The following is a 125,000-nucleotide window of genomic DNA, read 5'->3' on the forward strand; positions in this document are numbered from 1 at the left end:
AACACCAATTCTTTGCAGCTGTCTTTTTCTACCACAATGATCTTTGAGTATCATGTAGTAAGAAATTGACTGATCCTAAGCAACGCCTGCCAATTAAAAGGATCTCAAAAGCATATTGACGACCTTTGAAAAATTCCTTAAGCTAGACTGGCAATCCTTCTTCTTTTTCATGTAACTGAACTTAGTAAATGATACCAAGTTGCCTACGTACCCCGGAAAGGGATCAAGTAATTACGTAGTTCAAATGATTTTTTTTTTTGTTTTGATTTTTTGCAAAAAAGGAGGGCTCAGTGTGTAATAGTGGGTATCACCACTAATCGAACCCGAGACCTCTCAAGGGCGACTTGGGCATCCAACCACTACGCCACACTAGCAATTGGTGACATAGAGTGGGATTAATTTCTCTTTATTGGTATGCTTTCAAAAGTAATGGGAAGACATCATGTACCCTTGCAGCATTACAGTGGGTAGTTTACACTCTTGCCGAGGAGCAATCCTCGATGTTCAAGCATAGAAGTGTTTAAGGAACTTGTTGGATATAAAGATAAATGCAGCGGAAAATAAGTTTTAAAACGGATCTACTTCATTCGATATTGATAACATGCACAAAGTAAATTTCAGAATTAGAGAACAAGAGAGTGTACCTTGAAGCGATGAATTTCAAAACCGAAGATCAAACGTTCTTGGGAAGACTTTCAATCTTCACTCCAATTCCACTTGATACCCAAGATGTGTGGTCTCTCAATTGGTAACAAAAGGGTGATTAGAGAGTGACAAAAAAAATCACGTCCACACCATTTCACAATGATGTTTCTCTCCTCTAATATTCTGAACGTTTTTCCCTTTTTGTATCTAACCAATTATCTAATTGGGCTGGCCTTTTGGGCCTTTCCAATTGGGCTTAAGTTTGTGGCTTGGAGTGGGACCAAAAGGGACCAATAAGACACTAGCTCCAATGGGCCTTGGGCTTTTCTGTCAACTCTTGACAAGTCCAAAGTTACCATTAACTATATTTAATACCACTATATAAATATAGTTGCACTCTAGGCCTTATAAATAAATTATTTCCCAAGACTTTATTATACATTCAACCCCTTCATAAAAATATTCATAGTAATACAAAGTCATGAGATGTTGACTGCCACTTTATAGATTACTACATCTTAATCCTTGAGTACCCAGTTTAATCCTTTATGTTATTCATTATATATTTATGAAATCCAATTCCATAAATATATACTTTAGTAACTCTTTACTAAAGTGGTTGGGCCCAACACTCTGAATAACCAAACCCATTAAACTTACCTCAAGGGAATATTTTATATCTCCGTTAAGAGACTATGAATTCCATCTTGAGAATATATGTTCCATCAACACTAAATGCGGCTGCCCAACATACTGAGGTTTTGACCATAACTTATAGATCTCACTATATGCTACACAATGTCCAAATAAGAGGACCATGATTGCACGTATTGATGGAGAGGTGGAAACTGAAAGTGAGGGAGATGATGATCAGATTCCATCACTTGAGGATGCTTGTGATGATAATGTGGAGTATCTAGTGGAGGGTGAGTCACTTGTGGCTAGGCGTGCTTTAAGTGCCCAAGTCAAAGAGGATGATATGGAACAACAAAGGGAGAATATTTTTCATACTAGATGCCACGTCAACAATAAGGTATGTAGTATGATCATTGATGGGGGAGCTGTACTAATGTAGCTAGCACTACTTTAGTGGAAAAATTGAATTTACCTACCTTGAAACACCCTAGACCATATAAGTTGCAGTAGTTGAACGATTGTGGAGAGGTAAGGTAAATAGGCAAGTACTGGTTTCTTTTTCAATTGGGAGGTACAAGGATGAAGTACTTTGTGATGTTGTTCCAATGCATGCGGGTCACATTTTATTGGGTAGGCCTTGGCAATTTGACAGAAAGGTCAATCATGACGGGTTCAAGAATAGGTATTCTTTTTTAAAAGACAATAAAACCATTACTCTTGTACCGTTGACTCCAATACAAGTGTATGAAGATCAAATGAAATTAAAAAAAGAGAATGATATGAAGAAAAATTGTGAGGCTGAGAGTTCAAAAAAAGATGATGAGAAAGAGAGTGAAAGGAAAAAGGAGAGTGAACAGGAAAAAAATAGCTAAAAACGTTCTAAATAATAAAAGCCTAAAATTAAGGTAGATCTAGTCCAAAAATAGATTCTCCAGACTAGGAAAAATATCTATTAACTGATATGGAGCTGGAAAATCAATCAGCCATTAATCCACGTCATAAATTAAGCCCAATTAAGCCAGATCAGCCCTCAATAGCTTGAATTAAATTTATTACGCCTTCATCTTCCTTTGGGCCAAGCTTAGAATGTCTTACGTTAGAATCAGCCCAAATCTCTTGAATCAGCCCATTAAGTGCTTCTTTGATCTTCTTGGATCTTACTTTAGTAATAGGCCCAACTGGAACATGCAATGGATCCTTGAATGCTTGTTGATTCTCATCAGGGAAGCTAAAACAATTGATTTAACGAACACGGCTTGCAACTAGCACATTACAATAGGAAAAACTCTCTTTCCCGTGGTGTTGCACTATAACAGATTAGAAGTTCCCTCTCTATTTCTTTCTCTTTGCTTTTTTCCGATCCTTTCTCTATTTGCTAGTTCCCTCCCTTATATAGGCACATTTTTTGCCCTTACCCTTCCAGCTGTCTTGTCTCCAACCGGATTCTTAGGAATATTTTTCATCTTCTTTATTGGTTTCTTCCCCTTTCTTATACTGGAACATGACTTTTGGGGGTTTTCCCATTGTTCAGGTTGTCTCATATGCATTCGATGTGGCAGAGTTTAGGTGGAGGTCCCCTCATTAATGCGGAGGTAAAGATCTCTGCCATTCTTATGTGTCTGGAAGATTTCCTGTGGTTCAAAGTGCTAGTTGTAGGTGCTTCGTGGATTATTTGTGTACATTCCCTCGAATAAGACTTTGCCCCATGTATTTTATTGCCAACTTCGCGGGAACGATCCATGAGGATTTCCTTCACCTCCTAGATGCTCGAGCCGGCCTTATTCCACTTCACAGGGTCCTTTAAGGTATTAGGCCTTACCTTAAGCATATGGGTCTGGCCCATTCCATTCCATGGGGTCCAACAGGTATTTGGACCTCAAGTTTGGGTGAAGACTTTTCCACTCACCACAACACTCTTCTCCTTTGATATTTGAAGAAATTAACATTGTCTCTTCTTCTGTTTATATTAGCAATCAAATATTCTAGATTTTTATGAGAATATCTTTACAAAAGTTTATCCACAATTAGTAAAAACATAATTGATAAATTTATAATAAAAATGCAAAGTTTATCAAATACCAAAAGACTTGTAATGACAAATCTTTTCACAATTAGTTGAAAAAAGAAAAAACAAAAAAGAAAAAAGTCATACTTAATAATTTAAAATACACTTTAATTAAAAAATTTAAACAATAAATGTTAATTCTAAAATGAAGGGTAATTTTGGAAACTTGCCCTTGAACAAAGAGTAGGCTAGTACACGACATTTCCAAACTTTGCATTTTTAATTAAATTGTATTTTGGTCAAACGGGTCTCAATAGGGAGAAGTGTTTTTTCCCTTCAATTTTGAGGTAGAGTGTATTCTCCCTAAATCTCAAGGGAGAAGAGTGTAATCATCTATTTTTTAATGGAATAAATTTGTTATTAATTAGCCTATAAATGAGTATCAGTGTGTCACAATTTGAATATCAATTTTTTTTTAAGTAAACAATAATACTTATTAGAACATACACGAAAATAGTAATACTAGTGCTTTCAACTGAGTTTATAATACATTACATAATCAGAATACAACTACAAAAGGGCCTAATATTTGTAATTGTAAACTGGGGTTATTCCTTAACAAAACATAATATTATTATATTTTGGAAATATCATTAAAAAAAATTGTAAAAAAGAAATGCTATGAAATTAGCGTCTCTCTTTCTGTCTCTTAAATTTCTTGGACTAATTTCCTTTTCGTTTCTTATTTTTCTTGTTGAGCATCTTTTACACTACAATAAACAAAGTCAAAAATAATTTTTTTCTTAAAAAAAGGGCAGACACCAACTTTGCTTGTGTGATCCGTTAATCCTTCTTCTAAGTCCAACGTTTTAACTTTTAAGGGGACAACATATTTAAGGCTTTCAAATGTTAAAATAGAAGATTCTCAAAAAAAAAAAAAAAAAAAAAAAAAAATTTTTAACTTTTAAGGGGACAACATATTTAAGGCTTTCAAATGTAAAATAGAAGATTCTCAAAAAAAAAAAAAAAAAAAAGAAAGTAAAATAGAAGCATCATTTTCTGTAAATTATACTCTCGTAATTTTTAGGCGAAACTATAATATTGGTCCCTTAAATTTATCTATTGTGCAGTTTTGATTCCCGAAATTTCAAGGGAGTGCTATTGGTCCTTGAAGTTTAAAAGTGAGTATTATTGGTCATTCTGTTAAGTTCCGTTAGTTTCTTTACCCATGTGTCTAACAAAGTAATGATATGGCTTTTTTTCTTAAATAACACGTGGCAACCTTTTATTATTAAATGTCTATTCCTGTAACTGATAAATTCCCATTTTTATGCCCATTTGTTTCTTCTTCTTCTTTCTAGTTTCTCCTCCTACGCTGCACTGCAGTAGCTTTCTTTAAATTAGAAACTTGGGATTTGATTAGTTTGAGGTGTTTTGACTTTTGCGATTTTATAATCATTTTGGTGAGAGAGATATATGATCAGTGCGTTAGAGTGTATTGTCATTCTTCAACTTTACTAAGCCCATAGGATGACATCGCCTGGAGAGTATAGCATCGCGTAGAGAGGATGATAGAGGACAGACGACGGTGTGACGGCGGGAGGACTCAGGACTCTCTTGCTGTTTCAGAGATAGAGGTCACCGTCGTTAGAGTCGTTCTTGGCTCCGGTTAACGGACGTAGCTATGGTACAAACCCATTAAGGTCTTTAAGTGTGCAACTCTCTCTCTATGTGGCAAATAAGGGTTTTGATAAGTTGAAAGACCCAAATATTTGGGCTGATCTGTTTCTTATGGGTAAATATCTGACGTGTAATTTTTTGATAATAAAAAGATTGTCACCTCGTTTAAAAAATATTATGTCATTATTTCGTTAGACACATGAATAAAAAAACTAATAGAAGTTAATGAAGAGACCAATAATGCTTATTTTTTACACTTTAGGGACCAATAATACTCACTTTTAAACTTCAAGGACCAATAGCACTCCCTTGAAACTTTAGGGACCAAAAGTGCTCAACAAGTAAACATAAGGGACTAATAATGTAGTTTCGCCTAATTTCTACATAGAGTATTACTACTTTAGATTTCTAAAAAAAATGTGTAATAAAGAAATGCTATGAAGTAGTAGTAGAACACTATTTTTAGAAAGTGGAAGGGACATTTAACGCTTAATCTAAATTGGCAACAATGGGATTGTTTCCAAATCTAATTTACATAAAGAACCAACAATGGTACTGTTTCTTAAAAAAATAAAAAATAAAAAACAAAAAAACAAAGCCCACAAACAATGCACAATGGGATGAAGTAATTGCCATTATGTGAAATGAAAGAAACATACAATATAAATTGTTACTGCTTAATCTATATTCTCACAATGAGTTCATTACGATACATATTGATAAATTACTAATTGTTTAAAAACTACACTGTAAAAAAAAAAAAAAAAAGTGAATTTAATCACTTAATTATTATTCTAATACTCCCTATCCTTCCCCCCTCCCTCCAATGCATGCAATTTTTAACTTTTTAAATACGAGGTAAAGTACATACATGATATGAATTTAGGATGACATACTATGATATCATGATAATTTATTAATTGTCCTAAAAGGTTAATATATTAAGAAACAGTAAATTTTATCACTTAAACAATATTTAAATATATACAAAATATATACAATATTTATAAAAGAAATTATAAATTCTGAGAAAACGGAAGATACAGTTCAAATCCATTTATTCCTGTCACAATAGTTTTCTTGATGACTAGTTTCAAAACATTAATTTACATTCCGCTACCCAGCCATATCCAGAAGACATTTATTTCGTTCCACACAGACTACAAGGCATTTCAAATGGATAATTGGAAGGACTTACTGAATGATACCTTATGGTATCAGCACAACGGATCCAGTAATCTTCCTACTTTCAAGGTCTGCATGTGCCTGAGCCGCCTGAGACAACGGGTAGGTATGATTTACTCGAACTCGCAAGATACCAGATTCGACATTAGCAAATACCTCCCCAGCAGTTGTCAGTAGCTCATCCTGAGTTGCAGTGTATTGCATGAGGGAAGGCCTGGTCAAGAACAGGGATTTCGCAGTTGAGCCGCCTGAGACAACGGGTAGGTATGATTTACTCGAACTCGCAAGATACCAGATTCGACATTAGCAAATACCTCCCCAGCAGTTGTCAGTAGCTCATCCTGAGTTGCAGTGTATTGCATGAGGGAAGGCCTGGTCAAGAACAGGGATTTCGCAGAAAGAGCTGACAATGGAAGTGGATCTGGTGTACCTGATGACTGACCAAAATTCACCATATACCCACGAGGCTTTAAGCATGCCAATGATCCCTGGATATATTAACTTCCGAATAAGAAACTTCTTCCCAGCACATAACAAACAAATCAGAACAGCAAACCAAAGCTATGACGTACCAACTTCAGTAGATTCAAGTTAAGGTTTGGGAACATTAAATTTGAGCTTGATTATTTACTGATTATTAGCATTTGAGCTTGGTTTTATTATGTGGGATGGCAGAACTTGATTCAGTGATTACCTTACATGTTTCATAATCTTTTAAACCTTACTTGAAATAGAAATATCTGAGTTTGACGTGTCTAGCTTAGAATTGAGAAATGCCAAGGTAACATTAGGGGAGAGCTGGCTGTAAACAGTATGACATGTTTTTTTTTTTATTTTTTTTTTTATTTTATGTAAGTATGATGCCTTGATACTCCAATTCCTTAATAAAATTAACTTTAAAAGTAATGTTTTATTAGTGGAGTAAGAGTAAATGGGTCATAGTGTATTTATTCACAAGACTATAAATAATGTCTATTAGCGCTAATGATATTTATTAACCCTAAGAGTAATTTACTAAAAAAATGGGTTACATGGTATTAGAGCCATGTAAACTGTGGAACCGTTGTCGTCATTAATCAACCAGTGTCGACAACCAAGACATCACTGCAACCACTGTACCATTGTGACTATCACTGCATTTGACCTCTGCTGTGAACACAGTTGATCCTTGTCACAACCATGACCGTAATCAACCTCAACAGCCCAATTTTACCATTGCGATCAGAGTTCAACACCACAACTCCCAATTGCAACCACCCACAGTCAATTTCTGTTGATGGAACTTCAAACCTGACATTGATAATTCCTTAGACCTGATTTCAACATTCTCAATACCAAGATAGTCGGTTCATTTAAACAATGACCAGTTGAAATTGTCACCCTGAGAAGATGTCATCTGCTAGTACAAACTCAGTATGCCGTCAATTAGACTTCATCAATGATTCACTCCATTGCAAGCAAGGGTTGAGTCTCGGTGAGTAATCCAACCCATATCACTTTCTTAATATGTTTCTCATTTCTTTTGTCTCTGCTGTGTTATTGGAAAGTTCTTTGTGCTGTTAATCGACTCAATTTATTTAGGTCTCTTTAATCTCTTGAATTAATGAATATCTCTTGAATTAATGAATATGTTTTCTCTGGTTATGAAATTGTGAGTTTTTTTTTTGGTTAATTAAATTTCCTGTAGTTGGATTACATGTTCAGTGGTTGTGATGGAATCAAAGAAAGAATTGGACTCTGGTTTGCTTTTTCCCCTGAACTGTTTTCAATGACCTCAATTAAATTAAGTAATAATAATTATGCTTATCGGGCAAAGTCGATAGAAGTATTTTTATTTGGTAAAAAAATATTCCATTATTTGGTTGGACTTCGAAACCAATTACTTGAACACATGTAAGTGACATGGTTGTAGCTTATGGAAAAGTATTCGGACTGGTTGGGATAGATTCCTACAATATGTGTGTTTTGAAGTGGGGGGACGGTGAACGAGTGAGACCTTGGCAGGACAAGTGGTGCAGGAGTTTTTTTCTGCAGGTGTTGTATCCAGATGTAAATGCTTGCGTAGTAGTTAGAGATGCTGCTGTTCATTCAGCATTGGTTGATGGGGAGGGGCGGAGTTGGAATGTGAGATTTCACATAGGTTTTAATGATTTGGAGTTGGAGCAAGCGCATTCTATCCTATATCTTTTATCCACCAATTCCCCTAGGGGGTGTGATAAAATGAGAAGGGGACTAAATGGGAGTAATAGGGTTGCTGTTGCTCTTTTAATGAGGCCATTCAAGGTGCAAAGTCACATCCTTCTCTTAGAATAGTATCTGGTATGTTAAGGCTCCTAAGCAGCTATCCATCTCTGTATGGATGGTAGATCGGGGAAAAATCCTTGTGATAATCTCATAAAGTGACTTTCTCTAGTGGGTTGGTGTTGTATGTGTTGGTGTAGCAGGGAGACAGTTGATCAATTATTGATTAATTGTGATATCTTGTGGAGCTGCGTCATTGGAGCTCTTGGGATCAATGGGTGCTACCTAAAAGGATAGTAGACATCATGTTTGGGTGGAAGAATTGGTTTGGGAAGCACTCATCGGATATTTGGAACATTGCCCCCTTATGTTTAATGTGGGTTTTATGGAATGAAGAAAATAGCTGCACTTTTGATATTTCGAACTTTGACTGGTCTTGTGCGTGCGGTCTTTCAAGTGGTAATTCTCTTTTATCTTTTAGGCGGACTCCTCTTATGGAGTAGTTGTCAAGCTGTATCTTTTCTACCATCAAAGATTAAGCAAGACTTATGGAGACCTTTTTATAGTCTTTTTTTTTTTTTTTTTTTTTTAATAATAATTTTATTCTTCATTGATTTTAGTTTTCAGTTATAAATATCTAAATTAAAGTAGATGAACATGTAAAGACAAAATTATATGTAAAGTTAAAACCACCTAATATGAATATATATAGACAATATTTTTGTTTTGATTTTCCATTCATTTATTATTTAGTTATAACATCAAAATTAAAGTAGATGAATATGAAAGTTAAAACCGCCTAAGAGAGATATGTATAACTAATATATTAATATATTTAATATTGTCAAAAAATTAAAGATAAAAATGAATAAGAAAAAGAATAATGATATGGCTAATGAGGTGGCTTAACAAGAGCGTAGTAATAATAAATGCTACGCTTTAGCTTATATATATATATATATATTAGAGACTTCGGGCTATTAGTTTGGTGGGGAGTGTGTATAAAATTTTGGCTAAGGGGTTAGCAAATCACCTAAAAAGGGTTTTGGATCAGTTGATCTCAAAATCTCAAAATGGATTTGTGTGTGGTAGACAGATACTTTACTCAATTCTTATTGCCAATGAATGCGTGGATAGTTAAATTCCGTGGGTTATATGCAAGTTAGACATTGAAAAAGCTTATGATCATGTGAATTGGGAGACACTTCTGGATTTGTTTAGGAGGATGGGCTTTGGATAGAGATGGTGTAGGCGGATTCGCACTTGTATCTCGACAATTCAGTTTTCTGTTTTGGTAAATGGGTCTCCAACTGATTTTTTTGGAAGTTTGAGGGGATTGAGACAAGGAGATCCATTATCTCTTACGTTGCTTTTGATCATGATGGAAATCTTTAGTAAGATGTTGAAGAGAGTGGAGGGGGGGGGGGGGTTTAATTAGTGGCTTTAAGGCTAATGGTAGTCAGGGTGACGGAGTTTGTGTTTCACATCTATTGTTTGTAGATGATACAAGCTTGTTTTATGATGCAGATGTGGAGCAAATTCTTCATATGTGGATGTTGCTTCTATGCTTTCAAGTTGTCACTGGCTTGAAGGTTAATGTTCGTAAGAGCAAAATGGTGCCAATTGGGGAGGTAGATGATGTGCATGTTTTGGTAAGGCTTTTGGGGTGTAAGGTTGGGAATCTACCAATGTCTTATCTTGGCGTGCCTCTGGGAGCCTCTCATAAGTCTTCTTCTATTTGGAATCCTATATTGGAGAAATTTAAGAAAAGACTGGCAGGATGGAAGAAGCTATATTTGTCCAAAGGTGGTCGGTTGACTTTAATTTAAGAGTACATTATCAAGTCTTCCTACTTATTTCCTATCACTTTTTAACATTCCTACTTTTGTGGAAAATAACATTGAAAAACCGCAAAGGGATTTCTTTGGGAAGGTATGGGGAGCTAATCTAAACGACATTTGGTAGGATGAGATAAAGTGTGCGTTCCTATGGCCATGGTGGTTTAGGGATAAGGAAACTAACTACGTTTAATAAAACTCTATTAGGAAAATGGATATGGTGTTTTGGGTTTGAGGAGAATCGTCTTTGGAGGAGGGTGATAATTATGAAATTTGGGGAAGAATGGGGAGATAGACTTCTAAGTTGGGCAGGGGTGTTCATGGTTGTGGTTTGTGGAGAGAGATTTGTATGGGATGGGTTGGGAGGATTTTAGCCAAACATACTTGGTTTGAGATTAGGGTGGGAATAAAGTGAGATTCTGGCATAATTGTTGGTGTAGGGTTCAACCTCTTCAAGTGACATTTCCAGTTTTGTATGAGATAACCATGAAGAAAGAGACTTATGTTGCATTATCCTTGACCAGACAGAGGGAAGGGGGAAGGGGGAAGGTGGACTTGGGATGTGAGGTTTGCCCGAGATTTGAATGATTAGGAGGTGGTTTCTATGGTGGATTTTCTTCATTTTTTGGAGAATAATATCCCTTTACTTGATAATGGGGACCGATTGAGATGGATTTTGAAGAAGAATGAGAATTTTGACATTCACTCGCACTATAATGCTCTACGAGACTCCTCCTCTATCACTTTCCTTGGGAAGGTATTTGGAGAGTGAAGGCACCTAGGCAAGTTTCTTTTTTTTTGTTTAGACTGCAGCTAGGAGTAAGATACTCACTAGTGATAATATGAGGAGTAGTGGGGTTTGATTTTGTTGATTGGTGTTGCATGTGTCACTGTTGTGGGGAGATTGTGGATCATTTGTTGATTCATTGTGAGAAGGCACAACAATTATGGTGCTTCATCTTTCGATTTTTTGGGGTGCACTAGGTCTTACCAAAAATGGTGCTTGATCTTCTTTTTGGTTGGAGGAATTGGATGAAAATAGTTCTGGAGATCAATTGCTTGCTTCTTTCAGTGGTTTTTGGTTTGATTGTTCTCGGGCCTGGAGACTCACATCTTGTGACTTCATCCCCTTGTTCATTAGCTCTCTTATTTTTTGTAATTTGGTTTTTTTTTTTTCTTCTTCTTTATGTACTTTTTGACTACTTTGTGCTTTTCCAGCATATTGTAGTGTCTTTAAGATATTTTTTCTTACTATATATATATATATATTTGTAATTTCAATGGTTTTTGGTTTGATTGTTCTTGGGCTTGGAGACTCACATCTTGTGACTCCAGCCCCTTGTTCATTAGCTCTCTTCTTTTTTGTAATTTGGTTTCTGTTTTTTTCCTTCTTCTTTATGTACTTTTTGACTACTTTGTGCTTTTCCAGCATATTGTAGTGTCTTTAAGATATTTTTTCTTACCTATATATATATATATATATTTGTAATTCTTTTAGGTTACTCCGTGCTCATTTTTATGCGTTCTGAATAGTCTATTCACATAATAAATATCATTACTTATAAAAAATAAAAAATAAATAAAGAAAGAAAAAGAAATCTCAAATCTTGGCCTAAGAACTTTTTAAGTGAGGTTTTTAATCATCTTCTTCAGGTCTCATTATTTGATTCCAGCACAAATATCATAACTTAATCTTTTGATCAATCAACCTAGCTACTACAGCTGGAGGCCTATGAAACCAGACGTTGTGGTAATAGAGGCTGTGGAGGCTGTGATCAATGGGGAGGCCAAAGTAAAGGCAGCACGTTTATAAATGTACTCATTGTGGAGGTAAGAATCACGATGTAGATTTTTGTTAGGACCTTTATGGCAAACCTATAGCTCATCAGTCAGTTTTCAGATAAAGTAAAATACTTCATAACCTCTTACACCAACTTCAGCAACCAAACTATGTCTATTCCTGAGAGAGAGCATCGTTGTCTTGTGTCTCTACAGCCTCATTCCGCTGCATCTTCTTCCACTACCACTCTCACTCAGATAGGGATCACTGACTTAGGTGCCAATAATCACATGATGGGTGGTAACTCAGGTTTGCTTTCCAACTTCACCATTCTAATCATTCCTGTCATGTCACTTTGGCAAATGGCTCAACCACACACATTTTTGGTTTAGGCATTGCTAATCTTAGCCCCACTCTTTTGTTATCTCATCTTATATGTCCCTAAATTTCCTCTATCTCCTGATAAATAAATAAGATAAAGGAAATAAGATATGTCCTTTATCTCCTCTTAATGTACTATTTCTTACCTATCCAATTTTTTTTTTTTTTCCTTTATCTCCTGTCTATTAGTAATATAACCAAAACTCCTAACTATGCTACAATACTTTTGCCCTCTTCCTGTGTCTTTCAAGATCTCAAGACTAAAAAAAAAAAGATCTCAAGACTGGAAGGAATATGTGTGGCAGGTGTGAAAATTCGGTTGAATTTATAACCTAGAGAATGGTGACTATTGTTGTTTTCAAGATCTTAAGACCATTTTTATACAAATTATCTTTTCTATCCACTCCTCTTTTCTTTTCAAAAAAATATATATATATATATATATATTATCCTTACACTTTTCCATCCTTCCTATCTTGTCTATTTATTAAAAAAAAAAAAAAAAAAAAAAAAAAAAACTGTCCATCCTAGATTTCTATCCTCAACCATACAACCCTAAAATGAATACTCAATCAATCAATGGGTTTGCAAAGTTCAAAGGTAAAGCAACCTAAATCAAGTTGCACCCCTGGGCACAAGGAGCTAACTATGAAATCATATATATTATATAATATATCTTAAATGCATCATTTGATGGCACCAACACAGAAGATGAAGTTATTCAGTTAAATATCCAAAATTTCTCTTCAGAAATGAAGGGTGAGTGAAGAAGAAAAAAATGCTAATACCTGGAAGGTATCTTTTCCTACAGCATCATAGACAACATCAACCCCATTGTCTGATGTTATCTCATTGACACGAGCAACAAAATCCTCTTCTTATAGATTATAACATGGTGGCATCCATCATCCTTGGCTTGAACTGCCTTCTCTTTCGTTGAGACAGTTCCAATGACGGTGGCACTAGGGCATTAGCCCACTGGCTTAATAGTGAACCAACTCCACCAGCTGCTGCATGAACAAGGATTGTGTGTCCAGGTTCAACCCTACACAAGACAATTATTCATATCTAGTACTTGATGTAAATAAGAATGTTTAACAAGCTGGGAAAGAGAGCCAAATTTAGCACAATGCCAGGTTTGAAGTGTTCTTTGAGCTAATTAGGAGAATAGGGGACAAATGCATAGCAATATACTTATAGTAACAGTTTTTCAAACCGATGAAAACGGACCTTTTCAGATTTATCATGGTATTGCTCCCAATCCAAATTATTTACACACATACACACACTATAACAATTTTTAAAAAAATTCAAAAAAAAAGAAGGGACACAACCCATGTACATGGGATGTATATGAGAGAGTCGTCAAATTTATCTACCAAAACCACAAAGATCAATAAATTCAAGTAATTTGAAAAAGAAAAATGTAAAGTAGCAGCTGTTCAATCATATAATGACTACAGAAACAAAAACTTCAGATCCAAAATTGATTTTCACATAAAGATAAATAAACTCAAGTAATTTTGAAAAAGGAAAATGTAAAGTGGCAATCGTCCAATCATATACTGATCACTCAGGGACGGAACTATAGGTGGGGCCAGGGGGGCCAAGGCCCCACCAACCCCCCCCCCCCCCCCCCCCCCCCCCCGGTTTTTTTTTTTTTTGAATTTCTATTTTAATACTAATAAAATCATAAATTTTAAAGATTCATATGTAAATATACTTATCAGCTTCCCTAAGATTTGAAGGATATAAAAAATACTAATGATTAAGTTAATGTCCAGCTTAGATTCTCCATGATACAGTGGTGTACATGGCTTCAAAGAAGATTTAATATTTGCTTTGCTGTTGTGATTTAAAGATGTTTAAAATTTTAGTTGTTGTGTTTGTATTGATTGTAATCCACTTTCTTTGTGTTAAACTTTGGATCAGAATGAGAGAAAGCTGAAATTGTTTTCATTGAATTGATAAACATTACAACTCTGTTTAAATAAATACAAAACAGAGTAGAAAGGAGAAGGAAAAACTAACTAGTCAACTTGCACCAACTGAAATTAACAATCTGGCAAACTATTGAAACAACCAATCACAAGATGAGATGTGGCAACTCTAACTAGTTAAATATAGAGACCTAACAAGCTAAAGTTTTACATAATATAAGAACTTGGACAAACTTGCAAAGCCTTCATTATTTACACTTTGTACCAATACATTAAAGTTAACAATGCAATAAAATTTTTTCCATTTCTCAACAAAAAAAGAAAGAGTTAATCCTCTCTTGAAATAGCCCAATCAACATCTAGTGATATAAAATTGGCTTCAGTTTTATAAAATGAAACTGGAAGATGATCTCTTGACGGATTTTTTTATTCCATACATTGTGATATTTAGTACGTAATCATAGATGAATTATGAAAATTAAAAGAACGCTGGGTTCACTTTTAATAGATTAGTGTATTGTAATGTATTAAAAAGTTGATTTTCATGATTTCTTTTTTCATACATTGGCCCCCTCACTCTATATCCTAGGTCTGTATCACAGAGACAAAAGCTTCAAATCCAAAATTGTTTTTTCACACCCTTTGAAGCTTTAAACATTTCATTCTCTCCATATACACCCCATAAGACAGAGGAATCGCATTCTGTATGTTTATATTGTGATGATTAAATCTACCCGTCCAGCAAGCCAACAATTCAATAAAACATCTTGGCATGATCCACTAAATCTTAAATAAAGAAAAGACCACTGCCCACAATTCTCTAGCAACCAACTAACGTGGTCATATGCTTTCTCCAGATCTAGCTTGCACAAAACCTCTGTTATACCCGACTTTTAGATGGCTATATAAGCATTCATTGGCGATCAAAATCTAGTCTAGAATCTGCCTCTTGCTAACAAAGGCATTCTGAGGAACTGACACCACCTTATGAAGCACCAACTTTAATTTGTTTGCCAATACTTTAGCCAAGATCTTGTAAACCCTTGTAATCAAACTAATAGGAAGAAAGTCCTTAATCTTTGCTGCCCCAGGCTTTTTTGGAATAAGAGAGACAAAAGTAGCATTAAAATTTTTCTCAAAGGTGTAGTGCTCATGGAAGTGATGGAAAACCATAATTAAATCCACCTTCACAACACCCCAACAGCTTTGGAAAAAGGTCATCATAAAGCCATCTGGACCTAGTGCTTTGTCCCCACTCATGTTTGACACCGCCTAATAGACCTCATCCTCTGTGAAACACCTCTCCAGGCACTTAGAATCCACCTCCTCAAGGGCTAGAAGATCTAAGCCATCCAGTAAAGGTTGCCAGACTCCCTGTTCAGAGAATAAGCCTTTATAAAAATCCACAATCTTCCCATTAATGATTAATTGCCTCTTGATTAGTGAGCTCCTCTCCATCTACAAGTTATCCCCCAATATAATTATGATGGCGGTGTGAATTTGTAAGCCTATGAAAGAACTTTGAATTTTTGTACCCTTCCTTCAAGCACAACATCATTGATTTTTGGCTTTGCCTCCAATTAATCTCTTTCATCAACAAGATTCATTCAAGCTCTACTTAGGCCTACTCTTGCAATTTTTCATCAAGTAATATCCTATGCTCCTCAATCTCGTCCATAGAATTAATACTATTCAACAAAGTGTCTTTATCGAATAATATTGCCAAACTCTAAGGTATTCCACTTTTTCAAAACAAGCTTCAGGGCTTTCAACTTGTTTGCCAGAACAAAACTAGGAGATCCATAAATAGGAATTACACCAACCTTTCACTTTTTCTACAAAGCCATTTGCCTCTTTCCACATATTTTCAAATCTAAACCCCATTTCACAGCACCACACTCCAATAAAATAGGGTGTTGATCCAACAAAAGCCTTGGTAGATATGCGTCTAAGTAATTATAGAAAAATGCTCCTCTAAAAGCGGAGTGATCAAAAAATTGTCTATAAAATCAAGCTATTATGCTTCAATGGAGATGGTAGTTTTTTTTTTTTTTTGATAAGTAACGAAAGGTTATTAATAAAAAAAAAAAAAGAGTATCTAGGTACGCTGGAGGTGTACTTGAGCAGTAGTACATCAATCTTTCAAATTACAATGCTCAAACATATCTAATAAATTAGAACGGGGAAGAGAGTTAAAAGCAATACTCCAATCCAAAAAAGAGTGAAGGAGGAGAGATTTAATCCCGAGTATAGACCATTCACTTCCCTCAAAGCATCTCGCATTCCGTTCTCGCCAAAGACACTACATGACACAATGCTAAATAAAAAGTTCTCTTGGAATTTTTCTAATGGTCAAGTGCTAAGTCCAACCAACCCTAGGTGTTGACTCCTAGGTATGTTCTCTCTTACTTTGTGTTGACTCCAAAAGCTTAGGTGCGGACTCTTAGGTTATCTATCTTTGGTTTTGTCCTCCGTCAGCTCAAAAATTTTATTTACCATCTACTGCCAAAAAGTTTCTCTCACCATGGCATAATGCAAGTGGCAGCTCTCAAGACTCAAAACCTACACGCATGCTCAGCAGCTCAAGACTTGAATAAAAGTCAACATTGAACATGATTTTTTTTATAGCGTCACTAGATACCCTATATGATGAGAAGTATAAAAATGCACCAGAATTTTTTTGATAGTTACCAAATTCACCTGATTTTAAAAATAACTCCTAACAATCAAACTAGCTAAGGTTTTCTTAGGAATCACTCCTAGGATTTGTATGTTTCACACACTCATGTAAACAGCTGTAATTAAATTTAAAAAATCCAGAAATTTTAATATCTCATAAGACAGCCACATATGCTTTTCTGGTGAAGTTGCTAGAAACTTGTTGACAAAAAGTTTTGAAATACCCCTAAATTTATACAAAAGAAAACCTTTAAAAATCAACATTAACTAAGCAGCAAGTAGCAACTAAGAAAATAAATTTAAGACTCAACTAAAACAACTCCCAACAATCAAACTAGCTAGATAGATCATGAGTGGCATCCTAGCATCATTGAAAACTCAAATTGAAAACTATGCTTTAGAATTTGGATTCCCATGTCTCTTGTAGGCCTTTCCAAAGTGTCTTCTTCTGTTACCATTGAATCTCTTCCCTTAAAATATGTGGAGGGTGAAGTCATGGGTGGTTTAACTCCTTATGGATGTGTAAGTTTTATTTACCAATAAACAATGATTATATATATATATATACATATGAGTGACGTGTGTGTGGAAAAAAAAAAGGATAACTAACACTATTTTTTTAGTAACAAAAATAATTCATTCAAATAACTTAATAGATATGGGCTTTAGCATTGTGGCTTATCAAAATAAGGTCAACATTGTAACACAGCTGGCCAAAAGCTATAATGATAACTTTGGTGTTTATCATACTTTCAATGTCACATACATATGCAAGGGGCATGCAGCCAACCCACCAACCTGCCAAAACTGACTCAACCCAACCCAACCCGCTGGGTTGGGTCAATTTTTAGGGGTTGGTGGATTGAGTTGGATTATGAAATTTTTTTTAATAGTGGATCGAGTTGGATTCGGGTCATAACAAAAACAAACCCACCTAACCCGACCCAACCCACCTATATATTTAAATTTTAAATTATATATATTTAAAAATATATTATATAATTAATAAATTTTTTATTTAATTTTTTTCCCCTATTCAGTTCTTCCTATATAAAACCTAATTACCTCGCAAACCCTAACAATTTTATTTCTCGCACTACCGCCTCCCACTCTCACTCTCCCACTCCACTCCAATTTGTTTATAGCTGAATTGGGATACTAATTCATGTATATTTTGTTTATAATTGAGCTGGAATACTAATTTATGAATATTTTGTTTATCAACTCAGGTATAATAATAGTAATTAAAAAAAAAGTCCAACCCATGGGTTCAACCTGACCCAACATGATCCAAGTGGGTTGGGTTGAACTCCTGTAATGGGTTGGGTTGGATTTTTTTAACCTACCATGGTGGGTTGGGTTGAAAAATTCCCTTAACCTGACCCAACCCGACCCATGTACACCCCTAAGCCACACTCTTAACATGGCGATGATGATCCTTCTTCTAAATATAGATTAGAATTTACAAGCATTAACAGACTGCATATGTATAAATGCATGTGATGCAGAATACATATTCACAGACGATACCAACTCAATATTAGATGACATTTTACCACAATTTTTATTTATATCAAGGTTTCTAGTCCAAATAATTTAAAGGCTCAATTTAATATAAATTTCAACTTTGTGGAGTATGTATGCAGCTGCATCAGTTTAGAAACTACCTTGAAGCAACGGCGGAGTAGAAATTGAGCTGTCATACCCTTGAGGATGACGGATGCTGCAACGATAGGATCAATAGAGGGAGGAACAGGCACAACTTTGTTTGCAGGAAGAATCTGCTCTTCAGCATATGAGCCCATTGGATCACCAGCATAAGCTACAAGGTCTCCAACTTGCCTGCCAGTTAGTCCAGGACCCACAGCTGTCACCACCCCAGCAGCCTCCCTACCTGCATCAGAAACTGGTATTAATAAATTGGTCCCACCTTAGGACCTAACCTTATATAAAATAGGTAAATCCATTATTGTGCCATTCAAAGAAAAATCTCCAGTGTGTACTATAACTATCCCGAGTTCCAGAAACTAACAAAACACTCTGAGACCACATATGCACTATGGTTGTAAAGAAATCACTATTCAAATAATAGCTTAATTGAAGGAAAGTAATTTCATCACAACAAAATAAGTCTTTTGGTCGAGTTAACAATTTGGTGAGCACTTATACTTCCTGACAGCTACAGCCCGTAGAACTGAGGGTTACTAGCACAGTATTGAGCTAGATTGCCTGTGAAAGTCCATGGTGAAAGTCTTGGTGACAACCATTCTGTTAGTTTCATGTGTTGTACACATATAAGGCATATGGTTAGTTTATTGTTGTTGGAGGTTGACACATGATTGGAAGCATTTGTATTAACATGTTTGTGAGTTTTGCATAAATTTTTGCCCATATCTTGATAGCTTGAGAAATAGCGAGTTGATCCAAGTTGAGGGAATGGAAAAAAAAAAAGGGTAGAGGAAGGCCAAAAATAACATTAGTAGAAGTAATAAAAACTGACATGTCAATTAGGGAAGTAACAGAGAGCATGACTTCAGATAGAATAGAATGAAGGAAAATGGGAAGAGAAGTGATCTTAGGAGATCTTACTGGATTGGGAGTGGTCTAATCGTGAAGATTGATGTGAAAGGAAGGAGACGTGTTGCCTAGGATAGTACTAAAGGGGGAGTAAAGAATTTTAAGTGGGTGTCACAGGCTTGTAAAGATTTGGGCATGGGCTCGTTGGGTGTGGACTCTAACAAGTTGACTACCCAACAGACCATTTGTAAGTCTTTTTGGCCATATCTTGATAGCTTGAGAAATAGCGAGTTGATCCAAGTCGAGGGAATGGAAAAAAAAAAAAGGGTAGAGGAAGGCCAAAAATAACATTAGTAGAAGTAATAAAAACTGACATGTCAATTAGGGAAGTAACAGAGAGCATGACTTCAGATAGAATAGAATGAAGGAAAATGGGAAGAGAAGTGATCTTAGGAGATCTTGCTGGATTGGGAGTGGTCTAATCGTGAAGATTGATGTGAAAGGAAGGAGACGTGTTGCCTAGGATAGTACTAAAGGGGGAGTTAAGAATTTTAAGTGGGTGTCACAGGCTTGTAAAGATTTGGGCATGGGCTCGTTGGGTGTGGACTCTAATAAGTTGACTACCCAACAGACCATTTGTAAGTCTAGTTTAGGCCTAACTTCCTCAAGCCCAATAATTATTGAGCCTGGGGAATGCTCTAATAACATTGTAGAGCCTTTACGCTCAACTGATATACACGAGAGGGTTAGAGAGAGCTCATTGGTGACTCCGATGAGTTCAGGGAGGCCAACACAGGTGGCTAGAGGTTCGATGAGGATTCAGAAGGACTGGGTTCAGGCTGAGAATGGCAGGAAGAGCTTCTCGGCGCTTCCTAAGGAGGAGCTTATTGACGGGACATGCCTCGACAGTTCCATGGTGGATGGTTTGGTGGTTGCAACCAGCTTTGATGGTCCTGCGGCAGCTCTGATGGTCTTGCGGCGGCTCCGATGGAGTTTATCTCTTCTGGGTTTTACTCCGACGGACTCGCAGTGGCTCTGTTGGAATTAAATGGTTGCTCCTCCAATGGGGTTAGCTTCGATGAAGTCGCGGTGGTCCCGGGCAAGATCGGTTTGGCAAATTTGCAACTCCTAAAGGGTAGGTTCTTGGCAAAAAGGGGCTTCGTGGATTTTGGAGTCAATAATGTGGATAAAGTTGGTAGTGTGAGTAGTAAGCTTTTGTTTCAAAGGGCGGATAATGAAGGAACCAGGCAGATAGTTGTTGGTGAGATTGGTCAGCCCAATTCAGCGATGATGGAATTGAAGTCAGGTTGTGGCCAACCTGGTTTGGGTGCCTTGATGGTGGAGAAAATGGCTTTATTAGAAGTGGTCTCAGGTGAGGAGGAGAATTTGGCAGATTGTAACCCATTGTCTACTATTATCATTTCGGGGATGACCTTGTTGATGGATACGCACAATGATTCTAAGGTGTTGAATATCGGAAATACGTTGGATGTCTCTAGTTGGGTGAAGAACAGAATCCCAAGCTTTAGTAAAATGATTGGGCTTTCTGCAAATAGTCATGAAAAATTGTGTATTGATTATCTTCAAAGGCTAGAAAGGGAGATGGCGGTTATTAACCAGCAACGAAAGAAAGCAGCTGTTAACCAAAAAATAGCGTCCTCCACAGGTAAAGGGAAAAGAGAGTTGAGGAATCTAATCTCAACAGTTAATTATGATGGGAGATAGTGTGTTGGTAGTGAGGTAGAGATAGTTGTGGGGCCTTAAAAGTCTTTATGAAGCTGAAAATGATTTCTTGGAATGTTAGAGGTTTGAATGACCCTCAAAAATGTCTGGTAGTAAGAAATTTGTTACGTGGGTGGAAGGGTGATGTTGTATGCCTTCAAGAAACAAAGCTTGCTTACATAGATAGACAACTGGTCTGTAGTATATGGGGCTGTTTGTATGTGGATTGGGTGGCTCTTGATGTTGATTAGACGGCTGGTGGGGTCTTGATTATGTGGAATAGGAGGGTCTTAGAAAAGCTGGAGGTTTTGGTGGGCTCATTTTCGATGTCAGTTCATTGGAAAGGTGTAGAGGATGGTTTTATTTGGGCATGTTCAGGGGTGTATGGCCCAAATGATAATATTTTGAGGGGCGATTTGTGGGATGAGTTGGTTGGTATTCAGCAGCATTGGAATGTTCCCTGGTGTTGTTTTGGGGATTTTAATGTTGTTCGTTTTCCTAGTGAACGAAGGGGTAGGTCTTGGCTTACTCCGGCTATGGAAAAGTTTTTTGAATTTATTGAAGATTTAAACTTGATAGATTTGTCGTTGGAGGGAGGGAGTTACACATGGTCTAGTGGCATGGACCAACCATCCATGTCTAGGATTGATAGAGCTCTAGTTTCTCATGACTGGGAGCAACACTTTTCGGATGTGATCCAACGGATTCTCCTTTAAACTGTTTTAGATCATTTCCCAATTCTTTTGGAGGTAGAGGGTATGGCAAGGGGGAAAAGTCCTTTCCGATTTGAGAATATGTGATTGAAGACGGATGGGTTTGTTGATAGGGTTGGTTTATGGTGGAATCGACATACTTATTCGGGCACACCTTGTTTTGTGTTTGCTAAAAAATTGAAAGCTTTAAAAGAAGATATTATTCAATGGAACTGCCAAGAGTTTGGCAATATTGGGCGTAAGAAGAAAGAATTGTTGGGGGCTTTAGAGTTACTAGATGCTAAGGAAGGGGTTATTGGTCTCATTGAGATGAAAAAAGATGAGAGATATGAAGCGAGATCGCAAGTTGAGCTTCTTCTTTCTCTAGAAGAGATCTCGTGGAGACAAAAATCAAGGATGTTATGCATTAAGGAGGGAGATAATAATACTAAGTTCTTTTACAAGATGGGTAATTCTCACAGAAGGTATAACCATCTAAGTTTCTTAGAAGTGGATGGGGTGATTTATGAGGACGGAGCAGAAGTTAAAGCTCAAGTTCTTCAATTTTGTAAAACTTTGCATCAAGAGTCTGAGGAGTGGAGACCGTTTATGGAAGGATTGGAGTTTGACCAAATAGGGGAGTTAGAGAGGGGCTAGTTGGAGAGAAGGTTTGAGAAAGATAAGATTCTATCAGTGGTCAGAGATATGGATGGGGATAAAGCTCTAAGTGCAGATGGCTTTCCTATGGCCTTTTTCCATCAGTGCTGGAGAGTAGTAGAAAGAGATGTTTTGGCAGTCTTTGAAGAGTTCCATCAGCACTGTAAGTTTGAGAAATCTCTTAATGCTACCTTTATAGCTTTGATTCCTAAGAAGAATGATGCCTCTAATATTCGGGACTTCAGACCCATTAGTTTGGTGGGGAGTTTATATAAAATCTTGGCCAAGGTTTTGGCAAATAGATTGAAAATGGTGTTAGATCAACTGATATTGGAATCTCAAAATAGTTTTGTGGGAGGTAGGCAGATCTTGGATTCAGTTCTTAGTGCCAATGAATGTGTTGATAGCAGAATGAAGAGTAAGATTCTGGGGAGTAATTTGTAAGTTAGATATTGAGAAAGCTTATGACAATGTGAATTGGGAGGCTCTTCTGAAGTTGTTGAAGAAAATGGGCTTTAGGGAGAAATGGTGTAGCTGGATTCGAACCTGCATCTCTACAATGCAGTTCTCTGTGTTGGTCAATAGGTCTTCAACTGACTTCTTTGGTAGCTCTAGAGGTTTGAGACAAGAAGATCCGTTGTCTCCCTCGTTATTTTTAGTTATCATGGAGGTGTTTAGTAGGATGGTGAAGAAAATGAAGGGGCAAGCTTACTTAGTGGCTTTAGGGTGGATGGTAGAAGGGGTAGAGGGAATGTATTTCATATTTGCTGTTTGTGGATGATACCATTTTGTTTTGTGATGCAAAGGTGGAGCAAGTCCAACATGTTTGTCTCCTGCTTCTTTGTTTTCAGGCTGTGACTGGTTTGAAGGTTAACGTAGCTAAAAGTGAGATGGTTCCTATAGGGGAGGTAAATAATTTGCATGCTCTGGCAGAGATTTTGGGTTGTAGGGTTGGGGCCTTGCCAATGACGTATCTTGGTATGCCATTGGAGGCATCCCATAAGTCCCCTTCTATATGGAACCCTATTTTGGAGAAAATTAACCAGAAGTTGGCAGGATGGAAGAAGTTGTATTTATCAAAAGGTGGTAGGCTAACTTTGCTTAAAAGTACGCTATCTAGTCTCCCCACATATTTTTTTTTATCTTTGTTCACCATTCCTACTCATGTGGCTAACAAAATTGAGAAGCTTCAAAGGGACTTCTTGTGGGGTGACTCTAAGATACATTTATTGGGTTGGGATAAGGTGTGTTTGCCTATTACTAATGATGGTCTGTGTATTAGGAAATTGACCACTTTTAATAAAGCCTTACTAGGAAAGTGGCTTTGGCGTTTCAGGATCGAGGAGAATAGGCTTTGGAGGAGGGTGGTAGCTTTGAAGTTTGGGGAAGAATTGGGGGGGGGGGGGGGTGTGGAAAGGGGTTTTCATGGGTGTGGTTTGTGGAGAAGTATCCGGATGGGTTGGGAGGTTTTTAGCGAAAATGCCTTGTATAAGGTTGGGGTGGGGGATAGAGTGAAATTATGGACATATAGGTGGTGCAGAGATCTTCCTCTCCATTTGACTTATCCAGTCTTGTACAATTTTGCTGCAAACAGAGAGGCTTCCATTGAATCTTCTTTGTCTTGTCAAGGAGCAGGGGTTAGGAGAACTTGGGATGTTCGTTTCATTCGGGGTCCTAATGATTGGGAGGCAGATGCGGTGGCTAATTTCTATAATTCCTTGGCATCCAATCTACCTTCCGTGACAGATGGTGATCGTTTAAGATGGAGTTTGACAAAAAAACGGGGATTTTACTATACGCTCATTTTATCATAAGTTACATGGTTCCTTTACTGCTGCTTTTCCTTGGAAAGGTATTTGGAAGGTTAATGCACCCTGGTGTGTCTCTTTCTTTGTTTGGACAGCCGTTTGGGATAGGGTCCTCACGGGAGATATCTTGAGATTTAGGGGCTTTGATTTCGTTGATTGGTGCATTATGTGCTGTTGCTGTTGTGAGACAGTGGATCATTTATTGTTACATTGTGGAAATGCTTATCGATTATGGTGTTTTGTTTTTAGGATTTTTGGGATTTCATGGATCCCCTCATGTACGGTGCAAGATTTTCTTTTTAGTTGGTGGAATTGGTTGGGGAAGCATGCATCTTACATTTGGAACCTAGTTCCGTTGTGTTTGATGTGGTGTATTTGGAAGGAATGCAATCAGTGGACGTTTAAGAATTTGGATAGATTTGAGGACCAACTTGCTCTCTTTTTCGGTTCCCTTTATGATTGGGCTAGGGCTTGGGGACTCACATCTAGTGACTATATTCCTCTATTCCTTAGCTCTCTTACTCTTTGTATTTAATGCCTTTTTTTGTTTTTTGCTTTCTCATCTTTCTTGTACTTCTATTCTGCTGATGCACCTTTGCATCTAGCAATTTTTTTAATATACTTTTTCTTACCTATCAAAAAAAAAAATCATTCCTTTTTTCTATTCCTATCAATTACGTTGTCACTAGAATTAATAGTTACAATTATTCCATTTATATTATAAAAACTACATTACAGTAAAATAAAATTCTCAACTTATATATCAAAAAATAATATAGGAGAAAGAAATTATATAATTATTATTTTTAGATTCAGTCTTCTATCTTCCCTGATTTCTCTCGCCTTCCTCGCAAACTTCCTCCTTTTGCTTCTTAAACTACTCAAACCGCGCACTTTTGGTGCGGTGGTCACTCTACAAGTATAAATACTTGTGGAGTATGGGGGGTAAGGGTCAGGATTCAAGTCTCCAGAAGGGAGCTTCACACACATATACACTTAGATTATATTAGAGTAGAAATTTTATCTTATATAAAAAAAAAAAAAAAAAAATCTCATATACCCACAGATATGTTCATTCAATTTGAGTGCTTATGTCAACTTTCTATAAAAGACCTTTTAAATTTCAACTAATTTGATAAGTTTTTTATTTTAACTAAATTAGAAAAATAAAAATAAAGATACTCATACTCAAACTTCTACTAACCAAACATACCATCTATAATATATTATAGTTAATAATGATTCAAGGAAAGTTACAATTTTCCCCTAATGTCTAGTAATATCATAATTTAGTTTTCTCTAGTCTTATAATACCAAAGGTTAAAATACTAAAATATTATTTTGGTCAAAGTTTGTATAAAGTTCTTTTTCATCCTTATACTTGTTCTTCATTCTTAACCTATTGAAAATATTATATTTTCTATTGTTCAACTTTAAAAAAGTTCTTTCTCCATTCCTAAATTATTATTATTATTATTTTTTTGTCTTTGTTTTCATCCCTAAACAAATGAAAAAAAGATCGATAAAAGGTATACAGATAAAAAATGAGCTTTTTATAGTTTAGGAATAAAAAAATGAAATTCAAAAATAAGGAAAACAATATTTTACCCTAATAAAATACAAGATATAATTTTTTAAAAATTCTTCTCTTGATATTGTATGCTATTTTATTTTATTTTTTTTAAGTGTGGAAATGTGTGTAATGTTATTTAAAATGTAAAAATGTGAGTTTGAGATTAATGACCAAATAGACCCATTTAAAGCATTTGATAAATTGCATTGATATATGTTTTCAAATTGTTATACATTTTTTGGATTGAAATCTTCTAGATTTTCTAGGTTCTTCTATAAAGTAGATAACTTTAAGTCTTCACATTTCTTTTAAAATAAATGGTTAAGATACTACTATATCAGCAATCCATTAATACAATTCTAAATTGGTTAAACTTCTATTTTAATAACCATTTATTTTCTCGAGAAATTAAAAAAAAAAAAAAAAACACTAAAGCAATTCTTCCCATTAATCCGAATGATACTTAGAAAAAAAAAATCAGTCAAGATTACAACTCTTCTTAAAATTTTCAGTATTTTAACCCACAAATAATAGCATGCAAGAAAAGTCATGACATAAAATTCCAAACTCTGGTAAAAATTTCCATTTAGCTACTTGTTTTCTTGTAGAAAGAAAAGACAGCAAAGTAAGGGAAAAAATAATATAAGAATATTTCGAAGAAAAAAATTTTCTTTATTTTTTGGATCATCCAAACGTTACCTGTTAGTTCTTTCTTCGTTAGAAGTATTGGTTAAATGATTAAATTTATCATATTCTAATAGCTTAAAAAAAAAAAAGAAGTTATTTTGTTATGTAGTATACTCTTTGAACTTAAGTTTCAAGTTAAACTTGAATTCCAAGTAATATGCACCTGTACTAATTGTAACTTGAGTTTGTTAAATTTGAATTTCAAAAAAGCGGTATAACTCGAACTCCAAAAAATTTTGCTATAAATAAAAAATACTAATGCAAAGACACCCCACCAATTTTTATTCTTATATTATCAATCCGGCAAATTCATCCCAACATCAACACCCTTACTATACGGCTCAAGATAGAGTTTATGGACCAAGGTTTAGGTCATCACCCATGGAGTCAACTTCCTAGGAGATTGAGAAGAAAGAGCTCAAGAACAATTGCACAAAAGCTCTCTTAATTACTGTTTGTGCCAAAAACTTAGGGCCCGTTTTGACCAAAACCAGTTGTACTTTTGTCTGTCTCTGTCTCTTCGCCATTTCGGAAGTGTTTCAACTCTCTCAAATCTTCGAATCAAAAGAAATGTCGAACTATCTTCCAGAGGAAGTGGTGCTACAAATCTTGTACAAACTACTCGTGAAATCTCTAATTCAATTCAGGTGCATTTCAAAATCATCGAACTCTCTAATCACAAGCTCTGCTTTCATCCATTCCCACCTAACTCAATCACTTTCACTTCCCTCTAGCTCTGACAAATTAATTGTTAAAGACTACGATTATAGAAATGGAGTGGTTACCTACAAATTCATCCACGATGAAAATAATGACTACTCACTTCATTAGCATGTTGAGTTCCCACTACAAATTCCAATTTCTTCAAAGTGGGTAATTTCTATGGCAGAATCATCCTGTGAGTTACCCATGTTGTGGAGTGGCTCCCTCCTTGGCCTTGGCCCTATAATACAATTAAGCACGGCAAACTGATCTTTCCTTTCTTTGATCCTACCATTTATTGCTATTGTTTCTTCTCGTCTTTGCAATTTCACCTAATATGTGCTCTTTTTCCCTGTTTTATTTAAGGACCTCTTACCTATTTTGCCTAACAGTAAACTATTTCTTTTATTATTGTTTTATTGCATTTATCTGCCATAACTTTTCTGTAGCAACTTCGCTTGCCATGTGCATGTGACTAAAAGTTTCGGCAAACAGGGCATAGTTTGTGCACAAGTTGGATCATGGTGAGTTGCAACTAGACCGGTCCCAACTCTCTTATCCAGAACACCTGGATCCTATACAGCAAGAGGCAGTCCAGCCCAAAATCACAAAAAGCCCACCACAAATGGTTAATCGGTGATGTGGGTTTTGATGGTTGATCGATGATGCGAGAGTAAAATTTAGTGAGTCAATTTTAAATTATGAAATGTAAAGAGTGTATAAAATTTTAAATTATGAAATGTAAGAGTGTATAATCCAAACATTTCTAAATTTTAGGAAATAAAATCCAATTATAAAATTTTAGGGCTTGTAAAGTCCAAACAGATGTAACTTGCAAATTAACCAAATTAAAAAATGATTCTCAAAAAAAAAAAAAAAAAAAAAAAAAAAAAAAAAAAAAATACAAACATGTTTGCTGAACTGTGCGTACACACCTGAGACGGCATATAGCAGACAGTTCTGTGAACACTAGTCCAAAGTGTTTCAACCCTCGAATCTTCAATTTGGTGAATGAGAAGGAAGGAATTGAAAGAGATGTCGGACTATCTTCCAGAGGAAGTGGTGCTTCAGATACTGTGCAGACTACCCGTGAAATCCCTAATTCGATTCAGGTGCGTTTCGAAATCATGGAACTCCCTAATCACAACCTCTGCCTTCATCGATTCCCACCTCACTCAATCACTTTCACTTCCCTCCAATTCCAACAAATTAATCGTTAGCCGCGGCGATTTTAGAACCAAATTAGAGTACTACGAATTCATTCACGATGACAATAATGACTCTGACTCCTCGTTTCATCAGTTTCAGAATTTTGTGTTCCCACTCTATACCAACTATTTTAATCTAATCGGTTCTGTGAATGGGTTATTCTGCCTTTGTAAAAAGGAGAAGATTATTCTTTGGAATCCCTGTATTAGAAAATTCATTACCCTTCCCAAGCCTAACAGAGCGGTGATTAATGGGTTCGGGTTTGATGCACGGACCAATGATTATAAGGTGGTGAGCATTGCAATCAAACCACGNGAAGAATGGTCATGTTATCGTGGAAGCAGACCTAAAAACTGATCCGAAACTCTCTTCATATGACCCTCAGAGTAAACGAGTTAAGAATTTGGGCATTTATGGGCGGTCATTCAATTCTTGTGCTGATAATTATGTGGAGAGCCTTGTCTTACTCAACAAACCAGTCTTATTCGACAAAGCAAATGATGCACTTTCCCTACGGGTAGGGAGCAGCAAGAGGAAATTCTGGTAAAAGCTTGATTCAACTCAAAATTTCATCATCTACTTTCCTCAGTTCTATCTTTTTCTTGCTACGTATTGTTGTGTGGCTATAAGTAAACATTAAGTTTCAAATCTCAATATGCTGCATCTGGATGTTAATTTGTTCTTGAATGGCTTGTGGTTATGGTTGATGATGGGATTAGACATTTGCTAGCAGGAAGCGATAAATATTAATGAAAGACTGATGCTCTCATATTTTTTATATGCAGACCTTGTCGATTCTACTCCATATTCAATCTGAAATTGTGTTTCCTTTAATGAGGCTTGCATTCTGACAAATTGTCACTGCCTTTTGATACTGTTTTTTGTACATGACATATTGTTTTGCATTCAATCTAAAATTGCATTACTATTTTGTTTCATAAATTTACATTGATGCAAAACAATACATGTACAGAGCACAGTATCAGTAAATGACATAATGACATAATTTGAGGTATTATTGGTGGTCGCTTATGAGATGACCTTGCACACTATTTTTAAGTCATATCGGTGACTCTAGTTCCAATGCTAAACCCATAAGAAAATGTCAAGACACTACCTGCAGTTATGTGGTGAAAAAAACTTTTAAATGTTTGGCCTAAACCCATACTTTGTGTTGGAACTAGCCTTCCCTGTCTCTTACAAGTCTTTAGTGGTTGCTGCCAGCAGCCTACAATGATGAAGTTCATGTATAATTTAGTTAAAGAAAAATGAATGTCTCAGGAATATCTTCTATTCATTTGATGGTAGGAACTTAGGTCAATCATGGAACATAAATTTGTAGCCAGAAAATAATGGAGCATGTTTTCCTGTATTTCATTCTTTGAAAACATTATACCAGCATTACATGGTACTTCTAGGTTATTGACATGCCTGAAGATGTGTTAACAGCATTTCTTTTTCTTTTTAGATGAAGAGTATCAATGTGTTTATTTTCTGAATATCAATTGTCATTTCCAAGTACATAGAAAATTGAAGAGAACACAGCTTTAGTGAATTGGGAAGTGGAAGTGGCTTTTAGTCTTTTTTTTTTTTTTGATAAGTAAGAATGTTATATATACAAACGGCTACTCTATGCATGAAAAACATAGAGCAAACCCAGAAAATACAAGAAGAAGAAAGCAGAGAAAAATCATAAAAGAAAACCAAACAACAGATTAATTACAAAAGAGAAAGAGAGCTAAGAAAAGAAGGGAGGGAATCAGTAGTCGTGAGTCCCCATGCTTGAGACCAATCAAAAAGAGTCCCACTAAAAGAAGCAAGCATCTGAACACCGAAACTATCCAAATCCTCAAAAGTCCACAGATTCTGTTCCTTTCAAATGCACCATAGGATGCACAACAGAACTAAGTTCCAAATATGAGACGAATGCTTCCCCAACCAATTCCACTAGCCAAAAAACAAATCTGGGATCGATCTAGGTGTAACCCAAGACAAACCAAAAGTTATTAGGACAAAGCTCCACAACCGATAAGCCACCTCACCATGAAGAAGTAAGTGGTCTACCGTCTGTCCACAATGCCGGCACATAATGCATCAGTCTACAAAATCCAATCCTTTCAATCTTCTCAAGTTGTCACCCGTTAGGATCTTATTCCAAGTTACACACCAAACAAAAAAAGAAACTCGCCTAGGGACCTTTACTCTCCATATACCTTTCCAAGGAAAGACAATTGAGGGAGAATCCTGCAATTAGTTATAATACGACCAGATGTCAAACTCCCCATTAGGCTTCTTCATTGTTACCTTCGGTTGCTCAAACCAGTTATTGGTGGTTCATTCCATGTCAAAATAAATAGATGTCTTGTTAATAAGAGCATTCGTTTTGGTTTTCTAATAAAATTCTGATGTGTTGATTTGATTATATATCTTTTTTTTTTTGGAGGGGTTGGGGGGGGGGGGGATGGAGAATTAAAGCTACTGAGGGGCATGAATAAACCTATAAATAAGGATAATTGAAAATTGGGAAATAAGTGTTATTGATGTGACTAACATTAACTCTCAAAATAGCCAGGAATGAGGCGGGAAACACAATGAAAGATTTATTTTAATTTAGTCTTATTTAATTTGGAGTTAATTGTATTTTATTTTGGGTATTTATATTTACTTAAATTTATTTGTATTATTATTTAATTCTACTAGAGTCAATGGTGTTTTGTAATTTAATAATTGGGATTTCTCAAGTCTATTAGGATTAGCGTGTTAGTTAGAATTAGGGTTTAGTAGTCTATATAAGCACAATATAAACCTACTGGGGGAGGATTATTTTTTATGAATAAACTTTCTCTAGAAATTTTCTCGATGGTTTGGTGTTGACTTCAACCAACCTTATGTGCTAATGTGCAGAGGTTTTCTCTTGTTTCATGTTGACTCTAAGTAGGCTTAGGTGTTGACTCTTAGGCTAGCTATCTTTTATATTTTTGCTCCTCAATTTTACTGTTGCATCGTTTGATTTGTTCTGTGTCAAGACATAAAATAACATGGGTAGAATTAATGAATAATGATAAAATTATGCTTAAAAAAAGGCGACTTCTAAAGGGGGTTCCTATAGTAGCAGTTAAAAAAACAGACTATTAGATTATGTGTAGGCGCGTTTTTGTGACGTGTGTAGACAAAATATTTGAATGCCTAGTAATGGTTTTTAACATATGGTTAGTTTCATGGTTCTCACTACTATTCCAACCCACTTTACTTCTATTGAAATAACGTTGATCACAATTTATCTCTCTTCTCTCTCTCTCTAATAGTTGCATTGAAAAACCACTGTTCAGTTATTACTTCCACATTAATGCGGCCAGAGAGTTAGTTGCAGAGCATTTAATGCGGTGATAACAACTTTCTCCTTAGATATTTTAGGATTTCCCCCTGTCCTATGTTTTTGCAATGCTTATCCATATCAACAGAACTTCCTGGAACGTTCCCTTGGACGGCAGACCACCTCTTCAAACCTCGGCTTAGTTTAGCCGAGGAGGCATTCATTCTCAGCCCACCCTCTTGGGCCATTATGACCAAAACAAACTTCTTCATTTATTAACACGGACTCCCTTGACAATGTTTACTCTTTCTAGGACGACCTTTTGTCCTCGACTTGGGCCTCAAGCCCAATATATACATAGATAATGAGCTCCTAGACCCAATACCCCTACAATTACTTTTCTAGATAAAATACTAATAAATTTATCCTTGTGTTGTAGGTACAACAACCACTCATTGTGGAGCAATTTATATTTTGTAATGCAACCTTCATATTTGTATTATGTGTAGTTTAACAACTTGTAATCATGTTATTGGAAAGTAAGAGGATAGAAAAGTAAGAGAAATGAAAGATTTGTAATTTCTTTGATGGGTGTTTGGTTGAAAGAGTGGAAAAGTGGAATGATAGACAACGAATATGCATTTGCTTTGCTTGGTTGAGATAAAAAAAAAGTTAGAAAAAGAAATTGTAATTTGTAGTAATTAGTGTTATTTTGACAGGGACACGTCAAGTGACCTGTGGCCACCACGAGGACTTATAATTGCTACATGGTATTGACATGGAACCAAAAAAAAAAAAAAAAATATTGCCACGTTTTTATACTTGAATTTGTTGAATAGTTCTCTAATCTAATGTTGGGACAATACAAGAATTTAAATAGGAAGAAAATGGGTAATGGGTAATGGGTCAAAGTTTAAGGATCGAAGTTGGATTATTTTAAATTACAAATTTGAAAGGTTTTGATTGCTACTTTTGAAACTCTAAGAGTGCGTTTGGACTCAGCGTTTTGCTGAGTCCACGTTTCACGTTTTGCCCCTTTTTTTTTTCTTTTTTTTCTTTTTTTTTTCGGAAAAGTGAACAGTAAAATCACATGATTTTACTGTTCAGGAGACAAAAACACTGTTCATGTACTGTTTTAGCACTGTTCACGTACTAAAAAATATTAAAAATGGGTCTCACGGTACTATTTACACATTTAAAAATTATTTTGCTACAGTATTTTCAGTTTTCAGTTTTCAGTTTCAGCAACAATAAGTTCAATCCAAACTCACCCTAAGGAACAAATTGAAAAATGGGAAAAACTTTAAGGAGCAAAAGTGCTGATTGGCCATAAATAAGCATTGTTTTGTTTAGCTGAATATATGACTTATAGACTTTTTGTCTTCATCGCTCTATTGATTTACTTGATTGTGTGTTGATATGGAAAGGATATTGATGTTAGTAGGGAAGGGAGGGTAAATTGGACACCTACTTCTAAAATAATTTTTTTGGCCTTCCAATGGAAATTTATTAGAGTTTTGTGGATAGAATTTTGGAATAGATTTGTGTATAGAATAGGATTTTTATTTTACATTATTTGATTGTTACATGGTCTGGTTGCTATAGGGAGAAAACCAGATCTATGGTAATTTGTTATGTTCTATAGAAGGAGGATGATGAAAGTAAGCAATCACAATTTATGTTTCTTTTGGGCAATTGGACTTAATAAAAGAAAGGTAAGCACACCCTCAAAACGAAGAACCAAAGCTGTTGGACTTTTTCATTCAACTCCTAGGTGGATTGGAATTATATGCCGAAGATGAAAGCAATTAAGACTATGTTTTTATATAATAATAATAATAATAAAAAGTGGAAATAAAAATGCTAGAAACTACTACAACCATAGGAAAGGAAGTACAATTTTTGAGACTCATGGCCACCAATAGTGCATTTCAGTGGCTAGAGAAATCACCAAATTACCATTCACTCCAAATTTATAAAAAAAATTAAAATAAAATACAGAAAATTCTTGGAAGTAAATCAACTGCATATTATCTTAACAATGATAATAATCATTGTTAAGATAATAATACTTGATATCACATACTATGCTAGGTCCCCTCATAGACGACCATAAAACTTCACTTCCCTTTTTAATTTTCAATGACGCCTCCTATGTTCTTTGGAAAAGTTGAAAGAATCATTTTGCTTGGTAAATATTCAGAATATACGCATTTCAAATGCACGTACAAGTACAACACAATATGATATACCCTTAAAGCTACATAGTTTTGACATTTTTTGTTTTTCCCCTTCCTCTAGCTAGAACTTTTAATAGACAATTGTTACTTTCTAATTTTGTTTTCTAATTCTGTTTCTAGACAGGGAATTCTCCTACCTGAACTAATCAATTAGTATTATTCCCCTTTGTACATGTTTGTTTCATGGATAATAAGGGGAAAGAAAATAACTTTCAGGAATATTTTCTATGTGACTATGTTTGGGGAGCATGGTACGTAATGAGAAAATTTGTGTCGTTTCTTTACTTCTTTATAGGATATTGATTTGATTTGGGTGTTTTGTTATGTGTTTATTTGTTGAAGAGTTGATTAGAATTCATTGGTTGTTTGGATTCTTGATGCCATAAAATTGACACTTCTTGGACAATGCTTGGTGTATAATTTGTTATAGTTTATTACGATATAGTATATGTTACTATGGTTTTACTTTGTTATAGTTTATTACAATATATGGGTAATGTGACTATGATTTTGTAGTGATTATGAGATATGGTGTGTAATGGGAGACAATTCTTGTGTTTTGTTGTTGTATTGGTAATGTGTTTGTCATTGCGAAATGATTGGGGAGTATGGCGGAGAAAATTGCTTTTTGCCTCTTTCAAAAAAAAAATCCAGCATTTTGCCCTCTTTCTCAAACTAAATAGGGAAATGCCCCTCTTTTGAAAATCGAGTTTCTGAAAATCAATTTAGGCCCTATAGCGGCGTTTTTAAAGACCCTATAGTGACGTTTTAAGGACCTATAGTGACGTTTTGTAACTTGATTTTCATAAAGTTGAGTTACATGCAATTTTTTTTCTTTTTTTTTACCTATAACTCGACTTTATGAAAATCGAGTTATAAAACGTCACTATAGGTCCTTAAAACGTCATTATAGGATCCTTAAAAATGCCGCTATAGGGCCGAAATCAATTTTCAAAAACTCGATTTTCAAAAAAGGGGTATTTCCCTAATTAGTTTGAGAAAGATGGCAAAATGCTGGATTTTTTTCTTAAAAGGGGCAAAAAGCAATTTTGTCCGTAGTATGGCTACTAATTTGAGAATTTCTTTTTAACGAAGATTAACTTCTTTTATTATTATCATTTTTGTTGCAGGTAATAACACTACATAGAATAGAAGGATTCAGTGGCGAAAAATAGCAGCCATTGTTCTTAATGTCTAGAGCTTTTTTTTCCCTATTCTAAGCTCTGTCTAAAGCCCTGTTTGGATTGGATAATTTTAAATTTTAGACTAAAATGTAAGTTACACCCTCTAAGTTTAGGATAATCCTGTTTTTAATCCTGTTTTTAGACCTTTTCCCTTTGGTGTTTGATATCATTCCTTTTGTCTGTTCCTATCAATTACGTGGTCACTAAAATTAATAGTTACAATTATTTCATTTATAAAAAATACATTACAGTAAAATAAAATTCTCAAATTCTATATCAAAAAATAAAATAGGAGAAAGAAATTATTATTATTATTAATTTTTTTTTAAGGTTCAGTCTTCTATCTCTCCTCATTTCCCTCGCCTATCTCACAAACTTCCTCCTTTTGCTTCTCAAACTACTCAAATAAGAGTAATGCTATAATCACAAACTATTTTACAACATTTTTACAAAATGTTGATGTGGCCAACCTCTTATTGGTTTTCATCTAAATCCATCATTAATATCACTTTTTCATTTACCAATAATCACTCACCACATCAACAGTTTGTAAAAAATTTTGTAAAATAATTTGTATCTCTAGCATTATTTGTCAAACAATGCCATATCTCCAAATTTCATCTCATATACACGCAGATATGTTCATTCAATTTAAGTGCTTGTGTCAGCTTTCTATAAAAGACCTTTTAAATTTCAACTAATTTGATAAGTTTTTTATTTTAACTAAATTTGAAAAATAAAAATAAAGATACTCATGCTCAAACTTTTACTAACCAAACATACCATCTATAAAATATTATAGTTAATAATGATTCAAGGAAAGTTACAATTTTCCTCTAATGTCTAGTCATATCATAATTTAGTTTTCTCTAGTCATGTAATACCGAATGTTAAAATATGAAAAATATTATTTTGGTCATTAAAGTTTGTATAAAGTTTCTTTTTCATCCTTATACTTGTTCTTCATTCTTAACCTATTGAAAATATTATACTTTTTGTTATTCAACTTTTAAAAAGTTCTTTCTTCATTCCTAAATTATTGATTTTTTTTTTTTTTTTTTTTTTTGTGTCTTTGTTTTCATCCCTAAACAAATGAAAAAAGGTCGATAAAAAGTATAAGGATAAAAAATGAGCTTTTTATAGTTTAGGAATAAAAAAATGAAATTCAAATATAAGGAAAGCAATATTTTACCCTAATAAAATACAAAATATATATATTTTTTAAATTCTTCTCTTGATATTGTATACTATTTAAAAGAAAGAAAAAGTTTAGTATTTAAAGCATCTGATAAATCACAGTGATATATGTTTTGAAATTGTTATACATTTTTTGGATTGAGACCTTTTAGAGTTCTTAGGTGCTTCTATAAAATAGATAACTTTAATTCTTCACCTTTCTTCTAAAATAAATGGTTAAGATACTATCATATCAGCAATTCATTAATACAATTCTAAACTGGTTAAACTTCTATTTTAATAAACTTTTATTTTCTTGAGAAACCAAAAAAAAATACACTAAAGCAATTCTTCCCATTAATTCTAATGATACTCAGAATCATCCAAGATAACTACTCTCCTTAAAATTTTCAGTANCAAGATAACTGAAACTGTGAAGGGAAAGTTGAGCTTGGGAGCGAAAGTTATTCAAGTAGGTGGAGTGGATAAAATCTTCAAACAGTTATTTAGTGTTAGAGAAGGAGAAAAACTATTGAAGGCTTCCCAATGTTACATATCAACCACAACCGGTCCTATAGCAGGACTCCTCTTTGTCTCCACCGACAAGGTTGCCTTTTGCAGTGAGAGATCTATCAAAATCTCGTCCCAAAAAGGAGAATTAATTAGAGCCCATTACAAGGTAAGTCACATGGTTATATCCATATCTATATATAATAACTAATAGTTGAAACGGTTAACTTTTTGTTAACCATTTCTTATTATGTCACGTGACTATATAAATTTATGTCACGCCTACTTTTAAAAACACCAATTAGTTAAACCTTTTTGTTTTATTGGTTTAGTTTCAATAACTACATAATATACATACATATATACATATATATATATATATATATAAAAACAAAAAATTGTGGTAGAGAATAATACATAATTAAGGCCTGATGAAAAAAAAAAAAAAAGTGTGGGAAATCTAAGGACACTACTGCCGTCAAGAAAGTATTCCTATTTAAGTCAACACCCCACAATAGGAAATGGTAAAATTATTTTAAATAGACAAATTTAGATTTGGTTATTTTGGTTAGATTGATCTAATGGTATCTGTGATGATCTTAGATTTTTGGTCTCTCTCTCTTCTTTTCTTTCTTTTTTTCTTTGCTTTCATGTTGCCTCTTCTTCTTCATTTTCACCAGCATCTATTGGCGTGTTCTGCACTGCATCTTCTTCTTTACTTTCTCCCTCCCTCTCTCTCCCTCTTATTGTTTTTCTCTCTTTTTCCATTCCATTCCATTCCCTCCTCCCAAGCGAAGCGGAGGGAATGGAATGGAATGAAAATGAATAAAAAGAATAATTTTAGAATATTCTTCCATTCTTTTGTTTGGGAGTTTTAATGGATGGAATGGAAAGTCCATTCCCTTGTTTGGGAGTTTAAGTGGGAGGGAATGGAATGGGTAGGAAGGAACACTCATTCCTCTCTATTCCCTTAAAACCTCAAATTTTTGTTCCCCCCAAAATTAGGAGGAATAGAAGTGAATGAAATTAGATTTAATAATTTTTTTTTTTACTAAAACTCCTAAAATACCTCTATATATTCAACCCTTTATTTTAAAATATGAGTCTAATAGTAATATTGTCATAAAATAATTCAATTCTATTCTCTCCATGTTGCTCCCAAACAGAATTACTTACATTCCATTCATTTTCATTCATTTCCATTCATTTTTTTTTAAACATCCAATTAAAGTTACTAAATTCCATTCCATTTCATTATTTTCCATTCCTTTCTCTTATTTAAATACATTCCATTCTATTCCTTTCCATTTCCTTATGACCATCTCATTCCATTCCATTCCCTTATGAACTCTCAAACGAAGCCTTAGTAAAAGAAGTGCAGCATTCAAGTTTACCTTTGAGAATCGTAAAGCATTGAAAGAGGATAAGACTTCTATTTTGATTAAAAGATGAAAGTAAAATGAAATATGATAAGACAAAAAAAGAAGAAATGCGTCGAAGAGATAAACTAGAACAAAGAAAAAAAATTAAAATTAAAATAATAGTGAATGCGTGGAGGACAATAAATGAGAGCGAAAAAAAAAAAAAAAAAAAAAAGGTTCTTTTAAGATTAGATCATTAGAAGATACGGGAAGTTGAAATTTGGCAAGAATAAAATATTTATATAAGATATATATGTCAAAACAAAAACAAAAAAACTGTCATCGAGAATAAAAGCATCAATAAGATGTAGGGAAGATAATGAGAAAATTGAGAAGAAAAGCATCTGTAAAGTGTTAAAAGAAAGACAAAAGAGAATAAGTTGAGAAGAAGTTACCAAATGAATATGAACTACCATTTATACCTAAATGATTATAAATCTTTAATAGATATAATTTCATTCATTCAATATGCAACTTTTCGGTCAATAGAAACATTTTCGTTCAATAAGCACCTTTTTGATCAATAGGCACCTATTTAATCAATAGACACATTTTCGTTCAATACTATAGGCACCTTTTTGGTTAATAAGCAAATTTTCATTCAATAGGCATCTTTCATTATATCTAATATGAAGGGTTATGACCTTTAATAAATACATTTTGGTATATCTAATATGAAGGGTTATCACATTTCAATAGGCACTTTTTGGTATATCCAATTTGAAGGGTTATGATATTTCAATAGGCACATTTTGCTATATATATTACAACATATCTTGTATGTATCTATATGTACAATACAAACTAAACTAGAGACTTAACATTCTGTTTCTTATTTCAAAAACTAATATATAAAATAATGTTGCTTTCTTCTACCTAACTAATAAAACTTTATGTTATTTCTTTCAATATATATATATATATATATATTTTAAATTCATGCATTTTTGCTTACTACTATAACTAAAAAAAAAAAGGATTTTTTTCCCCCCAAAACTTATCCAGTAGCTATTCTTGTGCATCACACAGGTTAGCGAGAACTAGTATAATATAAAACCGAAACATTTGACTTTTTGTTGACTGCTCCTTATTATGCCATATGGCTATATAAAATAATGCCACGTATACATTTAAAAACACCGAAAAGTTGTGACTTTTCATTTTCAATAAGCACATTTTCGATCAATAGACACATTTTTATTCAATAAACACCTTTTGGTCAATAGGCACATTTTCATTTAATAAGCACATTTTCAATCAATAGACACATTTTCATTCAATAAGCACATTTTCGAACAATAGACATCTTTTCGATCAATAGCCATTTTTTCGGCCAATAAGCACCCTTCTGGTTAATAGGCATCTTTTGGTATATCCAATATGAAGGGTTATGACCTTTCAATAGACACTTTCTTATTCAATAGACACATTTTCAACCAATAAGCACATTTTCGGTCAATAGACGCCTTTTGATATATCCAATATAAAGGGTTATGACATGTCAATAGACACCTTTTGGTAGGCACAATTTCATGCTATAGACACTTTTTCAGTCAATAGGTATCTTTTCATTCAATAGACACATTTTCATTCAATAAGCACATTATCAGCCAATAGGGGCGTTTTGACATATATATTACAACCTATCTTATATATACCTGTATATACAACCCAAGCTAAACTAGAAACGCAATATTCTGTCTCTTGTTCCTTCCCACAAAAAACTAATAAATAAAATAGCATTTTTTTATTCTATCTAACTAATAAAACAATATATATATATATATATATGTATATATGTATGTATATTATGTAGTTATTGAAACTAAACCAATAAAACAAAAAGGTATAACTAATTGGTGTTTTTAAAAGTAGGCGTGACATAAATTTATATAGTCACGTGACATAATAAGAAATGGTTAACAAAAAGTTAACCGTTTCAACTATTAGTTATTATATATAGATATGGATATAACCATGTGACTTACCTTGTAATGGGCTCTAATTAATTCTCCTTTTTGGGACGAGATTTTGATAGATCTCTCACTGCAAAAGGCAACCTTGTCGGTGGAGACAAAGAGGAGTCCTGCTATAGGACCGGTTGTGGTTGATATGTAACATTGGGAAGCCTTCAATAGTTTTTCTCCTTCTCTAACACTAAATAACTGTTTGAAGATTTTATCCACTCCACCTACTTGAATAACTTTCGCTCCCAAGCTCAACTTTCCCTTCACAGTTTCAGTTATCTTGGGCCCCAATCTCACTGCAATTTCATAGCAGTTAAAGTAAAATTTCTTGTGATCAATGAATTTAAGACATGCTTAGGCTATGCTTTTGGTTGTTGACTATATGAAGTGAAGAACAGCAATGATTGACTTTGGCATTTTTTGTTGATACAAGATAGAATTTATACTCTAGTCTAATTTATGTGTATATATGTGTGAAACTCCCTCCTAGAGACTTAAACTCCGACTCTTGCCCCCCACATCCCATAAGCATTAATACTTGTGGAGTGACCATCGCACCAAGAGTATGCAATGGTGACTTTGACATTTGATTACTTGTAGAAGTGCGGTGGGAAGAAGACCAATAAGTTATCAAAATAGTGGTCAATGATTAAATTTACTCTTTCTGACAACCAAAGGAGAAATATTATTTTATCATGTCACAAGAGACAATAGACTTTATTTAACCACTATCAGCTATAAACTTTCAGTTTTGTTAATTTTCTTGTATATTCTGTCTAAGATTTTATAGTATGAACATAAAATTAAACGTAGTAGCCTCCGGGAGAATGGAGTGTTATCAATCAATTTTTATATCAATGTAATTTTCTGAGAGTTGTTTTTTGTCTTTCAGGTAGAATTAGAGGATTTCTAGTGAACGATTGTATGCGAAGTTGGACATGAATTAATACGCGCTTCTGTCAAATCTTAAAAGAGTACGCTCTCTCATCTCTTCATCTTTCGTGCCAACTAAACAAAAATCATTGGTGGAATCTATTTTCTTTATCACTAAAACAACTGTGGATTACACTACACGAAAGGCAACAAAAATTCAGGAACTAGAAAGCAAAGCAATGGAATAGTTACCATGATCCCGAATTCCAAGTGCTAAATTGTCTGCTTTCTTTGCAAGTTTATGCATCATATTAATCACTGTATCTGCTGTAACTGCAACATGAAGAGCAATTCATTATTAAAACACCTATGTGTGTGTGTATGAGATTAAGAGAGAGATAGATTCTTACTTTGTTTCCATGTGGGAGGTTCAGTTGCAGGAGGGTGCATATGATGTTGGCTAGCAGCAGGCTCAGGCAACAAGAAATATCCTTTTGATGACCCCTCAACTGAGCTTAGTGGAATGCCAATAACAGTCTCTGCAATCGGGTTCTTCATCATATTCAATAATTGGCTACAAATACAATGCACTTCGGTCTATGAATTTGCTCTATTGGGTCAAGTTGTGCGGAATGTTCACCTCTGGCAGAGATTAAGAAAGAGAATTTTCTCAGGTTCATATAATTCTGTATTCCACATGTATTTAAAAAGGTTGATATGGCATTGGTAGGTGATTGATTCCACCTTTTTTTTGTTGTATGAGTCATCATCTATGGCTCAGCAAACAAGAATAAAGTCACAGATAGGGACACTTAAAGATGACAATTCCTTAAGAAAATGTATTAGGTAGATGGTACGATTGGTTGCTTTTATAGAATAAAATTGTGTAAAAGTTTTTTAAGTCTTCTGTCACGTTCTTCCTTTTTAGTATAAGGTGGATTTTGTTTTCTTAATAATGTTGGTTAGAACGGTCCAATTAAATAATTAAAGTTAATAATAAAAAGTGGGACGCGGTTAGAATTAGAACCTTGGACTTGCCAGACACGGTTAGAATTAAATTAGTACATTTCTGTCTCTGTGGGTTCCAGTTAGTTCAACTGGTAAAGTTTCTGATGGTTGTATAAGAGATCTGGGATTCAATCTCTGCCTACACCAAAAACTAATTAGTGTCTTGGTCTGATAATAAAGAGCTATCATCAGGAGTGGACGCCATAAGTTGAAACTCTCTCTCAAAAAAAAAAAAAAAAATTCAGGTATTGAACGGACCAATTGATCCGACATTTATTTTACAAATTATCTGACTGTTGATTTGGAAAAGGCAGTTTATAAGAAATTTCATTGAAATTTGTTTTTGTTTATTTATTTATTTAATCTTCACACGCAATCAGTGGAAAAAGACATCCTATAGTATTGGGAAATCAAACACATTTTGGGGTTAGTTGGCAACTTTAAATCATACAAATCCTAGCATTAATTGCATCAATAATAATAATAATAATACTCACGTCATGTATTCAAATTCTGACTGTGTAAGGACGTGGCATAAAAGCTTTATGAGCTGGCATATGGACTTTGTGATGGAAACCTTATTTAATACCAAAGGGAAAAGAGACAAACTATAAGTAAGATCTTTCCAACTAATTGTGCCAAAAGGAAAATATATTAGGGAATGCACAACTTAGTTTTTTTTGGAATGCACAACTTACTTAGTTGAATGAATATATATGCACTAGATTTTGTTGCTGGACCGGATTGATTTGCCTTGCATTTTCTCCCAAGTCCGGAATTGCCTCGATGAGTTTGGACTTTGAATTTTCCATTCACCTTAACGAATGAATATATAAGTTCCCGTGGAAGTAGGAATTAGAAACACCCACACAGAATACAGTTACAGCGGTGTCAGAAGAAGTTGAAGGCTCATTGTATTTTCTTCAGGACAGACAATAGTTAAAGTTTAGTTTTTTTATTGGAGAAATGCCATGACACCACCCAAACTTTGAGCTAGTTGCCAAAAAGCATGATGACATTCGTTAACAAAAGTCAAGGTCTAGTTAACAAATGTTTAGAGACAATAGTTAAGGTTTAGTTTTTTTTATTGGAAAAAAATGCCATGACACTTCCTGAACTTTGAGGTAGTTGCCATAACACCCTCTGATATTTTATTTCAGCCAATTTAGTATTTGAACTTTACATGTGCCAAATTGACCCTTTCGGTCATTTATAAGAGCATTCTCATCAAAGGTGCTAAAAATACTAAATGCTATTTTTTAACATTTTTAACACCTCAAATCACAAAAACACACCCATAATAAAGATGTTAAATGCTAAATATTTTAGCATTCAGTTACAGTGGAATCTCATCTTTGACACCCTATTGTAGCAAGATGTTAGAGTTTTTATTATCATTATTATTATTTTTTCTCTTTCTCTCACTCTCTCTTGTGCCGTGCCTCTCTTTACTGCTTTCCTCTCTCTTTCTCTTTTTCCTTCTCGATGCCTCTCCGTCTCTCTTTGACTCTTGATCTCTGTAAAGTTGTGATTTACAACTATGTTTTATATTGGCTTTATTTCATGATAAAATGTGTTGTAATTACTTTAATTCATTTCCTTATATTTTGTGGGATTTAATTGTATTGGGTTTAGTATCAAGTTGGTGAAGACTCAAGTTTTATTGAAAATCAGTGGATCTCGCGAGTGTGTCGCTGGAAGCTAACCCGTGAAAGAGCCATGTGAGAAGCACATGACTGGAAGCTGAAGAGTCGTGCCAGACTGTCGTTTTCGCGAGTGTCTCGCTGATAAGGCCTTCCCGCGAGATAGTCGCGAAACATTCTGCCTTTTACATCATGTTCCATCATCCTTAGCATGTCATGTTCTTTATGCTTTGTAGCATTGTTTTAAAATGTTTCTTTTTTATATTTGAGTTTCATTTTCTCATTCATCTTGCACCCTTCATACATCATCTTTTACCCTTGTTCATATCTTCTTTTCTTTCCCTCCTTCCTCTTGATTAATTTGTCTATTCGTGACAAAAAGGGGGAGAATATCGTCATTTCTATATGACTCATGTGCACACTTTTAAGGGGAAAAAGCCATAGGGGAGATGCATATACCAAGGGGGAGAAGACATTGTTTTTGAGAAAACCTTGATTTACTTTATGCTTGTTTTCTCGTTGCTTTATGATGCTTTGTGTTACTTTTAGTATCTATGCTTTGCATCATGTTTATGTGTTGGAATACTTTTGTGCCCATGTTGCTTTTGTGAGCTTTTAGGGTTTGTTTCTTTGCACTTTGTAGGCTTTTATGGTTTGTACCATGCATATGCAGTACCTTGTTTATGCAGCCTTTATGCTTGTGTACTTGAAGTTTAATGTCATACATTTTACTTCGGTACAACACTCTTGTACCCTAGTAGGACTTTTCCTAGATGCAAATACTTCGTGTATTTTGCATTGATTGAGTGTTGGATTTGCAAATGATACTCTTCAAATGAGCTTATCATCTTGCATGTCCGGATGTTCATTCCTTGTGTGAATGAGCATAGTGATCACTTTTGTATAGCGATTGCTCATTTGATCTTGCCATGGTCTAATGTTTTATTCCATTTTGCTTGATCGCAGTTTACTTGTTGCATTATACTTTCTTTTTATCACCTGATTTACCTTGAGGGTCTAATGTGTTTTGTGCAAATGTTTCAAGTTACAAGTATACATGTTCCAAGTTCATCACAGCTTCTAGATTTAGGTGTGAGTGAGTTTTGTCATTGTTCCCAAACTTATGTTTAAGTCTAGAGTCTGTTATAGGGTGTTTTGTCACGGAATAATCAAAGGGGGAGATAATCACGTTGTGGTACCCGATTTTGTGCCTAATGTGTGTTCTACCTCAAAGGACAAATCGGTGTACATTCCTCCACATAAAAGAAATCAAAAAGTGGAGAGAAAGGCTGTTAAGTCAAAGCCTCTGTTTAGGTCCAATCCTAGGGAATTGAGTGGATCTAAGTTTGTTCCTACTTGTCACCATTGCGGTGTGATTGGTCATATAAGGCCTCAATATTCTAAGTTGAAGAGAGAACAAAACCAAGTTGCTAGATCCATTCCTAAAAAGCCTAATGGACTTAAACACATTGTTTGTCACCATTGTGGTGCTTTTGGTCATCTAAAACCTCGGTGCTATAAGTTTCATGCTCTTAAAAGAATTAAAATAAAAGAGAAACTTGAGCCTTTTGGAAGTTGTGCTTTGCATGATAAACCGGATTTGAGTGATAATAGCATGTTATTAAAGAAAGTGTTTAATGCTCTTAACTCCTTGACTATGTGTATCTTCGATTCTCATTCTTCCAACCCTCGTCTCGCTTCTCATGAGACACTCATTCCAAACAATTGTTCCGTTTGGATGAGGAAGGGTTCCTATGGTTAAACTTTTGCTCCTTTGGTCCTTGATCTAATTCTTTCGATCTTTGTAGGACCCTTCATGCATTGAATGTCATATCTTCATGCATTTATGCATTTTGCATTTATTTGTGTGCATTGCTTTTGTTTCGATCTTTTTTTTTTTTTTTTGTGAGTAAAAAATCCAAAACCGCATAAAAAGTGAAAAATTCAAAAAGTTTGATCGTATATGTTTGAGCACATATCTCATGTGAGTTTGGCCTAGTACCTTCGTACTAATGGCATAGTGCATTTACGAGCTTAGCTTGTTCTGTATGCACCTATTTCTGTGTGGAAGAAATCTTGAAAACTATGTGTGATTGTTGTAAATAGATCTTCAAGCTTGTCATGAATGATTGGTTAATAGTCTTGTTGGTCTTAATACTTGCATAGATTTGTGTCTATATCTCTTCCCACTGTATTTTTATGTTTTTGCAAAAAGAGCTCACCAAATGTAAATCTCCAAATGAAAAGAGATATTGAGCTGCAAAAGCCTGTCGCACATACTAGTATTCGACTAGTAAAAAGGGAAAGCAACTCTTATTAATGTGTTTTGTATGGTGCTCAAAAAGCCAAAGGCTAATCATCAATGTTGAAATATTATAAATTTCAAAGCACCAATCTCAAAATGAGATGTTTTTGTCGAAACAAAATAAAGTGGACCAATTGTTATGCCTTATGCAGAAGCCAAATGAAAAGCTTCTAAGTTATGTATTCAATGTGTGGGAGGTCATATATACTCATTTCTATAATGGAGATAGTCCACTTGATTTCGTATCAGTTATGTATGACTTGATTGAATTGATCATTGAAACTTCGCTTTGGTCTAAAGACTATTCCACATTTGATCCTCACACACAACACACAAAACTTTTGTTCAATGATTGTCTATTTCATTTGTGTGATTGTACATGTTCAAATGTGATGTGTGTGTACTCAACCATATGTGGTTCAAACCAAAAAGATTTTTGTTCTTTTTGTTTGCTTTTGGAAGTGATTTGTATCACTTATGTTTTTCAAAATTTTTAAAGTGTTTTTGTGTGAAAAACATGTTTTCTGGGTGTTTTGGTGACCTATTTCATGTATAGGCTCGACAGGGAGTTAAATAGTCCAATTTTAAAGCTTTTTCAGCTTTGGATAGAGAGTTTCGCGACTATTTCGCGAGTAGCTCATGAGTAAGGCTTACCCGCGAAAATTTCGCAAGTACTTTCGCGAGTCAGCTTCCCGCGAAAATTTCCAGATCAGCTTTTCAAAGGGCATTTCGTGGGTCTTTTGTTTTAAACTTCTCCCATCTTCTCCCAAACCCCTATTTTAATGCTTCAATATCAAAACCCAACTAAATTCAAGTATTTTTCATTCCATAAACATCTCTAAGGTAATCTTTAAATCTTTTCATTGATTTTGATCCTTAGATTACGTTTTTTGGGGTTTTATGTTCATAGTTGGGATTTTCTCAAATGGAAGTTAGAAAACTTATTTTCTGTCAATCTTTTTGATTGGGCTTTGTTCCCTTGTGGCAAAAATAACATGTATTTAGGCAAGATTTTCATATGTTCTTGCATTGTTCATCATACATGTGTAGTGTGTGCACTCTAAGTGTTTAATAAAATGCCCATATGGCATTTTCTCGTTGTTTTGGACTCCGATGAGTACCAAATTTTGGGAATCACCATAATTATTCATGTTTATCATGTTTTGATCTTTGGTGGTGTGTTTTGTACACTTTGCCCCTTGAGTGCCTTGCTCATGCATTGGTCATGCATCTCACATGCATATTAGATGCACAGTAGCTGCACTTTGCTGCACACACTCTAACACTTAACATGTTTTTGCTTTCACTCATGCTAGTTAAGTTCTTTTTAGAACTTTTAGCACATATAACATGTTTTTGTGTCAATGTCTTGTCTAGGTTTACATCATGTTCCATCATCCTTAGCATGTCATGTTCTTTATGCTTTGTAGCATTGTTTTAAAATGTTTCTGTTTTATATTTGAGTTTCATTTTCTCATTCATCTTGCACCCTTCATACATCATCTTTTACCCTTGTTCATATCTTCTTTTCTTTCCCTCCTTCCTCTTGATTAATTTGTCTATTCGTGACAAAAAGGGGGAGAGTATCGTCATTTCTATATGACTCATGTGCACACTTTTAAGGGGAAAAAGTCATAGGGGAGATGCATATACCAAGGGGGAGAAGACATTGTTTTTGAGAAAACCTTGATTTACTTTATGCTTGTTTTCTCGTTGCTTTATGATGCTTTGTGTTACTTTTAGTATCTATGCTTTGCATCATGTTTATGTGTTGGAACACTTTTGTGCCCATGTTGCTTTTGTGAGCTTTTAGGGTTTGTTTCTTTGCACTTTGTAGGCTTTTATGGTTTGTACCATGCATATGCAGTACCTTGTTTATGCAGCCTTTATGCTTGTGTACTTGAAGTTTAATGTCATACATTTTACTTCGGTACAACACTCTTGTACCCTAGTAGGACTTTTCCTAGATGCAAATACTTCGTGTATTTTGCATTGATTGAGTGTTGGATTTGCAAATGATACTCTTCAAATGAGCTTATCATCTTGCATGTCCGGATGTTCATTCCTTGTGTGAATGAGCATAGTGATCACTTTTGTATAGCGATTGCTCATTTGATCTTGCCATGGTCTAATGTTTTATTCCATTTTGCTTGATCGCAGTTTACTTGTTGCATTATACTTATCTTTTTATCACCTGATTTACCTTGAGGGTCTAATGTGTTTTGTGCAAATGTTTCAAGTTACAAGTATACATGTTCCAAGTTCATCACAGCTTCTAGATTTAGGTGTGAGTGAGTTTTGTCATTGTTCCCAAACTTATGTTTAAGTCTAGAGTCTGTTATAGGGTGTTTTGTCACGGAATAATCAAAGGGGGAGATTGTAAAGTTGTGATTTACAACTATGTTTTATATTGGCTTTATTCCATGACAAAATGTTTTGTAATTACTTTAATTCATTTTCTTATATTTTGTGGGATTTAATTGTATTGGGTTTAGTATCAAGTTGGTGAAGACTCAAGTTTTATTGAAGATCAGTGGATATCGCGGGTGTGTCGCTGGAAGCTAACCCGTGAAAGAGCCACGTGAGAAGCACATGACTGGAAGCTGAAGAGTCGTGTCAGGCTGTCGTTTTCGCGATTGTCTCGCGGGTAAGGCCTTCCCGCGAGACAGTCGCGAAACATTCTGCCTAAAGGTTTTTTAAAAGTGACTTTCTTACCCTTCACCCATACTATATATACCTTCATTACCCACAAATGTATTGGAGGATATTCAAAGAGAAAGACCCTAGAGAGGTTTTCCAAAACACACAGACCCATCTTTTGAGAGAGAGCTACTCATCCTTAGTGAGAAATCATTGTAGTCTCTTCTCCATCCCTCTCCCATTATCATAGCTTGAGAGGAGATTTGTACCCAAACACAACCCACACCTATTCAGAGTGTAAAGAGTGTTTTGGAGTTGCTGGAAAGTATTGGAAGAAGCCAAGGATGGCAGATGCAACATGGAGCTTGTTGCGGGATCCGGAGAACTAAGACAAGACACGGTTCCGAGAAGCCTTGTTGGAGTAGGAGCTTGGAGGGCTTAGGTACATCGGGTAGATTAGGCTTGGAGGGTCTCTTGCTAACCCATGTATCCCAACTAATTGTCTAGTGAATCGATTTCCGCTTGGAGGGCGGCGGAGAGGTTTTTCGCCGAGTTCTTCGGTTTCCTCTTCGAAAACACGTCTTGGTGTTTTCTGTGTTTGCATCTCTCTTCCCTACTCTTTTATATTCCATTATACTGTTGTGTTGCTTAGTTTATGGATTAAAGTAGCTTATTTGCTTATCTGCTCGCATTTACACTATTCCGCACTTTGTATTAAGTTAGTGTAAAAACTATCGAGCCGTAACTTTAAATTGGGGGTCTAAATTACTCTTGTGTTTTCAACAAATTTCCGAGCTATCAAATTAAATATGAATTGATTGATTTATGACTTCTCTCATATCTCGTTTGTTTGTTGTAGTTTTGTCACGGATTGTCAAATTGGGAGATTGTTAGGACTTTTGTAATTCACTTGTTAGGAACATATGTCACTATTTTATGTAATTGGCTAATCTTTTGACAAAACGCACTTTACTTGTATTTAGGTAGATCTAGAATGTGTTTAATACTTCAAGAAATTTTGTTTCAAGATCAAGTGTTGAAACCATGCAAGTCTGTCCAAGATTCAAGTCTGAAAAGTATCTGTTATTAAAGCTTGACAGCTAGTCATCTATCAAGCTTGAAGAGCTGTTCCAGTCCCGTGGTTTGATAGCAGCTTGACAGATAGGCATCTGTCAAGGTTCATGAAAAACAGAATTTCAGTTCTATTTTGACTTCAATCCATGATTGTATGCTTGAGCTTTTTTTTCTCACAACCCTAGACATATAAAAGGATTATTTTAAAGCCTGTCAAAGGTGGAACAAGTTGCATAAGTGTTGAGTAAAGTTTGTTCAAGCAAATTGTGACCGGAGACAGAATTTGCCCTAGTTCATCTTTCTTGTGAAGAAGTTGTTGTGTTTGTACACCATAGAGTTTTGTGACCAAGCATCTTCTTGATCTTCATCATCTAGATAAACTGAAGAACTTTGCAGGCAAGAACCTTCTCTAGTTGGTGATTGCAGTCGTGTACTAAGATCCGCACAATTGGTTAGTCACATACTAGGAGTCATGCATTACAAGGAGAAATTGTCATTACAGAACAAATCCAATCGGGTGTTGGAATAAGGGTTCAACTGTAAGTTGGTATAATACATGAGTATCATGAGTATCATATAATTAATTCTAAAATATAATACTTCCTGAGTATCATACATGACCCATATATAAGGATTTTATTTTACAAAATATTTTCATATGAACTTATAATCTGCTGATCAAATAAATGCACAAGCATATCAACAATACAAGTAACCCATACTAAATTGTAGAAATAAGACGTAGCTTATATTTTCTATTTTTAAATTTTTTTATTTTTTAAAAGACAATTTATATGTTACAACCTTTATAAACTGTTCAGTTCCTTTAACAAAATGAACCTAATATATTTACTCCATAGAGAATGATAATTACGCTTAAAAGAAGAATGTCGTGTCATTATTTATTCAAACAACCTTGTCAACAATACAGAACTCCAAGAACTGAATCAAAAAGGAGCAGATAAATGATTTGTTCAAAACCAGAAGATTCATGTGACAGCATTTTATGTACATGTACATGTGATAAAATGACTCAAATCTTGTCCATGAAAGCAACTCCATATTTATTTGGTAGAGATTGCTATTTTAAACGGGCTTAAGCAAAATCTAATGGGATTCTGGCCACAATTTCAATGAAAAACCATGCTCACTCACGCTGCCTCTAGACAAACTTTTTAATCTCTGCCAAAACTGCCTCTTCCTCCCCATCCTTAAAGGCCCTGAAATAGAGTGTCTTCTGAAGGACCCAAATTCTTGCCCCTCAGGTCTCATTGATGTACTTAGCAAATCTGATGCTGATAATGCTATCTTGGTGTCATAGCTAGAATCATAGCCAGGAAGTGGGTGATGAGATTGTGAGACTTCCATGATCTCACCTGACCGTGTCCTAGCCTTACTATCTAAATCAATCAAAACATCATCTTGGCTGCAAGTTTTTGACCCTATATCCAGTGTTTCATCAAACTCATTACATACTAGCTTCAAGGCCTGAACAACTTCACCCATGAAAGGGCGATGAGTTACTTCTGGTTGCACACACATTGATGCAATTGCTGCTACTTTAGCCACAATATTGAATGAAACATTTGACTTTATAGCTGGATCAATGATTGTTTCTAAGCCCTCCTTGCATGTGAGAAGTGGACGGGCCCAAGCAACTAAATTTTCTTCACCTGGTGGCTGTGACAAATCTACAGGCTTTCTTCCTGTTAGAAGCTCAAGGAGGACTACACCATAGCTGTAAACATCACTTTTCACAAGAAGATGTCCAGTCATCGCATATTCAGGAGCTAAGTAACTGCAAACAAGATGTTACTAGGATAAGAGAGGATATCATATTTGGAAAAGTTACACAAACAATACAGCACTCATATGAAGAAACTACAATTCTCAGACACGGATAGAAACAGAGCTAATAGATTAGCCTAACTGCAAAACATGGATTAGGATAAATTGTGGAATATTCAATGATCACAAGAAATTTATTTTCTATGTAATTTTTTCCAAAATTATCAACATGATAGGACTTAAAAGATATTATGATGCATGAGTGCAATGAAGTCCATACCCAAAAGTTCCCATAACATGCGTTGAGATGTGTTTGTTTCCCTCATCCAATGCAGTTCTAGCCAATCCGAAATCTGAGACCTTGGGTGTAAAATCATATTCCAATAAGATGTTGCTAGACTTGAAGTCTCGATGTATAACACGTGGGTTTGAGTCTTCATGTAGATAGGCTAAGCCCCGAGCTGCACCAAGGGCAATCTTCATTCGGGAATCCCAATCTAGTGGATCAGTTTCCTTGTCAACACCTGGAAGCACACAAAATGAATGCATTCAGAAAATCAAACCTTGAAGCTTATGACATAAAGTCACAAATATCTAATACTTCAACCAAACAAATGCATAGTAATGAAAAAAAAAAAGTGTTGAACTTAGACTTACCATGTAAATGAGATTCGACACTCCCATTTGGAACTAGTTCATATACTAGGCAGCGAGTATGGTCCTCTGTGCATATACCAATTAATTTAACTAAATTGCGGTGGTGCAGACGGCTTAGCATCTCAACTTCTGCCAAGAACTCACGGCCACCATGCTGATCAGCTCTCTTGAGAATCTTCACAGCTACCTGCTTCCCATCATCTAAAATGCCACTGTAAACAAGCCCAAATCCACCTTCTCCAAGTATTCTTGAAGGATCAAAGTTATTAGTGGCTCTCTCTATGTCATTCAAAGTGAAGTTCTTAGCAGTTCCTATATATGTTAGGGTGCCAGAACTAAAAGACATTGATGTAGACCCACGCATGCTTCCTAACAGCATAGATCTGGCTGCCCCTGTTGATATTAAATTTCAGTCTATTTTGCAATGATCTTAATAAAAATTCAAATAAAAATATGAAATTTGAGTAAAGATATTATTTAGGCGTTGCATAAATTTCCCAAAGACACCAAAAACTTCAAGAATTATTTGCCAGGTTCAAGATACACGACTTGTAAACTGGTTAAACAATCAGAAGAATAAGGTCAAAATGAAGTACCAGATGGTTTTGTAGGAGAGGACATTAAAGAATGTGAATTCTTTTCAGGATGATGAACACAAGAGCCACATTTCAACACAAAAAGCCATGCAAGTCCCACAAATATAATCAAAACAGTGAAAGATGATAGTACGATTAAAGAAATCATGCTTCCACTAAGACCGTCTTTTTTTCTCCTTGGCACATCAACCCCTAGAGGTTTTATTATCCTTCCATTGTTTCCATGGCCAGCATAAGGCCCATCATCTATTGCAGAAATGCTTGAAGGTGCTGATGGGGGAGATGGGGGAAGACCTGTACAGATGTAAGAGATTCAGAAGTAAAAATCCAGACACAGAAAGTAAAAATGAAAAACAAAATGTTTTTCAAAGTAACCTCAAGATAGATACAGTGGACTGCTATTTTTCTCGCCAGGCTTAGTAACTTCATGATTGTAACAAAAAGAAAAATGCTAAATCCCCATATAAACTACTCTAAGAAGCAGGTGGTGCATGCTTCTTTGAGAAATCACTTTATTAAACTTCAAATGCCCTTAAAAGTTATACAGGGCTCAATTATCCAAAATATTGTTGAAAGCAATTTTTTCTTGAATTTGTCCAAAAAAACACAAAGCTAACTAAGGAACAATATATTACCTGGGTAGTGAACATAGAATACTTCGTAGGCACCAAAAACTGAAGCCTTTATGGAAACCTGTCTGTGCCAGAACCTTTTATAGATAAAAAGTGCAGTAGTATCATTGAATTTTAATCCTTTAGGAACCAGGTTGATGAGGACACTGGTTTTCTCTAGCTGCTGACTAGGTGCATCTGCTCCCATAATGCGAACTTGGTTATGGTTTAATGAAACACCTGCTGCAATTTCCTCAGCAAGCTCTGAAACCAATTGAAAGAATGTGTATATAGAGACACTAAGGCTGATTTTAACTTGAATTGGCCACACACAACCACAGGGTGACCCAGGAGGTGTATTTGTTAGAGGCTCTGAGCATGCCACCGCTGTACAATCTGCAAGCAGGATAAAAAATGATGAATACTTTGTGATGATAAGAATGTGATTGTTTGCAAGTCTGATAGAAATTACATTTAGATTTGAAGTAATGAGAGCTAATCAGCTAAATGTTAATGTACCTTCATTAGGAGGTGGAGGTGGCAGTGTCAAAACTCTTGATGGTGGTGCAGCCTTTGTCTTCTTCTGGTAGGAACCCATTGGTGAAATTCTAGGCGAATGGATGGGCACTTGCAGATACAGAACATGATCATAGTAAGGTACCAATCATTAGTTTTGTAAATGAACCAAAGAAAACTTCAAAGTAAAAGCAAAGACTGTAGGGATTCTTTTCCATACTATTGAAGTGGTTTGAGACGATTGTCGGTGATGGTGAAGGTGCAGGCATACCCTTGCTTATTGATAAAGGATAGGGAGATTGGAGTGGAGGGACAGAAGGGCCTATAGAATATAAATTTCAAAAAATATGTTTAAGAAGATAAAAATTAAATTTAATGATCTTAATATTCAATATCTAAGGACTCTGTAAAATCTTATTAGGATCTTTCTATTCAGAGAATCAAACCTTCCTGGCTGTAGGTGGGGGCATGAATCAAGTGAGATGGTTCTGGGGCAGAATTTCTGAACTTGTTCCTGGCATGATGATGTTTATGATATGGGATTGAAGGGGAAGATGCAGGACCCTGCACCCATTTCTTTGCAGGAACTCCAAAAGATGACATAGAAGGTGGAAGTGCGATACTTGAAGGCCTAATGGGATCATTTTGATGGGTGGCTACAACAAGAAAAGACATTCTGAAGGTTAATAGTTATGCATTTGAAACTTTTTTTTTCCTACCTAAATTTAGAAAATTACAAATTCTGTATTATACTCCAATTACCTTTAGCTGGAGAGTGGTTTACAGGAGAAAATTTGGGGAATGCTTTATGGGGAGGTGTAGCAAATATCTTGCCATGTGGTTTCCTGCCAGAGCTGAGAGGATGTGATGCAGGAGCAACAGAATGGTCTGTGGCATCATATTGAAGCAGACCACCCAACAATCAACTAAATCATCAACATTTCACAAATGTTCACTGACCAACTTTAAGAGTATAAAAACACAGCTACATACTTGATATGTTTCTAGTTTTTATTTGATCGGAAAAGTTGGTTTCTTCTTTATATGAAATCACGAAATGATGTGCTAATATATATTGATTGAAAAACATGTTCAACTCAGTATCTACTCCCTTAGATCATGTGAAAATATATAAAAACAAGGCATCATCAAGAGAATATGCAAACATTATTTAAAACTTTATTAAGCATTTCCAACATCTAGATATGTAAAATTCTAGTCAATGTCTAATTATGGAATTCATTTTATAAGGTTCACCTGGAAGCTGTGACGGCTGTTGGCTTGGCCTGAAAGAGTAGATAGTTGGTGGTTTTTGAGGTAATGTCCTTGATGGTGATGGAACTGGTGCTGCAGCATTAGAGCGACATCATCACAAAGAAAAAGTGGTAATCCTTCTAACTGAATTTTTATACTCAAGAGTTAGTGTCACAAAGTGTTCCCTCTGTCTAATATGTAAGTATATTTTTCAGGAGTTGGTCAGTGGTGAATGTCTAACAAATATTTGGCTGTGAAACATTAACTTCATAACAAATGACACTCTGATTGTAATCTGCACACTATCTTATAACATCTTTCTTTCTTTTCTTTTCTTTTTTATGAAATTTCATTATAATGCTTTTATATATTAATTTGGATTTGGATACATCCTTAAGCTAGAGTTTACTTTTATAAAGATAAAAGAGCCAGAGAGGATATATATAATGGCAGGGTAGACAACATTCAGAATGATGACACATGCAAACCTGCTCAGGATCATTTTCCACTCATTAGCAATAGCAAATGACAGTTATCTCAAATGTTCATGAAGATACCAGCATAATGATTGAGACCTAGTCACCTAGATATAAGGGTGCTACCATAAGGAACAAGGTAGACTAGTGTTTCTTCTTCTAAATAAAGAAGCAAAGAAATTGCCGCATGTGGGATACACTATAGCTCGCAAGAGAATGCAACGCAGAAGGATATTTGATCAAGAATTTAAATATGGACCAAAATACACTATTAGTCCCTAAACTCTGATCTATGAGCAATTTAGTCCATGAAGTTAGAGTGATCACTTTTGATCTTCTGTCAACATTCATTAAATCTTTCTCATGGAACAATGACGTGGTCAAACTAAAAACTAACACGTCATCGCTATATTAGATACTTAAGAGACAAAAAGCGATCACGTTAAGCTTCAAGAATTAATAGCTATCACTTTAATTTTTATTGAACTAAAAGCAATCATTCTAAACTTCAAGTATAAAAATTGCTAAGGTGTTAAAGTTTAGGGACCAGTTTATTTTTCCCTAAATCTAACATAATCAGCTTGTATCTATGGAATTAATAAATTGTATTATGCATTAGTGCTACATCTGATATAAAATGATACTGTACTATTTACGGCCAACCTTTTATATTTTCTTGTCAACATTAAATTTTTTATTAACAAAAGCACAAAGGAATCATACGTGTTGGGTTAAGATAGCTTGACCCCGGTTAATTAATTCAATTACCCAAGTTAATTAATTAGGTTTAATTACATGCAAATCGTGAAGACACCAACAAATCACCAACTAAACTAAATGCAGCGGAAATTAAATTAACACAATAATTTTTTGACAAATAGGGAAAACCTCTCGCAAGGCAAAAACTCCACCAAGTGATTTTAAGATCACCACTCTCAAGAATCTACAAATCAACAATCAAGCGATTATAAATATAAGGAATCTTACCAACTATCCTAGCCTATCCCGAAATACCAACTTACAGTTGAACCTCCGCTCCAATACTCAATTGGACTTAATCTTGTAGTAGTCTTCTTTTTCTTGATGCACAAATCTTCAATCTGTGACTAACCCTTTGCACGGATCCCAGTACGTGACTAAGTCCAACAATTTGAATAGATATTGTTGGCTGCAAAGTTCTTCACTTCATCAACAATGAAGATTAGGAAGCACCTGATTACAAACCCTATAGCGTACAAACGCAGTAGCTACTCACAACGAAAATAAGCCTCTTGGTCTCTGTATCCATGTTGACGGCTTTTAAAATAAGTCTTATATATGTCTAGTACTGTGAGAAAAGAAGCCTTAAACAAATACAAAGGCCTAGGCCGAAAGTTTGGAAAACTGAAAATCGTAAGTCTCAATAGATCGAGCTATCTATCGAGCTTCACATTAAGTCTCAATAATAGACATCTATCGAGCTATCTGTTGAGACTTAATGAATGACTTTTCTTCACTTGTTTCTTGGACCAATCTTCATGACTTTTAATATGAACACTTGATAAGCTTTGAACAACATATTTCTTAATGTATTGAACCTATCTTAGATCTACTCAATTACAAATAAAATGCATTTTGTCAAAGATTAGTCAATTAGATAAAATATGATCCTAACAATACACATCCATCCTCCAATGGTGCCTTGACTGGGCTTGGAGGAGCAGAGTCCAAAGATACGTCACAGGAGCAGAAGCAGGGTCCAAAGACACATCACCCTCACGGGAAGATAACTGACAACTGTGCTCACTTTGCAAGCACATAAACAGCATTGTTAGCTCCTATGTAAACCTAGTTAAAGGAGCAGTGCACAAAATTTCAAGCCAGCTCTCTAGCCTCTGCCAGGATATGGTGGATCTGCCAATTTGCAGTCAGTTCTGGAGCTGATAAAGCATCCAAGATGGTTTTCGAGTCTTTCTCTAAAATTACTTTGCAAAAGAGTTTATGTTTAGCCCAAATCATCTACCATCTGGTAGCTCCAGCCTTGGCCACCTCTGGACTATTGTGTATAGGCCAACCTTATACGTTGTTATTTGACTTCCATAACACATTCACCAAATACTGACCAGTTGAAATTTTTTAGAAATCAGGACAAAACTCATCAACTTAAAATTCAGAAACCCACAAAACTCATCTAACTTAAAAAATAAAAAATAAAATAAAATAAAAAATCCTAAGATACCCAGAAACCATAGTTCACTTCAAATTTGAAGAATCCACATGTACAATATCAAACAAATAGATAAATCAAGTACAATTCACTATAAAAACTAACTTAGCACTCTAAAATCCAATCCCATTACCTGCAGATCCATGAACTTTAGTAGCAGTGAGAGTTAAACATATTTTTATAAGTATGAGTATCAGCTGCATCCCCATTTCACTTCCAAGAAAATTGGAGCTCAATTCTCAGGATCTAATAGCTTTCACCCAACCATCCATGTAAGAAGAAGAAAAGGAAGCAAAAGAAGTGAAAACTGAAATAACACCCTCAGGCAAAACATGAGTGTAACTTTAAGGAACATACAACTATACTCATGTTAAAACTACAGGGACAGACCCACATATAGTATAGCTAAAGTAATGAGAAGGCAGTGTAGTGAAAATGTGATAGTACAAGAACTGATTGGGTAAGAAGAACCCAAATGTTCTTTTGTTGAGACTAATAAGCTCTGAAGTTTGCAGAGCTTTGAGAATGCTAATGGAACACTTTTACTTAACAATGGGTGGTTAAAGTTCGCTAAAACTGATCAAGCAAAAAGCAGTACAGTAAACTTAAACAGCTAGATACTTTTGAGTCAGAGGGGTGGGTGGGAGAATGTGTTTCATTCAGACATTGTTACTTTTATTGTTTACCGACTACTGAGAGACTGATGAAAGTGTGAAATACTTTGCATTAGTTTAATACGTGAATTCTTGACTTTTCCTCAGTTGATTGAGGCAATGATTCTATCAAAGAATTTTGGTTATGGATTGTGGATAGAGTAGTTTAATGTTTGAAAATAAATATTGAAGTTTGGGTATATTAGGCTTACTAGATTCCTTCACAGTTACGCCAAACTTGCAATCATAACATAAGTGACCAACGGATTGGAGACTAGTGATCCAATTGGAATTGTACTACTTTTAGAAAGATCACAGGATCAAGTTTAATTAAGTTGATACTCTAATTTAAGTTCTTTGTGTGGGTGTCTATTTGCTTAATTGATAGTGTTGTACAAGTGATCTAGAAGACTAGAATCAAATTCTGCTTAGACTACCCTATTAGGTAGCCTAATTATTTGTCTTCTGATTTGAGATAATTTGGAAAATCTCTTTTAAATGTCGTTAAAGTGTGTTTGGGTACCGCTTATTTTATTGAAAATGAAAAATAATAAAAAAGTTACTGTTCACATGTTCATTTACCTATTTGCACTGTTCATTTACCTAATTTTGAAAAATCTCTTTTAAATGTCGTTAAGGTGTGTTTAGATACCGCTTATTTTGCTGAAAACGAAAAATAATAAAAAATAATAATAAAAAAGTTACTGTTTACGTGTTCATTTACCTATTTGCACTGTTTATGTTCCATGAACAATGTAAAAGGCGCTGGTCTTAAAATAAAAAATAAAAACAAAAAAGTGCAAATCGCTGAAACGCATAAACGCTCAGCCATCCAAACGCTATCTAAGTTGCAATTAATATTAAGACAAGCAAAATGGAAGTTCTGTTTTAATGTCTGCAATGCCCCACGTGAATACCGTGATCAACCTGCATGACTACGAGTGCACTGTTTGGAATATTTGATCATTTAATGCAATTATATGACTTGGAATTATTTCATTCTAACTATAATATCACCTCTCATGAAATAGAAAGGGTATCCAAAATGCATGTCATGTGTTGTAGCTTGGTCTCAATTCTGACTTCTGATCAAAAGAGGGAAAAAGTTTGATCTTGATCATTCAATTTTACTAGAGAAAAATAGTTAGTTTTATTAAGTAATTAATTAATTAATGACTTTGACCATTACTGAATGGGTGATGTTATAATCAGTAACTTTGAGGTTAATAATGGCAACAAAATAAGGTCACATTAAAGGTGTCTCATCTTCACCCGCTCCTACTAGGCGCAGGTCTAGGCAAGGAGGATTGAAAATACTTTGTCATCTCTGGTAGAGTGACTCAAGTGAAATGAAAGAAAAAGCAAAAATAGTGATGGTGAGAAAACAAAAAAAGAGAGAAACGAGTATTTTAAGAGATGGTATTAATAATACAAGTATCATCTATTTTTCTTCTCTCTTTTTTCCTAAGTAACTACAACCTATTGTCTTTCTCATATTTACATTCTAAACTATCATTCATTCTCTCTCACATTACTTATTTACATTTTTAGTATGCAGTAACTCATGCATAATTTACCCGATACAAATTCAAGGCTGTAGAAAAATAGAAATTGCCCCCACAAGCGACAAGCCCCTAAAAGATTTTGTAGGTGTTTTGGAATACAGCGTTGGACACCATCTTTTTCTTTACATAATGACAATGGTACTGTGACAGTGACCATCAAGCATGGGCAATAACTCACTAGATACAACTCTGTTATGTGTCGGTGTTCTATTATATTTTGGTTTTGGGCCTATGGTGGGTATGTTCTAAAAATAAATACCTAACTATTTATGAACATGTTTTTAGCCGACTCTCTAAAATGGTTCAGCCAACATTATATTTGTCCCCATTCTCTCTTTCTCCTAACTCTTCAAGCCATTAAAAACCAATGTTTTCTGCTCCTCAATGCATTAAGTGGGAAGATAAAATAAATGAAGTAATCAAAAAGTTAATGCATACCCATTAACCTATTTGGCATTATTAACTAATCTTATTATTAGACTCTAAAATCTAAGTCGCTTGCCTGTCCCTTTCTCACTCACCACACTAGCAAATTGTGTTAGTGGTTGTCAAAATACAGCAAAGAATAAGGTTTGTCTAGTTTGAAATTACTAGAACTTTAGTGGTTTATGCTGCCTTTAGCAGGTCAACTAGAGCTTAACAAATTGAAGAAATGCTTTCTAAATAATTAACTACTTCACGTGTGATGTGAATGCTTAGAAAAAGAAAACGGCAGTGCAATGACAAAGATAGGAAACTATAGATTTATTTTATTTTATTTTTTTTTTAAGAGAAAGGTGCTCCATTCATCCCAAATTATTAGTCCTGTTTATAAATTTCAACTTTTGAAAAGAATATCATTTGATCTCTTGTTTGTCAATTAAAAAAAAAAAGGTTTATAAAACTTACCTTCATAATTTAAACTCTACATAAATAATGGTATTGACTTTTTAAATAAAGTAAATGATAATATTGAAATTCTGTTTATTGATTTTTCAAAGAGAACTACATTTTGAGACATTTCAAAATGGAATGAAAGACTAACAAATTGGAACGGAAGTAACAAGCATTGTTTTAGAAACCAAATCGGACTAGTCGGTTCAATCGAGAACCAAACCTAGAATCGATCATGTCAAAATCGAAAAAAAACTGGCAAAAAATTAGTCAAGAACCAATAAAATCCGAGAACAATTTTCTTTTCCGATTTTTTGACCATTTCAATTTTTAAAACCATAGAAATAAGTCATAAGTGTATATAAAATAGATAATACAGAGGGATAAGTGAGATTAAATAGATATATCATATATATATATATATATATTCTTATTTACTAAGAGTAGGGTTGTGCAAAAAAAAAAAAAAAACCGCTTTCATATATATATATATATATATTCTTATTTACTAAGAGTAGGGTTGTGCAAAAAAAAAAAAAAAACCGCTTGACTAGCCAACCCGCCCAACTTGAACCAACCTAACCCAACCCATGTGAGTCCATTAAGTGAGGTGGATCGGGTTGGGTGGGCTAGATAGATAATTTAGCAAGTTGGATTGAATAGTTGGTTGATATATTTCTAACCCATCACAACCTGACCCGCCCGCCTATATTTATATACACACATTTTTCATGTCACAAAACTCTATCTTACATACGCATCCATTTTATTTCTCTCATCTTTTTCTTTTTCTTTTTCACATTTCTCTTCCCTAATAGACTCCAACGGCTCACTCTAAGATTTTGTTGTCATTCTTACTCTATGTACACCTCTAATTTTATATTCTGAAATGTTTTTCATTTTAGTGTGATAAAATTTTAGTCATTCTAATAAAAATTATGTAGTATTTGTGATTATTTTTAATAAAAATTGCAAAATTTTCTTTCATTTTTTTATTTTATTTGAGAGAGTAAACAATTATCCAATTTAATTTAAATAATTTCATCTAGTCAATTGAAATTGGCAACCCGCCCAACCCACTCAACCCGCCAAGTTGAAACCGTTAAGATTTTCAACCGACCCACCGGATTTATAGATTTGTGGGTTGGCAGCAGATTGGAATTTTTCCAACTTATCATTGGCGAGTTGGTTAAAAATATTGCTCTCTACCTGCCCAATTCAACCCATGCACACTCTCTAACTAAAAGTGGGTGAAAGTACTTTATTATAGAAAAAAATGAAACTTAAAAGATTGTACATAAGAAATAAACAACCAAAAAAAAAAAAAACCTCATAAACCAAGTAGTCATTAATTTAAATTTCTCTTCTTTCGTTGGACGAAACTGAAATATCTTGCTAGTTTTCTTGTTATTTATTTTGGTTACCAAAAGGTCCAAAACTCTTCACACACACAACCAAAAAAAAAAAAAAAAAAGAGTTGACTCTTTATTTTATATTGATTGACTGTAACTTTCCAGATTCTAATTTGGAACCGGTCCAGAAGTAGATTATAATAAGCTTCCACATGAGCAGAAGTCATATATATACACACACATAAAGCCTAGATATATAAGACTGCATATGATGTTGTACAAGTCATGAGTCATGACATAGTCATTTTCAGCAAAGCCCCAAGAGAGGAATTTCAATATCCATGGTTTGCTCAGTTTCATTATTTATTGATCAAACATATCTCCATTTGCACCGCCCTGATGTTTCTATAGGCTATGGCATTTTAAATGGGATGTTTCTGAGTAAACAGGACAGCCACAGGGGCTTACCAGAAACTTCGATTTTGGGGTTTTTTTTTTTTTTTTTAATGAACAATTGTAGGCTATGATAAGGAACTTCTTATGAGATTTTGGTTCGATAAAAGATTGCAATGGGTTGATTGGGAGAAAGATAAAAAGAAGGAAGGTATGGGGACACTCAAATAAATACAAGTGGTCCCTTTGCTGGATATTGACATTATTGATATTGTTTCATATTACTAATCAAGACAATATTTTCTATCTTTAAAAATAAATAAAAAGGTAACAATATAGTATTTTGATTCTCAAAAAAATAAAATAAAATAAAAAATTTTTTAAAAAAAGTGCAAAAAACATATAAATGCGTCTGCCGGGAGTCGAACCCGGGTCTATTGCTTGGAAGGCAATTATCCTAACCGTTGGACTACAAACGCCTGTTGAGTAGTGTATCGACTTTTTAATATGTATTTCCAATCTTATCCTTTTAACCATTCTTTCGTCTGCGATGTTTTTCGCTGGATTCATTATAGCCACTGAGCCACACATGCATGTGTAATCAATAATGTGGAATTAATGCATTATTGCGTTACCATTTGTTGTGAATATGCATGCGAAGTTGCGAACGCCACCCACCCTATCAATGACTAGTCAAGACCAAGGAAGTCGATACCGTACCGGTACCGGCCGTACCGGCCGGTACATACCGTACCGGTTGCATTCCGGTATCGAAACATTAACGTTTCGTACCGGTTTAAATACCGGCCGTACCGGCCATGTACCGGCCATACCGGCCAATTTCGGGCAATACCGGGCGTACCGGCCTATTTATTTATTTATTTATTTATTATTATTTTTTTTTTTTTTTTTTATGGATGCTTTATTGTAATGAACAATTGTAGGCTATGATAAGGAACTTTTTATGAGATTTTGGTTGTGTGAAAGATTGTAAAGGGTTGATGGGGAGAAAGATAAAAGAAGGAAGGTATGGGGACACTCAAATAAATATTAGTGGTCCCTTTGCTGTATATTGGCATTATTGATACTGTTTCATATTGCTAATCAAGACAATATTTCTATCTTTAAAAATAAATAAAAAGGTAAAAATATAGTATTTTGATTCTGGAAAAAAAATATACTCCTATTATAAAAAAAAATTTTAAAAAAAGTGCAAAAACAAAATATAAATGCGTCTGCCGGGAGTCGAACCCGGGTCTATTGCTTGGAAGGCAATTATCCTAACCGTTGGACTACAAACGCCCGTTGAGAAGTGTATCGACTTTTTAATATGTATTTCTAATCTTATCCTTTTAACCATTCTTTCATCTGCGATGTTTTTCGCTGGATTCATTACAGCCACTGAGCCACACATGCATGTGTAATCAATAATGTGGAATTAATGCATTATTGCGTTACCATTTGTTGTGAATATGCATGCGAAGTTGCGAACGCCACCCACCCTATCAATGACTAGTCAAGACTCGAGACACATAACACATGGAAGGAGCTAAACATGCATATTCACACTAACACATGGTGGTGGTAGTGGCATTTCAAATTTTGGAGGATGTCATGGATTTTAGGGAAATTAGGGGAGGGGCTGATGTAATTTGCTAAGTTATTCGATTTAAGATCACACTAAAATCTGACTCAAAGTGTTGACTGAAACTTTAACCAAAAGTCTTAGTGTTGATCAGCACTTTGACCTCTAAATAAGTGCCAATTGGCACTCAAGGGCTGAACTTCAGCACTTGTTGCCTAAATCATGAATTTTCAGCCTTTCTTTCTTTTCTTTTTTTCTTTTCTAATTTGCAGCTAAATCATATCATTATCTAAGATAATCATTTGAAGTCTTGGAAAAAGTTAAACTCACTCTCCCAAAACTTTCATGCTCACTTCCAAAGGACACTTAACATAGTTAAGATTTGAGAAATTAAGCTATTAAGATAGAGCCATTAGGTAATTGTCTATCCTTTATATCAATCGTGACACTTTACTTCCTCAACAAAAATGAAATTTATATACATCTATAGTAGCTCTAAATTCATCTTCACTTCCAATAATCAAATCATAAAAAATCTATCATTATTCTGCCAAAATTTCTAAAGACCTAAAAGGAGATTTAAAGAGAACTTTCAAAGGGAAGAGGTGCTGCTTGTGAACTCGATCCAAAGGACTTTTGAGCATGTTCTTAAAATTAACTATGCGTGCAAGTATAACCTTTAAAACTGAAGTAGTGTAGCCTTGAACCTTTGATTGTGAATGAATGAAAACATGTTTGTAATTGATGATATGAGTTGATTTAAATTAGGGTCTTGATATGCTCATATGCCTTCAATATGTTCAAAACTTTTTTTCATGACCCTAATTACTCAATCTATTTTTCTGGTGATGGCATCACATTCTTGTTTAACATGGTCATGGCCATCATATTCTAGAAAACCGATTCATCGAGTGGATTGAGTGCATAAGACTTTCTCATTTCAAAACTAAGCCTCCAATTTAAAATCATTTGTTCTAGACTAGATCTTATTAATGTAATTTTGAATTTTATTAGAATTTAACTAGGAAATCAAAGCCATGTAATTTCATAGATTGTATCTTGGAATAAAGATATGTAAGTTTCCTTTTAATGTTCTATTAAATGTAGATTTTCAATTCAATCAGTAAAATGAAGTATTTTTTAATATGATTTTCTTAATTTTACAATTGGTGTCGTCTGTGGGAAATTCTAGTGTTGTAGTGAGTCTAACATTCAACTATGGTAGGTTCAGGTCCGAACCATGTGGAATCTATGGGGTTTCAGCGTCAAGATCACTTCCGTAATCTTGAACAAAGAAAGGACCAAGAAGGGAGTGTGCACACTACCCATACTAGTAGGAGCCAGTCTCGGGGTGGGAGCCACATCTCTCATGAAGAGAATGCTAGAAACATGCAACAAGAGATTGATCACTTGCAGAGGAAGTTGTGCCAGGAATAACGGAGGAGAACTCCCTCAGTTTCTGCTTCCTCTTCTGATGGGGAGGGAAATGGCAGTTATAGGCCCAGGCCGAGGACTCCCCCTAATGAATCTTTCTCATGTGATAAGGACCATCACTGTAGGCGCAGAGGTAAAGATGCATCCTGTAAAGGCTTGGGAACCGACGCTATGAGTAGGGCGTTGAACCAAATTTTCAGATCACCTTTCACACGTAAGATTGAGGAAGGAAAACTTCCTTGGCGCTTCACTCAGCCAATGCTTACCATGTACAATGGTCGTACAAACCCTGTGGAATATGTAAGCCACTTCAACCAGAGAATGGTAGTGCATTCCAAGAATGAGGCTCTAATATGCAATGTATTCTCATCTAGTTTGGGGCTTGTGGCAATGAGGTGGTTTGATGGCCTAGGAGCAAGTTCCATTGATTCCTTCAAGGAACTCACTTGGGCGTTTGAATCTCGCTTTATTATGTGCAGTAGGGTTCCTCGGCCCCTAGATTCCTTGTTCTCTAGGTCCATAAGAGAAGAAGAAATCCTGAAAATATACTCGGACAGATACTAAGAGATGTTCAATGAGATAGATAGTGATTTTGATGATGTGGTCATAATAACTTTCAAGGTTGGCCTACCTGCCAAGCATGGTTTGAGGAAGTCCTTGACTAGGAAACCTGCTGGCAGTGTACGTCAACTCATGGACCGAATTGATAAGTATAAGCAGGTCGAGGAAGGCCAACAAGTAGGCAAGGGAAAGGCTAAGGTTATCCCTTAGGAGAGGAGGGATTTCAAGTCGGACAGATACAATAATAACAGACCTCGAAGGGATTTTGCTAGGCAATCTAGGTCTACAGCTCCTCAGGTGGTTAACACAGTGTTCTAAGAGCCAGTATATCAAATCTTGGAGAAGATAAAGAATGAGCCATACTTCAAATGGCCAAACAAGATCGGAGGTAACCCTATAAGGCGCTACCAAAGTCTTCATTGCTAGTACCACTAGGAATGAGGACATACCACCGAGGACTATAGAACTCTGTGAAATCACTTGAAGCAACTGGTCAGAGATGGAAGGTTAAAATAGTTTTTGTATCGGCCCAATGGGCACAAAGACCAAGCAAGGTCGAGGGCTTAAGAGAACACTTCTTCAAGGCCCATTTTGGGCATAATTAATGTCATCTTTGCTGCTCCTAGGAGAACTGGCTCTTATCCCTCCATGGTGATGTTTGTATCTTGGCCATCCGCCAAGGACTCTAATTCTGAACCAAAGAGGGCTAGAGTGGAGGTCTAACTGGCGTTGAGCTTTTTGGATGAGGACAAGATTGGAACCATATAGCCACATGATGATACTTTAGTAGTCACGCTTAGGATAGGAGGGTATGATGTGAAGAGAGTGTTGGAAGACCAGGGTAGTGGTGCAGAGATTATATACCCTAACTTATACAAAGGGCTGAACCTAAAGCCTGAAGATTTGACAGCCTATGATTCACCTTTGGTAAGTTTTGATGGGAAAGTTGTCATTTCAAAGGATCAGATGAGACTACCCGTGCAAGTAGGTTCAGAGGTAGTGGAGGTCGACTTCATTATGGTGGATACTTATTCTGCCTACACGGCTATTGTGGCAAAACCCTAGCTTCATGGCCTAAGAGCCGTTTCTTCAACTCTGCATTTGAAGGTGAAATATCACTCGGGGGACTAGATTGAAGAACTTGTTGGGAGTCAATCCATGGCTAGGCAATGCCTGGTAGTTGCAATCATGCATCAACCTAGAACTGAGTCCTTGACCTTAGCTGAGGGAGGCTTACAGCAATCAAAGATTCTGGTCCTATCTACAGATGCGATGTCAGAAGCAGCAAAATGTAAAAAGCTGGAAGAAATTGTTATAGATGGTGATCCAAAGAAGTTCATTCAAGTCAGAGCTCAGCTACCTTATCGGGAAAAGGAAAAGTTGATAGCATTTCTTAGAGAGAATAATGATGTATTTGCAGGGAATGATTATGAAGCTCCTGAGTTGGATCCAGACTTCATTTGCCATCATCTGAATGTTAACTTAGCTATTATCCCTAGGAAATAAGGTGCTCATCTAAAGAACATTCTGATGCTGTCAAGGATGAGGTGAACAAGCTTAAGCAGGTTGGGGTTATTAAGGAAGTATTCTACCCTGAATGGTTGGCCAATATAGTAGTAGTAAAGAAGAAAAGTGGAAAGTGGCAAGTATGTGTGGATTTCACAAACTTGAACAAGGCCTGTCCAAAGGACCCCTTCCCCATGCCTTGGATTGATCAATTAGTAGATGCAACTGTAAGCCATCCTCAGATAAGTTTTTTGGATGCTTTTCAAGGATACCACCAGATACCTTTGGCTTTGGATGGTCTTCAGTTTGATAGCAAAGCCTTTAGGAGGTATTGCTATGACCTGGGCATAATAAATAGGTATTCCCCCCCTGGCATATCCATAGAGGAATGGACAGACCGAGGCTGTCAATAAGGTCATAGTGAGTGGGCTCAAAAAGAGACTGGATGACGCAAAGGAAAAATAGGTGGAAGAATTGTCATACGTCCTTTGGACATACCAGACTACACTTCATAGATCCACTAGGAAGACGCCTTTTTTTATAACTTATGGGGTCAAGGCTATGATTCTTATGAAGATGGGATTTCCAACACTGAGGACAGGCTCTTTTATTCCGAGCAGCAATGATGGGCTATTGGAGAATAGTTTAGATTTAATTGAAGAGCGAAGGGAAAATACTATGATTTAGCTGGCGTACTATCAACACAAGCTCAAGCAGGGGCATGACTCAAATGTAAGGTTAAGGCCACTAGTGCTTGGAGATCTGGTATTAAAAAAGGTTTTGGGTACTGCCAAGAACCGAGCCTGGAGAAAGTTAAGGCCCAACTGGGAAGTGTCATATCGCATCACATCAGTGGCTAGAATAGGTGCATATTATCTTGAAGATCTAGATGAAAAGATTGTACCACGCCCCTGGAATGTAAACAACCTGAGAATGTATTATTATTATTAATAAAAGCTTTCTTTACCATATTTGGGTTTATTACGTTATGCTTCATGCATCCTACTGTTTGCTTGAATATCAAATAGAACCTCAGTTATGCCTAGCTCCTCGGACCACATACCTTGGATAAATTGATATTTTAAGTTATTTTTCTAAGTGTTAAATAAAATCTTAGCTATGTCTAGCTCTTTAGACCACATGCTTTGGGTAAATTAACACTTCCTAATATTTATTTAAGTATCAGACAGAATCTCGGTCATACCTATCTCCTTGGACCACATACCTTAGGTAAATTGATATTTTAAGCTATTTTTCTAAGTGTTAAATAGAACCTTAGCTATGCCTGGCTCTTCGGACCATATGTTTTGGGTAAATTAATACTTCCTGACATCTATTTAAGTATCAAACAAAATCTCAGTCATGCCTAGCTCCTCGAACCACATATCTTGGGTAAATTGATATTTTAAGCTATTTTTCTAAGTGTTAAACAAAACCTTAGCTATACCTGGCTCTTTGAACCACATACTTTGGGTAAATTAATATTTTCTTTTATTTTCCTAAGTATCAAACAGAACCTTAGTCATGTCTGACTCCTCGGATTACATTCCTTGGGTAAATTGATATTTGAAGTTATTTTCCTAAGTATCAAATAGAACATTGGTCATGCCTGGCTCCTCGGGCCACATACCTTAGGTAAATTGATATTTTAAGTTATTGTCCTAAATATCAAGTAGAACCAGCCATGCTAAGGTGGCAAAAATCTTTGTCATAACGATATGATCAAATGAACACTCATTAGCATCACTTAAAGCATTTGAAATTATGTCCATGATCCATTTAAGAGCTTATTATCATCTCCAATTCCTTAAAACTTAATGATGAGTGGAGAATTAAGTAGAGTTAGGCATGGGTGGATACTGCACCAATGTTTATGTTTTTAAAGTTATACTTTGCCGAGATGGTGGACTTAGTAAGTTTAACATGTCTTGTTGCTAGTCATGTGATGTGTGACAACTATGCTGTCACGTATGCAGATCAATAAGTCAAGTCATACCTCATTATCACATTTATTAAGTGTTGAATGAAATAGAGATTATGTTTAAATCAATATAAATATCATGAGTATAAAAGAAAGACCTGCAATTTTCATTAACATTAGGCCTCTGAAAAAGTCCATTAGATTACAAAAGGTTGAATATATTAAAAAAAAAAAAGCCTATGGCTTCATTTTTATTACAAGTTTGTCCTTTGGATTCTTGGGAGGCTAGGTAAAGTCTGCTGTGGTGGAGGCTTAACCTTTTCCTTTGGGGTCTTCCTTTAGAGGTGTAGGGAGAGTTGCCAACACAACCTCCATGCTTTGAGAAGCCTTTTTCTCCTTTGAAGGGTCTTTGGGGGCAACTAGAGGCAGGGTGGCATCATGGGCCACTTCCTTGGTGGTATCTCCTAGCTTTTTAGTGTCCTTGGCCTACCCTACTTCCTTGGAGGAGATGTTGGCTATAGAAGGAGCTTTGGATGGGCTAGCCTTTCCTTTATCTGCCCCTGAGGAGACTAGGTCGATCTTAAAGCCCGAGGAGCCTGAGGTGCGTATGGCTAGGGGGTAGTACACATTCTCTGCTCTCTTGAGGATAGAGGAAGTCTCAACCTCAGCCTGGTCAAGAGCCTCGTTCCAGAGGCAGTAGAATTTGTACACCTGTATAACCTCAGCCCTAAGGGCTTTCTCAATCTCAGTCACCCCTACATCATAACCCTCTTGCTCGGCTTGCTTTTTGGCCTTCTCGGCCTCCTCCAACTTCTTGGTTAAGAACTTAATCTAGCTTCTAGTAGTTGAAAGGTCATACTCAGCTTGGCGGAGCAGCTTGCACTAAGCCTCTGCCTGCCTCTCCACCATGTCCAGAGCGGCCTTGGCCTTTTTTTTTGTCCTGATTAGCTTCAGCTAGCTTGCCAATTAGGTCTTGAGATTTCTTCTCCGCTAGCTCGAAAGCTTTCATGGTGGCAGTGTGCCTGCCATCCTCCTTCATCATCTTGTGAGAGTTGATGACTATTTTCTCAGCTCTGTGGGCAACCTGGACGGCCTTTTAAGAAAATAAATGCCTAAAATATGAGTACCAAAAAAAAAAAAAAGAAAGAAAGAAGAAGAAGAGAAAGAAAGGAAGAAAAGATCATTACTATGATAAAAGAAGTGGAGGGTAGGTAGTAGACTTACCATAGCGAGGTCCCTTTTTAAACTAAGAAAGACCTCATGCTTCCTCAATGACCTTAAGTTGGCCATATCTTCGGGCAGTAATAGGGCCTGCTCCACTACATCAGCAATGTAACCAGCCTTCCTTTGCTGGAAGCTTTTGATCGAGGCATCAGTAGGCAGAGGGGCTCCGTCTAGTACCATAGCTGGGGTTCAGGCAAGAATCCCAATTTGAGCTTCAGCTCTCTTATCTACCGGGGTTGGTTCTATCCTAGCTTGTTTACCACCTCGTGGCCCTTCTAATCCTTTTTTCTCTTGTGATCAGTAAAATCAGGTCGAAAGGGTTGAGTAGGTGGAAGGGGAGGGAGCTGGGCTTGGGTGGTTTTCTAGGGCGCCTTGCTCCCAGTTAAAGACTTCATCACTTCAAGGAGACCAGTCCTCTACTTGCGCTTTATCCCCATGGCTTCTGGGATAGAAGAATCCCCTTGTATTTGGCTTACTTTGGCTGAGCGGAGGTGACTGAAATCACTGGTGGAGACCTCTGGAGATTGAGGTTGGTTGAACACCTCAAAGTCATCATCAAAATCAAACACTTCGACCACCTCTTCTTCTTTTTCTTTTTCTTCCTCTTCTTCTCCTCCTTCTCTGGTGGCTAGTTGAGAGGGGGTCGCTTCTTCCTCAGCCTTACATGGTAAAAGTGGCTCTACTTTTAATACCCCTTATGGTCTCGAGCCTAGGTTCAGAAACCTAGGCATAATGACGTTGATCAAATGAAGGTGGGGGTCTTTCGCCTTTATCTAGCACTTCGATGCTTGAAAGCTGGACGAGATTGGGATGTAATCCAAAATTAAGTGGGCCACTCTGAGTTGACCGTCTGTGTGGACGAACATCTCGGCCTTTAATATCTTTTCCAAGCTCAACTAATTGACAAGATTAAGGTTGGGGATGGCGCACTTGTCTGTAAAACCATTAGAAAAATAAGGAAACCATCGTTAAAACAACAAAAAAGGAGGAACTCAAATCACAAGCATAATCATAAGCTAATAGGAGCAGAAAATGTCAAGGGAGGAAGGGGTGACGTTCAAGTAATAAACCTAGACCTAAATTCCTACTTGGTTTCCCCTCTCTCATTGGGCAAGGGAGGCCATTGTGCCACTCCCCCGAGATGATCAAGAAATCCTTGTTCATGCCCTTGTTGGAGTCAGGGAGGCATGAGATAAGCTTAACCTCGGGGTGCCTAGTTTTAAGGTAATACCCTTGTCCCTTTAGGTGGTGGAGGTTGTAAACCCAATTGACGTCGTGGTGTGTGAGATTTAAACCCATTCTCTCGTTAAGGGCATCTACACTACCTAAGATTTTGAAAATGTTGGGGGCACATTGAGTAAGAGCTAGTCTATGGGCCCTAAGGTAATCCCTAGTAACTGTGCCCATAGGGATTCTCATCCTTCCTTCTATAAAAACAATCATTAGGATTACTACCTCTCCTTCTTGCCTCTCCTCATGTCATTACCCTTCCTTACAATATCTAATGGCGACTCTTGGCGAGATCCTATACTGAGCTTTAATGCTCTCTAAACCCTCCTCAGAGTTTACCAAATAAGCGAATCTATCCATTCCTAAGAAAGGTTTGGAGGTATTAAGAAGATTGAGAGAAGTAAGAGGAGCCGAGGAGAAAAAGACAAAGAAAAGAAAAGTAGATAGAAAAAAAAAATGAATGAAAAGATTTATGAAGACTTACACTAAGTAGAAAATTCTCCTTGGACTGGCTTTTGGTATTTGTGAGGACACGAGTAAATTGGGTAAGTTTGCAGATTCAGTGTATGAGTGCTAAAGTGAGATGAGTGATAGATTCAGGCAGTATTTATATCAAAAAGAGAGTTACAAGTGGGAAAATTCCCGCCCGGGTTCCAACAAAATCCTCAACCATTGGATCCGTATCGCACCATAGAATGTGGAGAATATGGAGTCATCAGAATTTAATGAAGTCGCGTCTCGGATGTTGAAGTGTCAGGAGCATGCCTTGGGCAGTTGAAAAGGCATTTGCGCAGTCAAAGGTGATGTATGATGAGTACGGAATGACTATAATGACATCGAAATCCTCCTTTCTTCCCGAGGAGCCAGAAAGAAGAATCTCAATGGGCTATTGTAGATGTGATAGGCCTAGGAGTACATATCTACGTATATATTGGGCCAAGGGCCTAATCCAAGGACATTAAGTAGTCCGAGGATGGATAAACGCCTTCCTAAGAATCCGTGTTGGTAAGTAAAGAGGTAAAGTCTAATCATGATCATCCAAGAAGGCGGTCCGAGGAGGAATGCTTCCTTGGCTGAGCAAAGCTAAGGTTAGAAGGTGCGGTTTGACATCAAGAGCAACCTTTCGGATGATTCCACTGACGAGGATAAGTATCAAGTAGGAACAAGACTGAGAGAGGCCATGAAATATCTAAAGGGAAAGCTGCTACCTCTGCATTAAATGTTCTGCAACTAACTTTCTGGTCACATTAACAAAGAAGTGATACCTGAACAATATCTTTTAGTTTTACAGCTACTTCCTAAATACTTCAAGAAGATGTTGATGGGACAAGAATCAACACCAACAATCTAGTCCACATGTGGAAGGTAGAGATGAAGAGGGAGGAGAGAATAAAATAGAAAGAAGACTTTAAGGGGAAATGATCGAGAAATTAAGAAAAAAACATTGTAGTAATCAGGAGCTGAATTTGTAATCAAACTTGAGAGAAATATATAAGAACTGATTTCCTCGGATTGTGTCGAGAACAATTTTCCTTAGATTAAGCCAATTTATCTTTATTTTCTTGTCATCTGAATCTACTTTATTTGTTGTCTAACTCATTGAAGCCTATCTTTCCAACCCACTCTCTACAAATTAATTGTATTGGATTCTTTAGGCCTAGATCCTTATAACTTTTGAGTTTGGGATTCAAATCCTGTCCATACAGACATTTACAATAAAAAAATTTGATCTAAAAAATTACTCATTTTTTTTTAAATGGACCACTTCTTTTCTTCTTAGTTTTTTTATTTTTTATTTATTTTTTGTTTTTTGTTTTTTTAGTAACCAAGACCTGTTATTTTCCTATTGTAAATACTTGGTACTTTTTAGCCACTGTACTTCTTTTGAAAAGGTACATACACGTATAATTTAAAGTCGTTGCTTGTAGGAACTTGGAAGCAAAACCAAGATAAAACGTAAAGATTACTTTGCCAAATTACTACCATACAGTGACCATTAATATTTAATTGGATCTGACGTTCAGCATTTGACTAGAACAATAAAAGGGTGTATTAGTTACATGATTATATTACCTAACCATCACTATGGCATTAAATTTTTTCCAAGAAAATCATGCCCAAAGTTTTGCAGTTAAAGGACATAAAAACAGTTTAAAAGTAAATTATCTGAATCTAGTAATCCAATCTGACCAGATTAGATTAAAATTTTATTTTCCTTTTTAGATAAGTGATTAAATTGAGCTTCACATGCCAAACATAAAGAAAGAAAGAAAGAGCAAGAACAAGAACAAGTTATTATTATTATTATTATTTATAAAGTTTCAACATATGACATCTATTTCTGATGATTATGTTCTTTATTATTAGATCAAGATACAAGTTGGTTTTTTGTGTAGGCAGAGATTAAATCTCAAATCTATTATTCAACTATCGTGTATTTTACCAATTAAGCTAACTGACTCCACAACAAGAACACAAGTACTTGTATGACTAATAAATGAATAAATTCACCCACTAATTTGTGAATTAGAAAATGATCATTGCCAAACTGATAACATTAAATAAGAAGACTTATTAAGCAACGGAATCGGAAGGTAAGGAATCAATTTGCTGGTTCTTTGATTTTTCATTCTGTCAATGATTAGTAAATTGTAAGCAAAAATTTAAAGAACAACATTGGCTAGAGGTTGCAACTAATTAAGCAGCTGGAATTTTTTTAGAGTTATATAATGTTCTAAATTTTTTTTTTTTTTTTTTGAGAATGAATCATGTTCTAATATTGTAAGGCTATGATGTGATACAACCACAACTATATCATTCCATGACTAAAATTTGCATGTTCTTAAACTTCAACCACTGATTTGTTTTCTCTCTAAAGTTTGCATATATTTTTTATAACCCTTTGATTTTCTGACTTTTTCTGTGAGCAAGACTTGCAAAATGAGTCATCAGAGATTGCACATGAAACCATGGGCCTCCACTTCATAATGAATGTCTCTTCCACACGTGTTAGAAACACAGTAGAGAGAGAGCCAGTCCAAAGCAGGTAAAATGGAGACATCTGTGTGCGTTGGTTGAGACTTGATTAGAGATGGTAGGTTCAGATTCACCTATGCGCGTTTGGACCACATCACGTAAATCACCTAACAATGTGTGGAAAACTAAAAAGGGTAACACCCCAAAAAAAAAAAAAAAAAAAAAACTAAAAAGGAAAACATTATTAGGAATTATTTTAAGTCCGGTTAACGTATATGCTACTCATCTATTTTAGAAAATTTTTTATAAAAAATTGAAAAAATTATAATAAAAAAATCAATCACTTTTTTTATTCTTTTCATAAAATTTTTTCTAAAATAGTTTATTAATTTCTATACAATTTTTTTAAAATTTCTTTTATAAAGATTAAATACTAGTTATATAGTCTTTTGACATAATAGAGGAGGAAGGTAGAATATATTGAAGAATCTATCTCAAGGTTGCGTGATCAATAGTATTGAGTATTGATTGGGGTGAGTGGGATTTGGAGTAATGTACTGCATGGGTTAGTTACATCAATAAAACCCTCTCTTTTAATACTATTTTACCAACCTCTAATTATGTGTCAAAACTAAAGTAGCCTATATTATTTATCAATGTCAGCACCATCGATTTATAAATATTTTAGTCTTCCAATAAAAGTTATAATTGAAACCTCAAAGCTCAAATTATTGCTAATATTTTATTAGTAAAAACTTATTGAGTATAGTCAGAATATAGTCAAATGATATACCCTCTCTTCTTCTATAAATGATAAAACGCACTATAAATTTAAATAATAAAACTTACGCGAAATAAAAAAAATATCACATCATTATATTTTCAAAGTATTGTATAATTACTTTTTGATAATTATCCTTCCTTTTGCAAAATAGAAAATAGGGTTTTTAATTTTACAAATCTCCATCCATTATGGCTGGTTTTACAACAATTGTTTTCTTTTAATTTTTTTTTAATTTATTTACTTATGAATAAGAGTTTTTAAAGCCTCATTGTTTCTAAGCGTGATTATATTTTAGCTAATTTTCACTAAATAAAAAAAATAGTAATGAACAAAAAGCTACATCCAAATTCCAAACTAACAATATATCTTTTATGTCAGTAAGAGAGTTTCAATTATATAGTTGTGTGAAAGTATTACGATAATAAATAGCTTTCTAGTAACAAAAGAATATTTCGGGAAAAAGAAAAGAAAAGAAACGCATGCTTAGTGAATGTTGCATGTCGACCATGTGTAAGCTGTAAGATTAAAAAATTGAGCAAAGATTATTTTATGTTTATCTAGTACAGAGAGTTGTTCCCACTCTCCCCCATAAGAAAGTGGAGATAGTTCTTTAGTTGTGGTTATCATGTTGCTGTCTCTCTCTCTGCCAAGTTGCTATTTCACCATCCTTTCATCACTTCACAACCCACATACACCTTTCTTCTACTCTCTAGAGTCAAAAGCAAGCATTTCTCTCTCTCCACCCCTCTGAGAACCAAATCAAACACCTGCAGCTTCCTTTTATTTCTTACTCAGAACCATATCAAGCACCTTATTCTTTATTTCTAGATTCCAAAACAATCACCTACCAAAGCAAACGGATTTATATCTTTCTCTCAAGTACACCTCATAACAAGCAAACATCTATTCATTCCCTTTTCCTCTCCACTCCTCTCCTCTCCTCTGAACAAAATGGCAGACAGGGTTTATCCCTCGTCTAAACCTGCCACCAATGGCACCGCTGCTGCTACCGCCACCACCACCAACGGCGCATTCCCCGCCACCAAGGCCCAACTCTACGGCGCCACACGCCCCGCCTACCGCCCGCAACCCCACAATCGCCGCCGCCAACACAGCCGTAGCTGCTGCTGCTCCTGTTGCATCTGGCTAACCTTCTTTCTCCTTCTCCTCATCCTCCTCGGAGCCATTGCAGGTGCCATTGTCTACGTCCTCTACCGCCCCCACCGCCCTACTTTCTCTGTCACCAGCCTCAAAGTCTCGCACCTCAACGTAACTTCATCCTCAACCATAAACTCCAAGTTTGACCTAAACATCACAGCCAAGAACCCTAACAAAAAGCTTGATTACATCTACGATACTATCACCGTCTCTTTACTCTCCAACGACATTGATATTGGTGATTCAACCATACCTGCCTTCGTGCAAGGCAGAAAGGACACGACCCTTTTGAAGGCTGACATAACAAACACTGGCAAAACACTTGACAGTGGTTCTGTTAGTACTTTGAAGACGGAGTTGAAGAGCAAGAGTGGCATTCCATTGAAGATAGAGTTTGACACAAAAGTGAAGGCCAAGATGGGAGGCTTGAAGACCCCAAAGGTTGGAATAAGGGTTACTTGTGATGGAATTACAGCTACTGTTCCTACTGGAAAAACTGCAGCAACTGCATCCACTTCTGCTTCTAAGTGCAAGGTTGACATCAGAATCAAGATTTGGAAATGGACTTTCTAAGAGGTAATTATGAATGGAAAAGAAGAAGGTGCATGTGTGAAATTTTTTGTTGGGGGTTATCTTAATTTCTTTTTAAATAATTGTCTATTATTTTTATTTTTTAAGTTTTTTTTTTCTTTTTTTTGGTGATTTTGTAAATGGGAAAAAGGTTGGGTGAGTTTATTTGTACTAAAGTAGAGAAAATTTGTTATATATTTTTTCAACAAGTTTGTGTTTTTTGTAATTTTTTTTTTCCAATTAATAATACCTGCAGAACTTGTTTTACATGTTTATCTTGTACTTGGGACTTGGGACTTGGGACTTTTTTGGCTACGTCTTCTTTAGCTTCTTAGTAAAACCAAAAGGCAAATTCCATGTTAGTACAGAGTTCAATGTTGTAAATCGAATTTGTATATAAGTTGATTTGATGTGTTTAAGTATCTTATTTGCATAGTTCACGAATTTTGGCTCAATGGTAAGTAATTGCAAGAAAATATTATTGTGGGTTGAAATTTATTGTTAAAAAATATTGTCCGTTCTTAATTTAAATAGTCTCAACAACGCATCAAATTTGATTTCAAATCCCTCTTTTGATTCGGTGTAAAATCAAAAACCATGCAATCAAGTTGTTTGCCAGTGTTAATTATTAGATTTTTTTTTTTTCTTTCTCATGGCATGTGGTTGTGGCTTTGGTTACTTTTTAGTAAATAAAAAACTATAGAATAAATGTTTCAAAAAAAAAAAAAACTATAGAATAATTTATGATTGGTACATATATGTATGTCACGTTCTATAAAAAAATACTTCAAAAACTAAAATATAAAAATGAGGGCAAGTTGTAGAAATGGTCAAATAGTTTGTGCATTTATTCATTTTCCGTGAAAGGAGATATTTTGTCTGATTCTGAACAAGAAACTCTGCGCAATTAAATTGTAAAATAATTAATTAATCCAAATTATTTTAGAAATAAGTAATTAATTTATTGGCTCCAGCTAACTTTTCCTTTGAAGCAAACAATACGTGCTGAGGTGGGTTTACTTCCCAACACATATAATAAAGTCGTCTTGATATTGTCTTATATATAGTGGCTGTAAGTCACTTCCTAAGATGTAAAGTCTTAACTGCTCTTGATGTGTGATGAAATCACAATCTGGTGCATGCTGGTTTTCATGATTTATCAGTGTCGGTGAGGGTCTTCTATAAGCTTCTACATGCTTCAATAATTGTGGTTGTGTATATATGCAGTAGGGTCCAAAAGTTTCTCAAATGAAAATATAAAATAAAATAAAATGTTTTCCAAGTGTTTTTGAAAATAATTAATGGAAAGTCCAAAAAAAAAAATTAATGGAAAGCATTCCTTTGGGAGATTCATTGGATTGCATGTGCATACCATGTGGCCAACATCTCACAATCACTAGTGATTGGGTAACTTGAGAAAAAACATGTGTACATGCAATGATGGGAACACAATTGAATTCTTCCTTAGATTATATATAAAATAAAATAAAATGAATTCTTCCTTAAATGCCACATTTTGCAAAAGAGACTATTCATGAGAAGTTATCATACAGCTAAATTTATTAGCTATTCATAAAAATGTGTCCCCCCAAAAAAAAAAAGGAAAGAAAAATATCTTTTGTTGGTTGAAAGAATATTAATGTATATGAAAAAAGAAAAATCATAATCACGAATGATACATCTTAATATTTTTTGGTCACCTTAAAAAAAAAAAAAAAAAAAAGAAGGAATATATGTATACTATTAATTAACTTGTTTTTAAATCAATAAAAAAATTAACTTATTTTGAGATAATTCTTTCTATAAAAGGTTCGCTTGAAAATTTTACCGTAAGGTCATGTGAACTTTTTGGAGGTATTCAAGAAAAGAGTAGTATATTAATGTATTTTTCTTAATTTTGAACTTGGAAGGGGAGAATGTCGGTATATAGCATTTAATAAAAGTTTTGTAGTTTAATAAAAGAATATAGACTAATACACCAATTGACAACCCCATAAAAATGAAAAGAATCTGAATATTTTTTAAAACAAACAAACAAATAAAACCACCCATCATTACGATTTGATCATCTGTTGTCGCCAATGGCTTTGATGGCTTCAAAGACTGCAACTCCAATAGCTTCTCCTAGTTGCATAAGGTGTCTCTAGCTTTGCTCAAAGGACTTCTTCGTTTTGACATGGTGATTTTAGATGATCGGACCACCATTTTGTTTTGTTTTTCTTTTTATAATATTAAGATATTATATTTGTTGAGGTTTTTAAGGGAAATGTAATTGGATGTATTATTTTCTGTTGTTTTATTTGAAAAGAAAATTTGATTGGATATTGTTTTATTATTGGGTACACCGTACACGTAATGAAAGCTTTTACACTTTATCGTTGTTGATTTTTTTTTTTTTTTTTTTTTTTTTGAGGGAAAGTCATTGTTGAATTCCAAATCTCATTAAACATCTTTTTTTTTTTTTTTTTTTGGGTTCAAAAAACCTATATATATAAACTCATAATTTTCCTATATTAAATTGATCCTTTTACACGCTTCCCAATAAACTCAAGGTTACACTTTTACAGAACTCTTTTTTTTTTTTTTTTGAGAAACTTACAGAACTCTTTTTGGGTATTCTTTGTTTAGTACACGAATTTGATCCTAGAGTGACAGCTTGAAAGAAGTTTAAAAAGAAAAGGAAAAAGCCTCAAATTGTCGAATAACTGGCATCTGTTTATCAATTTGGCCAGAGGAAAAAATAAATAAAGAAAGAAATAGGAAGGTGGGTATAGTCAGAAAAGTTGAAAAATTAACGTCACAGATTTATAAAGCTTGGAGCTTTATTCCATATACTTTAGACTAACTGGCCGGTGGACCCAATTATAAACTGATCAGTGTATGACTCTTACGTTGTTGAGGAGGACTGGACCAGGCACCCGCCGGCAATCTCACTTTTTCCTTACTGGCAGCGGACCATATATAGGATGTGGCCACTTGTAAGCTACAATCCTATCAATCCATGAAAAATTAGTTTCAATTTTACAATATAATTTAATGGGTAGTAATAAGAGAATCAAGTAATATTAGAATAGCAGGTGAGCCAATCATCCAAACCCGTAATGTTAAAAGACCTAAAGAGTGAAACACTAGTGTATTGGTGTGGTCAACGACTTTCTGAAGGTTAAGTTAGAAAGTCATAACAATTTCCAATAATTCTTAAAATATAAGAATTAGAAAATTTTGCATGTGCCTTGTAAGGAAGGGGCTTGATGCTTATATAATGGTCGAGAACTAACTAAGTTCTTAGGAATTTAGGCACTTTTCTTATAGAGAGTGGAGTTAATGGCTCCGAGATATCTTCGGGTTCAATTTCTCATACTTAGTGGTTACAAATTTTTAGGGGACTTTTTAGACATGGTATGCAAATTCTTTCCATGTGTAGATGGCAGAGTGGAGGACACGCCAAGGTTGGGGAGCTAAGTGTCATTGGTAGTCTATCGGCCTTGGTTGTTCTTCTATCTCAAGTGTAAATGTTGACGTGAGGCGGGCATGTGCTATCTTGTAAAACCAAGTGTTGTTAGTCGTTTGCTAGCCTTGATTTTTTGTCTATCTCAAGTGTATGTGTTAATGTGAGGCGAACATGTGCTATCTTGTAGAGCCAAGAGTTGTTGGTTGTTCGTTAGCCTTGGTCATTTGTCAACCTCATCCGTCTAATCTTGTTGGAAGATTAGACCATATTGAAAGACCAGAGTCTGTCGAAAGACTAGCCAATTATCTTACCTTGTAAAAATATTTCTTATAAACTTTTATTTTGAAAATTTCAATAGTTGAGGTGGTGGCATTGAACCTTAGACGCTTCTTTTAAAAATATTAAAAAGTACTTATTGTGCTACAACTCTTTTAGTCAAAACTTTTAGGTTTAATTCTATATGTCCATATTAAAATACAAATAACCTAAGTTGAGTGATAGATATTTATGTTATTGATAATTTCCTATATTTTTTTTTGATAATTTCCTATATTAGTGATGGATATTTATGTTAGTGATAGATACTCTTTTAGTATTCACAGATATTTTTTTTTTTTGATATTTTTTTTTATTGATAGATATTTATGTTATTGATATTTATGTTTTTTTTTGAGAAACCGCCCCAGGAATAGGGGGGTTATTGATATTTATGTTATTGATAATTTCCTATATTATGTCAATTTTTTTTTTTTTATAATTTCCTATATTGATTGTGACATTGATGCACTATTGAAAGTTCTGTATGTCATATATATCTGCGAATACTTTGTGGATTGACACACATCATTGTATGCTCAATTTGCTGTCGAGAATTGTGGAGACGAAGTTGCTTTTGTGGTGTGCTACTACTATTGGTGGCGGTATTCATACTTAGATTTGGGCAACTTGGTGGCGGTACCTAGTCATACATAGGACTTATTATTGTTTTTAAGCCTTGTTAATCATGGGACTCTGAAACTGAAATTTAAAAAGAAAAAAAAAGAAAGAAAAGGAAAGACGTGTATCAATTGACTTGGAACATGACAACTCAAACCAACCTAATCATATTGGCTACTTGTTTGGAGTAATTTATTTAATTAACTCATTTATTTATGGTAGCTTTGTAGACCTTTTAGTGGAGGTCATGAATTTCAAACCTTGAAATGAGCAAACCATGTGTGTGGCCAATATAAATAGATGGTCATATGAATTTGAAGGTTCCATGACTTCTAAAATATATAAATATCAGAGTGGCTCTCCAAATTCTTGCAACTATAATTAGTTTTATAAACGTAGTTTTCAACATCAATCACCAGTGCTCTAAGGAGACAAGAGCTGAGGAGCTAGCTTGACTGCCATGTGACCAGAACATGCAGCCAGCCAACAGCTATGCACTAATTTAATTAGTCTTTTTTTTTTTTTTTTTTTTTTGAGATTATGCGGCTATTGTATTATTTTTTTCTCAAATCATGAAACCACGACAATGGAAAATAGTTACGAATTTACTTTGATTTATGCTATTATAACTTTTACGTGTAAGTTTGGTTTAATTTCAAAAGTTTATAGGTGAAGTTTCCAAACAAACTGACTAAAAGATGTGATAAGCTCAACAAATTTTTAGAGAGAGAGAGAGAGAGAGAGTACTAGTTACCGAAAGTTGAAGAAACCTTAATTAAGGTCTGAAGAGTCAGAGTAATTGTTGCTCAAAGTTGAAGAAACCTTAATTAAGGTGTGAAGTCTTACATAATAACTCTATCTAATCAATAATATTTAAGCAAGTACATAAATAAATAATACAAAAATTAATTATCTTTATTTTAAATTACATGGTATATCTAAGTCTAAGAATAAAACCCTTATTTGTTTTCCCATTATTACTAGATAACTGTTATAATTTTATAAATGTCCAATTAATTCAAGTAATTGGTATCCAACTATCTACAACTTATCACTAGTGAAATTATGATTCTATTTAAATAAATATAACCTTATACTTTCTTATATAAATTATGTACTTTAAATTATAATTTTATTTATAGATATATGAAATATTTAACTGAAATATAGGATGTTAATTATAAGTCTAGCTACTTTGACAAATTGCCATTTCATACAAATAAGATTTTTTTAACATATATATATATATATATTTAAAGATTTTGTTATTATTATTTTTTTTTTCTTGTTACAAATAAGATTTTTTTAACATATATATATATATATATATATTTAAAGATTTTGTTATTATTATTTTTTTTTTCTTGGGGTAATGGATTAATGACTCATGAGTGTAATGTTTTTCATGGTTCCTTTCAATGAAAGTTAACGATCTTTCCAAAAAAAAAAAAAAAAACTTCTAGAAGAGTCTAGCTAATCTGATTATAATTAGAGCAATGAGTTAAGAGGAGAAAAGGATCACCACTAATATTGTGTAGTCCAAGTGTCCAACCATTATTGGACAAAAGTTTTTGAATGTTAGAACTTTGATAATTGACTCATAGATTAGTCAAAATCGACTTTACCAGAATATGCTAGCTAGGTACTGTGGTCACTCACACGTCACACCTTTCCTAGACCAAAAGCATGTTAAGGAATCACTTTATATTGAAAGAAAAGACTAAAGAGTCCAAACATAATGACCATCGAATTCCAAAAAAATAAATAAATAAAGAATTTCCAATTCAGGCAAAGTTGGTGAAGTAATAACGCAGCCTGTTGCACTCTCTATTTTCAAGGGAGAAGTGTAATTTCCTTCATTTTCGAATGTATACATACATATCTCTCTCTCTCTCTCTCTCTCTCTCTCTCTATATATATATATATATTAATGATGTCGAAAATCGTCAGTAAGCTGCACAACTCTCATGTGCTTACAACACAGAAAAAGAAGAAGATTTTACAAAAAATACCAGTGTAATCCTCTAAAGGTTAAATTAGAGAGTTCTTCACAATTCTAGAGTACCAGAACTGAAGTAAATTATGCGTATCTTGCTTTTGAGGGCTTGGGGTTTTTATAGTAGTATGGAGCCGACTCCTGTTTCTTGGGTAAAAAATCTTTCCTTCTGAAAAAAATCCTTATTAACATACGTATTTTGCGGGATTTTTCCCATATAGAGACTCCATTGACCAGGGGCTATCGTAGAGTGCAAAATATTTCCATTTAGGATTTCTTGGAGTTTACTTAAGCCATGTAGGTGCCACGTGGCCTCGATATCTGTCGGCCTAGGGCCCATGTACCTAGAACCCATCCATATGGGAGGATCATCCGTCTACTATAGGGGATCATTTATCATGTGATCTTTCCGTCCAGTACCTGAAGTCGCCGTCTTATTTTGATAACCCATTAATTCAGTACCATTAGGTATATTTGAATGGGTCCATCAACCTTAATTTTTATCCTCTTCATATATATATATATATATATCTGTGTGTGTGTATTAAGAATTAAAATGAACGAAAAAATTAATATATTGTACTTTATGCATACTTGTAATTTATCTATAAACTTACTATTGTAACACTATGCCAAGAGTCTGGTAGGTATTAGTTGGAATATCTTGGTGCTTCCAATAGAGATATTTGGATTCAATTCATTTCTCTGATTGTAATTATCAAATTATCAATTAAAAATAATTGTATTAAGGAGAGAAAATATCTATTTATTTTCTGCTTTAGTGTTCTGTCTCTCCTATTAAACACTTAATAATGAAATATATTATTTATTTTCTTTTTTTTTTCTTAGGTTAATTGTATTTCCACCCTTCCCTGGACTATGGTAGATTTGGTTGTTTCTACTAAACTTCAAAACTGAGTAATATATTTCATAATTACTGAGAGTACTAGTATTTGTGGTGCTAAAAAGTTATATTGCTATTTTTACCACCACTAAGAGCATCCACATTGGTGGAGCTATAAATTTAGTTATTTGGCATCACAAAAAGGGTACTTTATTTATTTTACATTTTCATTTTACAAAACATTCAACATCAGTGGTTTTATTTTAACTTTCAACACAATAAAATAAGGCGAAACTACAATGTTGGTCCATCAATTTTACCCTATGTGCATAATTGGTCTCTCAAGTTTAAAACGAGTACAATTAGTCTCTCAAGTTTTAAAACTAAGTTGTATTTGTCCTTTTACTAACTACTGTTAATGATGTTACTTACGTATTTAACGGAACAATGATTTAAATTTTTTTAATGATGTGGCATTTTTTATTAAAAATTATAAAATAAATTTACACAAACAATATTTACATCCCGGTATCAAATTAAAAAATATATATTTTTTACTAATTGTACAAAGTACTGGCCTACTGCCGATGGGATGCACTTTCAATCTTTTTTTTTTTTTTTTTTTTTTTTTTTTTTTTTTTTTGATGGGGATGCACTTTCATTCTAAGCCCAAGGAGGAGGCTCATCCAAATTTGGCCTAGCCCATGAAGGGATTTTACTTTCTTCTTCTTCTTCAGTCTTCTTGTTGCTTGACTCTTTAGAACTTTCAGTCAGAGCAACCACACAAAACTTACCACGTCGTGGGTTTCTTTTTGCTTGGGATAGGATTGATCTCGGGTACAATGAATTTTCTACTCTGAGAGAGAGACTATTATCATGTAGTACTAGTATTCGATTTGAACACAACAAGCTTGCTGCCATGCTTCTAACTTTTATATTGCATTGCATTGGACTTGGCCCTTTCTTTTGTTTTCGTAACTCAAAAGAATCAAGAGATAAGAGATCAATTGTATGTATGTATAGTGATAAATAAATAAATTAAACAAGGTAGGAAGGAAGGAAGGAAAGAGATATGATATCATATGAGACATTGAGGAGGAGGAGGACAGTGGAGAACCCGGCCTGTAAATATTGTTTGCTACGTAAGTAACACTACTAACGACAATTAGTAAAAGGACTAATACAAATTAGTTTTAAAACTTGAGGACTAATTGTGCTCACTTCAAAATTGATGGATCAATTGTGCACATAGGATAAACTTAAGGAATCAATATTGTAGTTTCACCATAAAATAATATAAACAACACAATAAAATAATATATCCACTACAATAAACAACCATCACAACCACTATTGTAGTGAGTTTGACCTTCTATTTTCTTCCGATTTGAACACACTAACACACAAATTTGCAAAAAAAATAAATTCACAAAATTTCAATTTGCGAAACCCATAAAACAACCCAACATATCAAAACTAAAAATTGAAGAGAGCTGAGAGTCATTAGCTGAAAAATAGCATGCAAGGGAGAAAAAGGCAAAAAAAAAAAAAAAAAAAAACAACAACAACAACAACAAAAAAAACAAAACAAAACAAAGAAGAAGAAGAAGAAGAAAACAATGTGTAAGAGAGAAAGAGGAAAAAAAGAAGATGAGCGTGCAGGGGAGAAAGAGAGTGTGGAAGTGTAATAAAATAATATTTTTTGTTTTAACTTTTTTGCTACAAAGCACAGATATAGATGGTTGTGCATTGTAGAAAGAAGCTAAAAAATTTTAGCTATGACACCACTATTGTAACATGTTTTTTTAGTATTTTTGGTATTAAAAATAGCAATATAGCTTTTTAGCACCACCAATACTAATGCTCTAAATACCAAAATGTAGCTACATTGGTGGAGCAAAAGCCATATTTTTTTGCTCCACAAGCTACTTTTAGGTGTGCATTGTAGCTCATATGTATATATATATATATATTAAATTGTTATATTCACACTATTTTTTAATTAAAAAAAAATCTCTTTTGGTTGTGTTCACACTACTTTTTAATGAATTTTTTATATTATTTTAATCAAATAGCTAAAAATATAGATCCATTGATGTTGGGTGTATTGTAAAGTGTGAAGGTAAAATAAATAAAATAACTTTTTATGGAGCCATATTGCTAAATTTATGGCTCCACTAATGTGGATGCTCACATTTTATCTCATGTCGTTGGAATTTCAGTCAAATTTAATATAAAAAAAAAAAATCAATTTCTTTTTGAAAAAAAAATATGTATGATAAAAATTTAAAATTTTTGTTAAATTTAATAGAAATTCTTTCAAAAGTGCAATTTATAAATTTGAAAAACAAACTTTTTTGTAAAGTTTAGAATGGCCATTGTAATAATTTAACAAAAATAGTATTTGTCACTTATAAGATGTAAATTGCACTTCTGTTAGAATAAAAATAGTATTTGGTCTCTAAACTTTACCAAAAATAGTATTTGTCACTTATAAGATGTAATGGTAGAACAAAGTTTCTCTCCAAACTAGTTTGGAAAGAAATCTTTCAAACTCTTCATATATTTTTATATTGAGTGTGAATTTTGAAAGTCTAACTGTTATATTGCATATTTTTAATATATCCTTCATGCGTAAAAAATTTCGAAAAGATTAAAAATCAATCGCTATGTTATCAAATAAAAGTTAAAATTTCAAGTTTTTATAATCTTAAATTATGTATAAAAAATAAGTTTATTGATCGAATAGTAAATGTTATTCGATTTGAAGGAAATTTGATATGCATGTTAAGAATATAAAAAACATTAGATTTAACGGTTAGATTTTTAAAATTCACACCCAAAAAAGAGATACATGAGAAGTTTGAAACAATTTTCTCCAAACTAGTTTAAAGAGAAACTTTATTTGTAATAGTATTTGTCACTTTTTTTTTTTTTTTTTTGATATGATTAGTATTTGTCACTTATAAATAGGCCATTGTAACTATACCATAATTAAAGAGAAAAGTGCAATTTACAATTCTTTTTTCTTTACATCTTTTTCTCCACACCTTTCTTTTAGTTTACTTAGGATTGAAGCCTCACCATAATGGCAATAGATTTGGCATTTTCAAAACATGGGCTTCATTGGGGTAATGGGAAGAGGCCCCTTTAGATGATAAACACAAAAATGCACAGACACAAGGCTTCATTACTGGGCCAATTAATCCAAAAACAGTCCTAAAGCCGTAATAAAATCTCGACCGTCCAACATGTAGTACTCAGTTTTCAATCGGGACCCACCTTAGATCAACAATCCAGATTTTTCCAAACTCTCACAGTCACAATAACATAGCATAACATAAACCCAGAGCTAAAACCCTACCAAAAGCCCATCTCAGTCTCTCTGTGTGCGCGACAGTGGGTGTAAATTCTCAGCAATGCATCGAATAGTTTCAAAATTAGCTTCATCGATCACTTCATCTACTTCAAGAAAAGTTGTAAGAAACTATTTTTGTTTGTGTTTTTTTTTACTATTAAAAGTCTCAACTTTACTGTAAAATTTGCTTAACCCTCCGTTTGGTTGCCGAGAAAGATTGGGAAATTTTCAATCTTTACTTCAATTTCCACTTGTTAACGTGAATTTAGGAAATGGGTTTTGATTACTTTTTCGTTTTTCCATCACATTTTTCTCAGCAACCAAACGTGGCAATATATGCACTTTTTGAAATTCTATAGACTCCCACTGTTGCTTTTTTGGGTTATTCAAGGGATTTTGCTTGATGGGCATGGATTAATTTGTGATGTAAATGTTTTTTGGTTGGTGATTTGCATTGGAAAGGTGTGTAGCAGAGTTGTCTGCAATAGAAATTATGGTGCCAAGGCTATTAATTTCGGGGTTGGGGCTCGGGCCGCAATGCTGCAAGGCGTGTCTGAGGTTGCAGAAGCTGTAAAAGTCACAATGGGACCAAAGGTATTGGCCTATGTTCTATAATTTTATGTAGTTTGTGATTTCTAGATTTTGTTGGACACTCGTTAGTGTAGGCAGCAACAATGGCACTAAGCCAATAGCTTGTTTTATATATTCAGTATAATATCCATATGTGGATGGAGCTTATTTTATATATATATATATATATATATATAAATTTTTTTTTTTTGATAGGTATGATTTTGACTTATGGCATCCGCTCCATGATGATGATGATTTTCTTCGTCATTAAGCCAAGACACCAAATGGTTTTTGGTGTAGGCGGGGTTTGAAATTGAACTCCTTATCTCTCATTCGACAATAGGAGATTTTACCAATTGAGCTAATTGGAACTCATATATCTCTTTATTTTACTCCTTTATACTTTCAAATGAAGTTTGATGGAGCATTGTGGAAAAAGAAGGCTATTTTTTTTTTTTTTTGGGGGGGGGGGGAATTAGCCATTTCTTTTTGTAGGCTCAAATTGATTCCTTTAAAACGCTCATTTGATGTTATAATACGTGATTTTCTAGTATTTCTTTGAAATTATGCAATAATAGTGAAAGAGAAATCTCAATTGATTATTGTTTTTCTTTGAATGAATTAATTATGATGGCACACTCATTTATCTTGTTAAGAACTCTCCAAAATTTTGGAAACTAGGCTTTTAGAAAAAAGCACATTCACTAGCTAATGAGCTCTAGGTCAAATAGCTCTTCCTCCTTCCACAATAATGGGATGAGTTTAACAGAACAAGAAGACAACCTTATGGATTCAGAGGCTTATTAACTTCATTAGCCAATAAAAATAAAGATGCTTATGCCCTTTTTTTTATGTGTAAAATTTTTATTTGTGATCCTTATACTCTCTTTTGATAATCTAGCATGTGTCTCAAGTTGCCAAATTTAATGAAGGTAAGAATAGCTCATAAATAGTTAAAGTGTGCTCTCATCACAACTTTTCCCTTTTTCTTAATTCTTTGGTTGCTTGATTCAGGGCCGCAATGTGATAATTGAGCGAAGTCATAAGGATCCTCAAGTCACAAAGGATGGTGTTACTGTTGCCAAAAGTATCAGCTTCAAGGAAAAAGCCAAAAATGTTGGTGCAGATCTTGTAAAGCAGGTTGCAATTGCTACTAACACTGCTGCTGGAGATGGTAAACTCGTTGTTTTCTCTTGTTTATGTGCCTGAAAGAATATAATAGTTTGTCATGGATTTATAAACATACTGTGGATACTTAGGCTTTGAGTCGGGTTTATTTAATTTTTATTATTGATTAAGAGTTAGTTTACTGCTCTTAAGACTGCAGTGATAAATGCAATGAAGTATCAATTAGACATGTACGTTGAAGGTACTTCTTTTGGAGCTAAAAAAGAAAGAAAGAAAGAAAATGCTCCAGGCAGCTCTCAACTCTCAGCTTCTTAGGATTGCATTTCGTTTTGATTTGAATCCTTAGAATAATGTAGTTTATTTCTACCTGATGTTATGTACATAAGTGAGCCAATCAGCTCTAACTCAAATGACACTTCTTCCTTCCATAAGAATGGGTGGAGGGTGAGGTTGTAGGATCAAAATCCACCGGGTGTGTGTCCAACATACGAATAGAAAGAAGTTCATAAGTGATGTTGAAGGGTTGTTACTACTCTTTTTCATCAATGTACAGGAAGATATCTTCTACTTAGTTTCAATCTGATTCTTATCTGTTTGCAGGTACTACTTGTGCAACTGTCCTAACTCAGGCAATACTCATGGAAGGTTGCAAGTCAGTAGCTGCCGGTGTGAATGTGATGGATTTGCGGAGTGGTATTAATATGGCAGTCGATGCTGTTTTATCTGATCTGAAAAGCAAGGCATTGATGATAAGCACATCAGAAGAAATTAAACAGGTGATGGACTTCTTAGAGAGTAATCTCTCATTTTGGATTTGTTTGGTAGGAAAGGTTGTATTATGTTATATTTTCTTGAACCATCTTGCTATTATGATCCTACAAGTGGGATTTATTTTATACTTTAGTTGGAAAGAAAATCTGTGTGGTACTTTTAAGGGATGGGAAAATGACTTCTTGCAAACTTAGTTCTGAGAAATTTTTGCATTCATGTGGGGTTTTAAATCTTTCTAATAAGTGTTCATGAATATCATTGGTGTTTGTACCATGCACAATGTTGATTTCTCTTGCTAAATTTACATTTGATATGTATTTTACTACTTTATATATGATCTCTTGTTCTAACGTTTGTTTATCAATTTATAAATATGTTAGGTTGCAACTATTTCAGCAAATGGAGAAAGTGAGATTGGAGATCTTATAGCTAGAGCAATGGAGAAAGTTGGAAAGGAAGGAGTCATTACTGTTGCTGTGAGCATCTTTTTTGTTTCTTTTAGTGTTTATGATAGTTAAATTTGATACAGTTCGATATTGCTTATTTATGATTCAAAATTTGTAGGATGGGAATACGATGGATAATGAGTTAGAAGTGGTGGAAGGAATGAAGCTAGCCAGAGGCTACATATCTCCTTATTTTGTTACTGATCATAAGACCCAGAAATGTGTAAGTTTGGATCTTTATTGTTGTTTCTGGTATATTTGTACTTCAAACAGGACTTAGTGCTAGAATTAAGTCACTAGTAATAAGAATGTGCTGCTGCTTCCCCCAACACACACCAACACCCCCCCCCCTCTCTCTATTGTATATGTATTAGACTTTTTTACCCTGAGCAGATGGGGTGCAAATGTTTCAATTTCTCGTGCATGTCCTTAGACCTTTTTCTAATCAGCAAATACATTTCCTTATTTTTTTTCATAGGTAATAAGAGTAATATCAATCATGAAGAAAAAAAAACAAAGAAAGAAAATACAGGGTGTTCATGATGGTGAACAAAAGCAAAAACAACAAACATGTCCTTATATCATTGCAAGACATAAAGTCAGCTTGCATATATCCGTCTTGACATGAAGTTTTTGCTATTTCTATTCCATGTTGTCAGTTAGTACTTTGGTGGCCCTCTGATCTTTGTGTTTGTCACGTTTCAGAGGCCACTCAAATTTAAATTTTATGTGTGTGTGTGTGTGTGTGTGTGTGTGTAATTTATGGATATTGGCATACTTCCTATTTTTGAATTTCTTTCTCCACACCCTTTACTTTTCTTTTTTTTTTTTTTTTGGTTTGGGGGTGGGGGGGGGGGGGGGGGGGGGGTTGTGGAGGGTTGTTGCACCAGTTGTATGGTTGACATGGAAGCTTTTTCTCTGATGTGTGACCTAAAATTTGTTTCTTCATATTCATAGGAACTAGAGAACCCCCTGATCCTCATTTATGACAAGAAAATTTCAGACATGAATTCACTTGTTAGAATATTGGAGCTAGCAGTACAGGTAATTAACCTTTTCCTGAGGGGCTATTTTCATAGGCAATGGTGAATGATCAAGTGAACTTACAGAAAATGTTCTTGTTCTTGCTTCTGCTGCTATTCAATTCTTAACAGAAAAAAAGGGCACTACTTGTTGTGGCTGAGGATGTTGAAAGTGATGCACTTTCTATGCTTGTACTCAATAAGCATCATGCTGGGCTTAAGGTGATTACTTGGCTTTACTTGGAAGTTACTTTAAAATGTGTAACGTGTAAGATAGTACAGGTTATATTATATGACTTGTATATGTATATCTTGTATGTATGTATGTATGTATGTATGAAATATATATATATATATATTGATAAGTGTATATCTTGTATATATTAATGAATTGCAATAATATTGAAATCCTTATGATATAGATATGTTTGTATTTCTAGTAATTCATACATCCTTGGACATCAAAATATTTTTCTCAAGAGGGCCACATGATTATTGGTAGCAATATGATGTTCCAAAGTTGTGTGCTCTTCATGCTTGAGCTATATAGATAGTTGAAGTACATGAAGGCCCTTTGACAAGAAGCAATATCAAAACTGAAACATCTGGGGGGAAGAGCTACATTATTGCATCCACACAAACAAATGGAGTGCCCAAGAAGTTAAAGAGTTATTAATCAAGAGTTCTTGGTCTTGAGATCTTTCCACATGGAGTAAACAAAATAATGTATAGAATTCAAGCTCTAGAATAATTCTGGGCCTATCTTCGAAATTACATGTGACTCTAAAAATAATGCCAGACTTCTATCAAATGATACCTTTTTTAATATGTTGTGAATAGGTATTAACTTGCAACTTAGTCTGATGAATGCCTATACATATATACCTCTATATATCTGTAAATAATCCTATATTTGATTTTATAAGTTTTGGATAGTTGATTATATTATTTTTATTTATTGAAGTGCATTAGTTATCTGCTGTGTTAGGTGTATCTTTCTCTTTTATATTGACCATTTGTAAGGTCTGTTATCACTTCAATTGTAATTTAATTTCTTCATTATCCAGATGTTTTGACATTAACTCTGCTTGTTGTAGTGTCAACTTTCATAATTCACAAGTGTAAGTTCATGTGTTTAGGTTTGTGCAATCAAAGCTCCTGGTTTTGGGGAAAATAGAAGAGCAAACTTAGATGATCTTGCCATTCTTACCGGGGGAGAGGTTATGCAATCTTTTACTCCTAAATTAATTTCTAATATATATATGCACTTATAATATGCAGAACTTTTTTTTTTCCCTTTTTTTTTTTATTTTTATTTTTATGCTAAGACCTTTATTGTACAGGTTATCACTGAAGACCGTGGTTTAACACTTGACAGAGTGCAATTTGAAATGCTTGGAACTGCAAAAAAGGTTTATGTTTTTTAGCAGAGTGTGCTACAGTGCTATAATTGAATTTCTTTGGGACATGACTAACTTCAAAAAATAAAATAAAATAACAGGTGTCTGTCTCTCTTGATGACACAATAATTCTACATGGGGGTGGGGATAAGAAGCTGATTGAAGAAAGATGTGCAGAGGTATGCGGTTGGCTTTTCTCTTTAATTCCTTATTTATTTTCAAAATTTTTATTCAGTGTGCTATTCACTTGGATGAATTGTTTGCCAATTTTTTTGATCAATAATTTTGACACATTAGAAATGCACTTAGTGCTACATGCATGGGTGAAATCACAATTCTGATGACCTCCCTATGGTGGTATAAAGCTCTTACCTTTTTTTTTTTTTTGGTTGTCCCATTGGCTTTTTAGTTTTTATTTTTAATACTCAAATTCAACTCAACTTTACTCACAAAACTTCATTTTCAATTACATTGGTGGTAGTGGTTGCTTTCTTTTAAAGATGCAATTAGGGTTAACACCAACTGATGGTCTCTCTTTTCCCCATCTCTCTTCTTCAATCCCCCTCCCCCTAAACAAATTCTCTCATCATGGTGTGACTCCACTTTGTGGGTCCTCGAATGTGCTCATACCTTTTTACCATAGAATATAGGTTTTTTTCCTAAGTGTTTGCTTTTGAATAGAATTAGAAGAAGGCAACTCTGATAAAAACACTTTAACTTATGATCCTAGTAAAATTACCAATGTTTGCTTATTTCAATGTCAGATAAATACTTTTAAACTATTTCTGGTTCTTAAAAAGTCTGCAAGCAATCCCTATATGCCTTGTTGGGTTGGTGCTATCAAATAATTGCTGCTTCTTACAACTTTCTGTTGATGCATAATTGTCTATTGTTCCCTTGGGAATTTCCCAGTTTGTTTAATCCTTGCTATATGCAGTATCTCATCCTTCAGTCTCTGTTAAATGCCATCAAACTTTTGTTACTACTATTTTCCCCTTCAGAGGAAGCCCTAACTCAATCAGCATTTTCAGAATTGATCATCTGTATGAAAAGAGGACCCTTAAGGTGTTTTGTGATTAAATTTTTATAAAAAATTTCAGCAAGAGTTCCTGAGCTAATTTATACATTCTAAAACCAACTATAGTGAAGCATAGAAACATGAGAGGTGCTTACATTTATTCTTAACACCAGAAGCCTTACTCTTTTGGTAGTTGGGAAGGAAATTATTCAGATTTTGAAGATTCAAATTTGATTGCCTCAATCTGGACTCTAGATATTAAAAAAAGGAATGAACGGAAGATTCATAACATTTACTGATGCTAATGATGTTCCACAGCTGAGGACAGCAATGGAGAAGAGTGATGCCGTGTTTGACAAGGAGAAAGCACAGGAAAGGCTATCAAAGCTGTCTGGTGGTGTGGCTGTTTTCAAGGTATGCTGTTCACTTGTCTGAATTCCTGCAGTGTGGGTGAGTGATTGCCTTGACATGCATCCATTTTCTGTCAGGTTGGAGGGTCTAGTGAGGCAGAAGTTGAGGAAAGGAAGGATAGGGTCACTGATGCTTTAAATGCTACAAGAGCAGCTGTGGAAGAGGGTATTGTGCCAGGTAACCAGATTTTTGACATTCCTCTAGGTTATATATATCCACAGCACATCAAGAACAATCATAACTTGCTTGCCCTTATTAGGTGGTGGTGTTGCTCTTTTGTATGCTGCAAAAGGTTTGGAAAGCCTTCCAACGGTAAATGAAGACCAGAAAACAGGCATAAAGATAATCCAGAATGCTCTAAAGGTTTTATTTGTTGAATTTTCTCAGCCAGCATCTACCCTGGTGTTTATTTGCAGTTAAATACTGACAGTGAGCATTTTGATTTGCTTTAGGCGCCTGCATTCACAATAGCCTCAAATGCTGGTTTTGATGGTGCACTGGTTATTGGCAAATTGTTGGAACAAGATAATCATAATTTGGGTTTTGATGCTGCTAAAGGTTTGTTCTTTTATTTGTTACAAGAATTACCATTGTAGCCAACTTTACAATTTCTTTCCGTTGCTAGGTCTTAGACTATTGGGCTTGAATCATTTGCAAATCTGTCTTCTGTGGTATTTTTGGTCTATGGTAAAGCAAAATAGTGTAGGAAATTTCATGTTATCTGAGTTGGAACTTTTTCTGTCCAATAAAATGTACATGAAAATTTCTTTTTCTGTCCAGACTCTGAAGGAATGGGAAGCGTCCACAAAGCCTTGTACATTGTATACAACCTTTAAAAAAAAAATGGAAAACTTTCCTACATGTTTATATTGAGAATTCTTATGAAAGTTGAATTATCCAATTTATTGCAAGTGGATCTTGTTTCTCTTTCTTTTCTTCTCTAGTTTTTTCTATATTTGTCCATTCTAAATTTCTCAACACTTGGACTAATATCAAGTGATGATTGTTTAAAGCTGTTTATTTAATACTTTCCTGGCCACTTAATTAATAATAGTTCTTGTGCAAAACAGGTGTATATGTTGACATGGTGGAGGAGAGAATCATAGATCCTCTCAAAGTGGTTAGAACGGCTTTAGTTGATGCTGCCAGGTAAAGATCATAGTTGGTCAAGCAAAAAAATTATGCATATCTAATATGTTTCATACGTTAAACTAACCACCACCATGTGCTTCTGTGTTACAGTATCTCATTGCTACTGACAACAAGTGAGGCAACTGTATTTGATCATCCAAATGAGAAAAACAAATCTCCGAGCCGCATGCCAAATATGGATCAGATGTCCTATTAGAGGACCAATCTCAAAACCAGTTTTTAATTATTGCATATTTTTGTATCCATATTTGGGCCTTCTGTCATTCATTTGTTAAATCTGCCAAAATATGAATTTGGAAGCCCAAACCTTTCTTTTAGGAGCTTATACCCCATATAGAAAATGAGTTACTAAATCACGATACAAATTTTTTTTGAATGAAATTCTTATTTGCTGAATGATTTAGGGTACTTCCAACTGTGTAACAAGAACATTATTAGAATATGCTCAAAAAAAGACACGAACAGGGAAAAAAAGAAAGAAGGAATTGTGTTATGTTGAAGTTTATTATGACCAATTTTCGCACTTGCCCAAATAAAGGAATAAGCAGAGCATAATTGTGTGACCTTTTTAGATCTTTTTTATTTGTGGTGAATTTAAGATGGGGACCTGACACATTGAAGCAGGGCTTGGAATATGTAAATAATGCTCAAAATTTATCGTAAAATTAAAAATATTATTATGTCTCCACACTTTTTGTGAAAAATGCTCAAGATAAATTTTATTTTACTAAAGCAAATACAGATATTCTGTAGAGCAAATTAAACTATCTTAAAAGTTAAATGGCAAAATTATCCGATTTTTGTTGCTAGAAAAAGAGAAAATAAAATAATTCTGGGTTCCAGTTCAATAGGAAAGTTCTTAAAAAAATAAGCATACAAGCTGGCCCAATGAACATGGAATGTACAATTGCAAGGATCCTATGGATTCGTTCTCCTTGGTCACTTAAATTTGAGGGAATGAATATTTTTGCCATTTTTTAGTGGTTAAGCTAATCATACAACTAGAAAAGAAGCTGAGAATTCCAAGAGAATGGAATGGTTGAGGAACTGGAACTTCACACTATTCACAACAACGGCCTGATATGGATGATAAGAAACAAACTCACGAAACGTCAACAAAGGGAAATTCTAGACCCCATTCCTTCAATTTCTCAAACTAAAAGATATACACTGATCATGTTTCTTTTGAGAATTTGTAGTTGGAGAAAAGTCGAGAAGCTGTGTATAGGATCCTCCACATCCCCCCAATGTAAAAGGTCAACTTCTAATTAGTTGTCAAAAGAGGAAAAAGTGTGCGTGGCAACTATTTGTAGGAATCACGTAAGTGAAACCATTTTTGTCTAAAGACAGGTTTTGCTCCTAGCATTTTTTAAAATAAGTTAAATGAGCTAATAGCTTAGTAACTCAACTGATTGCCACTTTTTAATATTTCCAACGAAAATATTCATAATTCAAATCTCTCACCCTTAACTATCGAATTATAAAATAAAATCACTCGAAAATGAGATACAAATTTTTTATTTGTGAAGAAGATGATATAAATGTGATCCTTCAATTATAGAGGTAAATCCCTTCTCCTTGTTGTTCCCTTCTTTTTCTCTTTGTTGAATAGAATCATTACTTAGTCAAAAAAAAAAAAAAATGTCCTCTATACTTGAACCCCCAATATATTCACATAGTATTGGATGACCTACCTTCTTCTTTCTTAAACCCTTCAAATTTTATTTGGAAAACAAAAATCTCTCAATAACTTTATTTTTAAAAGGAAGCCATATTCAAAGAAGTAAAAAAATTATTGGCTTTTGTCTACAATTGTTTGTTGTAAGAGCACAAGTTAAGATGCATTTAATATTTTGTAATTTATTTTTATTTTTATACATTTTTGAAAAAATTAAGTCAAATTGTATGCAAATTAAAAAAAAAAAAAAAACATATAACCTCAATGAATTTGTACATGCAAACCAATAAACTGGTGACAACTACATATAATTTATTTAAATTTTTTAAAAAGTATTACATTTTAATTCATAATTGATTATTTATTATTCCTTATTGTCCTAAGAATAATCATGAACAAATGTACTTGTAGGGACAAGGGCCCAAAATTGTATTTTGGGCATTGGGTTTTGTCCGAGGAAGTTGACTGGTTCGAGGACTGATAAACAATAGTGAGAATGTCAAGTTTAGAATCCCAGGAGTAAGATGTAAACGAAGAGAATGAGAAATGTAGTCCAAGGAGGCTCACTTCCTTGGATAAGCAAAACACAGATCAAATACCTGTCCTATCATTCAAGGTGACCTTCCAGGATGTTCTACTGACAGGGACGTATATTGTGAACGCATAAGAGGGATGAAAGCTCAGAAATTTCTAAAGAAAAGCTACTGCCACTACATTGAATGTTCTACAGTTAACTTTCTGGCCACATTTATGTGAAGAAGACCCTTGAACAGTGCTGCTTTGGCTATTCCAACTCACAGAGAGCTAGAGAGGATGTTTGATGGGACAAGCACTCAAGTCGTAGCTTGGATAATCAACAAATAGAGGGTCAAGATCATTAAGAGGGAGATATATAATGTAAGAGACTCTTGGAGGGAAAGAAATGGGGAAATCAAGAAAGAAACACTATAGCAATCTAAAAACCAGACTTATAACCATACTTAAGAGCATTATATAAGAACTAGTCTCCTCGGACTTTGCCGAGGACATTTTTCTTCTGTTTAAACTTGTTTATTTTCACTCTTTTGTCATCAAGCTTATCCAACTTGTTGTTTGATTAACTAAAACCTAGTTTTCGAACTCATTCTCTACAAATTTATTATTTCGGGCTTTTTAGGCCTAAGTCCATTCATACTTTGGGCTAGGAATTCAAATCTAATCCTTACAGTACCCTTATAGTCCTTTGATTTCTTGGGTAAAATTTCCTAACACCTCCCTTAAACTTTAGGCTACCAACCATTACACTCAAACTTTATTTTAACCAACTTACTCTACGAAGAAGTATAAACTTCACACATATGCCAAATTAGTTATAAAAAAGGAAAAAAAAAAAAAAAACTAATGCTACTCATGTGCCATGCATGTGGAAAACAAAATTAATAAAATCAAACCTTTGTCCTTGTATTTGTTGTAAATCTCAGATACATAGTGTGATTTGAGTCTTTAAACTTATGATGCACTGATACAGATACAAGTATGGGTATGGGTACGAAAATACAACATTTAAAAAAAAAATCTAAAATATGGTAATTAATTAATTAATATTTATTTTTAGCTATGTTTAAAAATTTTTATACATAATTTATGTTTATTTTAAGTTTTAAAATTAAGTAACAATCTATCACATTCTAATGTTTTTATTATCTAATGTTTCTTTTAATTTATATATATATATATATATATTTGAAACTTTGTTAGTTATTTGAGTCTCAATGCTTATTGCACACACCGTTTTTTTTTCCCAAAGTTTTAGGCTTTAGCACACATCTAGCGCCATTTGAAGCTCATTATTTTGACAACCCACCACACGAAAAAAACCTTGATTGATGTCAACGGATCTATTTATGAAAACCTCACCTTCATGCTTCATGCTTCCTGTCAGCGTTTCATATCCATCTCTTCACGTTTCTACAAAACCCACCTCTCTTTCCCACATGATCTCAGCCGTTCAATCTTAACACACACCCACAATACCCACACTCAATCCTTTGTCACCCACCATGATGAGCTTCTTAAATTCTTTGACCACCTTCTTCGACAATGCACCACGGTTCAACACTGCAAACGCGTTCACACCCAAGTTGTTGTCACTGGCACGAACAGGTCAGCCTTCTTGGCTGCCCGGCTTGTGTCGGTATATGGCCGTTTCGGGCTTGTTATTGATGCCCGGAAAGTGTTTGATGAAATTCCAGTTGAGGGTCTTTCAAACTTGTTATTGTGGAATTCAATTCTGAGAGCTAGTGTCTCAAATGGGTATTATGTGGAAGGCCTTAAAATTTATGATAAAATGCGAAAACTTGGGGTTTGTGCTGATGGATTCACTTTGCCTTTGGTAATAAAGGCATGTGCGTTTATGGGTGGTTTGAATTTGTGCAGGAATGTTCATACTCATGTTTTGCAAATGGGTTTTCAAAATCATCTTCATGTTGTGAATGAATTGGTTGGAATGTATGGGAAGCTTGGGCGAATGGAGAGTGCCCGCCAATTGTTCGATAGAATGACTGTTAGAAGCTATATTTCATGGAATACCTTAGTTTCAGGTTATGCCTTTAACTATGATTGCAATGGTGCATCTGAGATGTTTAGGCAGATGGAGTTGGAAGGATTGGAGCCAAACCCTGTCACATGGACATCTCTGTTTTCAAGTCATGCTAGATGTGGGATGAATGAAGAGACGGTAGAGTTGTTTGGTATGATGAGGAAGAGAGGAATTGGGGCAACTGCTGAAGCGCTTGCTGTTGTGTTATCTGTATGTGCTGCTTTGGTTGCAGTTGGAAGGGGCAAGGTCATTCATGGATATATTATAAAGGGTGGGTTTGAAAATTACTTGTTTGTGAAGAATGCACTAATATGTATGTATGGGAAGTGTGGAGATGTAAAATATGCACAGAATTTGTTTTTAGAGATGGAAACAAAGAATCTAGTGAGTTGGAATGCTTTGATAACATCATATGCTGAATCTGGATTATGCGATGAGGCATTTGCAATATTTTCCCAGCTAAAGACTCCAGGTGATTGTCCTATGATCAGACCTAATGTCATAAGTTGGAGCTCTGTTATTGATGGATTTGCTTCTAAGGGCCAATGGGAGGAGTCCCTGAAACTTTTTAGGCAAATGCAGCTTGCCAATGTCATGCCTAATTGCGTGACAATATCCAGTGTTTTATCAGTTTGTGCAGAGTTAGCAGCAGTGAATCTCGGCAGGGAAATACACAGTCATGTGGTTAGGGCTTTGATGGATAGCAACATTTTGGTTGGAAACGGCTTGATTAATATGTACACAAAGTGTGGAAGTTTCAAGGAAGCCCATTTGGTATTTGAGAAAAATGATAATAGAGATTTAATTTCATGGAACTCAATGATTGCAGGGTATGGGATGCATGGGCTTGGTGAAAAAGCTTTAGAAACTTTTGATCAGATGATTGAATCTGGATTAAAGCCAGACCATATCACCTTTGTTGCTGTTCTTTCTGCTTGTAGCCATGCTGGGCTTGTTGTGGAGGGTCGTAGGCTATTTAATGAAATGACTCAAGAGTTTAGGGTTGAACCCCAAATGGAGCACTATACTTGCATGGTCGATCTCCTTGGACGTGCTGGGTTTTTACAAGAAGCAAGTGACATTGTGAAAAGCATGCCAATGGAACCCAATGATTGTGTATGGGGTGCCCTTCTGAACTCTTGTAGGAAGTACAAGAATACAGATGTTGCTGAAGAGACTGCCTCCCATATTTTTAATATGAGCTCAGAAACAACTGGGAACTACATGCTGCTATCAAATATTTTTGCTGCAAGTGGGAAATGGGTGGACTCTGCAAGGATGAGGATCTCAGCAAAGACAAAGGGTTTAAAGAAAGTTCCTGGCCTGAGTTGGATTGAGGTTAAGAAAAAGTTTCATGTGTTCTCAGCAGGGAACACTTTGCAACTGGGGTTGGAGGAAGTTTATGGGACCCTTGAGGAATTGGCACTTCAAATGGAAAGTGAGTGCAGTTCAGTTCATAACAGCTTCTTTGAACAAAATGTTGATGAAGAAGAAACTTGTACTCGACTCAGAAACAAGGGAGAATCTGGAGAGTTTTTGAAGGCAACACAACCGTGATGGAGACTGAGGGAAGTGTACTTTGGTAAGCTCTTTCTTCCTTCTCGTTAGGGACCAAGAACCTGGCTCTATTGTTCCCTTTCTCTCTCTCTCTCTCCTTTCCAAATCTCACGGTTTTTTTTGTGTGCTATTGGGCAGATTTGGTCTTGGGGAGCAGATCTGTTAGGGTCCATCACAGTTTCTAACTTTTAGCTCCAGATTTTCACGGACCTAGCACTCCAAGGTACCGATTCTGCATTTTTTGCTTCATTATAGTCTTTAAACTTGCGTAATTTTGATGATTTTCTGGAGTAGTTGAGGTTTCGGGGTTCTGTAGTTCAGAATCCGGTTTAAGATTTCTGGGTTTTGGGGTTTTTGTTGTCTCTGAGTTCATATGGGTATCTTTTTAATGCAAAACTCCCCTTGTAATTCTCTTTATCCACTGATTTCCTCAGTTGGGTCATCTTGTTAGAATGTACTCATTTCCTCAATTTTCACAAGCTTTACAGTGCTATAGATGTAACAATGATTAAAAATAGACATCAATTCTTGAATCTATTGCTTCATTATGTTTCAGACATTATTGGCATGATTATGAGTGATGACAATGTTCTGGAATCCAAGTTGGATTCGATGAATGTGAGTTTATCTATTCCTTCAATCACTAAGATTTTTCACGTTTTGAATTATCCAGAAATTTTTAGACAATAAAACGGCAGACATATAATTATATATAATCTACTCCATAATGCAAAGAAAATTACATGATAAAAAAATGAACTTTTAGGTTCCTACACATTCTTTGCCAACAAAGTTTCAAGCTCTAACAGACAGTTACTAATATGAAAAGAGATAAATAATTCTTTTGCTTCTTAACTCTCACTAATATGAAAATTTAGCAGCCGTGAGTTGTGACACCTCTGCTTATTGATAAGAAAGAAACAAGCTGGACAACAGGTGCAAACAAGTTAATTGATAACCCAATTTGGAGAGCACATAATATCATGTAGGAAAGTTTTTATTCATCTGATAGAAAATACTGATGTTTTCCAACAGCAAAATCATTTACCAAACAATGAGCATCACTCAAAATGCTAATCTTCCCCAGCATTGCAGAAGTGTTAAGGAGACTGATGTGAGGAATTTGAACCTAATAGTTTCATGATAAGTATGTGACTCAATCTTCAAATTCTGTAGATAATAAATCAATTACAAAAATGAGGTTTTAATCGATTCATCTGGTGTATAGTGTCCTGAAACAATAATGAGGGGAGAAAATTTTCTATAGTATCGAATTTTTTATTTTTATTTTTAACTCTCATCAAGATGAAGTTTAGCAGTTATGAGTTGTGATACCTCTGCTTATTGAGAAGAAAGAAACAAGCTGGACAACAGATCCAAACAAGTGAATTGATAACCCAATTTAGAATGCACATGAAATCATATAGGAAAGATTTTATTCATTTGGTAGAAACTGATGTTTCCCAGCAACAAAATCATTTACCTCAAAATACTAATCCTTGCAAAATCTTTTGAAGATAAGTATAGTCTGGTGTGTAATATCCTCCTAACACAATCATGACGGGAGAAAATTTGTGAAGTCTCTCATTCTATTTATGGGGCTAAGAAATAAGTCTTAACACAAAACTAGCTGCAAAACCTAGCTTTTGCCACCACCTTTAACAATTGATGCCATGAGTGTTGAGTTTAGCCTATGATAGGAGAAGTTTATAAATTCCTTATTGGTAGACTATAGTTGAACCAGGAATTTATTTGTGTATTTGAACATCAATAGTTGGCTAAACATTTCCAATTGTTTCTTGATTGATGTGTCTGCTCTCAATTCTGTCATATTACTCTCTGTGTGGCATTTAGTTTTTTTACTACAATAAAGCTTTGGCTGATTTGTTGGACAAAACATATATAGGTGCAATACTGAAGAGAGGAATGAGAAATTTGAAGTGGCATTATGGAAAAAGTCAGGGTAGGAAGACTGGGGGAAATGCTGGTTGGCTTCCACCACAAGTTGCAAAAATACTCTTTAGAGGTGTTCCCTTTCCTACTGCTAGGTAATTTATAGAAACGATGGCTTTAAGCAGAGAAGTGAACAAAAAGAAAAGCTTTTAGAGTGATGGGTTCAGTGCATGAACTGGGGCTCTATAAGCAAATTCATTATATGGTCTCTTTTTAAGTCCTTGCTATGACATGAATTGAATTGAAGCTTTGTTTCCACTTTGTACTTTCTGGCGTATGTTATAAATAAGCAGGCGTGTTGTATTTGGCATACATGCAACTTTGGTGTATTGGTGCAGCCTGTCAACCAAAGCACCTCAACCTCAGCTTTGGAATATCAAAGTAGCCTTTCCACTTCCAGAAGTACTTTGAAGTTGGAAATTGGCTACATTCAGATACGAGATCATAATTTACTTTCATTCTGCTAATTAGATGGGGCTAGATAAAAATTACTGATAGGTGAGTGGAGCCACCAAAAAGAGAAAGGGCTACTATCAGGTTAGTGTTGCTAGAGTGAGCAATCATGAACGTTGGATGCAGAGCGTGGTGGTATGTTATGATCCTAGTGTTCCACATGGATTAAATCTAAGCTTAACTATGTGTTTATAAGCTCTTTGACACCCTCTTTTTACAAGCCTGTTTTTAAGGGTGAGTTTTATCCATGGGTTTGTAACAAGTGGTATCAGAACTGTCGATTTTGAGACGGGTGAATATGACTGATAAGAAATCTTGAAAGACTTACGAAAAATGGTGAATGAAGTTTCAGAGAAGGTCAAGCCTTTAGTTGAATATAAAAAAGCCATGAAAGAATAGCTTTCAAGATTGCAAACAAAAACTGCCTTTGATATTGAAGGTGCAAGCGAAATTAAAATTGGTCACTCGTTAAGCCAAGAGCATGAGGTGGGGGCTTTTGAACCATAAGGCTTTGCCATCTCTTGATGCATAGCAAACAAAGCTCGAAGCCATGTCAGATGTATGCAATGGGCAATTCTTTATCTCTTCGCAAGTATCCATCGAATTAGATGCTTGCTTTTCAGCATCTGATTCGATATGAGATCATCAAATAAAGTATATGAGATCATCAACTTTCTTTATTGCTCTAAAGCCAATCCTATCAAGCCTATTAAGTTCTATAGCCTATCATATCTATCAAGATTTGTATATAATTCCATTCATTGATAATTCCAACATGTGTTAATGTGATTAAGATGCTAGAAATTGTAACTAACTAACCAACTAACTAATTAAATGCAACATTACAACAATTATTATCTATATAGAGGTTCCTATCAATATCTTCTTAAATATTATCGGCTATTTGTAAAATATTTTGTACTATTTTTGGTTATAAAATCCATTCCATCCAACTCAGAAAATGATTGAAAATTTTTCCATAATACTTTCGCCTCTATCAACTTCTGGCAACTAATTAACCTATTGGAGCAAAAATTACAATAACATTCATTTTTTTTTTCTTTTTTCAAAATCTATGTACTAATCATATATGATTCCAAAGCATGACCTTTTGGAGAAACAATATTTCAAGAGAATTATCAGGCAAAAAGTCAAATGCATTATTAATTTTCTTAGAAGAAAAAAGAAAAGATAAGGACAGGTTCTTTAACCATTAGCCCATTTAAGCAATAACCTAAGGTCTCCAAATGGAAAAAAAGCCCCCTAAAATAGAATATATTATAATATTTATTTGTCTTATAATATTGCACAAAAATAATAATAAAAAAGTAAGGCCTCTCACTTAGGAACAAAAAAAGATAAGAAAAAAAACATCTTCTATTGGACAATAGAATGTCTTTCCTATCTATCTTACTATATAAAATTTTAATTAAGCCCAAAAATTTAATAAATAAAAATTATTTTAAAAATATTATTCACTTTTTGAGTGTTCAACATTTTAGTAATATGTTTTACTATTTTTGCGGTAGTTTATTAGTGTAAAAATTTTTAATCTTCCAAAAATTCTATTCTTCCTTCCTCTCTCTATCAAAATTAATTGTTTTATAGACAAATTATATTATTCAATAATTGAAGTCCAACATTGCTAAGAAAGATAATGACCATCTCGAAATATGATATTTATTCTAATATCGAACGTTTTGATAATTTTTTTAGAATCAAAAGTTTTAAAATACATTTTTATGAATATATGAAAATAATCCAATTAATGTATTAAATTGTATGATTCATTTTTCTAATTTATATATCGCTTATAAAACATTAAGTGATAATACATTTTACATTTGCGTTTGGTCCCAAAATGTGTTGAGTCAGCCCTATTTTTGCGGACAATGAATTTGAGTGAGGTCCGAAAAGAAATTGTTTAAAACTAAATTGAGATATTCAATAGAAACGATACAAATTAGAATTTACAAGATTTTAAATTTTTTATTTATTTTATATTTAAAATACTCTACGCATATGAAAAACATTAATAAAAATGTGACCATATTTGCAGGAAACATTTAACATGCCAATAACATTGTTAATATTTCTTGATTTTGGCATAATCATTGTGGTATTAGTATAGAGAAACTAATTCGATTGAGGCTAAAGTTGTTTAAAAAAAAAAATCAAATTGATAGCTTTGTACAAAGAAGTGTTCAACAAGTACTACTATTGAAATATTGGAAGAACTAATAATTCTTCGCAAAAAGACCTCACTTTAAAATTGTCTCCTAAATCCACAAAATGTGTTTTAGTCGGCCTTGGATACGTGTTTTAACTATACTAAGTACTGACAACAAAATGATATGAGAGGTTTGCTATTCTATGTCTTGCTAAACTTTCAATTGTTGCAATTTGTGAGGGTAAACAAAGTAGCTGCTCCTTTTAGATCATGATCCTGAGCTTGTTGGATGGAACCATCATCTTCTTTTAATGTCGCATTGTCTATCCTTAAGGTGACTTCATCACTGCAAATGTTTATTTGAATTTCAATAAGTGCCGAAAAAACACAGAAGGAAAATGTGGAAACTTGCTAACCTTAAGGCTTAAACAATGATTACATGCTAACCTCAATTTTTATATGGGAAAAATATCCACGAACTACGCCGTTCCAACAAGTACAATTATTTTTATTTTTATTAATACAATTATAACTATTTTCATGTTGTAAAACACTGGTTGATCTTAAAAATGGATATTAGAAACGATTTCCTGATGCTTAAATAAGTTCATGTCTTTAAACAATGAAATGTAAAAATGTTTTAAAGAATGTTGCAATTCTTTGATTAGATCTAACATGCCCAAGGACATGAGATCTTCCCATGGTGTGTTTCATGCCATTTGAAGACACTAGTTATCATATTAATAAATAAAAAAAACTGTTAAAAAAGCTAAATGAAAAGGCCAATACCAAATGGACAATATATTTCAAATCCAAAATGAGAACTTATTCACATAAAACCAACATTTATTGATAGCAAAATAACTTGGGAGAGTTTTTACATTCAAAACGAAATTGGAGTTCTTGATTATCTTTCGGGCCTAGCCTCTGAATATTATTAGAAAACAACAATATATCTTCCCTTACAACACATCATCACAAATAGTTGAACAATCATGAAAAACACAAATAGACCATCCATCCATCCAAAAATGAGATGGATAATCTAATCACGACGATAGGAGTAATTGTGTCAATGGTACAAACCTCCTTGCGATTAATTCTTCCGGCTCGAACTTAATCTCATTTCTTTCACAAGATACATCAAAAACCGGCTTAACATCATCGCATTCACTGTCTGGGCCATGCTTATTAACGTGCAAAGACGACAATGTTGATGCAGAATCTTGGACGGTCGTCCATGCATTGACATCTTCTTGCAAATGATTATTAACAACAAAGAACTGTTCTTGTTGAGGCGGTCCAAGATAATGGTATTGCAATGCATTATTGTATGAACTCAAAGGATCTACACCGACCATCTCACAGTTGATTGTAGGATCTGTAGCCTCTGACATTTGCTGTTGATGAGCTTGGGCACGACATATAGCAAGTTGATGAAGAACAATGTCAAGCTCGGCCTTGTTATATTCGATCAAGCGTTGCAACTCGCGTATGATCCTGTAACATCCACCAACAGGGTCATTGGCACGAACATCCGATTGGAAAATAATGGTGCGCATGGCCTCGTCCTTGTCGGGTTGATTAAGGTTCTTGATGATCTTGGTGATGTTGCTGACACCAAACAATTTATGGGCGTTGAGGAATTGTCTTTGGCGATCGTGAGGGAAATAAGGGGCGAGAATGCAGTCAGGAGCGCACTTCCTGCGCTGGTACTTACATGCAGCGCAAGCTTGGGTGGTGCCGTTACCATGTCTTGTGGTAGTAGTAGTGTTATTATTATTAATGTTCATGGTAGGTTTTTGTTGTTGTTGTAGTTGTTTTTGTTGGTAATTGGGAGCTAAGGGGTGAGAGATATCGACTGCGTTTCCGGCGGGGGTGCTTAGGTGCAGTTTTTTTGGCTTGATGGGGGCTTTGTTTTCTGGTGTTTTCTCCCTTATTTTCTCGTAGGAAAAGGAGAAACAAAATGAGAGATGGAGAGAAATGAAAGGAGAGACAGACAGATATATTAGAAGAGAGAGAGAGAGAGAGAGAAAAAGAGATCCTAACAAATTTAGTTGTACATAGCGATATTTTTGGGATGTGAATTTGGATTGGTGATGGGAATGTGACTACGTGAGCTTTGCTAATGTCTTGAGATGGGGTGTTTTAGATGTGTTTTGAATATTTCAACTAATAATAGGACAATATTTAACCTCTTTATTTTTAGTAACTTTAACGCAAAATGGATGACTTTTGGGTATTTAAAGGGGAAAAAATATATTGTATGAGAAACTACCATTCTCATTAATTTGACCCACTAGAAAGAATGTTAAAAAAATATAAATAAATCGTACGCGTAATTCTATTTTTCACAAGAAGGAGAAATGAAGTCATCTTATGATAGATAACGCTTACAAAGTCAATAACTGAAATGCAATCTAAAACACAAACTAAATGAATCATTCCATGAAGTTTTCAATGGTTATGCTCTCTCTCTCTCTCAATTTTTTTATAAAAAAAAAAAAAATTGTATTTGCAATGAGCATTAAATTTTCAATAATACTACGAACACACCTATTTTCACAACTTATTTAAGTGGTTCATTATGAGCAGTGATGAAGTTAGAAATTTTTTTTAGAGGTGCCAAGTTAAATGTATAATAAAAAAAATAAATCAAAATAATAACACACACACATACATACATACATATATATTTATATATAATATTTTTTTTGATAAGCATAAAATATTTATTTATTGCTTATATACGTAATGTTTGTAATTTTTATTTAACATATGATATTTTCTCACCTACACAAACAAATAAGTTTTTACCTTTTTGCCAAAAAAGAAGAAGAAGAAGAAGAAGTAAGCCTTGACATGCCTAAAAACATACAAATCAATTTAATATAAATAAAATATAATTAAATTACGTATGGTATACATTAAATACAATTTAATTTATTTTTCTCATAAAAAAAATACAATTTAATTTAATGAGTTATATATGACATTTTAAAAAAATTATTTATGAATATGAGTTATCTATGGCATAAGAATAGTTAGTCGATTATGTAAAGATTGGCGTGTTCTTAGATTTATTTTAAAAGTTTTCTTGCACAAGAATCTTATTAATATATAGATATATTGATGGGTCAAAACGTCTTTTACTAGTTTTGTTTATGCGTGGATAGATGTGTGAGTCTACTACTATGATTGAAGAGTGTAGGGCTGTCCAAGGACCCACCGGACCGACCAATCCGGTGCTGCCGACCGGAACCCGACCCGCCGCCGACCAAACCGACTGCTCCGGCGGTTGGGGACGGATTTGATTCTCCAAAATCCGAGATCAACGGGTCGGAGGTCGGATCTCCTTCTCTCAAATCCGAGAAACCCGATCCGACCGCCTATCATTTTTCCGGCAAGATTTGAGATTTTTTTGGGAAGATTTAAGCTAGATCCGGCGAGATTTCGCTAGACCTAGCCAAGATCTTGCTGAAAATGACCAAGATCTCGCTAGATATGGAGAGATCGGTCGGATTTCTACCGTTTTTCAAAAAAAATTCGCCGGAGTTCTGCCGTTTTTCATCTTTTTTTTGCCGGATTCTCGCTGTTTTCCAAATAATCAACCCCGACCGATCCGCCCGAACTCTGTGGAAGCTCCGACCCATCCGATCCGATCAACCCTCCGGTCGGCGGCGGGTTAAAATTTGGAAGACCCGATCTGGTCGGGTCAGTTCCGGGTTGGGCACAAACCCGACCCGGACCGACCCGTGGACAGGCCTAGAAGAGTGATATATTAAGATCAAACAATAGCTAGCTAGCTAAAATTGAATAATCAATACCAAGCTTTAGTTTTGAGTTTTATAGGAAATTTAAAAAGAGTCAAGTTCCATACTAGAATTTTTTTTAGAGGGCCAAGTTAAATATATAGTAAAAAAAATTAAATCAAAATAATAACACACACACATATATATATATATATATATATATATAAAATAATATTTAAAATTCTCTATCTTTCACTGATTTTGCTTTTCCCAGANCTACAGAACAAGTCTAATTAGGTATTGGGATAAGGATTCAACTGTAGGTTGGTATAAGGTATTGAGATTTCTTTACTTGTAACTGCTTATTTTGATAATAGTAGAATTTCGAGAGTAGTAACCTGAAAATCACCCGGTGGAGTTTTTGCTGTTAGGTTTTCCTCATTCATAAATAAATTACCGTATTATTTATTTTTTGCTGCATAATTAGTTTATTGGTGATTTGTTTGTGCTACCACACGTTTGCATGTTAATTAACTTAATTAATTCATTTGGTTAAATTAATTGGTTAATTTATCACAAGGGGTCAATTTGTTTTTTCCCTATCATGAAGATATAAACCTAAACCTTTGCCCCCTCATCTCACATGAATTTGTACTTATGAGTGACTATTACACCAAGGAGCTAATATCTCATGTGCCAAGCGCATGAGAGATTTTTCCTACACCAAGAGTACGTGGTAGTGAGTCAAGTTGCTTTTAATTGAAACATGACAACCTCTTAATAAAGTCTGAAAATATTTATATCGGTTTTGTTTATGATGTAATAGTAGGTAATAAAATTACTTTAATCTTTGAATTATAGAAGGTGTTGGATTGTTTATATATAATAATAATAATAATAATAATAATAATAATCTTATCACTATTCTTTGAAATTATATTTTTAAATGGTTGTTTTACTGTGGTGCAATTTGGTGCACAGGTCTTGAGGCCTTTTAGAACTTGAAATTGAGTGATGCATATGTCATTAGAAAGTTTGTAATACCAAATATTTGTTTAGGCTTTGGTTCTGGGATAAAACAATTGTTTAGGGTAGTTCCAAGGGTGCGAATGTGAGATTTACACGTTTTTTTGAGGTTTAATTAAATACATATTTGATGTAAATTTTTCTAAGTTTTGATCACACGGAACCCTCTGAAATAAATATTTTTGCATAGTTTTTTTAATTATACATCATACATGACCCACACGATATGTTTCTGATAAGTAAATAAAAATTTATTAAATGAAGTAGCCAGAAATATATGTTGAAAGAACAAAGAAAAAGAAATTATTATGAGTCACGCTATTCCGTGATCATTTAACTAAGTTTTGATCAAAGTCAAATTTAGGTTAAACTTTTTTGTACTTAGCCAAATTTTCATTTGTTTTGTGGAAATTTAGTGCTTTCATGATATTTTGTTCGATTTACATATGATCTTTGTGATCAACTAGCCATTTCAAGGGAAATTTAAACATTTTTTTTTATTTGTGTACAAATTGAATATATCAGAATGTTCGATTTTCTTATTAAAGCTAGTTAAAGTTGGTCAATCCTCTCATTCTGCTACAAAATTCTCATTTTTTTTCTTTCTAATTTAACCCATTTTTGCCAATTCGTGGTGTCTAGGAGACTGGAAGTGATCTATTATAAAGAGTTCACACAGGAAGGATCGCACCATATAGCCATTGGTGGTGCTATGATCGATGGTTTCACTTTTGTGCTCCCTTGGTGGCAAACTCCCATGCATATCTTCTCACTTTTATAGACCACTGCTGCGTTGTTTTTTTCACTCTTGTTTGTGCAAATAATACTATCATCATAATATGATGGACTATTATATTATGGTGACAGGGTTATTTGCACATTTTTTTTTATCCTCTTTAATTTGTGTAATAATATGATTTGCCTTATAATTATTTAATTCCATGAGACAAATGGACTTCCTGTAATTGCATACTTCTCTCGTTGACCTATCTATTAATGGGCCTCTTAAACAACTCCTATATCCGGAACTTAAACAAAAATCAGTACGTTCAAAGCCTATCCCTCTTGCGTGCTGACGAGAGTTTTAACTTCATGGGCCATATATGTGCAACAACTTTCCAATGAGTTGTTGGTTTGGAGTGAGCTTCTTCTTGTGTTTATAAGCCATAGTAAATCTCTATTGATATCTTAAAGTAGTGGGCCTAGTGCAGACTTGCGCCTAGTTTATATCACACGCCTTGCCCATCTCTAATCTAAATCCCAAGCGCCCTGCCAGTTCGCCTCATGCATGTGAGTCTGGATCAGTTTTGTTTCGGACTGTTATTTTTTCTCTTTTCCAACTCATTGAGCATTTAAGAGCTATCTGTGATCGTTGGAGATTAGGTTTTTTAGTAAGTGAACTCATTATCTTATTGTTGTAAGTATCTTATTTAACACATCATCAAAACACTTTCCCACAAGTAGCAATCGCTCTCTTCCTCAATCAGAACCATAGAACTCTTCTTTAATTTTCTTGTCTATAAATTGTTCTTTCTCTCCCACATTATTTCTCTTATACAATTTGGCATTTTTGGAAAATCAGGATTAAAGGAAATGCCCATTGTTCTTGAACCTCTATGTGTGAAAATGCATCCAACACAAAGGTTGATACTATAATCTAATCTTGGGGGTTGGTTTGACCAAGAAAATTAATGGCATTGCATTTTACTCTAGCGTAAATCAACTTTTAAGAACAATACTAATTTGTGTGATTCTGTAACACAGAAAATGCTCCTTGACTCTTTATTTGTTGCTCTTGTTAATTATTTGGAATATTATTATGCTATCATCATTTGCTTATTCACTAAAATATTTCTAGCAAGAGGGAGCAAAGCATCAACACTTTTAAATGGAGAAAATAGCTATTTAATCAGATGGATTAGTTCCTTTAGTCTTCTTTTGCGGGAGTACTGGAGTACTCAGATTTCAGATGAAGCACTAGATGACATATTACTGCTGGTGCATCATTCCTAAAACATTTTAATGCAACTGCAGGGGTTCTATATGGATTGTCGCAGGCTTTTGGAAAGAAACTTGGAAGAGGAGGAGATAAGTCCAGAAACTAATACATGAAATTTCTACTTACTAAAATTTTATTACCCAAAAAAAAAAAATTCTAAAATTTGTAAGCAAAATAAATCATAACTCATCCTAACCATACTCATTTGTTTGAATCAACACAAGGATCTATATTATTATTTGACCAATACTAATCAAAATAAGTTAGACACGTAGTATTTCTCCCCTTTAGAAAAAAAAAAAAAAAAAACTCTAATATAATCTCAAAGGTCTTTCAACTCCTTAAAAAATTTCTCTATTTAAATTTCTCTATTTTATAACTATATCACGCTTCATTAGTGGTTTGAAATATCCCAAATAATGGATCATTGAGCATCCAAAATTGTATTACAAATTTACAACCCACTACTGGAGAGTGGAGAGTATGAGTTGAAACATTCACTATTGATTATCACTTAATCCAAAATAATATATTTGGTAAACTAAACAAAATATATGCTTCATAAAATTAAAAATGAATAATAAAATAGACCGTAAAAATAAAAGAAGATATAAACGACATTATAATTTATAAATACACAATATGTAAGACTAAGTTTTTATTAATTAAAAAGTGTGAATTTGATGTAAATTTTTCGAAATTTTGATCGCAAGCTATACATTGACTTTGGGAGCAATGTTCTCTCAACCCCAAATATTAAAAAAAAAAAAAAAAAACTAGTATACATATGTATTAATTTTAGCAATTTTATTCTATAAATTTAGATTTTGCATCCTTAACAATATCATTGAATATTTTAAGAGTAATACTACAACCGCAAATTTATCTATAACACTATTACAAACTGTTCAGGCACACCCCCCCCCCCCCCAAAAAAAACTGTTCAGGTATGCATTCTTATTGTTTCACATTTAGGCTAACTACTTACATCAAATTTTTCTTTATCAGTAACCACTCACCATATTAGCACTTTGTAAAAAAAGTTATAGCTCTAGCATTTTCCTTACTTTAAAAGCCATAAAAAAAATTTATACATCTAAAATGTAAAAAAAAAAAAAAAAGAAATACAAGTCCAAAAAATTTAGTCCAATAACAAAAATTAGCAATAGAAAAATAAAAACAATTAAGCCCGATTGACTAATTTTACTCAAAACAAACAATTCGCCCTTAAAAATTTTAAACAAAATAATTTTGACTTTACACAAGCAAACGTACACATTGAAAACTTAAAAAAAAAAAAAAAAAAAAACCAAAAAAAGAAAGAAAAGAAATTATTATGACCCGCACGATTCTAAGATCATTTAACTAAGTTTTGACTGAAGTCAAATTTAGGTTAAAATTTTCACACTTAGTCAAATTTAAGTTAAACTTTCCATACTTGGCCAATTTTTCATGTGTTTTGTGGAAATTTTTGTGCTTTCATGATATCTTGTTTGATTTAAATATGATCTTTGTGATCAGCCAACCATTTAAAAGGGAATTTAATTTAATTTTTTTTGTTTGTGTGAAAATTGATTAGATCAGAATGTTGGATTTCTTGTTAGAGTTAGTCAAACCTCGCATTTTGCTACAAAACTCTTGAGTTTATCCTAATTTAACCATTTTTTGCTATTTGAGGTGCTTGAAAGGTTTTCATGACCCCAATTTGCTCTCCAATTGAAATTAGGGTTTTGTAATCTTTTTACATTTTAACAATAGGGAGAGTAAGATGAGGTAGCCACATCTTCATGTTCATGTTCATGTGGCATTGTTGTTAATGATATTTTTGGAATGATATTGCTCTAATTATAGCATGGGGTTGTTGTCTGTGACCTATTTGCAAAATTGAGGGGCATAATTACAATTTTGAGTATTTTGGAGTGAATATGTGATTTCATGGGCAAAATTGTACTTTTGAGATAAAATTAGTAATTTTGGGGTAAAATTGTAAATTTTGTTTGAGATCTATTATTTTAGGGCAATCAAGGCGAAATTATAGTTTTGGGAGGCTTCTACTGGGTTTAATGCTTATTTGATGATTCTCAAGGGCACTTGTAACAATTTTTAAAATTAACCAAGGGTAATTTCAGTATTTTTTGGCTTGGGAAAAAATTGATATATAGATAAAGTTATGGTGGAAATTTAATTGAATTTAATTTTTATAAAGATTCGTTAAAAAATTCTTATATTTAATTGAGATGGGTTCAAGTTACACTTGGTGTAATTCTTGTAAAGTTACATATTTTTTACACCGTAGATTTGTAAGTGATTTAACAGCTAAAAGAAAATCATTAAATGCTATTACTTTCCATCTCATCCATAATTAATACTAGTATTTTTTCTCTCTCCTTATTTATTGTTTTTTGCTTGATTAAAGGACACACTGCCATTTTTAACAACTTGCATTTCTATACTTGAAAAAAAATAAAATAAAGTTTTTGCTTGATTAAAGGGCAGCAATGAATAGTTGCTGCCCCAGAAACTGATTCTGAAAAGTGATGCAAGATTGTCGCCTTTCGAATTCCAACCATTCAGGCTAGTGGCCCGTTTGGTATATGTGTTTACAAACTAAAAATTATTGTTTAAAAACTTTCGTAAAAATATGTGTAGGTGAAAAAGTGCTTGGAAATACGTGAAATGTTGTTTAAAAACTGAAAATTGTTGTTTGGAAACACTCACCAAACACCCCCTAGTTCTCTAGCAGTGGTAATGTAATAATCCTACAGAAAGGTGAAATGAACGCCACAGTTTAGTGATGCACCATTGTAAGAAACCTGAAATTTTTTAAAGATTAAAAGAAAATGATGCGTGCAGCATATATCTTTAAGAGTATTGTTAGATAAAAGTATAAAACATGTAAAGTCTTTTTCATTAAGAATTGCATGAAGTGTGATGCTTTCGTACGTTTTCTTTTGAAACATATTTAGCTTCTATCATAGTGAAGCTGTCAAAATGCAAAATAAAAATTTTCAAAACATATTTAGTTTCTGTCTCTTCTTCTTGAGTTCTTGCTGTAAGTTTTCCATTATCAATGTGAGCTTTAAAATTTTCTTCTGTAACTTCTATCTGATTTGTCTTACAGGGTCTACTAGAAAAACAATAAATAAAGAGAGAGAAAATACTAGTATTAATTATGAATGAGATGGAAAGTAATAGCATTTAATGATATTTTTTTAGCCGTTAGATCACTTACAAATCTACGGTGTAAAAAATGTGTAACTTTACCAGAGTTACACCAGGTGTAACTTTACAAGAGTTATACCAGGTGTAACTTGAACCCATCTCTATTTAATTATATCAAACTTTATAATTTTACAACATATTTTGTTTTGATTATATATATATATATATTGAGGAAGTATTTTTTTTAATTAAAGAATCAATAGTTTTATATACAAATATAATCAAAATAAATACATGTCAATAAGATAATAAGTACCATAATTATTAAATTTTATGATTGAAAAAGAAGAAAGATAGAATATCATATTTGCTTTTGGGCCAATCTTCTCTGAGTAATTATAGAATACTGTCGGAGTGCCATAAATGCATGCATATTTCTCTTCTCATATAATAGTGAGTTTCACTAATAAATTCGTAATAAGATCCACAACTCGTGTGAGAATGAGGAATGCATACTTATGGCACTCTCAAAGTATTCAATAATTTTCTGTCTTCTCTATGCATGAATTGAAGAGGAGAATGGCAAAAAATCTCTTTGAATTTCTATAAATAGAGTTGGATTTTGTGTGTGTGTGTGTGGGGTAACGATGGCATAGAATCGGATCTATTTGTTAGAAAATTATACAATACTTTAGAAGTATAATAATATATTTTCTTCTCTTATATTAATAGTGAATCATACCCTGAATTTTGTTGCTATTCATATTAGAAGAGAGATTATGACATTATTATACTCTCAAAGTATTGTATAATTTCTCCTATTCTTAAATTGACAACCATAATTAAGAGAGAAAATGTATATTGAAAATTTGAAACTGCTCACGAAATAATAATTTTATTTGTTTCTTTTTTTATTAAAGCATTTTTGCATTTTTGTTGATTCTCCAAAAAAAAAGAAAGAAAGCATTTTGCATTTTTTTTTTCCTCCTACTTAGTTTGCATACTGTGTCCTATGCATGATCTGAAAAATATTTGCTTCGTATTGTAGTTGTCCTAATGGATGCAAATTGTCCTCTGTTTCGAAATAAGAAGAGTTCTACATTTTGTAATGCTAATCATGAAGATAAGAGCGGAAATCAACAACTGGGACCTAATTTTTAAGATAAGATATAAGATAGTTTATTTGAAGTTAAACCTAATATCCATGTTTCAAGAAATGTAAAACGTTACTCTGATTAAAATTTTATGAAATTAGAAAAAAAATTATATATTCTGATTATCTACAATAAAATCTGAATTTTTATATAATAAATAAAAACGTAGGGGCCAAGAGAGGATTGTAGGCAACAGGAACGGACCAGGTGGGGGTCTAAGGGGGGGCCTGGGCCCCCTGGGTTCAAGAAGAATTTTTTTAAAAAATATTTTAGGTACTTAGGGTGCGATTGTTTAGCAAGGTGTCTGCATTTTTTGGTTGATTTCATGGTACTATATATGGATCAGTCAAAGTATAAAAACACGTAAACAGTAACAAATAAACAATATTTTATATTTTAAAAAATATTTTGCTATAGTATTTTTAATAATAAATTTTTAATTTTCAACAAAAAAAAAAAAAAAAAAACGCCCACCACCTGTAAACAGTAACAAATAAACAATATTTTATATTTTAAAAAATATTTTGCTATAGTATTTTTAATAATAAATTTTTAATTTTCAACAAAAAAAAAAAAAAAAAAACGCCCACCACCGTTGAGATGCTGTTAGAGTTGAATTCGCTATCTTTGCATCACGTTTCTTTCTTGCTTTCTGCATTTTTACTCTGCTGAGAAACCAATAGATTTTGCTGCCAAGTGCCAACTTCTACAATCTCTCTTCTTAAATGTCCTTTATTTTACTTTTTGTAAAATGCAAGAAACCAATGAGTTTACTGCCAACCACTAACTCCATTCCATCTTAAATATCTTTTACTTTTTTATTTATTTAAAAAACAAACTTAATGGGCCGACATTGGACAAGTCTTCAGCCTTCTCTATTTTTCTAATTCATGAAAAATTATTCATTAATGGGCTTGGGCTTAAAATAATTTGGACACGTTTGCATAAAAAAAATTAAGAAAATATATATTAGTTAAATATATTAATTTATATAAGTTAAATATATGTGTATATAGTATATACACAAATTTTTAGAAATCATTGAGCTCCTATATATATATATATATAATTGCTGTAATTTTGAAACAATACACCGGTACAATATTTACTCTCTTTTAAAACTTTAGGCCCCTCTTCCCTTCCAATCAGCCTAACCAACTTGGTCCAATGGGAAACTGCTTAGTCTAAAAACTTAACAAAAACAAAAAATAATGATACCAAATACACAAAAGGTAAATAATGAAAATAATCACACACATTTTATAAGAACCCAAAAGGTAAATAATGAAAATAAACACACACATTTTATAAGAACCCAAAAGGTAAATAATGAAAATAATTTTTTTTTTTAATTCTATATGATGGAAAGAATTAAGGTAAAAAATGATAATAATTTTTTTTTTTGGCTTATACTACGACTCCCTTTAATTTGAAATCCTGGGTTCATCCTTGGTAGGCAATGATCATTGTTAAAACTCACCCCTTGATTCAAGGAATTATATCCTAACAATTAATAAAATAAAAAATAGTAATTAATAAAGCGTTAGGATGCAATTTGAGGGGTGGAAAAAAACATGGGGTACCATTGTGTGAGATTTTAGTTTAAAATTTATTTTTTCATTGTTTTTAGGAAAAGAAGTTCATAAAAAAAAAAAAAAATTATAGTAGACTTTTAGTTTGAATAAAATTTAAATGATGAAGCTTTACCTAAATTAAACTATTGTTAAATTTTAACCTTAATTTGAGGAAATATATCATAATACAATTAATAAAAAAATTTATTTAATAATTAATGAAAGGGTAATTCTACCGTACCCTTCTTTTTTTTTTGAGGGGGTACGGTATCCACTAGTAGGCAACTTGCTATGCCAGATTATCAAATCTTCACATTTAGCGGTTCCATCCTCATATTGTGCAGTTCCAACATCACATATTACAGTTCTGTTGTCACATTTAGTGGTTTCCTTATTTTTTCTCACATTTGATGGTTCTATCCTCACATTGTGCAGTTTCAACATCACATTTAACAGTACTTTTGTCACATTTGGTGGTTCCTATTTTTTTTACCCACATTTGATGGTTCCATCCTCACATTGTATAGTTCCAACATCACATGTGACAGTTATTTCGTCACATTTGATGGTTCCCTTATTTTTTCTCATATTTGTCGGTTCCATCCTCACATTGTGCAGTTCCAATATCATATTTGATAGTACTTTTGTCATATTTGGTGGTTCTTTTTTTTTTTTTTTTCTCACATTTAACAGTTCTATCCTTATATTGTGCAGTATCAATATCATATGTGACTGTACTTTTGTCACATTAGGTGGGTTTTTTTCTTTTTTCTTTTTTCCTCACATTTGATTGTTCTATCTTCACATTGTGCAGTTCCAAATCACATGTAACAGTTCTTTTATCACATTTAGTGGTTCTCTTATTTTTTTTTCTCACATTTTGATAGTTTCATTATTACATTCGGTAATACCAACATAACATTTGACAGTACTTTTGTCAAATTTAGGGGTTCCCTATTTTTTCTTCACATTTGACGATTCCATCATCACATTGTGGAATACCAACATCACATTTAATTGTACTCTTGTTACATTCGGTGGTTCCTTTATTTTTTTTTCTCTCACATTTGATGGTTCGATTATCATATTAGGCAATACCAACACCACATCTGACTATACTTTTGTCACATTTAGTGACACCCTATTTTTTCTCACATTTGATAGTTTAATTGTTAGATTGGGCAACACTAACATCACATGTGACTGTACTTTTATCACATTCAATGGTTCTCTGTTTTTTTTACTCACATTTGACAGTTCCATCATTACATTAAACCGTACTAACATTACATATGGGCGTAGCCAACCCAACCCAACCCGGCTGAATTACCTAATAATCGACGAATATATATAACAAAAATACTCTTAAAACCTCTAAAATTTCTAAAATACCCTTAAATATACTAAAATTATCAAAATGCATCATAACACTTAAAAATTACCAAAATAACCTAGAAACTCTCAAAAACTATTGGGATATCCTTAAAACTTAAAAAATGACCGAAATGACCCTAAAACCTAGAAAATGACTAAAATACCCTTTAAACCTAAAAAATGATTGAAATACCCTTAGATACTAAAAAAATGACATAAATGACCGTGAAACCTAAAAAATGATTGGAATGATCTTATAATATAGAAAGTGACAGTATTGCCCTTAGAACCTAAAAAACGACCATAATGCACCTTAAACATAAAAAATGACCGAAATGACCGAAATACCCGTAGAACCTTAAAAATAACCGAAATGACCCTGAAACCTTAAAGTTTTTTGAAATCTTAAAGTTTTTTGAAATATCCTTAAAACCTATAAAATGACCAAAATACTTCATAAAACTTAAAAATGAGCAAAATACCTCCTGAAACCCTCAACAATTACTGGAATACCCTTAGCACCTAAAAAATAATCAAAATACCTTTAGAACCTAACAAATGACCAAAATTACCCTAAAGCATAAAAAATGGCCGAAATACCCTTGAAACCTAAGAAATGACCTAAATTCCCCAAAATCGAAAAATTGACCAAAATACCCCTAAACCAAAAAAAAAGACCGAAATACCCCAAAAACCTAAAAATTACCAAAATACTTCTAAAACCTAAAAAATGACCGAAATACTATGAAACCTAAAAATGACTAAAATACCACTGAAACCTAAAAATGACCAAAATACCCCAAAACATAAAAAATGATTGAAATACATGCTTAACTCATCAAATGTTTTGCCTTTGTTATGGTTTTTGAACTTTGAAGCTTGCATACTACTTGATATTTTTTGAGCTCCTTGAATTTACTGTAAACTCCTTTTTCTTTGTGAGTAAAGTTTACTAATTTAATAAAATAATTTTTTTAGGAATGAAATTGTAATTTGTTTTCTCACATTTGATGGTTCTATTGTCACAATAGGCAATACCAATGTATGGACACGGTTTGTAGCCTAAACCCAAGACGTGTAGGATGTTGGCCCAGTAGGCCCAGTACAATAAATTTGTAGAGAGTGGGTTAAAGAACTAGGCTCTAATGAATTTAATAATGACTAGTATGGGTTTAAAAGATGATCAAGCAAGAACAAGGCACATAGGACTGAATAAATTTGCTGTCCGAGGAGACAAATCTTGGCATAAATCAATAGAACTGATTGCAAGTGCAACTTTGATGGCTACAATATTCTTTCTCTATTTTTCCAATCCCCTCTCCATGGAGGGTCTCTTTTATTATATATCTCCCCTTGAATCATCTTGATCTTACACTTGTTGATCATTTAAGCCCTCACTTGAGTGCTTGTCCCATCAAACACCCTCTTTGGCTTTCTGTGAGTTGTAGTAGCCAAGGTAGTACTGTTCAGGGGTCTTCTCCACATAAATGCGGCTAAAAAGGTAGCTGCAGTGCATTCAATGCGGTGGTAGCAGCTTTCCTTACGATATTTTGGGTTCCCTTCCTTCTCGCATGTTCGTAAGGCACATTCCTATCACTGGAGCTTCTTAGAGGGTTACTTTGATCTATAGGACCTACCTCTGATCTGTGTTTATCTTATCCGAGGAGATATTCCTCCTCAGACCGCCATCCCATTTACACCCGGTTCCTTAAGTCATGAGTCTGAACCACTTAATTCTATTCGATCTTCCTTGGAATACTCGTGTTCTTGGCCAAGACTTAAGGCCAAATATATGATTTGGGCCCTAGGCCAAATATATGATTTGGGACCTTAGCCCTACAATAGCCCCTCAAAACTCCGATTTTTCTTTCTTATTTGAGGAGAAAAGTGGGGTTTTGACTTCTAAAAGATAACACCAATTGATTTATTGATTCGCATGTGTGGGAGTGCTGTTCAATGTGCCCCATAATTGCCACTAACGCTTCGAAGCCCACGGGGTGCCATTAATTGCTCTAGGTGGCGCATTGTTCCCCAGATCTAACGGTAAGACGCAGATTCAACGGTTGACCTTTATCTTGGAATTTCGAGCGGGATAACTCCCACTTATTTTTACCCTCTATATAAAGCCTCAAGGGAAATAATTTTTCCCTCATCTTTACGAACTCTCAAGCACTCTAGAAATTTCAAGCATTCAAACTCACAAAGCTTTCTAAGTTACCAAGCTGTCTGCACCTTTCCTCCAAGAAATTTTTGAAAATTCCTCTAAAGATTTCAAAGACTATCACATATCTTAGTTTTCGTAAGTTTTTATCTCTTCAAACTTCTCTTTTTCTCCTCGGCCATCCAGTTCTTATTTCTCCATTTATCAATTTCGGTGGTTTCCCTTTAACTTGTCTATATGGGTAGATTTAAGCATTTAGTGAACTCCCCTACCAAAATAGAGGCCTTAAAGGAACAATACCACATACCACAGGAAGTCGCCTTGCGATACTGTTCCTCAGAACAAATACTAACAAACCAGGAAGAGGGAGAAGTTGTTATCCCTATGATAACTTTCATAGAAGGGGGAATGACTCTCCCCATGGGTAGGATAACACAGGACTACCTCCTAAACCATAGGATATGCCCCCACCAATGCGCGCCCAACCTATTTAGAGTCTTGGGTAGCGTTGATGCTGTCAACAAGCATCTGGGTCTACGGCTCACCTGGCATGACGTGATCCATATGTACGAGTGCCATTCCTTGAAAAATGCGAGATATTATCTCAAGTCTCGCTCGAACATTGTCAGACTAGTATCGTGTCTACCTAAATCAAACAAGGGTATGAAAGACGACTATATGATAGCTTCGGGAGTGTGGCATAATGGTCTTCACTGCCCCGTTCGAGAGGGAGTGCCAGGTGGGATACGTTAGAGTTAGGTTCCTTAGCAAGAGCTTTAGACTCTTTAACCTTGACTGTATTTTGCTCTTTCTAATGATGGATTCTAGTTTTCTGACCATGTTCTGCTTCTCGACAATTTTCGCAGATAAGAGGCAAGTAGCTCCTAGGCTTAGTCTAACCAACGTTGAATCTCTCAACTACTTATTGAGATTTGAGATCTTCGTAAGCGAGGATAGGCAGCTACGAGCAGTCCACCTGATTTTGGACTTCCAGCCCATCTCGGAGATATACCAAGAGATCGGCCACATCATAAGAGCAAGTGACCCACGATTAGCCCCGATTGACCTATCACGGCCCAACTTTCTTGCCCCAGACAACCTTCCACTAGTCACACATCCATACCAACAGAAACTTCCGCTGATAGTACAACCGTTTTAGCAGGTTCTACCTGAAGTAGCTGTAGGAGGAGAAGAGATTGCCTCCTCGAATTCCTCGCTCGAAGAGGAAATTGACAAGTTTCATTTCGAAGAGGAGGAGATACAGGGAGGCAAGTGATTCCTGTCTCGGACATCGAGGACAAACCTGACAGGCATTCTAGTGTTCATGCCCCCAATCTCATGATTGCCCATCCAGACGACACTTCCGAAGAAGAGAAAGACGGGATGGCTTTGAACAAAGGAAACAAAAGTCTACGGGAACTTATGACTGCAAGGAATAATGCTGCGACTTAAATAATGCTTCCAAGTGCAGGATTGTCGCGAAGTAATAACTCAGTAAGTCCGAGGTCGAAAAGGAAATTGATTAGCAAACCACAGGAGAATAAAACTAAAATAACAAAGTTTAATTGAAGAGATTTTTTATGGTTTAGTAAAGTTAATTTAAATTAAGAGAAAATAACAATATATTAAGGCGCTAAGGTTTAGGGATCCACACATAACACATCTATTGATAGTCTTAACAATATTTATTTTATAACTTAACTAAAATTCATACGAAGGATGATCTTAGTCGGATGATTTAATAATAAAAACTCAAGAATTAATTGTCTAAGGTAGTTTCATGCAATTGATTGATTTTAGTCAAAACAAAACTAGTAAATTAGTTCGCAGGGAATACTAAGCATTTAACGTGCTTGGAGTCTACGATAAATCAAAGGATTATACAGAACTAAAAACTTTTGTAGATGAGTAAAACAATCAAAAACATAAAAACATAATCATTAAAACCAATAAATAATTGTTAAGAACATACCAATAAACAGTTGGGTTTCACCTCTTGCCTTAGCAAGGCTTCTAGCAAGCCATAACACAAATAAAACCTAACTTGTATGCATTATCATTGATTCTCTCAAGGACTTGAAAT

General features: G+C 34.4%; 7 protein-coding genes, 2 non-coding genes and 1 pseudogene across 10 annotated transcripts; 4 read left to right on the top strand and 6 right to left on the bottom strand.

Annotated features, from left to right (window-relative positions):
- Nucleotides 1-22,646: 22,646 nt before the first annotated feature.
- LOC136069461 (uncharacterized) lies at nucleotides 22,647-24,412 on the top strand. The gene is made up of 4 exons (XM_065778016.1): nucleotides 22,647-23,038; nucleotides 23,184-23,367; nucleotides 23,450-23,667; nucleotides 24,193-24,412. Exons 1-4 carry the CDS (start codon nucleotides 22,647-22,649, stop codon nucleotides 24,410-24,412), a joined length of 1,014 nt encoding a protein of 337 aa, XP_065634088.1.
- Nucleotides 24,413-40,218: 15,806 nt separating this feature from the next.
- Nucleotides 40,219-41,921, bottom strand: LOC112010572 (GEM-like protein 6). Its single transcript, XM_065777990.1, has 3 exons — nucleotides 41,672-41,921; nucleotides 41,514-41,594; nucleotides 40,219-40,684 (listed from the first exon to the last, which is right to left on the bottom strand). Exons 1-3 carry the CDS (start codon nucleotides 41,820-41,822, stop codon nucleotides 40,368-40,370), a joined length of 549 nt encoding a protein of 182 aa, XP_065634062.1. The 5' UTR covers nucleotides 41,823-41,921; the 3' UTR covers nucleotides 40,219-40,367.
- An 8,880-nt stretch (nucleotides 41,922-50,801) lies between these two features.
- LOC112040674 (receptor-like serine/threonine-protein kinase ALE2) lies at nucleotides 50,802-58,698 on the bottom strand. Its single transcript, XM_024073568.2, has 11 exons — nucleotides 58,169-58,698; nucleotides 55,357-55,446; nucleotides 54,862-54,987; nucleotides 54,546-54,755; nucleotides 54,320-54,421; nucleotides 54,103-54,210; nucleotides 53,608-53,979; nucleotides 52,973-53,266; nucleotides 52,377-52,769; nucleotides 52,000-52,243; nucleotides 50,802-51,729 (listed from the first exon to the last, which is right to left on the bottom strand). Exons 1-11 carry the CDS (start codon nucleotides 58,242-58,244, stop codon nucleotides 51,039-51,041), a joined length of 2,706 nt encoding a protein of 901 aa, XP_023929336.2. The 5' UTR covers nucleotides 58,245-58,698; the 3' UTR covers nucleotides 50,802-51,038.
- A 4,580-nt stretch (nucleotides 58,699-63,278) lies between these two features.
- TRNAG-UCC (transfer RNA glycine (anticodon UCC)) lies at nucleotides 63,279-63,350 on the bottom strand. Its single transcript has one exon. It is a non-coding gene; the product is annotated as a tRNA-Gly (tRNA).
- A 751-nt stretch (nucleotides 63,351-64,101) lies between these two features.
- On the bottom strand, nucleotides 64,102-64,173 carry TRNAG-UCC (transfer RNA glycine (anticodon UCC)). Its single transcript has one exon. It is a non-coding gene; the product is annotated as a tRNA-Gly (tRNA).
- A 12,536-nt stretch (nucleotides 64,174-76,709) lies between these two features.
- LOC112040646 (NDR1/HIN1-like protein 6) lies at nucleotides 76,710-78,089 on the top strand. The gene has a single exon (XM_024073532.2). The coding sequence runs from the start codon at nucleotides 77,044-77,046 to the stop codon at nucleotides 77,821-77,823; it is 780 nt and encodes a 259-aa protein (XP_023929300.1). The 5' UTR covers nucleotides 76,710-77,043; the 3' UTR covers nucleotides 77,824-78,089.
- A 10,280-nt stretch (nucleotides 78,090-88,369) lies between these two features.
- Nucleotides 88,370-96,722, top strand: LOC112040634 (chaperonin CPN60-like 2, mitochondrial). The gene is made up of 17 exons (XM_024073519.2): nucleotides 88,370-88,526; nucleotides 88,868-88,999; nucleotides 89,993-90,152; nucleotides 90,707-90,882; nucleotides 91,258-91,353; nucleotides 91,442-91,546; nucleotides 92,281-92,367; nucleotides 92,478-92,567; nucleotides 93,485-93,565; nucleotides 93,689-93,757; nucleotides 93,847-93,924; nucleotides 95,082-95,177; nucleotides 95,252-95,351; nucleotides 95,434-95,537; nucleotides 95,627-95,732; nucleotides 96,245-96,323; nucleotides 96,417-96,722. Exons 1-17 carry the CDS (start codon nucleotides 88,467-88,469, stop codon nucleotides 96,520-96,522), a joined length of 1,725 nt encoding a protein of 574 aa, XP_023929287.1. The 5' UTR covers nucleotides 88,370-88,466; the 3' UTR covers nucleotides 96,523-96,722.
- A 3,041-nt stretch (nucleotides 96,723-99,763) lies between these two features.
- LOC112040658 (putative pentatricopeptide repeat-containing protein At1g17630) lies at nucleotides 99,764-104,421 on the top strand. 2 transcript variants are annotated; one of them, XM_024073545.2, is made up of 4 exons: nucleotides 99,764-102,164; nucleotides 102,278-102,362; nucleotides 102,696-102,757; nucleotides 104,046-104,421. In XM_024073545.2, the coding sequence occupies exon 1, from the start codon at nucleotides 99,905-99,907 to the stop codon at nucleotides 102,137-102,139; it is 2,235 nt and encodes a 744-aa protein (XP_023929313.1). In that variant the 5' UTR covers nucleotides 99,764-99,904; the 3' UTR covers nucleotides 102,140-102,164; nucleotides 102,278-102,362; nucleotides 102,696-102,757; nucleotides 104,046-104,421. The 2 variants fall into 2 exon arrangements, with proteins under 2 accessions (XP_023929313.1, XP_023929312.1); XM_024073544.2 differs by lacking the exon at nucleotides 102,696-102,757.
- A 2,299-nt stretch (nucleotides 104,422-106,720) lies between these two features.
- Nucleotides 106,721-108,627, bottom strand: LOC112040573 (LOB domain-containing protein 22). Its single transcript, XM_024073467.2, has 2 exons — nucleotides 107,802-108,627; nucleotides 106,721-107,061 (listed from the first exon to the last, which is right to left on the bottom strand). The coding sequence occupies exons 1-2, from the start codon at nucleotides 108,506-108,508 to the stop codon at nucleotides 106,935-106,937; spliced, it is 834 nt and encodes a 277-aa protein (XP_023929235.1). The 5' UTR covers nucleotides 108,509-108,627; the 3' UTR covers nucleotides 106,721-106,934.
- Nucleotides 108,628-124,930: 16,303 nt separating this feature from the next.
- Nucleotides 124,931-125,000, bottom strand: part of LOC136069462 (uncharacterized) — a 4,483-nt pseudogene continuing 4,413 nt past the window's right edge.

This window comes from Quercus suber, unplaced genomic scaffold (genome assembly GCF_002906115.3).
Source record: "Quercus suber isolate HL8 unplaced genomic scaffold, Cork oak 2.0 scaffold_171, whole genome shotgun sequence".
NCBI lineage: Eukaryota > Viridiplantae > Streptophyta > Magnoliopsida > Fagales > Fagaceae > Quercus > Quercus suber.

Bases quoted from the DNA above. Each gene is read 5' to 3' on its own strand.
- LOC112040646 (XM_024073532.2), top strand. From the start codon at position 77,044: ATGGCAGACAGGGTTTATCCCTCGTCTAAACCTGCCACCAATGGCACC.
- LOC112040658 (XM_024073545.2), top strand. From the start codon at position 99,905: ATGCTTCATGCTTCCTGTCAGCGTTTCATATCCATCTCTTCACGTTTC.
- LOC136069461 (XM_065778016.1), top strand. From the start codon at position 22,647: ATGGATGGGGATAAAGCTCTAAGTGCAGATGGCTTTCCTATGGCCTTT. The intron at 23,368-23,449 runs GTTTGTGGATGA...CTTTGTTTTCAG, and splicing joins GAATGTATTTCATATTTGCT to GCTGTGACTGGTTTGAAGGT. The intron at 23,668-24,192 runs GTATTTATCAAA...TGCTGCAAACAG, and splicing joins TTGGCAGGATGGAAGAAGTT to AGAGGCTTCCATTGAATCTT.
- LOC112010572 (XM_065777990.1), bottom strand. From the start codon at position 41,822: ATGATGAAGAACCCGATTGCAGAGACTGTTATTGGCATTCCACTAAGC. The intron at 41,595-41,671 runs GTAAGAATCTAT...TTCATGTTGCAG, and splicing joins ACCTCCCACATGGAAACAAA to TTACAGCAGATACAGTGATT. The intron at 40,685-41,513 runs GTAACTATTCCA...ATGAAATTGCAG, and splicing joins ACTTGGAATTCGGGATCATG to TGAGATTGGGGCCCAAGATA.
- LOC112040674 (XM_024073568.2), bottom strand. From the start codon at position 58,244: ATGGGGATGCAGCTGATACTCATACTTATAAAAATATGTTTAACTCTC. The intron at 53,980-54,102 runs GTACATTAACAT...TCCTGCTTGCAG, and splicing joins ACCTCCACCTCCTAATGAAG to ATTGTACAGCGGTGGCATGC. The intron at 51,730-51,999 runs GTATGGACTTCA...TCTTGTTTGCAG, and splicing joins CATGTTATGGGAACTTTTGG to TTACTTAGCTCCTGAATATG.
- LOC112040573 (XM_024073467.2), bottom strand. From the start codon at position 108,508: ATGAACATTAATAATAATAACACTACTACTACCACAAGACATGGTAAC. The intron at 107,062-107,801 runs GTTTGTACCATT...AAACATTTGCAG, and splicing joins GAAGAATTAATCGCAAGGAG to TGATGAAGTCACCTTAAGGA.
- LOC112040634 (XM_024073519.2), top strand. From the start codon at position 88,467: ATGCATCGAATAGTTTCAAAATTAGCTTCATCGATCACTTCATCTACT. The intron at 90,153-90,706 runs GTAAACTCGTTG...ATCTGTTTGCAG, and splicing joins TAACACTGCTGCTGGAGATG to GTACTACTTGTGCAACTGTC. The intron at 93,566-93,688 runs GTTATGCAATCT...TTTATTGTACAG, and splicing joins CCATTCTTACCGGGGGAGAG to GTTATCACTGAAGACCGTGG.